Genomic DNA, 144179 nt, shown 5'->3' on the forward strand with positions numbered 1-144179 from the left:
GCAAATTAAAAATAATTTGTATCTGCATCTACAGTACCTCTGAAAAAATATTTGTGCTTCTAGCTGTGTGTGGGACTTGTTGTATTAGTCCATCTATACTGACCTCCATCAGGTTGCAAATTAAAACTAATTTTTATCTGCATCTACAGTACCTCTGAAAAAATATTTGGGCTTCTAGCTGTGTGTGGGACTTGTTGTATTAGTCCATCTATACTGACCTCCATCAGGTTGCAAACTGAATATATTTTTTTCTGCATCTACCTCTGAAAAAATATTGGGCTTCTAGCTGTGTGTGGGTCTTGTTCTATTAATCCATCTATACTGACCTCCATCAGGTTGCAAACTGAATATAATTTTTTTCTGCATCTAGCTCTGAAAAAATATTTGGCCTTCTAGCAGTGTGTCGGACTTTCTCTATTAGTCCATCTATACTGACCTCCATCAGGTTGCAAATTAAAAATAATTTTTATCTGCATCTACAGTACCTCTGAAAAAATATTTGGGCTTCTAGCTGTGTGTGGGACTTGTTGTATTAGTCCATCTATACTGACCTCCATCAGGTTGCAAATTAAAAATAATTTTTATCTGCATCTACAGTACCTCTGAAAAAATATTTGGCCTTCTAGCAGTGTGTCGGACTTTCTCTATTAGTCCATATATACTGACCTCCATCAGGTTGCAAATTAAAAATAATTTTTATCTGCATCTACAGTACCTCTGAAAAAATATTTGGGCTTCTAGCTGTGTGTGGGACTTGTTGTATTAGTCCATCTATACTGACCTCCATCAGGTTGCAAATGAAAAATAATTTGTATCTGCATCTACAGTACCTCTGAAAAAATATTTGTGCTTCTAGCTGTGTGTGGGACTTGTTGTATTAGTCCATCTATACTGACCTCCATCAGGTTGCAAATTAAAACTAATTTTTATCTGCATCTACAGTACCTCTGAAAAAATATTTGGGCTTCTAGCTGTGTGTGGGACTTGTTGTATTAGTCCATCTATACTGACCTCCATCAGGTTGCAAACTGAATATATTTTTTTCTGCATCTACCTCTGAAAAAATATTGGGCTTCTAGCTGTGTGTGGGTCTTGTTCTATTAATCCATCTATACTGACCTCCATCAGGTTGCAAACTGAATATAATTTTTTTCTGCATCTAGCTCTGAAAAAATATTTGGCCTTCTAGCAGTGTGTCGGACTTTCTCTATTAGTCCATCTATACTGACCTCCATCAGGTTGCAAATTAAAAATAATTTTTATCTGCATCTACAGTACCTCTGAAAAAATATTTGGGCTTCTAGCTGTGTGTGGGACTTGTTGTATTAGTCCATCTATACTGACCTCCATCAGGTTGCAAATTAAAAATAATTTTTATCTGCATCTACAGTACCTCTGAAAAAATATTTGGGCTTCTAGCTGTGTGTGGGACTTGTTGTATTAGTCCATCTATACTGACCTCCATCAGGTTGCAAACTGAATATATTTTTTTCTGCATCTACCTCTGAAAAAATATTTGGGCTTCTAGCTGTGTGTGGGACTTGTTGTATTAGTCCATCTATACTGACCTCCATCAGGTTGCAAACTGAATATATTTTTTTCTGCATCTACCTCTGAAAAAATATTGGGCTTCTAGCTGTGTGTGGGTCTTGTTCTATTAATCCATCTATACAGACCTCCATCAGGTTGCAAACTGAATATAATTTTTTTCTGCATCTACCTCTGAAAAAATATTTGGCCTTGTAGCAGTGTGTCGGACTTTCTCTATTAGTCCATCTATACTGACCTCCATCAGGTTGCAAATTAAAAATAATTTTTATCTGCATCTACAGTACCTCTGAAAAAATATTTGGGCTTCTAGCTGTGTGTGGGACTTGTTGTATTAGTCCATCTATACTGACCTCCATCAGGTTGCAAATTAAAAATAATTTTTATCTGCATCTACAGTACCTCTGAAAAAATATTTGGGCTTCTAGCTGTGTGTGGGACTTGTTGTATTAGTCCATCTATACTGACCTCCATCAGGTTGCAAACTGAATATATTTTTTTCTGCATCTACCTCTGAAAAAATATTGGGCTTCTAGCTGTGTGTGGGACTTGTTGTATTAGTCCATCTATACTGACCTCCATCAGGTTGCAAACTGAATATATTTTTTTCTGCATCTACCTCTGAAAAAATATTGGGCTTCTAGCTGTGTGTGGGTCTTGTTCTATTAATCCATCTACACAGACCTCCATCAGGTTGCAAACTGAATATAATATTTTTCTGCATCTACCTCTGAAAAAATATTTGGCCTTGTAGCAGTGTGTCGGACTTTCTCTATTAGTCCATCTATACTGACCTCCATCAGGTTGCAAACTGAATATATTTTTTTCTGCATCTAACCCAGCCAATAGTTTTGGCCTAATACCACAGTTTGGCCACTCAGCTCTGCTCGGTTACCATCCATTGTTTTTTTGTGCAAACAACTCCAGAGTTGTGAATTAGTTAACCACCAAAATGAGTGGAAAAAGGCCTGCTGCTGGTGGAAAGGGGAATAGGCGTGTTGGGAAGGGGAAAAAAGGTTGTGTCCGTGGGGTAGGTGTTAAAGCAACAGTAACATCTGCAGAAGAAAGACCATCTTCCAGCCAAACTAAAATGTCTACTTCTTTTAGCGGACAATGTGATAAGATCCCTTTCTTACGGCCACGCCAATCGCTACAAATTCCAGATGAGGCACAAAAACAGCAGGTGCTTCAACGGATATCAAGTGCTCCTTTAAGTGGGCTCTCCTCCACATCAACTTCAACATCACAAATACTCCAGTCCTCAAAGGTGTCACCCAAATCGCACTTGCTTCCTCACAGCTCCCAAATCTCCAGCTGCCCGTCTGAGTATGAGGTAGAACAGATGGTTGAGTCTGCAGAGCTGTTTACTCATACTATAGCCTGGGAATCAGAGGTCGACTCCAGCGCTTCTGTGAATCCAGACGAGGAAATGATCTGCACTGATGCCCAGAATCTTTATGCGTCGGATCCAGGACCAGACGCAGAAGGTTCTGACCATAATGTAGACCCTCATTCCCAAACTGTAACTCCTGTTGGTGGAGACAATGAGGAAGACGATGATAAGACTCAAATACCTGATTGGAGCGACAACTTTAGTTTTTTGTCAGGGCAGGAACAGGTTGGCTCTAAGGACGACGGGTGTGATAACACACAGGGTGATGATGACGAGGTTGGAGATCCCACTTACTGTCAACCCACAGTCAGCCAAGAGATGAGGTCAGCAGAGGAGGTGGAGGAAGATGCTAGTGACGACGAGGTCAGGTTGCGCCTTCCTGGACAGAGACGTAGTACTGGAAGCACGTCAACAACTGCATCCTCAAACACAACTCTGCCTCTCACCACAAGTCGTGGTGGCTCTTCAGGTCGCATGGGTGCTAAGCCTTGCATAGCCTGGGCATTTTTTCAGATCGATAAAGATGACCCAACTCGTGTTATCTGTAACATTTGTCAGCAAAAGCTAAGTAGAGGCCAAAAAATACATAGTTTGAGTTCTTCAGCATGAACCGGCACATGGACATGAAGCATAAGTTGCAGTGGGAAGCTCAGTGTGCTACAATGCGGCCTAGCCGGCCGGGCCAACCACCGTCTGCCATATCTTGTGCATCCGCGGCCTCTTCATCCTCTGTGACTGGGGGGACAGCAGTCACACCTGTTTTGGGGCGCAGACCTGCCACCTCTTTACCCGCAACAGCCAGCGTGATTGGCAGGTCATCATTTTCTTTGGAGGTGGTAACACCAGCTGGTGTTGAGCGCTGTCCGACATCGATAGCACCACCTTTGGATCAAGGCAACCTAACATGTCCGCCTGCATCTTCCTCACAGACCGGCAGTTTGCCGGGGACACCCTTATCAACCCCGTCTAAGCACAATAGCCAGCCCTCGGTCCCTCAGATGTGGACAAGTAAAAGACCATTTCCTCCTAGCCATGAGAAAGCTAAGAGGTTGAATTTCACCATCTGCAAGCTCTTGGCTACAGAAATGCTGCCTTTCCGCCTGGTGGACACAGAGGATTTTCGAGACCTTATGTCCGTCGCAGTGCCCCAGTACCAGATGCCCAGTCGGCACTACTTCTCAAAGAAAGGTGTGCCTGCGCTCCACCAGCATGTCGCACACAACATCACCCCTTCTTTGAGAAACTCTGTGTGTGACAGGGTGCATTTCACCACAGACACTTGGACGAGTAGGCATGGACAGGGGTGTTACATGTCGCTGACTGGGCACTGGGTAACTATGGTGACAGCAGGACAAGGGGCTGCTGTCCAAGTCTTGCCGTCCCCACGAGTTGTGCGTCAATCCTCTTTATGTCAAAGTTCCTCCACTGCTTCTGCCTCCTCAACCTCCTCTCGGTCTTCCACCTGCACCCAAAGCCTGTCTGGTCATGTCACAAGCTTTCTAACTGCGCAGAAGGGATCCTGCACACCTCCTTACTATGCTGGCAGTAGGGCTCAACGTCATCAGGCGGTTTTTACATTGAAATGTCTGGGAAATGTGAGTCACACAGCTGAGGAGTTGTGGTCAGCTCTGGAGAACCAATTTCATGAATGGTTGTCTCCACTGGACCTGAAACCAGGGAAGGCCGTGTGCGACAATGCTGCAAACCTGGGTGCGGCCCTTCGCCGGGGCAATGTCACACACGTGCCTTGTATGGCTCACGTGTTGAACCTGGTTGTCCAGCAATTTTTAGCCCACTATCCCAGACTAGATGGCCTTCTGCAGAGGGCACGGTCGCTGTGTGCTCACTTCCGCCGTTCGCATCCCGCAGCTCAGCGACTTACATCTCTACAGAAGTCGTTGGGCCTGCCACTTCACCGGCTAAAATGCGATGTGCCTACCCGGTGGAATTCAACTCTGCACATGTTGCAGCGACTGTGGCAGCACCGACAAGCCCTGGTGCAATACGTTCTGACGTATAGCCTGGGCCAACGAGATTCAGAGGTGGGGCAAATCACGCTGGAGGAGTGGTCTCAGATCAGGGACCTATGCACCCTTCTGCACAGTTTTGAAATGCCGACGAAGATGTTTAGTGCTGACGATGCCATTATCAGCATGACTATTCCGGTGATTTACATGCTGGAGCACATGTTAAACAGAATTCGGAGTCAGGTGGTGGCACAAGAGGAGGTGGAGGAAGTAGAGGAGGAGGAGTTGTATGCGGAAGGGCTAACATCTGCAAGGTCCAGACGGTCGGCAGCACCAAGGCGGCAGGCATGTGAGGGTGGGGGAGATGGTTTTACCAGGGCGCATGGTAGCAGCCAAACTAGTGAGGAAGGTGCAGGAGCCCAGGAAGAAGTGGAGGACGAACTGATGGAAGACTCATCAGATGAGGGAGACCTTGATCACATTTCTGTTGTGCGAGGTTGGGGGGAGAGGACAGAGGAAGGAAGCATGATTGTTACCTCGCCACCAACACAACAGGGACTTGGTGCTCCTGGATGCACAACACACATGAGTGCCTTCTTGCTGCACTACCTGCAACATGACCCTCGAATTGTGAGAATTAGAAATAATCCTGACTACTGGGTTGCCACACTGTTAGATCCCTGGTACAAAAGTAAATTTGCAGAAATTATTCCTGCCATAGAAAGGGATGCACGCATGCAGGAGTATCAGCAGAGACTGTTGCAGAATCTTACATGTGCTTTTCCACAAAATACCAGTGGTGCACGTAGTGAATCTCACAGTTCCAACTTGCCAACTGTGGGACCGTCAAGTGTTCAGCACTCAAACCGTAACAGAACCACAGTATCTGGTGGTAACATCAATTTTGCGGAATCATTTCACCACTTTTTTAGCCCATCCTTTGCAAGGCCACAGGAGACAAGAAGTCTGACACATAGTCAACGCCTAGAGACGATGGTACAGGAGTATCTCCAAGTAAACATTGAAGCCACGACTGTGTCACTGGACCCTTGCTCTTTTTGGGCTTCCAATCTGGATAAATGGCCGGAGCTAGCCACTTACGCCTTGGAGATCTTGTCATGCCCCTCAGCCAGCGTTCTGTCTGAACGTGTGTTCAGCGCTGCTGGTGGTGTGCTGACAGATAAGCGCACGCGGCTCTCCACTGATAATGTAGACAGACTCACGTTCATAAAGATGAACAAATCATGGATCCGAAACGACTTTTCTACCCCTGTGTCATCCTGGGGAGAGTAAAAGCTTGATGATTGTTTAAAATCACCCTACCAACCGTTTTAAGCTTTCAAATTACTAATCATGTTTATCTGTATCTTGACTGGAAAATAATTTGGGCTTTGTAGCAGTGTGCAGCACTGATCCTATTAGGCCATCTATAATAAGCTCCACCAGATTTAAAATTAAAAATAATTTTTAGCTGCATCTAGCCCGGAAAATAATTTTGGGGCTCCGAGATGCGCAAGACACATAAGTGCCTTCTTGCTGCACTACCTGCAGCATGACCCTCATATTGTCAGAATTCAAAGTAATCATGACTACTGGGTTGCCACACTCTTAGATCCCCCAAACTTTTCGATCAACCTTTTCATTTTAATAAAGACCAAAAAAATGGTCATTTTTGAAATTATAAGCATTAGCAGGTTGTTAGAAACTGAAATCAAACAGTTTTCAACTCAAAACTTTATTCTAGGTGATGTTACATTTTCACATAGGACCCCTTGTTCGAAAGGAGCTTCTGAACTCTCTCGTCCATTGAATTTGTCAGGTTTTGGATGGTTTCTGCTTCAATTGTTTTGCATGAGGACAGAATACCCTCCCAGAGGTGTTGCTTAGATGTGAACTGCCTCCCGCCATCATAGACACTCCTTTTAATGATGCTCCAAAGGTTCTGAATGGGGTAGAGGTCAGGGGAGCATGGGGGTCACACCATAAGTTTGTCCCCTTTTATGCCCATATCAGCCAGAGATGCAGATGTTTTATGTGCAGCATGAGATGGTGCATTATCATGCAGAAAAATGATCTTGCTGTGAAATACACGGTTCTTCTTCTTGAACCATGGCAGGAAGTGCTGTTTGAGAAAATCCACATACATTATGGAGTTCATCTTTAGCGCCTTCAGGGATCCTAAAGGGGCCGACAATCTCTCTCCCCATGATTCCAGCCCAAAACATTACTCCACCTCCTCCTTGTTGGCGCTGTAGCCGTGTTTGCGTGGGGTGTCCATCAACCAGCCATCCTCCACTCCATCCATCTGGACCATCGAGCGCTGCACGGCACTCATCCGTGAACAAAACAGTTTTGAAATCAGTCTTCATGTAATGTTTGGCCCACTGGAGCCGTTTCTGCTTGTGTGAAGTGGATAGAGGAAGTCGACAGGATGGCGTATGCACAGCTGCAAACCTCTGAAGGACCCTGCATCTTGTTGTTCGGGGGACGTTGGAGGCACAAGCAGCTTCAAAAACTTGTCTGCTGCTATGACAAGGCTTTTTTGCCGCTGCTCTTTCAACCTGACGTAATTGCCTGTAGGAAAGAGTCCTCAATTTGCCCTTATCAGCACGCACACGTGTGTACTGTGAATCAGCTACATACTTCTTGATTGCCAAGACACTTCATCCTGATCATCGCACAATGTTGATTGTAGTCATGCCTTGACCTAAACACTCCACAATTTGTTGCTTCTCAGCAGCCGACACATCCTTTTTCTTTCCCATTTTGGCAGAAAATGTAGGCTGCTGAATAATGTGAGAGAGCCTTCTTAAGTAGTCTTGCCTTTCATTGGACACACCTGCCAAACTAATTAGCACTGGTGTCTGCAATTGCTTACAGTGATATAAAGAGCCCTGACACACATCACCATCAATGAGTTTAACTGACAAACAAACAAATTCTTCCCTTATCACTCCTAAACACTTTTTGCATAATAATTTGGAACACAGTGTACATGTGCTTTTCCACAAAACACCAGTGGTTCACGTAGTGAATCTTACAGTTCTAACTTGCCAACCGTGGTCTGTATGGAGTTGTTCAATAAAGGGCCCAAAATTAAGATAACATAGATGGGAGAGGTCTCTATGAATAGGAATTCCTAAGTATTTGATACCCTGTGAGGGCCAGGCAAAGGGAAAGTTGGACTGGATGGAATCCTATATGGATTTGGGGAGGGAGACATCGAGGGCCTCAGACTTCGCTGCATTGATTTTAAAATTTGACCATGTAACAAAGTGATCTATTTCAGCCATAACAGCATGGATGGATATATGTGATTGAGTGATATATACTAGGACATCATCAGCAAATAGAGAGCACTTGTACTCGGTGCCTCCCACCTCAATCCACCTAATATTGGGGTTATGGCGAATTGATGAGAGCAGGTGCTCCGTCACTAGGATGTATAAGAGAGGGGACAGAGAACATCCCTGCCTTGTCCCATTGGTGATTGTGAAAGGTGATGAAAATGTTCTGACGCGCCCCCTGGGCCTTGGGACACCCGGAGCCGGATCCTTTTTGGTGGATGCTGGTGGTTGTAGTCTCCGTGGCGGCAACCCGGTTCCGTGGCTCAGGGCGGTCAAACCAGTGGCGGAACTATTTATGTGGTTTTGATGTTTAAATGTCCGACTACGCCACCCGTGGATTGCGGTCAGAGTGAACCGCCACTCCAGGGCAGACCGCTGAGGCTGGTGTTGTGGGTGCAGCAGAGCGTAGCATAACTCCCCACGGGAGGAGTATAGCCTCAGGGCAGTGTATGCGGAGGATGGGGGTGATGGTGCAGGGCAGCAGCAGTAATGACATGGAGTCAGTGATGCAGTCCAGGGCCTTTACTCACAGTTCTTATTATCCAGACCACGTCTGCAGGTAACGGCTGCCCACGTCGTACTGTGCTCACCAGGTGAGGGGCTCAGACAACTCCCAGATAACTTTGGAGCGCTTCACAGGACCCCCTTTGTGTGTCCTTTGTCTGGCCTTTCTTACCAACCCTTCTGTCCGGCTGCCTCGGGCCTCCTCTTGGTAAACTTGGCGCCAGTTTCCCTGACCCTATGTGGTGCCTTCCTAGCGGGTGTAGCGAGGGGCTGCGCCACATAAAATGTCACAGCCTCCTGTTTCTAGCTGAGGGTCGTTTCCTGCCTCCACTAGTTTCGGGGACCGGTCTCCCCCTTTGGCCTGACCCCTCCACGCAGGTGGATTCTGGCGTGCGGTGGCGACTCGCCCGTCCGCACCCCTGAGATCCCTTCGTTCCTCGTTCCTGGAGCCTTCTCCGCTCCTCTTCCTTCCTTCTCCCTCTTCCAGGCCTGGGCCTCTGTTACTAGGCCCGCCTCCGCTCCGGAGCAGAGCTCATGCAGAGCCCCTGCTCCCTGCCACTTCTGCTCAGACTTCTCTGCACTGAACTAAGATGGTGCCCACCTTTTATACTCCCTTCTCAATGCACCCAGGAACTGCTTCCTCCCTGCTCCTGCACTACAGGGTTCCCCTTCCTCAGTGTTCCCTCCCCCCACTCCAGCCAGGGACAGGGACTGTCGTGCCCATCTCAGGGGCATATTGGTCGCCCTGCCCCACGGCAATGTGGTGTAATGCATGCAGGTGTCGGGTCCTGATCCACACTACATCCTTACCTGAGAGTGAGATATCACACCTCTGGGTGAGGTGCAATACCTCTGTAGCAACCGAGCCCTCAGGGTGCTACAGTTCCATTTATCTTCAGCCTAGGTGACGTATTGCGATACAGGGCCGTGATTTTGGCTATAAAAGGGTCCCCTAGACCCCTACCCCAAGCTTTTTAAGAGAATCATATATGGCGTGCCAGGAGACTCTATGGAATGCTTTCTCAGCATCCAACGAGAGTATCTAATTACAAATTTTTAACTGCATCTAGCCCAGGAAATACTTTGTGCCTAGTAGCAGGGTCTGCTAGTCAGCGGATTATCCCGGCTGTTAAGCAAGCTACACCACCTGTAGTTTGGACACTTCATTTTTTCAAAGGAAATGCTTCGGGACCACGGGATACTCAGTGAAGAGCATCAGGAGGCACCCCAAGGCATAGGGGCTGGGACTGGCAGTAGGATGCCTTGCGGTGGACAGCCGAGCTGGATCCTTATAAAAGCTTTTTAACTGCAGCAGCTTTAGTGGACGCTACTGGAGCTGGAATTACGCGGCTGCTGGCATGAGACTTGCCCTCCAATAGATCCTTGTAAATGGATTTAAAGTGTATTCATTCAAATTAGAGAGACAATTTAAATTAAAAAGCTTAGAGCTGCCTCCACCACAGGGGGGCTCGCTCGACCCACCAGCGGACAGGCACCAGTATTGGGAGAGGGGGGCTGGCCATCAGGGTTCACCGCGGCTCTGGCACAAACCCGGCGACACGGAGGTGGCACGGGCAGGAGCGGACTGGCCGTGTCGGCTTCTCACTTTTTGGATTTTAGAAGGGCATGACATGCCTATATCTGTGTCTCCCCCTCCTTTTACTCCTCCACCTCTTTTATTTTCGCATGACTATATGTACTTGTCACTTTTCCATGTGTTAGTTATGTCTTCTGAGCAGTTTGTCAGCTTTTGGACACCTTTGAAGGTGTTTTCTATGTGTTTCTATGTGTTTTTGTTTGCCTGCCATTGGTTTTAACGGTGTTCGAAGGTGTTCGACGAACAGTTCGACGAACATTTCGGCGAACACACGGGTGTTCGACGAACCGAACCGAACTCGAACACTACGGGGGTGGCTCAACACTACTTTAGACGCCTTCACGACTGAAATCCGTCAGCTCCCAGGAGGAATAAAGTTCATTTTCTCATGTGCTGCAATCCAGTACAGCTACTGGGTGCCTTTTTAACTCAATTAACCTTCATATTAAACCCATATCTGTAGGCTAATTCCATTATCCGACGTGCTCCTTTTAAGTATTATTAATTATAACAATAATATTTTTTATAAAGCGCCTACATTTCCCACAGCGCTGTACAATAAGCAATGAGGCAATATTAAATTCTGATACAATGTAACAACATATAGCGTACATAAGTAGAGAGGGACAAGGGTATTTTTTGCACTACTTAACCAGCCATTATCAGCAAATTAAATAAAATTAATATGTGCGCATAGGTGCAGGCTCCAGGCATAGTGTGGGGGGCCATATTTTACATTTTTCTTATTCAGGAATCACAGTGTGGGACATTTTTTATTTGGGGGGACAGCATGCTGAAGAAAATTAAACTTAGTACAGAGAAGTTGTGACTAGGAGAAGTTGTCATGAAGGTCTGGGCCAGATGGAGAAGAAAAGAAAATAGACTTACTCTTTTTAGAATCAGCTGTGAGTCACTGGATTTATATTTATTTGGCCACTGTGTCTGGTCAGTGTCTGGACTATACTTTAGCATGGTCTGCAATGATGATAGGTGGTAATTATTTGGTTTGTAAAACAACAACTCCCAGAATACTGTCATTATATTGGGAGATGTCATTTTGCACAGTGCAAACTTTTATAGCAATGGATTAATTTGACTTTGCAAGTGTAGTGATTCATAAAAGTCAAACGTAAAAATTCACACTTACATCAGCAGCAATCAGACCCTATCTTTTCTACTGAATCATCTAATGAGAGTGTGCATTTTTGAAAATGGAAAGGAAGCAGAGACCACTGTGATACCACCTTTTATAAATTTAAGAAAGAAAATTAGTTAGCTCATCCTTTGCACGTGGACTCCAATGCCGCAGGAAAAGCAATCAATCAGGAAGGAAGGATCCAGCTTCGGAAATCCATAAAATAACAAGGTTTATTGAAAAAATAGATTAAAAAGATAACATAGAGCATATGAATCACAGCCACCAAGGAAAGGGGGAGACTAGGCAGATGCGTTTCAGACCCTCCGGTCTTTAATCATTGCAATGGTTTTCCCCCACATATGGGGTATCGGCGTGCTCAGGAGAAATTGCACAACAAATTTCATGGTGCAATTTCTCCTGTTACCCTTATGAGAATGCAAAATTGGGGGCTGAAAAACAATTTTGTGGGAAAAAATGTTATAAACTTCTGGGAAGCATCTGGGGGTTCAAGGTGCTCACCACACATCTAGATAAGTTCCCTGAGGGGTCTAGTTTCCAAAATGGGTCACTTGTGGGGGGTTTCCGCTGGTCAGGCACATCAGGGGCTCTCTAAACGCGACATGGCATCCGCTAATTACACTGGTCAACACAAAAAAATCATCAGCAAAGGAAATATGTCTCTTTTATGGAGTTTGATGTGCTGATTCCAAAAATATGCTTAGATTCTGATATGTAGATTACTGTTTTCTTAATGTCGCCAGTATATTTCCTATACCTTATAATAATGATGCTGCTCTGTGGAAACTATACCTGCTACAGAAAAACTATATACATTTTTTAAATCAGAACAAAAAAATTATTCAGAAAAGTACAAGGCCAACTGCAATGATTACAAAAAATATTTTTTTGTAGACCTGTGTTATTCAAGCAAATTTTACATTCAAAAAGTCAAATGGCTCTCCTTCCCTTCCGAACCCTGCCGTGCGCCCAAACAGTGGTTTTCCCCAACTTTTGCACAACAAATTTTGGGATCCATTTTTCCTGTTACCCTTGAAAAAATAAAAAAAAAATGGGTCTAAAGTAACATTTTTGTTAAAAAAGTTAAATGCTCATTGTTTTCTTACACATTCCAAAAATTCCTGTGAAGCACCTGAAGGGTTAATAAACTTCTTGAATGTGGTTTTGAGCACCTTGAGGGGTGCAGTTTTTAGAATGGTGTCACTTTTGGGTATTTTCTGTCATAAAGACCCCTCAAAGTCTCTTCAAATGTGATGTGGTCCCTAAAAAAATGGTTTTGTAAATTTTGTTGGAAAAATGAGAAATTGCTGGTCAACTTAAAAGTTCCTAACAAAAAAAAATTTTGGTTCCAAAATTGTGCTGATGTAAAGTAGACATGTGGGAAATGTTATTTATTAACTATTTTGTGTGACATATCTCTCTGATTTAAGGGCACTAAAATTCAAGTTTTGAAAATTGCAAAATATTCAAAATTTTCACCAAATTTCAGATTTTTTCACAAATAAACACAAGTGATATCACATACATTTTACCACTATCATGAAAAAATATTCTGATAATCAATGGGATCCATTGAAGCGTTCTAGAGTTATTACCTCATAAAGGGACAGTGGTCAGAATTGTAAAAATTGGCCTGGTCATTAACGTGCAAACCACCTTGGGGGGTAAAGGGGTTAAAAATATATAACCTAAACTAAATAGACTGCCCAAGTCGATGCTACTGAATTCGTACATAAAAGGTCTATGAATAATAAAAATTGTCAAAATGTAATGAGTATATCTAGGTGTTTATGCATTCGTAGTGTGGCAAATCAGTTTAAAATCAATGCCTAGGAAAGGGTGGGGTTGAATAATTTATCTACTGTTAAATATAGTAATATTTATTTGGATTCCACATGGGTAGATGGATAATTTGTATAAATTATAGGAAACCAATGTTACAAACAGTACGTTGTATTAAAGGAAATCCATCAGCAGTTTTTTTTGCTATGTAATCTGACAGCAGGATGAGGTAGGGACAGAGATCCTGATTCCAGCGATGTATCACTTTAGTTTACTGGGTGCAGCAGTCATGATAGAGTCTTAGTTTTCTCTGCTGCAGATCTAGCAGAGCTCAGTGGTTGAGCTGTGTATAACCTCACCCACACTACAGCTTTCTATGTACAGTCATGGCCAAAAGTATTGAGAATGAGACAAATAGTAATTTTTCCAAAGTTTACTGCTTCATTTTTTGTAATGGCAATTTGCATATACTCCTGAATGTCAAAGAGTGATCAGCTTAACAGCAATTACTGTACTTGCAAAGTCAATATTTGTCCAGAAAATAAAACTTTAACCCCCAAAACACATTTCAACATCATTGCAGTCCTGCCTTAAAAGGAGCAGCTAACATCGTTTTAGTGATTGATCCATTAACACAGGTGTGGGTGTTGATGAGGACAGGGCTGGCGATCAATTAGTCATGATTAAGTAAGAATGACATCACTGGACACTTTAAAAGGAGGCTGGTTCTTGGTATCATTGTTTCTCTTCAGTTAACCATGGTTATCTCTAAAGAAACACATGCAGCCATCATTGCACTGCACAAAAATGGCCTAACAGGGAAGAGTATCGCAGCTACAAAGATTGCACCTCTGTCAACAATCTATCGCATCATCAAGAACTTCAAGGAGAGAGCTTCCATTGTTGTCAAAAAGGCTCCAGGGCGCCCAAGAAAGACCAGCAAGCGCCAGGACCGTATCTTAAAACTGTTTCAGCTGCGGGATCGGACTACCAGCAGTGCCGAGCTTGCTCAGGAATGGCAGCAGGCTGGTGTGAGTGCTTCTGCACGCACTGTGAGGCGGAGACTCTTTGAGCAAGGGCTGGTTTCAAGGAGGGCAGCAAAGAAGCCACTTCTCTCCAGAAAAAACATCAGGGACCGACTGATATTCTGCAAAAGGTACAGGGAGTGGACTGCTGAGGACTGGGGCAAAGTCATTTTCTCTGATGAATCCCCTTTTCGATTGTTTGGGACATCTGGAAAACAGCTTATTCGTAGAAGAAGAGGTGAGCGCTACCACCAGTCTTGTCTCATGCCAACTGTAAAGCATCCTGAAACCATTCATGTGTGGGGTTGCTTCTCAGCCAAGGGAATCGGCTCACTCACAGTCTTGCCTAAAAACACAGCCATGAATAAAGAATGGTACCAGAATGTCCTCCAAGAGCAACTTCTCCCAACCGTCCAAGAGCAGTTTGGTGCCCAACAATGCCTTTTCCAGCATGATGGAGCACCTTGCCAGGTCCTGAAGAAGAAGGGGCAACACTGCAAATATTGACTTGCTGCATTAACTAATTTTAACTGTCAATATAACCTATTGGTACTCATAATATGATTGCAATTATATTTATGTATGTGATATAAACATCAGACAAACACTAATAAAAACCAGAGGCCAGCAGATCATGTGAAAATATAATTTTGGTGTCATTCTCAAAACTTTTGGCCATGACTGTATAGTGACAGAGAGCTGGTAATCAATGCTGGGGATGTGGTTGAACTAGGAGGCATAGAGGCCAGTTATCCTGTAGTGATAATCTCATGCTGATAAAACATTGATTGCATTGAAACAGCAAAGTACAGCCAAATAAGTGATAAATCACTGGAATCAGGGTCTCTTCCACTACAGTGCTGCTCAACATTATTGGCACCCCTTCATTTTTTTCATAGACGGTACAGTATCTTCAGAAATGGATAGAAATGTACCAAAGTTATATCCTCAGGATTTTTTTAATTAGTGGTTCAAATTAATACAACAATAAAAATTTGTTTTTCAACTTCCATGTTGCAATATCAAAGAAAAAACAGAATAAACAACATGTGCAGTAATAAAGGCACCTCTAATTAATACTTGGTTGTGACTCGCCCCCTGGGCCTAGTGTGGACGTGTGTGGGATACCCGGAGCCGGGTCTCTGGGGGTTGTAGAATCCGTGGCGGTGACCCGGTCCCGTGGCTCAGGGCGGTCAAACCAGTGGCAGTCTTTAGAGGGTTTTAAGTTAATTTTCCGACTACGCCACCCATGGATTGCGGTCAGTGCGAACCGCCACTGCAAGGGCAGACCGCTGGGGCTGATGGTGTATGCAGCTAAGGTAGTGTGACTCCCCACGGGAAGAGTGCTGCCCCAGGGCAGTGTATTTGATGGTGGGAGTGATGGTGCGAGCGTCCCAGCACTAGTAGTGCTGGCGCAGCGATGAAGCACAGAGACGTGGGGTTGCAGTTCAAATTCTTTACTCACAGTTCTTTATATTCTTAGTCATTCCGCCGGCAATGACTGCCCAAGCCGTGCTGCGTCCACCAGATGCGGGGCTCGGTCAACCCCCAGGCAATTCCAGAGTGTGGCACAGGACTCCCTTCTATTCCTTTCTCTGGCCGTGCCCCACCAGTGGCACTACGTCTGTCCAGCTCCCGCGGGCCTTCTCTTGGGAGGGCTTCGGGCTCACCTCCCTGACCCTATGTGGTGTGCCTTTCTAGTAGGTGTAGCGAGGGGTCACACGAAGATATGATCACGACCGCCGGTCCTTGGCTGAGGATTAGTCACCTCCACCAACTTGGGATCCGGTACCCTGTTCTGCCAACCCGTCACCCGCAATCTCCTGGGCCTTTGGGGTTCCTTCTGCCCTCGTGTCTCTGGGCCTCTCTGGGTGTTCTGTTCCTTTCTTCCTTTCCGTTCCTTTCTGTATCTGTCCTCTCTGCTGGTTCTGGCCTCCACTCCAGGCCTGCCTCGTGGAGCTGGGCCCAGACTGAGCCACAGCTCCCTGTCAGCCCTCTCTGGCTGAACTCCTTCTCTCACAGAACTCCCTCCTAAGATGGCCCCCAGCTTTTTATCTGCTTCTCAGTGTATGGGCCCAGGTGACTTGCAACCAATGGGCTCCTACCTATGCCCAGAGACCGTCCCCTCCTGCTCCTACATCACTGGGTTTTCCTCCCCCCTCCCCACTCCAGCCAGGGACAGATTCTGTCGTGCCTGCATTACTGTCTAATGGAAGCACCGTTGAGCTGTCCCCCGGAAATGGGGTGTGTGTGATGCATGCAGCTAAACGAGCCCTGGTCCACACTCCATCCTTACCCGGGAGTGGAATATCACACCTCTGGCAGAGGTGCAATACCCCTGTAGCGGCCGAACCCTCGGGGCGCTACAGTTGCACACCCTTTGGCATTGCTAACAGTCTCCAAACGTTTCTTGTAGCCATCTATAAGCGTCTTGCACTTCTCAGCTGGAATTTTCTCCCACTCTTCCTTTGTAGTTTGTTCAAGCTCTTGAATGTTTGCAGGGTTCTTTTTCACAATGGCAGATTTTAGCTCACCCCAAAGATTTTCAGTGGGATTGAGGTCAGGACTCATTGCTGGCCATTTTGAAACAGTCCATTTTGAAATAATTTTTTACCATCAGTTTGGGGCCCCTTGGGTGGTTGGGCCCCACTATGAAGTTTTGCCCCGGGTCCCCAAAGTTTATAGTTACGGCACTGATTGTCTTGCTGGAGGACCCATGATCTTTGACTCAAACCAAGTTTTCTTACACTGGGTAGGACATTTCACTCTATAATCTCTTGATAATTCTCTGATTTCATGATTCCTGTGATACCCTTTGGAAGTATTGGGTTTGCTAGTAATAGCAGATGTCTGATGTCCTCAGACAGCTCCTTTGTCATCAACCATTGTGACAAAGGCACAGGGCCTACCATGTGGCTTTTTAAAACAATAAAGTCATCATTCATTGGCTAATTCATGTCACATGGGCACCGACAATTAATCACAGGTGAATCTCTTTTGTGATTTACCACAGACGAGTCAAAATGAGTTTCCATACTAAATTAATGTAAAGGGTGCCAATACCAGTGACACAACAAGCTTTAGGTTTTTCTATTTTTTCCTCCCATTGTTTTTGGTTTTATATAAATGTTTATCATTTGCTCTTTTGTATTTAACACGAGTGCTCTGTACAAAAAAAACCTGTTTCACTTGAATCATTTTTTTCGAGATATTCCACATTATGTACTTCAGCTTCATGGATACCAATAACGATGAGCAGGACTGTATGAAGAGGGATAAAGGGAGATTGGGACAAATCAAGGGCACCAAATATAGTAAATAATCAGATATGAAAACAATAATATACAAATATATGCAAAATTTTATTACTGTATTCTCAAGACATAAAACATTAGACATTATTATAAAAACATGATTAAAAAACACACAGGACAAAAAAAAAAGAGAAGAGTTCCCCCAAAAGAGAAAAAGTTATAAATGAATATATAAATAATATATTATAGATCTGTGCAAAGTAGATATATTTCAATAACAATGGTACATGATTCCAAATGTCATTAGAATATATATGGCATGATACGAATAGATCAATTAATGAAGGAGCATTATAGAGATATGTAAACTCCACTATCCAAGCCCATAAATAAATCAAATATGTAATAGTATAGGAATAAGGAAAGTACCAAAAAAATAATAAAGATGCACAGATAAAAAGGAAGAAGAAGTATAAATAACCTACGCGCTACGCCAAATGCTTATGGCTTCATCATGGGTGTAGAATAGGACTGTATATCATGGTGCTGTTAGATTACATAACAAAAACCTGCTTACAGATTCCCTTTAACAACCTGGCATAGATATACTGTAGTTGCAATGTTGTAACTATTTTATGTGTTTAAAGAACTGGAAACAATTGTGATGGCAACAGATTGTCATGTAGATGCCTCATCAATCATTCATGATCTCTTTTCCAACTTTTGATTGGATTGAAATATGGATCTATATGGAAAATTCTCAGGTAACGTATTGTTAATACAAAGGTATATATGGTATCAGTTTATGACAATTAAGACAAAAAATGTAAGGGTCAGATGTCAGGCAAAAGGTATTTTTGCCCGAGTTTTAAAAATGAGAGATGTTTTAAAAAAGAAAACCCCCACCCCCTATCCGTTTGTAAGAAGACATAGAACTGCAGTGCTGGCCCCCACCCTAAGAATTTTTATTAGCGTCGTAAACCCTCAGTGTAGAGCAGCTTCTAGCTCAAACTAGATTATTCCCTCCAAAATTCCCATTGTTTAAAAGCTTGTACAGTTAATGTAGAATTTAAAAACGCACAGGACGGTCACAAACACAGGGACCACATTTTTGGAATGCTCACATTTTCCTGGTTACAATGATATATTTTTCATAACTGGGATACCCCCAGAAATCGAGGAATTGGTTTCTTAGCTTCTGAGCGTCATAGAGAGGTCCTGTTTAACCCCTTAAGCCCCGCGGGTGGTTTGCACGTTAATGACCAGGCCAATTTTTACAATTCTGACCACTGTCACTTTATGAGGTAATTACTCTGGAACGCTTCAACGGATCCCCCTGATTCTGAGATTGTTTTTTCGGGACATATTGTACTTCATGATTGTGGAAAAATTTCTTCGATATCACTTGCGTTTATTTGTGAAAAAAATGGAAATTTGGCGAAAATTTAGAAAATTTTGCAATTTTCAAAATTTGAATTTTTAAGCCCTGAAATCAGAGCGATATGTCACACAAAAGAGTTAATAAATAACATTTCCCACATGTCTACTTTACATCAGCACAATTTTGGAACGAAAATTTTTTTTTGTTAGGGAGCTATAAGGGTTAAAAGTTGACCAGCGATTTCTCATTTTTCCAACAAAATTTACAAAACCATTTTTTTAGGGACCACATCACATTTGAAGTCACTTGGAGAGGTCTTTTTGACAGAAAATACCCAAAAGTGACACCATTCTAAAAACTGCACCCCTCAAGGTGCTCAAAACCACATTCAAGAACTTTATTAACCCTTCAGGTGCTTCACAGGAATTTTTTGAATGTGGAAGAAAAAAATGAACATTTAACTTTTTTCACAAAAATGTTACTTTAGACCCAATTTTTTTTATTTTCACAGGGGTAACAAGAAAAAATGGACCCCAAAATTTGTTGTGCAATTTCCCCTGGGCACGCAGATACCCAATATTTGAAAAAGTGTTTTTTTTTTCACTTTTTCATTTTTACGAATCAATTTGTGAAGCACCTAGGGGTTCCAAGTGCTTACTATGCATCTAGATAGGTGTCTTGGGGGGTCTAGTTTCCAAAATGGGGTCACTTGTGGGGGAGCTCCAATGTTTGGACACACAGGGACTCTCTAAATACAACATGGTATCCGCTAACAAATTGAATGGAAAATCGGCTCAAATTGTTAGCGGACACCACATTGCGTTTGGAGAGCCCCTCTGTGCCCAAACTTTGGAGCTCCCCCACAAGTGACCCCATTTTGGAAACTAGACCCCCCAATGCACCTTTCTAGATGCATAGTGAGCACTTGGAACCCCCAGGTGCTTCACAACTTTATTCGTACAAATGAAAAAGTGAAAAAAAAAACACTTTTTCATTTTTACGAATCAATTTGTGAAGCACCTAGGGGTTCCAAGTGCTCACTATGCATCTAGATAGGTGCCTTGGGGGGTCTAGTTTCCAAAATGGGGTCACTTGTGGGGGAGCTCCAATGTTTGGGCACACAGGGACTCTCTAAATGCAACATGGTATCCGCTAACAAATTGAATGGAAAATCGGCTCAAATTGTTAGCGGACACCACATTGCGTTTGGAGAGCCCCTCTGTGCCCAAACTTTGGAGCTCCCCCACAAGTGACCCCATTTTGGAAACTAGACCCCCCAAGGCACCTTTCTAGATGCATAGTGAGCACTTGGAACCCCCAGTTTTTTTTTTCACTTTTTCATTTTTACGAATCAATTTGTGAAGCACCTGGGGGTTCCAAGTGCTCACTATGCATCTAGAAAGGTGCCTTGGGGGGTCTAGTTTCCAAAATGGGGTCACATGTGGGGGAGCTCCAATGTTTGGGCACACAGGGGCTCTCCAAACGCAACATGGCGTCCGCTAACAATTTGAGCCGATTTTCCATTCAATTTGTTAGCGGATACCATGTCGCGTTTGGAGAGCCCGTGATGTGCCTAAACAGTGGAGCTCCCCCACAAGTGTCCCCATTTTGGAAACTATACCCCTCAAGGATTTTATTAAGGTGTATAGTGAACATTTTGAACCCAGAGGTACGGCACAGAATTTGTTTACATTAGGTCATCATATTGAATAAGTTGTCATTATTCTTGAGCGCAAGTGCTCGCTACTTGAGTTTGCATCGGGTACTCAAGTATGCACCATGTACAGCGTGTGCTCGAGTGACATGCTCGAGTCCCTGCTCCGCATGTTTCACGGTTATTAGACACCCAAAAAAAAACATGCGGGGATCGCTCGTGCATGGCAGGCAATCCCCGTAAAGTTTTTTGGCCGCGAAGCATATGGGGCAGAGACTCGAGCATGTCACTCAAATACCCACGATACTCAATGCATACCAGAGCACCCAATGCAAACTCAAGTAGCGAGCACTTGCTCTCAACACTAGTCGCCATATCGTCATCTTTTTTTCTTACTTTTGAAAAAAATCCCAACCCCAGCCCTAACCCTAGCACAACCCTAGCCCTAGCACAACCCTAGCCCTAGCACAACCCTAGCCCTAGCACAACCCTAGCCCCAGCACAACCCTAGCCCCAGCACAACCCTAGCCCCAGCACAACCCTAGCCCCAGCACAACCCTATCCCCAAACCCAGCCCTAACCCTAGCCCAATCCTAACCCAAGAGTTTATTTTTGACGCCGTTCCTGGTGCGGTATAAGTGATTAGACGACTTTATTCTTCGGGTCGGTGTGATTACAGCAATGCCAGAATCATATGGGGTTTTTATGACTGACAGCTGTCACACACTAAAAGACGCATTTTTTGTAAAATCTAGTTTTTGCATCGCCATATTTTGAGAGCTTTAATTTTTCCAGATTTTAGCAGACAGTCATGTGACGGCTCGTTTTTGCGGGATGACTTGACGTTGTTATTGGTGCCATTTTCAGGCACGTGACATTTTTTGATCGCTTTCTATTCCGATTTTTGGGAGGCAGAATAAACAAAAACCAACAATTCAGGAATTGTTTTTTTTTTTTTTTTTTTTTATTCTGTTCCGCGTGTGGTAAAATTGATGAGGTAGCTTTATTCTTCGGGTCAGTACGTTTACAGCGGTACCACATTTGTATCATTTTTCTATGTTTTGGCGCTTATACACAATAAAAGCTATTTTATAGAAAAAAATATTTTTTAGCATCGCTTTATTCTGAGAGCTATGACTTTTTTATTTTTCGGCTGATGGAGCTGTAAGGCGGCTTGTTTTTTGCGGGATGAGATGACGTTTTCAGCGGTATCATTTTTATTTATATGCGTCTTTTTGATCGCGTGTTATTCCACTTTTTGTTTGGCGGTATGGTGATAAAGCATTGTTTTTTGCTTCGGTTTTTTTTTATTTTTTTTTACCGTGTTCACTGAAGGGGTTAACTAGTGGGACAGTTTTATGGGTCAGGTTGTTCCGGACGCGGCGATACCAAATATGTGTACTTTTATTGTTTTTTTTTATAATAATATTTATTGATGGGTACATTATATTTTTATTTTTGGTGTATTATTTTTTTTATTTTTTTATAATATTTTTGCACATTTTTTTTTTTTTTTTCCACTTTCACACAGTTTATACACTTTATTACTTTGTCCCACTCTGGGACTTTCACTTTTTTTTTTCTGATCGCCTGCATGGCACAGGAATGAAGCACCATCCCTATGCCATGAAGGCTGTCAGAAGTGCACAGTGTGAAGATTGCTTGGAGATGCACTGCGCATGCCCAAGCAATCTTCCTGCTCTCTGGTGACCCGGATGTTGTCATGACGACATCGGGTCGTCATGGGAACACCCGGGAAGCCTTTGCAGACTGCGCTGGAAGCCGGAAGAGGAGGTGAGTATCGCCGATCACCTCTCCTTGCCCCCGCAATGCCGCGATCGACTTCGATCGCAGCATCGCGGGGGTTAATGTGCTGGGAGCGGTGCAGGACCACTCCCTGCACATAGTACCGGGTGTCAGCTGTGACAATCAGCTGACACCCGGCGGCGATCGCGCCCGCACAGCCTGTGTGCGCGCGCGATCGCCATGACGTACTAATACAGGTCTGGCTCTTAAGTCCCAGGGCACAGACGCGTATTAGTACGTCAGATGTTATTAAGGGGTTAATATCCATCTGCATGAAAATTAGTGACGGCCAACATGATGTCTCCATCTTGGATGTGGGACCCCCCCACACCAAGATATGAAATCTGAAGGTTTTTATATTCCTTGCAGCTGGGTGGTCTCACAAAGCCGAGCCCCCCTTGTGAGGTAAATAATGGGTGTCTCCTAGTGTTTTGGTCCCATACTAAAAACCAAAACGGTCATAAAACTGGCATTCCAACCAGGGACGTCAGACGCATGCACTACACGCTGCGTGGAGGAATCAAATCTAATTTCCGGGGAGCCGTCCCCCCCACAGAATCTGAGACCATCACCTTGTGAAGCAGGTTTTGCTATTACTTATCCCTTTTATTTTAATAACTGTTTATGCATATATGTAAATTGTCTCCTTTATAATATCTTGTATATATTTTGTAAACACTGCCCCCCTTTTGGGAGTAAATCATTAATTATTTACCAGTTTCGTCCTTCTTGTCCTATGTCGAGCAAACACGTTCCTCACCTGCTAATTCACGTTACCTACCAGGTACCCGATCCACCTGTTAAGCGATCGGTGGTGACAGCATACCAGTATTTATGTGATATTGTGGTTTGAGGGTGGCTGGTCGGAGGTATATATACGTTCCTGGAAGGAACTGGAGGTATATATACGTCCTGTCACATCACGTGCCGCAATAGTCGACATAAATTAGAGCAGCTGCACCCGTGCTTATCCTCGGTCAATACCGTGTTTGACCAGCAGGATAAGGGGGTGCCAGAGAGCTGCAAGGTCTGACCCAAAAGTGGGTGTCGTTTTCCTGACAAATTGGTGGCAAGCGGTGGGATCATAGGACATTAGTGATCGGGTTTGAGCAATCATTCCTCTCACTAAAAACTTGCACGGTTCTTACCTGGACCCTGCACAAAAGTTTTGAAGATCGAACTCAGTGTTTATTAGATCTGAGACAATACTGTATGTGCAGCAGTTACCCCTACCCTTCTTCGTTTTTTCTTTTCTATTTTTATTTTGGTGCTCATGGTCGTAGTTGGGGAGTCCTGGTACAACCAGCAGAAAAAGGACACTCTTATTGGAATATGTATTTCCAGAGGCATTGACCCCCACGGCAAAAACAGAGAACAAATGATTGCTGAACTGTTACAAGATGCTGTAGAGCCCGTCCGACAGCAGAGCCCTGATGATGGGGCAGCCAGCCAAGGCCCGGATGGCGCTGCTGCAGGGGTCCCACCTGTGATTGCCAGCCATACCCGCAACCAGGGTAGTGTGGACCCCCACCTGCAGATGGCCTTGGAGGAGCTCGCAGCAGACGATCGTGATGGACGACTGCAGCTGATCCTGAGATTCCAGGAGCGAGCAGAGCAACAGGCCCAAGCGGAGCGACAAGCCCAAGCTGACCGAGAGGCTGCTGAGCGACAAGCTCACCGACAACACCAGCTGGAGCTAGCCCAGATTCAGAAGGAGTCGCCCTCTACGCAGACCCGTGAGTCCAACAGTGCCAGCTGCTTTAAACCTCGTCCTGAGCACTTCCCTGTGATGGAAAAGGATGGGGACTTGGACATATTTCTGCGAGGCTTTGAAAAGGCCTGCAGGCAGTATCAGCTGCCAACAGACGAGTGGGCAAAATATTTAACCCCAGGACTCCGAGGAAAAGCTTTGGAGGTGTTTGCTTCCCTCCCTCGAGAGCAAGATGGAGACGATGGGGCCGTCAAGCAGGCCTTGATAAAAAAGTATCAGCTGACTCCGGAGGTTTACCGGAAAAAGTTCAGAACCCTCCAACGTGGACCGCATGACACCTACAGCGATGTGGTAGACGGGCTCCGAACCAACTTTGAGCAGTGGATCCAAGGACTGTCAGCGACCACCTTTGAGCAGCTAAAGGATCTGATGGTGACAGACCAGTTCCTGCATCTGTGTCCGACTGAGGTACGGCAGTTCGTGATGGATCGGGAGCCACCAGATGGCAATAAAGCAGCGCAGATCGCAGACACCCACGAGGCCAACCGGAGACCAGAGGTGCGGAAGCCGGTCGTCGCCAGCCGGAAAGGGGGTAAGCCATCCACCACCATCCCTGCCCCTGCCAGCCGACCTTCCGGAGGCCTATTCCCCGTTACCAAGGCCCTGCCTGCATCTGATGCCCGCAGGTGTTATTTCTGCAACCAGACTGGTCATCTCAGCGCCACTTGCCCAGAGAAGCAGAGGAAGAACCCCCCATCCAAGGCCCCAGGGCCTAAGGCATCAGTTCTTTTGGTGGGTGGGCCGGTTGGGAGGGCCTGTGAAAACTTGCAGTCTGTCAGGGTGGGGAACACTCTCACTGTAGGCCTCAAGGACACTGGGGCCGAACGAACCCTCATCCGACCCGAACTGGTGTCCACTGAAGAACTTATTCCGGGAAAGACCCTGACTGTCACCGGGATTGGGGGCGTCCGATGCCCCTTGCCCATGGCCCGGGTTTTTATTGATTGGGGTGCGGGGAGTGGGGTGAAGGAAGTGGGAGTATCCAAAAACCTACCTGCAAATGTTTTGTTGGGAACTGATTTGGGGAGGATGTTTGCTTATTATGTCCCTGACCCCCCTCCCAGATCTGATACGGTTGGTAAGGTTAATGCTAATAATGTGAATGTCAATGCTTTACATGATGATGATGATGATGATGATGATGATGATGTATTGGAAGGTGCAGGAGAACTCAGCCATGTCACTCTGCGGGGTGATGTTGCTGAGGATCCCCTAGCAGGAGCAAAGGTCAGTGCCAAGGGTAATGGGGAGAGGCACGAGGACCATGAAGCAGGTGGTGCTGTGCCAGCGACCAGTGTCACAACAGAAGGTGACCTGGCTGATAGTCGCTGTCCCATATGGAGCACTGTGCCTGAGGTAATGGAGGATGATGAAGAAGTAGTTCTCATGGCCTCGCAGGCTAATGAGACGGTGTTATTCCCCGGGGAGACGGCCTATATAGCCGCTGTTACCCGCAGTCAGAGTGCCCAGAACGCAAGTAACGCCCTGCCTTCTGGACCCTCCTCGGACAGAGGAATAGCTGAATCAGGTATGGACCCAGAGCCGGTCTCAGAGGGTCCCAGTGAGGACGTGGCCTTAACCTCACTTCTGGCTTGCTCCAGCCAGGAGTTTCAGGCAGCTCTGCACTCAGATGCTAGCCTGGAGACGTTAAGGAGCCTCGCTGAGAAACCCACCTCCGAGTCGGATAAGGAGAGGGTATTCTGGGACCAAGGGAGGTTGTACCGGGAGACAGTTCCCTGTACACCCCAACAGGAGTGGCTGAGGGAAAGACAGCTGGTCGTCCCCTACCAATTCAGGGATGAGTTGTTGCGGATCGCCCATGAAATTCCACTTGCTGGACACTTGGGGGTCAGCAAAACCAAGGCCCGGCTGTCTCATCACTTTTATTGGCCCAAAATGAGGACAGATGTGGTGAACTACTGTCGCTCCTGTACCACGTGCCAAAGAGTGGGAAAGTCAGGGCCGGCCCCCAAAGCCCCCCTGATCTCTTTGCCAGTGATAGAGGAGCCTTTCCAGAGGATTGCTGTGGACATTGTGGGACCACTGGCCATGCCCAGTAGCTCTGGAAAACGTTTCATCCTTACCGTGGTAGACTATGCTACCCGGTATCCGGAGGCAGTAGCCCTGTCCTCAATTAGGGCGGATAAGGTGGCGGATGCCCTCTTGGCCATCTTTTCGTGAGTAGGATTTCCCAGGGAGATGCTTACCGACCAGGGGACCCAGTTCATGTCACGCTTAATGGAGGCCCTATGTAAGAAAATGCAGGTGCAGCATTTGGTATCGAGCGCGTATCACCCACAGACCAATGGTTTGTGTGAGCGATTCAATGGTACCCTCAAACAGATGTTAAAAATGCTGGTTGAGACCCAGGGTCGCGACTGGGAGCGTTACCTCCCACACCTGTTATTTGCTTACAGAGAGGTTCCACAGGCTTCGACGGGGTTCTCCCCCTTTGAGCTCCTGTATGGCAGGCGTGTCCGAGGACCCCTTGGGTTGATAAGGGAATTCCGGGAAGAAGAGCTGAGCTCCCCAGGAGTGTCCATCGTGGAGTATGTCATGCGCTTCCGTGACAAGATGCAGACCTTGACGCAGTTGGTGCATGACAACATGGCGCAAGCCCAGGCTGACCAGAAGCATTGGTACGACCAGAATGCCCGAGAACGGACCTACCAGGTGGGTCAGAAGGTGTGGGTGCTGGTCCCCGTACCAAAGGACAAGCTTCAGGCGGCCTGGGAAGGCCCGTACGTCATTCACCAACAGCTCAACCCGGTCACCTACGTGATCACACTTGACCACGAGCGGGGTAGGCGGAAGGCGTTTCACGTTAATATGATGAAGGCTCATCAAGAACGTGGAACCTGCATCCTACCGGTCTGCAACCTGCCCGAGGATGGGGAGGATGACCCCCTCTTGGACATGCTCGCCCAAGCGAAGGCCAGCGGGTCCCTAGAGGATGTAGAGATAAGCGACTTGCTATCCGCAGACCAGAGGTCTCAGCTGCGAGCAGTGCTGAAACCCTTCCAAGCAGTGTTCACCAACATGCCTGGCAGGACTGAGACGGCGGTCCATGAAGTGGACACCGGGAATCATGCCCCACTCCGGCGGACAGCCTATCGAATCTCCGACGAGGTGCAGCATGTCATGCGCCAGGAGGTCGAGGAGATGCTGAAGCTGGGGGTGATTAAGCTGTCCAAGAGCGCGTGGGCCTCACCTGTAGTCCTGGTGCCAAAGAAGGACTGGACCACCCGGTTCTGTGTGGACTACAGGGGGCTCAACGCTATCACAGCCTCTGATGCACAACCAATGCCACACATTGAGGTGCTGCTGGAGCGGTTAGCCAGTGCGAGCTATCTCTCCATTATGGATTTGAGTCGGGGATATTGGCAGATTCCCTTGAGCCCCGGGGCCCAGGAGAAGTCCGCCTTTATCACCCCCTTCGGATTGTATGAATCCACGGTCATGCCTTTCGGCATGAAAAATGCCCCTGCCACTTTCCAGCGAATGGTCAACCACCTGCTCCAGGGACTGGAGAGGTACGCGGTGGCGTACCTGGATGACATTGCCATCTTCAGTCCCACCTGGGAGGATCACCTCGAGCATCTGCAGCAGGTGCTCGGGCGCATTCACCAGGCGGGCTTGACCATCAAGCCGGGAAAGTGCCAGATGGGCATGAACGAGGTCCAGTACCTGGGGCACCTGGTAGGTGGGGGTACTCTGAAGCCAGAGCCTGGAAAGGTGGACGCTATCGTGTCCTGGCCCACCCCCAGGACCAAGAAGCAGGTGCAGTCCTTCTTGGGCACCGCAGGGTACTATAGACGCTTTGTACAAAACTATAGTAGCCTTGCGAAGCCCTTGACAAGTGGACAGATGAATGCGAGGTGACCTTCCGGGCTTTGAAGACTTCCCTGAGCAGCTCTCCTATACTAAAGGCGGTCGACGGCACACGGCCACTCTTAGTACAGACCGACGCCAGCAAATTTGGCCTCGGTGCTGTACTCAGCCAGGTCGACTCGGGGAACCAAGAACACCCCGTGTTGTACCTAAGCTGGAAACTGCTGCCGAGGGAAGTGGCCTATTCCACCATAGAGAAGGAGTGCCTGGCCATTGTATGGGCCCTCAACCGCTTACAGCCTTACTTGTACGGGCGCCCCTTCACTGTCGTGACTGACCACAACCCCCTGAGTTGGCTGCACACCATGTCCCGTGCCAACGGAAGGTTGTTACGCTGGAGCCTCACCCTCCAGCAGTACGACTTTACCGTTCAACACCGCAAAGGCAGCGAGCATGGCAATGTCGATGGGTTGTCCCGGCGAGGCGAGCCTCCAGACATATGCTTGGAGGAGTACCAGAAGGTCCTACCTCCATAGCGCAGTCTAAAAGGGGGAGGTGTCAGGCAAAAGGTATTTTTGCCCGAGTTTTAAAAATGAGAGATGTTTTAAAAAAGAAAACCCCCACCCCCTATCCGTTTGTAAGAAGACATAGAACCGCAGTGCTGGCCCCCACCCTAAGAATTTTTATTAGCGTCGTAAACCCTCAGTGTAGAGCAGCTTCTAGCTCAAACTAGATTATTCCCTCCAAAATTCCCATTGTTTAAAAGCTTGTACAGTTAATGTAGAATTTAAAAACGCACAGGACGGTCACAAACACAGGGACCACATTTTTGGAATGCTCACATTTTCCTGGTTACAATGATATATTTTTCATAACTGGGATACCCCCCAGAAATCGAAGGAATTGGTTTCTTAGCTTCTGAGCATCATAGAGAGGTCCTGTTTAATATCCATCTGCATGAAAATTAGTGACGGCCAACATGATGTCTCCATCTTGGATGTGGGACCCCCCCACACCAAGATATGAAATCTGAAGGTTTTTATGTTCCTTGCAGCTGGGTGGTCTCACAAAGCCGAGCCCCCCTTGTGAGGTAAATAATGGGTGTCTCCTAGTGTTTTGGTCCCATACTAAAAACCAAAACGGTCATAAAACTGGCATTCCAACCAGGGACGTCAGACGCATGCACTACATGCTGCGTGGAGGAATCAAATCTAATTTCCGGGGAGCCGTCCCCCCCACAGAATCTGAGACCATCACCTTGTGAAGCAGGTTTTGCTATTACTTATCCCTTTTATTTTAATAACTGTTTATGCATATATGTAAATTGTCTCCTTTATAATATCTTGTATATATTTTGTAAACACTGCCCCCCTTTTGGGAGTAAATCATTAATTATTTACCAGTTTCATCTTCTTGTCCTATGTCGAGCAAACACGTTCCTCACCTGCTAATTCACGTTACCTACCAGGTACCCGATCTACCTGTTAAGCGATCGGTGGTGGCAGCATACCAGTATTTATGTGATATTGTGGTTTGAGGGTGGCTGGTCGGAGGTATATATACGTTCCTGGAAGGAACTGGAGGTATATATGCGTCCTGTCACATCACGTGCCGCAATAGTCTACATAAATTAGAGCAGCTGCACCCGTGCTTATCCTCGGTCAATACCGTGTTTGACCAGCAGGATAAGGGGGCGCCAGAGAGCTGCAAGGTCTGACCCAAAAGTGGGTGTCGTTTTCCTGACATCAGAAGTCTTTTTAAAAGTCTTTCTTCAGCAATCTTTAGAGTTGGGAGTTATTCTAAAAGTCATTCACTTTGCAAATACCTTGATAGAGAGTTTTACCTATGCATATCTATTACTAGGAGAACATTTTATTTGGAAGTCTAACTTTTAATCCCACTACTTTGGTAAGAGTAATAGTGTCTGTTGTGATGGAGGGTAGGCATTTCTCTCCTGTCAGCACAGTGACATGGAGTCAGATTTTTCATCCCCACAGCTCCATTTGTCAGATCAGACTGATAGATTACTATGAGAGATGAGATGCCTGAGCCAGGATTCTGCCGTATATCTGATGCTATAAAACAAGTACTTTGGTGAACATAACTTCAGTAAGACACAAGATTTTAAACCCGAACTATTAGGGTATGTGCACAAGAGGCTTTTTTTCAGTGTTTTTTTCTGCAGCAAAACCTGATCTCTTGGCAGGAAATAAACTGCATTAAAAACACGGATTTTGTTGTTTTTTTGGTGCATTTTTGGTACGTTTTTCAGGATCCCAAAGTTCAGCTTTGCTGCCACCACAGAAGCATGAAAACAGCTAACCAATGCAAGACATATGTGAAACCATATTAACCAGAATTTCAGATGTAACAGTGGGGGGAGGTGAATTGTTCAGGAATAGTTTACCTAAGACACTGGCAGTGCATTGACTTTGTAGGACACTATTTATTTTCACACTATGGTCTGCCATCCAGTTGCTCAAGGATTGTTCAATTTCACACCTCCTTGGGCCACAGGTATTATTCAAACTCACGCCTTGTTCAGCCAATGTTTACATTTTACCCATCACTAATTTAATTAAACTGTCCCAATTCAAACTGCCATCTCAGGTGGCCAAGACAAGATGGTAAATTCACAAAAATAAATGAGTTTCACATACTGCTGTACTTGCTTTTTTCACTAAAAATGCAGCAAAACCTGATAGCTATATTCACACTAGGCATTTTTTCACCACCCATTACTTTCAATGGATGAAAAACGCAGAAAAAACGCTGAAAGAAGTGACATTCTCTATTGTGCAAAAAAACACGCAAAGCACAAAATACTGATGACACACAAACCAATGTATGTGCATGAGATTTCTGAAATCTCATAGACTTTTCTGGTACTGTAAAACGCAGCTGAAAATTTGCATAAAAAAAGCATAAAAAAATGCCTACTGTCAACATGGCCTTAGTCAAAAGTATACCTGTAACGTCTGTACCCTGGGCAAAATCTGTGCTAGAGCCCAGTCCCTAACCATTGCATTCAATAATGGGTAATGATTTCCATCCCTGTAGGAGCTATGTGAATTATAGAAGTGATGAGTTTATTATAAATAATTTAGCACTGTAAAGTTATTACCATCAATTCAATTCTCTCCATTGAGTCGTGACTGACCCTTGGATACTCTATAGGCCAGTTCTCGCCATCTTTCCCTGTTTTCCACGGCTTCTTTTTCAATTGCTTGATGTTCATCCCTGTGCTATTCTTGATGACATCCAGCTAATGGGCCTCCGGTCTCCACTGTTTCCTTTTACCATTGACATTTCCAAGTAGCATCTCCTTTTGTAATGAATTTGCCCTCATCACATGTCCAAAATAGATCAATTTCTGTCTGGTGATCCTGCCTTCCAGGGACAACACTTGGTTTATATTATAAAGAACATCTTTGTTAATGATCCCAGCATTCCATGGGATTCGGAGAAATCTTCTCCAGCACCACACCTCAAAGGCATCAATTTTTCCTCTCTTTACTTTTATCAGTGTCCACATCTCACAGGCATATGTCACAATTGGGGGCACAATAGCCAGGGGTGGATTACGTGCAGTCAGGACCCCGGGCAATTTAAAAGGCGTGGGGCACACCAGAATCCGAGGTATCACATGACATGTCACATGATTCCCTTGATAGATCATGTGATAGGTCATGTGATTAACTTACAGGTGCTCTTGTGCACATCTGCAGATGCAAAATGAAAGAGATAGCAGCACGCAATATATAACATAGCGCTATATATGATAGAGCAGGGGTGGGAAATTAATTTTCCCGAGGGGCCACATGTGAGACGGTGACTGTTGTGGAGGTCGAACCAATAGGCTGCAATTAATTCTGCTCAATATTAATATTAACATAATTATTATTATTATTTTATATTAATATTAGTTGTATACCTTAATATTGAGCAGAATTAAGTATGCTGACATGCCTCTAAATACCGGATGATTCCACACACAGCCCCCCCTACATACCATATGAGCCCTCACATAGCCTCCCTATATACAACATGAGCCCTCACAGAGACCCCTATATATAGTATGAGTCCCCACAGAGCCCCCTATATACATCATGAGCTCCCAAACAGCTCCCTAGATACAGCATGAGGCCTCACATAGCTCCCCACATTTACAGCATGAGGCCTCGTTTAACAACCCTACATACAGCTTGAGCCCTCACATAGCCTCCTATATACATTGTGAGCCACACATAGCTTCCTATATACAATATTAGCGCTACATAGCCTTCTATATAAAGCATGAGCCCCCACATAGCCTCCTATATACACTATGAGCCCAAAATAGCCTCCTATATACACTATGAGCCCCCAAATAGCCTCCTATATACACACTATAAACCCCACATAGCCTCCTATATGCAGTATGAGCCCCCACATAGCCTCCTATATACAGTATGAGCCCCCACGTAGCCTCCTATGTACATTATGAGCCCCACATAGCCTCCAATATACAGTATAAGCCCCCACATAGCCTCCTATATACAGTATGAGTACCACATAGCCTCCTGTATACAGTATGAGCCCTTACATAGCCACCTATATACAGTATGAGCCCCCACTTGGCCTCTTATATACAGTATGAGACTTCACATAGCCTCCTATATAAATGTACACATCCTATGTATATGTATATATATATATATATATATATATATATCACACATACCTCACTCTGATTCACCCTATGCTCTGCTCCAGTCCTCAGGGATCTATTTCTTCTTGTGGCAGGCATGTACATGTTGGCATCTGTGCAATGATGTCATCGCCCAGGCTCATCACAGAATAGGTGACAGGAGCTCCTCTGGAGCTGCTCTGCCATTCTGCCAACAGCGGAGCTTCAGGAAAGCTCCCTGCCCAGATATGTGCACCGCCTATGGCGGTGTACAAAGCATTATAGTGAGGGCAATCTGGCCATGGGTTCCCTGAAGCCCCCCTCGGGCCTCGGGCGGTAGCCCAGGTTGCCCTCATTATAATCCACCTATGACAATAGCAGTGATTGGTCTTTGATTGAGATGCCTTTGGATTTCCAATTTTGGTCCATGTTCACCATGACTACATGCCTCATAATCTTGCTCTGCATAATAAACATCACATCAATGCACTGCCTCTCTTCTTTAATATTGCAGCATAACCCCTGAGCTCCTCTGGCACTAGAATGTACTTTATTCACCTTCCTGTGATCCAACACTATCTGTCATTTTCACCAACCACTGCAGCAATTAGTCTCACCAATGGCCAGTCAGACAGCTTAAAGCCCCACATGCACATTAGGTCACGTTCAGATGACACCTATCCCTCCTAACTCCGCCATACAAAATAATTCTCTGCTTGGCTGAGTGTTTATGTGTTCTTCCAGAGAACAAAAGTTTTGGCTGTTGGAAATCCAATTTGTTGAATCCTTCTCTCTCCCGACATCATCTGTTGGGGTAATGTCAGGAGACCTCCATACATATTAGACTGCCTGACTGCAAGGAGCTGGCTGTTAATCAGCATGATGTCAAAAGTCACACCCCATCATCAGAGCAGTCTGGAAGAGGAAGAGCTGCTCTGTTGATGTTAAGCGGCTAAACTGCATGCGGAATTAGTCAATGACCGCTCTGTTAGCAACTATCTGCCTGTTAGTTTTTAGGCCCATAGTAAAAAAAATAGTCCTGGATGAACAATTTAAGTGTTATAGGTGTTAATTATCTAGTTAGTTCTTTCTTTATTATTGATGCAGTGTAAATTGTACTTCTGATATTGACAAAAAGTTGTTTAATTTTTTTTCGACTCACTCAACTGAACTACACACCAAGCTGTGCTTCACCACCATTACCAAATCATTGTGTGACCACTCCCCTGAAGTACCATTCTATAGTCTATATATATAATCGTCTTATCCCGCATGTCTGTCTGTCTGTGTGTCTGTCTGTCCAGGAAATCCCGCGTCGCTCATTTGTCCGGCAGCGGCCAATCAGCGCCGCGGGATTTCTGAAAAAAGATGGTGGCCGTTAGCGGCTCATCTGCGGGACGGAGCTGAGCGGCGATGCAGCCAGGAGATGAGCTGGCCGGTACCAGCAGAAGGACCCCGACTTCTGGACCCATCTGCGGGACGGAGATGCAGCCGGGAGATGAGCGGCGCGAGGCGCTCATCTCCCGGCTGGTAGCAGCGGAAGGACCGCTGGCGCCGCTGACCTCCATGCGGAAGGGAGGACCGGGGAGCGGCGCTGCGGGCCGGGATACTTCTGCTGCGAGCGCACGCTATGTCCCGGGTTCTCGCAGCGGAAGTACCCGCACAGGCAGCGCCGCTCCCCGGTCCTCACCAAGACGATTTGATGATTGGTCACGGTCTTCAGACCCGACCAATCACTGATCTTACCGCAAAAGTTCAACACCGCTGTGCTGATTGGTCGCCGACGCTGCCCGCGACCAATCACCGATTTGGGCGCCACATTTAAATATCGACCGCGAACAATCAGTACAGCGGTGTTTAAATGTGGAGCCAAGATTGGTGATTGGTCGCGGCCGATATTTAAATTTGGCGCCCAAATCGGTGATTGGTCGCGGGCAGCGTCCGCGACCAATCAGCACAGTAGTGTTTAACTTTGGCCGCAAGATCAGTGATTGGTCACGGGCCAAGTCCGCGACCAATCACCGATTTGTGCGGCACATTTAAATAGCGGCCGCGACCAATTGGATGTCAGCGCCGCTCCCCGGTCCTCCCTTCACACCCTAGCCGCATGGATGTCAGCGGCGCTGCCTGTGCGGATACTTCCGCTCCGAGAACCCGGGACATGAGCGGGCGCTCGCAGCAGAAGTATCCCGACCCGCAGCGCCGCTCCCCGGTCCTCCCTTCACACCCTAGCCGCAAGGATGTCAGCGGCGCTGCCTGTGCGGATACTTCCGCTGCAAGAACCAGGGACAGGAGCGGGCGCTCGCAGCAGAAGTATCCCGAGCCGCAGCGCCGCTCCCCGGTCCTCCCTTCACACCCTACCCGCTGATGTCCCCACAGTATCCGCATGGTGTTACAAAGGTCTGGACATTTGTGTTAAAAATCGCTGATTGGTCGCTGATGCTGCCCGCGACCAATCACCGATTTGGGCGCCACATTTAAATATTGGCCGCGACTAATCAGCACAGCGGTGTTTAAATTTGGAGCCAAGATCGGTGATTGGTCGCGGCCGATATTTAAATTTGGCGCCCAAATCGGTGATTGGTCACGGCCAGCGTTCCCGACCAATCAGCACAGTACTGTTTAACTTCCGCGACCAATTGGATGTCAGCGCCGCTCCCCTGTCCTCCCTTCACACCCTAGCCGCACGGATGTCAGCGGCGCTGCCTGTGCGGATACTTCCGCTCCGAGAACCCGGGACATGAGCGGGCGCTCGCAGCAGAAGTATCCCGACCCGCAGCGCCGCTCCCCGGTCCTCCCTTCACACCCTAGCCACAAGGATGTCAGCTGCGCTGCCTGTGCGGATACTTCCGCTGCGAGAACCAGGGACAGGAGCGGGCGCTCGCAGCAGAAGTATCCCGACCCGCAGCGCCGCTCCCCGGTCCTCCCTTCACACCCTAGCCGCTGATGTCCCCACAGTATCCGCATGGTGTTACAAAGGTCCGGACATTTGTGTTAAAAATCGCTGATTGGTCGCAGGCGCTGCCCGCAACCAATCACCGATTTGGGTGCCAAATTTAAATATCGGCTGCGACCAATCACCGATCTTGGCTCCACATTTAAACACCGCTGTACTGATTGGTCGCGGACGCAATTTAAATGTGCCGCCAAAATCGGTGATTGGTCGCGCACAGCGTCGGCGACCAATCAGCACAACGGTGTTTAAATGTGGAGCCACGATCGGTGATTGGTCGCGGCCTATATTTAAATTTGGCGCCCAAATCGGTGATTGGTCGCGGGCAGCGCCAGCGACCAATCAGCAATTTTTAACACAAATGTCCGGACCTTTGTAACACCATGTGGATACTGTGGGGACATCAGCGGCTAGGGTGTGAAGGGAGGACCGGGGAGCGGCACTGCGAGTCCGGATACTTCTGCTGCGAGCGCCCGCTCATGTCCCGGGTTCTTGCAGCGGAACTATCCGCACAGGCAGCGGCGCTGACATCCATGCGGCTAGGGTGTGAAGGGAGGACCGGGGAGCGGCGCTGACATCCAATTGGTCGCGGCCGCTATTTAAAAGTGCCGCACAAATCGGTGATTGGTCGCGACCAATCACTGATCTTGCCGCAAAAGTTAAACACTACTGTGCTGATTGGTCGCGGACGCTGCCCGCGACCAATCACCGATTTGGGCACCACATTCAAATATCGGCCGCGACCAATTACCGATCTTGGCTCCACATTTAAACTCCGCTGTGCTGATTGGTCGCGGACGCTATTTAAATGAGGCGCCCAAATCGGTGATTGGTCGCGGGCAGCGCCAGCGACCAATCAGCGATTTTGAATAAAAATGTCCGGACCTTTGGAACACTATTCGGATGCTGTGGGGACATCAGCGGCTAGGGTGTGAAAGGAGCACCGAGGAGCGGCGCTGCGGGTCCGGATACTTCTGCTGCCAGCGCCCGCTCATGTCCCGGGTTCTCGGAGCGGAATTAGCCGCATAGGCAGCCGCTCCCCGGTCCTCACCAATACGATACTCTGATTGGTCGCGCTCTCCTGACGCGACCAATCAGAGATTTTAACGCTGAATTCAAACACACTGTCCGCTGCTTAGTAACACGGCGCGCGAAATTTAAAACCTGCTTTCAGGATTGGTCGCGGACGCCGCCCGCAACCAATCACAGATTTCCGCTCCAAATTTAAACACGCTCTCCGGCCAATTACCGCAACATTTGAAATATCTACGCCACCTTCGGGAGATAGCACGGCTAACTCCGCCCATGAAGTCATGTGACTCACAAAATGCTCATAACGTACTGAGCAGGTTTTCTTTGTCACACTGTGCGAGGGACTTCAGTCAGACTGTGCGAGGGACTTCTGTCACACTGTGCGAGGGACTTCTGTCACACTGTGAGAGGGATTCAGTCACACTGTGCGAGGGACTTCTGTCACACTGTGCGAGGGACTTCTGTCACACTGTGTGAGGGACTTCAGTCACACTGTGCGAGGGACTTCTGTCACACTGTGCGAGGGACTTCTGTCACACTGTGCGAGGGACTTCTGTCACACTGTGTGAGGGACTTCTGTCACACTGTGAGAGGGACTTCAGTCACACTGTGCGAGGGACTTCTGTCACACTGTGTGAGGGACTTCTGTCACACTGTGAGAGGGACTTCAGTCACACTGTGCGAGGGACTTCTGTCACACTGTGCGAGGGACTTCAGTCACACTGTGCGAGGGACTTCTGTCACACTGTGCGAGGGACTTCAGTCACACTGTGAGAGGGACTTCCGTCACACTGTGCGAGGGACTTCTGTCACACTGTGAGAGGGACTTCAGTCACAATGTGCGAGGGACTTCTGTCACACTGTGCGAGGGACTTCAGTCACACTGTGCGAGGGACTTCTGTCACACTGTGCGAGGTACTTCAGTCACACTGTGCAAGGGACTTCTGTCAGGTTTACTGAACACGTTCTGCCAGTGACAGCGCGCTGAACAGATACTTCTTTACGTTTCCTGTTTTATAATGGGTCGTAAGCGAAAATACGCCACGGAGGAAGACAGAAAAGCAGCAGAAGCAGCAAGAAAATGACAATGTCGAGAGCAACAGACACCACAACACACTGCCGCCAGACAAGCCCAGGATGCAGAAGCTCACAAAAAACGGCGGGAACAGGAGACACCGCAACACACTGCCGCCAGACAAGCCCAGGATGCCGAAGCTCAACAAAAACGCCGGGAACAGGAGACACCGCACCACACTGCCCCCAGACAAACCCACAATGCAGAAGCTCAAAAAAAACGCCGGGAAGAGGAGACACCGCAACACACTGCCGCCAGACAAGCCCAGGATGCAGAATATCACAAGAAACGACGGGAGCAGGAGACACCGCAACAAACTGCCGCAAGACAAGCCCAGGATGCGGAAGCTCAACAAAAACGCCGGGAACAGGAGACACCACAACACACTGCCGCAAGACAAGCTCAGGATGCGGAAGCTCACCAAAAACGCCGGGAACAGGAGACACCACAACACACTGCTGCCAGACAAGCCCAGGATGCGGAATCTCACCAAAAATGCCGGGAACAGGAGACACCACAACACACTACCAGCAGACAAGCCCAGGATGCGGAAGCTCACAGAAAAATTCGGAAGCAGGAGACAACACCACACACTGCCGGCAGACAAGCCCAGGATGCGGAAGCTCACAGAAAACTTCGGGACCAGGAGACACCACAAGACACTGCCGGCAGACAAGCCCAAGATGCGGAATCTCACAGAAAACGTCGGGAACAGGAGACACCACAACACACTGTCGCCAGACAAGCCCAGGAAGCCAAATGTCACAGACAACGTCGGGAACAAGAGACACCACAACACACTGCCACCAGACAAGCCCAGGATGCGGAATCTCAACAAAAACGCCGGGAAAAAGACACACCACAACACACTGTCGCCAGACAAGCCCAGGATGCGGAATCTCACAGACAACGTCGGAAACAAGAGACACCACAAGACACTGCCGCCAGACAAGCACAGGATGCAGAATCTCACAGACAACGTCGGGAACGGGAAACACCGCAACACACTGCGGCTAGACAGGAACACGATGCGGAATCCCATAGACAATGTTGTCTCAATGAATCTCTAGAATCCAGGACAAACCGAGAACAACACGATCGACAAATTTATCAAAAACGAATGCTCTACCAACTAAGGCAAACCCAGCGGAACATTCAACAACTTGCACGTTACGTAACAAACAATGAAACTAACATTCAACACTACTGTGGGAAGATGAATGTAGTTTGTTCAAAATGCGAATCTATGAATTTTATCGAGGAAAAACCATCTGACACTCAGTTTACTCAATGCTGCCAAAAAGGAAAAGTAATGCTACCAAGATGTCACTACTCAGATCTGTTTGAGCAGTTGATGAAAGGAACGCATGAACACAGTAGAAATTTTATGGAAAATATCAGAAGTATCAACAGTTCTCATGCCTTTACTTCATTTGGTGCCAACATTGTGAGGTCGCAGTTGTTTTTCAAAACGATGATGGAGAGCCTCCTTTTCAAAGAGATATATTAGTCCATCTTAAGCCAGACAAAAACAACCCTTTCGTTCCTAAAACACAACGGATTAGTATTTTGCACAGCAACCTTGATGCTCTTCTGTATCCGCTATTCTTTCCAAGCGGTGATCAAGGGTGGCATGAAAACCTACGCCAGCAAGGAACTTCAAGAAGAATTACACAACTACAGTACTACAGTTTTCTTCTGTCTGTGCGAAATTACTTCAATCCTATTTTAAATGGTGGGAAACTGACACAACAGTACTTAGTAGACGCATACGTTAAAATTGAAGCAAATCGGCTCAATTTCATACGAAGGAACCAAAAACAACTTAAAGTTGAAGACTACTGCATTCTTCAAGAACATTTGCAAAAACAATCCATTGAAAAAGGAATTCCAATTGGAAAAACAGTAATTCTCCCGTCGTCCTTTGAAGGTAGCCCCCGCAACATGCAACAGCGTTATCAAGATGCAATGGCAATAGTAACAAAGTATGGAAGACCTGACATTTTTTTTTAACAATGACCTGTAATCCTAAATGGCCGGAAATTACAGAAAATCTACAACCCTGGCAGCAAGTTGTACACAGGCCGGACTTAGTTGCACGCGTATTTCGACTAAAACTCAGCAGCCTTTTTGAAGACATCAAAAAAGGCCTTTTTGGAACAGTCGTAGCAATGGTACACGTCATAGAGTTTCAGAAACTAAGTCTCCCACATGCGCATATACTAATTATTTTAGACGCGGATTCCAAGTTTCGCACGGAGGACGAAATTGACAACATAGTGTGGGCTGAAATTCCTAACCAAGAAAAGTATCCTGAATTGTATAATATTGTAATCTGTAATATGGTTCATGGCCCATGCGGTGTAGCAAATCAAAAAAGTCCATGCATGGAAAACGGAAAGTGTACAAAAGGGTTTCCAAAGCAGTTGAGACAGCACACTGTTAAAGATTTGGACGGCTACCCATCCTACCGGAGACAACTGATTGATAACATTGTACACAACAAAAAGATTATAAATAACTCATGGATAGTTCCATACAACCCATACTTATTAAAACGCTACAACTGTCACATCAACGTTGAAATCTGTGCTTCAATAAAAAGTGTTAAATATCTTTTCAAGTACATCTACAAGGGACATGACAAAGCTAACGTCGAAATCCAACAAAAAACAGTCAATCACAATGAATCATCACGGTTTGTTGACTCAAGATATGTCAGTGCTCCAGAAGCTGCTTGGGGAATATTTGCATTTCCAATGCATTCACAGTCCCATGCCATTATACGTTTAGCTATTCATTTACCAAATCAACAACAGCTTTATTTCTTTGAAAATGCTCAAGTCGAAGATGTCTCCAAAAATTTAAGCACAACGTCAACATTAATGGAATGGTTTTTGCTGAACCAACGTGACGAAAACGCAAGGCAGTATTTGTATCGAGAGATTCCAGAGCATTACGTTTGGAATAAAACATGGAAGCCAAGACAACGAGGACTTAGCAGAATAATTGGACGCATGTATACTGTTAGTGTCAAGGATCAAGAAAGATATTGCCTTCGGCTGTTACTACTGCATGTCAAAGGAGCTAGAAGTTATGAAGATTTGAAAACAGTTAATGGAGTATTGCACGATACATTTAAAGCTGCAACTTTGGCTTTAGGACTTCTATTGGATGATACTATGTGGACACTTACCTTAGAAGACGCAGTTGCCCTACATATGCCTAAGAAACTTTGTGAATTGTTTGCCTACATTTGTGTCTTTGGACCGCCTACAAATCCGGATCAACTTTGGACAAATTTCAAAGAACATATAATTGAAGATTACTGCTTACGTCTTCACAACAAAAGTGGAAATTGTCACAATTGCGAATCTTATGCCATGCAAGATGTCCAAAATATCCTACTACTGCATGGAAAAACATTTTCAGACTTTAATTTGCCACAGCCTGCAAGTCAAGTTGCACAAATTCAAGAGTATGACGAAGCTTATGAATTATTGTTGGCAACAGAGAAGAAAAACTCCTTAAATCAAGAACAACGAATTGCATATGACACTATTGTGAGCGCTGTAGAAAACAAAACCGATCCAACGGCAAAATGTTTCTTTATTGACGGTCCTGGAGGCAGCGGTAAAACATACCTCTATGAAGTTTTAATGCATCACGTTAGAGGGTTAGGAAAAGCCGTATTGCCATCGGCTACAACAGGTATTGCAGCAAACCTTTTAAGAGGAGGTCGCACTATGCATTCACTCTTTGGGATACCAGTTCCGGTCAATGAAATCTCCGTTTCCAGAATCAAACAAGACACATTTACAGGAAAACAGTTGAACAGTGCAAATCTGTTGATACTTGATGAGTGCACCATGGCGCCTAAATATACTTTGAGCTTAATTGACAGACTTCTGCGTGAAGTTATGACTACAAATATTGCTGAAAAAAATGAAATTCCTTTTGGAGGTAAAGTTTTTGTCCTTGGTGGAGATTTTAGGTAATGTCTTCCAGTTGTACCGAATGGAACAAGAACAAATATTATCGAGTCAACCCTAAAAATGTCAGACCTTTGGAAAGAGTTTAATAGACTACAACTAATTAACAACATGCGATCTTCTGACCCAGAGTACAGCAACTGGCTTCTTAAACTTGGGAATGGTGAACTTAGCAATGAATATAACCTTGGAGAAGACATTATTGAAATACCAGAAGACATGTTGTGCACTGACTGCATCGTAAGTGATGTTTTTGGACAACGCGTTGAAATAGATGTGAACGACCAAAGCAGTGTTGAGAGAGCCTCTTCCTATGCAATTCTCTGTCCCAAGAACGATGACGTAGCTCTGCTAAATTCCCGTGTGATGGATAGAATGCCTGGAGAGTATAAATTATACAAAAGTGATGATTCGGTGGATGTCGACAATGAAGATGAACGAGAGCATTATCCAGTTGAATTTTTAAATAGTGTTACATCATCAGGAATGCCATCCCACAGACTACAACTTAAAGTTGGAGCAATCGTCATGTTGCTGCGGAATCTAAATACAAGAAGTGGTATATGTAATGGAACTCGCCTTATTGTTACTGGACTCCATTCCCACATAATTCAAGCAACAGTGATCACTGGATCTGCAAAAGGAGATGAAGTGTTCATTCCACGCATTGATTTATGTCCTTCAGACACCGGTCTTCCATTTAGGCTTCGACGTCGACAGTTTCCAGTAAAACCAGCATTTGCCATGACAATAAACAAGTCACAAGGTCAAACTCTACAACGTGTTGCCATATATTTACCGGAGCCCGTTTTTGGACATGGACAACTGTATGTTGCATTTTCAAGAGTTAAAATGAGATCCAATGACAAGGTGCAAGTTTTGGATACCCATTTACAAGGAAAGTTGCTTACAGATAGTCCAAAAGTATTCACCAAAAATGTCGTGTACAAAAATATTTTAGGTTGATAGTGTTAAGAAATATATTCTAAAGTCGTACTTCTTTTGTCCGATGATTTATTGTAAAATATTGTTACATATTCATGAAATAGTTTATATATTTTGATTATCTGTTTAATAATTTTGTTCAGTTGTATTAAGTTCTATAACCAATAATAGTTAATAAAGTATTATTTTGTGTATTCATTGTATTATTGTTAAATCTTCATAGCGACATCTGCAGCATGTGCTACTAAAGTGAATGCAGATTTGTGCCTCTCCACGCACTTAGTCCCGGCGTGGAAAGCAGCGAATCTACAGACAGCAGCTAATCACGGCAGTATCTGAGAGCGCGTGCTGTGCCTCACATCCTGCGAGGAGCTGCTGAAAACAAGGACAGACAGCGCTAGAGCAGAGAAAGGAAACAAGGGGAGGATTAGGGTTTAGTTTTTGAAATGTGCTGTAGAGATGGGGAAATAAGAAGGTCATACCAAACCAGGATAAGCAGCCCATACAAGCTAAGATGAGTAAGGCGTGCAATCCAAAATAAGTCAGCCATACAAAGCAGGATTAAACGAATGACGCAGCCATACAAACCACATTGACAGACCGCGCTGTGGATGCTGGATGTGACACGATGGGGGATAACCCCGCCCACAGTCCGTCATTCACTGTGTTGCGCGGAACAGCAGACCCCTGGCTGCAGCCGCAAATAGTCGTGATGTAAACGGAAGCAAGATCCGGCTGCAGGCGGGAGAATTACGTGCTGGCTGTGCGTCATCAGCGATGTTGTCACAAGCAGGATTGACAGCATGACATAATGACAAAATTCCTTAGGGGCACCGAGGGGATACATTGTGAAGTTAATTAAAAGTAGTGCACAGCCCATTTAAACACTGCTTCACTGCTTAGTGGCGCCCAGTCAGCCGCATGCATATTCTAGATTACCCGATGCATTAGAATCGGGCCACCATATAGTATAACATAATAGCACTTGCTTGACAAACATTGACAGACCCATGGCTCTATCAGCCATACTTACCTTTCACCACCTTTCTGCTTGCTGACCTCATTTTTGTTCCCATCTAATTGTTTTACAATTCTCTGTAAATCTTCAGACTTTTATGTTTCCTTTGCCCAAGCAAATTATTAATTTTAACTATGCACTTTTTCTCTGATTTCCCTCAACCAATCAACTAACAGACCAGCAAGAGCCACCAAAGCTCTGCAACATTTAAGTCTACTCTAAGCAAATCACATATCTGCGGTCACGCGTCTGCCCATTGTCTAGACCAGTGAACCCTGAAAGTGCATGCTGTGAAGACGTAGCGTGACTGCAGACTTTAACCCCGAGCCTGATTACAACCCCTATAATTAAATATTAAAAAATAAAATTTGTGAACCTCTCTTTTTAGCTTTTTGGTCACATTATTTTGATTACATTAATGCCATAAACTGTGCATGTGGTATTTTTTATCTTATCTGTTTATATAAGGTTTTTCCATTTTTTATACTTGTTGACAACTTCATCAGTACTGGTATGTCTGAAAATGGTGCTGAACATTTTCTACTGAGAAATACTATTGGTCATCTAATGTCAGGTCAGTTGTTATAGGGATTTTTAGAGGATGAATTGCTGCATGATGGCATAGCAAATGTGACATTTCAGATATTGTTAACATTTCAATTATTATGTGGCAAAAAAAGAATATTCTGCGTATTTTACTGTGACATTTATAATAGGGTAAAGATAATATACGTACCTGTCCATTCAGTAGCTTTTCCCTTTTCATATGGCTAAAGAAATGTTTTACATTTTAAAATCTATCAGGGAGATTTGACTAGCTGTCTGTTTCTAAAGTTTTAACGAATTTCAAAGCTAAATCTTGGCTGCTTTCCAATCAGCATTCATCTATCATTGTGCATTAGGATATTTCATCAACTGGGTATGAATCGCATACATTTGCATTTTATGCACTTTATCGGTTGCCCAACCGCTAAAATGATATTAATACTGAATTAATAATTTATGACAATGCATAAACAAAATTGTGTTTTATAGAAGAGGTTTTATAACTAACTGCAGCTTAAGTCAAGTTAATTTCTTGCATGGAAAAGTTAGAAGAGTGAGCGATCAATTATCTTGGTAATATGGATCATTATAAAAGCTCTTGTCAAGCCCGGCTCAAGTTCAAACAAGGGCAGCACTCAGTCATTTCAGACACCTGACAGTGATAAACTAGAAAACAAATGGTGCAATGTATATTGTGGTCAACAGTTTGGATTTCTCAGCATTTTCTATCATTCATTTTTATAACAGGAAATTAGGTTTTTTAACGAGTATTTCACCACCTCCTAGCTAAAATATTTCCAAAAAATCTTCTTCCTCTTATGTGATCAACTTTTTGTCACAGGGAAATTGAATAAAGATTGATGTAGTGAAAGACTAAACAATTTTCAAGTGTCAGTTTTGTCAACTTTTCAGAAATTCATGGACACTCTGTAAAAATGGAGGTCTTTTTTGCTCAGTCTGTAAAAATAATTTGCTGCATCTGTGATTTTTTTTTAAAGCACCACTTCAGCGTTTTTTTTATTTCAACTCTGGAGTGGTGCTCCTAACATAAGGTTCCTGCACCCAATATACTCACCATCCGCCGACTTCAGATTTTTCCAGCTCCCTGGTCCCGCGCTGACATCTTGTGACCGCAACTTCTGACTGCCCGGAAGTCAGGAGTAACGGTCACAAGCTCTCATTGTAAGTCTATGAAGGCCTGACTAAGGTTCTCATAAATTGGCATTGAAAATTGACATGATGATAGCGCTGCAGACAATGCCAGACACCTGGAATGGCAGCAGTGGACCTGGGGAAGGTGAGTACAGTGCAATTTGTTATTCTTTAACATACTCCAGCTTAGGACAAATATTATCTGAAAGGGAATAACCCTCTTTAAGGTTCTCCATTGTGTTGGTCATTTTTGGATAATTGTTTTAGAAAAACTAAAAAATGAATTTGGCAACCCTGTCAAGTAAAAATATCTTAGATACCCCACTGAACTTTATGCTTGAGTCAGTATGGATGAACTCAGAGACCCTATGGTGCTTGTAGACACTCCCTGTGCAGCCACATGGTGCCTTCATGTTACATCATAAGGCAGAATTAGAGAGAGAAGAATACCTCTGCAAAACATCATCTGATGGATCACCGAGACAAACCTCAAGGAGGTACAATATGGCCTAATAGACCGCCATAGCTTGTACAGTTGGTTTATAGCCTTTTTGCAAAAAGCTTAGCACTGCTAAGGTAAAAAACAAACAAAAAAGGACAAAACACAACTTTGCTATAAAAAAAAACTAGCACACCTACCCCATGTTTTCATTTATTTTAAGTTTGCTTTTACATTCCATAGCCAAATCTATATCAATGCCAAAATTACAAAATATAGGATTATTAACACAGCTTGGATATCTACCTAGCGAGCTGAATGCAGTTAATTGGTCCTTTACAAGAAATATTGTACCTAATTGATGGTCTAATTGGTCAAAATGTCATGTGTGTGAACAAGTAGTGGAACTGTGCTTTCTCCAGGCTTGCGATGGTAATGTCAAGCTCATATTCACATCACATTTTTTCCTTCTTCTGAAAGATCCTAACTTAACACAGTGAGAACATGTGGAAATCTATTAGCCAATCTATTGAGACCAAAAGTATTGTATTTTCTGGACTATAAGACGTACTCCAAATTTTGGTGAGGAAAATAGGAAAAAAATGTTTCATGGTAAAATGGAGGTCCGTCTTATAGTCAAAATTTAGCTTACTGGGGGGACGGAACCAGGTCTCAGGGGGTAGGGTTGCTGCTGCAGGAAGCTGGCAATGCTGCGGGATGGGGCGAACCTGCGGGCCCTGGGCTAGGAGGAGGGGGTATCCCAGCAGTGCAAGGCTGTGGGCCCTGGGTTTCAAGAAAAAGTCAGCAGTGAGGCAGAAGCGGAGTCCCCACTCTGTACATTGATTTCCCGGGGCTTCAGCAAAATGGCTGCCGGAGACGACACATGCACAGATTTAGATCTTGGCTCTTGGTCTCTGTGCTGCCTCTCTGATTAATGCCCTCCTTGCCCTGGCTAAGAGTTTTGGTGGACGGCCCTCTCTTGGCAGGTTTGTTGTGGTACCATGTTCTTTCCATTTGAAGATAATGGGTTTGATGGTGCTCCGGGGGATCCTCAGAGATTGTGATATTTTTTTTAAAACCCAACCTTGACTTGTTCTTCTCAACAACTTTGTCCCTGACTTGTTTGGAGATCTCCTTGGTCTTCATGGTGTTGTTTGGTTGGTGGTGCTACTTGCTTAATGGTGTTGCAGCCTCTGTGGCCTTTCAGAAAAGGTAAAGTGTATATACTGACAGGCCATGTGACACTTAGATTGCACACTGGTGGACTTCCTTTCACTATGCATGTGACTTATGAAGGTAATTGCTTTTGTAGCGCCCCGAGGGTTCGGTCGCTACAGAGGTATTGCATCTCACCCAGAGGTGTGATATCTCACTTCCAGGTAAGGATGGAGTATGGCTCAGGACCCTAACACCCACATGCACTACACCACATTTCCGGGGGACAGGGCGACAATGCTCCCAAGAGTGAGCACAACTGTCCCTGTCCCTGGCTGGAGTGGGGGGAGGGAACACCTAGAAAGGGGGAACCCGGTAGTGTGTGGGTGGGGAGAGTAGATCCAGGGTGCACTGTAAGGAGGAGTATATATGGTGGGCACCATCTTAGAGTCAGAGTAGAAGAGTAGAGTAGAAAGTGAGAGAGAGAAGGAGGCGGGGAGCAGAGGCTCGGCATGGGCTCTGCTCCGCAGGCAGGCCAAGTCTCAAGGCCTGGGCCTGGAGGAGAAGGAAGGAAGGGAGAAGAACGGAGGAAGCTCTAGCAGAAGACTGAAGGGACCCCAGGGGTGCAGACCGGCCAGCCGCCACCGCACGCCCGCCGCTACCAGAGTAGGGGGGTCAGGCCAATAAAAGGGAACCGGATCCCTCATCTAGTGGAGGAGAGCAACTACCCTCAGCTAGTAACCGGAGGCCGTGGCATTGCACGTGTTACGGCCCCTCTCTACACCCATTAGGAAGGCACCATATAGGGCCCAGGGAAACGGAACATACGTTTGCCCGACAAGGCCCGAGGCAGCTGGACAGAAACGTGGTCAATTGTGGGGTACGACAGGCCAGAGAAAGGACACATGAGGGGGTCCTGAAAAGCACTCCAAAGGTACCTGGGAGTTGGCCGAGCCCCTCACCTGGTGAGCACAGCACGACGTGGGCAGCCATCACCTGCAGAAGTGGCTTGGAGTGTAAAACTGTGAGTAAAGACCCTGGACTGCATCACTGGACGCTGAGTCATTACTGTTGCTCCCGCGCACCATCACCCCCACCATCTGCACTCACTGCCCTGAGGCTATACTCCTCCCGTGGGGAGTTATACTACTCTCTGCTGTGCACACAACATCAGCCTCAGCGGTCTGCCACGCAGCGGCGGTTCTTAGTTGCCGCAATCCATGGGTGGCGTAGTCAGACACTTAAGCATTACAAAAACCAAAGAGACAGATCCGCCACTGGTTTGACCACCCTGAGCCACGGGACCGGGTTGCCGCCACGGAGACTACAACCCCCAGTATTACACAGAGACCTGGCTCCGGGGTATCCCCCTACACACACGGCCCAGGGGGCGCGTCACTTGCACCAGCAATTTTTAGGGTCTTCATAGCAAAAGGGGTGAATACATATTCACATGCCAATTTTTAGTTATTTGATCCCATAAATTTAATTTATGCCTATATTTTTCTCACTTCACTTCACCAATAGTGTTGAGCATTCCGATACTGAAATATCGGGTATCGGCCGATATTCGCGGTATCAGAATTCCGATACTTAATTCCGATACTTTTGCAATATCGTATACCGGAATCGGAAGTTCCCATAATGCAATGAGCCATTTTCATTTTATTCAGCCAATCAGGATCCTAAGAAGTGTGGGCACATCCTGTTAGGCATGCAGGCATCTTAACTAATGGCATAGATGTGATTGGCTGCTGAAATGATGTCATGATGCACTATAAAAGCCGCCGCCGCCATTTTGAGCTCACTCTGCTGTGAACTCAGTTAGGGATAGGATGCTGTTGTTCTGAGGGACAGTTTTAGCTACCTATTTGGTCTATTCTGCTTTACCCAAGCTACTTTATAAATCGCTGTGCCTTGCAGTGCTAGTGCACAGTTCTCTGTGCTGTTCACCGCTTTCTGCAAGGTCTCTGTGTGTGAGTGCAGCTCACCCTGTAGTGTGTGCTTCAGCCACGTCTGGTTATAGTGCACTCAGTGTGTGTCACTGCCTAATACATTGTCCTTTTTTGCCAATTCATAATTTTTCCTGATATCTCCTATTAGTGTGGTGGTTCCATCCGTATTCAGCTAAACTGGTTCCAAACACACTATATAGGAGTAGATAGAGAAATTTTTTTGGTCTTGCAGCGCTAGTGCACAGTGCTCTGCATCTGTACTGTTCACCGCTGTCTGCAAGGTCTGGTGTGTGAGTGCAGCTCACCCTGTAGTGTGTGCTTCAACCACGTCTGGTTGTAGTGCACTCAGTGTGTGTCACTGCCTCATACATTGTCCTTTTTTGCCAATTCATAATTTTTCCTGATATCTCCTATTAGTGTGGTGGTTCCATCCGTATTCAGCTAAATTGGTTCCAAACACACTATATAGGAGTAGATAGAGAAATTTTTTTGGTCTTGCAGCGCTAGTGCACAGTGCTCTGCATCTGTACTGTTCACCACTGTCTGCAAGGTCTGGTGTGTGAGTGCAGCTCACCCTGTAGTGTGTGCTTCAACCACGTCTGGTTGTAGTGCACTCAGTGTGTGTCACTGCCTCATACATTGTCCTTTTTTGCCAATTCATAATTTTTCCTGATATCTCCTATTAGTGTGGTGGTTCCATCCGTATTCAGCTAAATTGGTTCCAAACACACTATATAGGAGTAGATAGAGAAATTTTTTTGGTCTTGCAGCGCTAGTGCACAGTGCTCTGCATCTGTACTGTTCACCGCAGTCTGCAAGGTCTGGTGTGTGAGTGCAGCTCACCCTGTATTGTGTGCTTCAACCACGTCTGGTTGTAGTGCACTCAGTGTGTGTCACTGCCTCATACATTGTCCTTTTTTGCCAATTCATAATTTTTCCTGATATCTCCTATTAGTGTGGTGGTTCCATCCGTATTCAGCTAAATTGGTTCCAAACACACTATATAGGAGTAGATAGAGAAATTTTTTTGGTCTTGCAGCGCTAGTGCACAGTGCTCTGCATCTGTACTGTTCACCGCTGTCTGCAAGGTCTGGTGTGTGAGTGCAGCTCACCCTGTAGTGTGTGCTTCAACCACGTCTGGTTATAGTGCACTCAGTGTGTGTCACTGCCTCATACATTGTCCTTTTTTGCCAATTCATAACTTTTCCTGATTTCTCCTATTAGTGTGGTGGTTCCATCCGTATTCAGATAAATTGGTTCCAAACACACTATATAGGAGTAGTTAGAGGAGCCTTTCTGCAGCATTGGGCCCTGCAGCCCCTGCCAGATTAGTATTAGCCTACTTTTTGTAGTCTCATCTATTGCATTGTAGGTTACCTTCCTACATTGTAATAGCTACAAAAAGTTTGTGATACTATCGTTATTACATCTTTAGGCACATCCAGTGTCTTTTTGTGACAAAAAAAGCCTAAATAAAGTTCACCAAACACTCCACTTTACAGTTGTGTAGGCCACATTAGCTCATATTAAAGTCTAGTCCACACTTTATAAAATTAGTGTTTCTTATACCTGTTAGCAGCTGTTCAGGAATAAGCACACTAAGCCCTTAGTACTTTTCTGCCTATCTTTATCAGTCTACCAAGATGAAGAAGGCAGGGAGTAAGGCATGTGGTCGTGGGCGTGGGCGTGGAGTTTCTGCAAGGAGAGGACGTGAGGATTCTGTGCCTGCAGGGAGAGGACGTGGGGATTCTGTGCCTGCTGCGGGCACCAGTGACTCAGCATCCCCCAGTTTTACCAGGGAACAGTCCTTTATGTGCAGCTTTGTAGGAGCTAGCCGCACCCCACTGCTGCGGGAGGACCAAATTGAAGCCGTTGTCGGATGGATGGCAGCTAACGCATCGACTTCAATTAGTTCCAGATCCTCTCAGGTCCTGAGCACTGAAGAGCACCCATCTGTCTCTTCACCACCTGCCAAATTGCCCAGGCAGTCAGAGAGCCCTGGACAGGAGCCATCTCTACTTCTGTTCTCTGAATCTCTTGGCTTGGAAAGAGGGGGCCAGCCAAGCAGAATTCGAGAATTTGAAGAAGAGGTAGTATGCAGTGATGCGCAACCATTTTGTCTCTCTGAATCTGAAGAGGCGGGTGGGCCAGTGCCTATGGTCAGCAGCACACCTCAGTACGCATCTGATGATGAGACTCAGGTGCCACTTTCTGGTGCATACTGTGCTGTCGAGACTACCCAGGAGAAGCAGTTGTTTGAAGAGGGTGGTGTAGATGATGAGGTCCTTGACCCATCATGGCATGAGGGACAGGAAGGTGGTGGGAGCAGCTCTGAGGAAGAGATTCCCCGAACAGCCCAAAAAGGAGGGAGAGGGAGGGGGCAGACTTGGTTGCCTGTAGCCTCCACTTCGGCACCCATTAGGAGCATGGCTCTTCCAAAATCCAAAGTGGGCGCTCCCAAGACTTGCAGTGCCTGGTCCTTTTTTGACACAGTTGCAGATGACATTTGCTTTGTCAAATGCAAGCTGTGTAATCAGAAAGTGAAAAGAGGGAAAAGTGTCAGCAACCTCAATACCACAAATATGTGGAGACATGTGCGGACCAAGCACGTGGTGGAGTTACAAAAACACACTGAAGACCTAGGCCAACCTACAGCGCCACCTACCACCTCTTCAGCTCGTGTTGTAGCCTCTTCCTCCAGCTCACACACAGCTGGTTCGGCTTCCTCACAGGATCGCCATGGAAGAATCTCTGGCACTGTTGTACAGAGACACAGTGTAATTCCACCCACAGCACCACTTTCCCAGTCATCCTCACACTCCCAGGCCAGTCTACAGCCATCGTTAGCACAGGCATGGGAGAAAAGGCGCCCATACTCGGCAAACCACCCCCGAGCACAGGCTCTGAATGCTGGCATTGCTAAACTACTGGCCCTTGAAATGCTATCATTCAGGCTGGTGGAGACTGACACATTCCGTAACTTTATGGCATTGGCAGTCCCACAATACAACGTGCCCAGCCGCTTTTATTTCAGCAGGCAAGCCGTCCCTGCCCTGCAACATCATGTGGAGGGAAAAATTAAACATGCGCTACAAAACGCCGTCAGTAGCAAGGTCCACCTGACCACCGATGCGTGGACCAGTAAGCATGGACAGGGACGATACCTTTCCCTCACTGCCCATTGGGTAAATGTTGTGGAGCCGGGTACAGATCTTGAGAGTGGCGCTGTACGTGTTCTGCCAACTCCAAGGATTGCAGGAATCCAGTCTGTACACATTGACTCCTCCTCATACTCCAGTTCCTCTGAATCAGCGCTGCAGGAGCCGTCACGGTCTACCTCCACATCGACCCGTGAACGGTTACCTGTTATGGTGACCAATATGAGCACAGCCGTGGCCAAACGTCAACAGGCCGTATTAAAATTAATTTCTTTGGGGAATCGAAGCCACATAGTGCAGGAGCTCTGGAATGCCATCAAGCAGCAGAGCGACGTGTGGTTTGTGCCAGCAAATCTCCAGCCAGGCATGGTAGTGTGTGACAATGGCCGAAATCTGGTGGCAGCTCTGGGCCTAGGCAACCTCACTCACATCCCATCTCTGGCACATGTGCTCAACTTGGTCGTGCAGAGTTTTTTGAGGGACTATCCGGATCTTGATGCACTGCTTCACAAGGTCCGCATAGAGTGCGCTCACTTGCGGCGTTCCAGCAATGCAAGATCACGCATTGCAGCTCCGCAGCGCCGATTACGTCTTCCGGAACATCGCATCATATGTGACCTACCCACCAGGTGGAATTCAACGTTACATATGTTGGAGAGGTTGTGAGCAGCAGGCAGCAGTAATGGAGTACCAGCTGCAGCAGGCGCAAACAAGTCGCAGTGCGCGCCGTTCACACTTCACAACCACTGAGTGGGCCTCTATGAAGGACATTTGCCACGTTTTGCGTGCCTTCGATTATTCCACGCGGATGGCGAGTGCAGATGATGCACTAGTCAGCATGACTATCCCCCTTATCTGCCTGCTTGAAAAAACACTGCAAGCACTAAGGGACGAGGTTTTGGAAGAGGTGGAGGATGAGGAGTCACAAATGCCATCTGCTTCTCTACAGTCTGCGCAACGTGGTTCCTCACAAAGGCCTAGGCAGGGGACACTTTGTGAGGAGGATGAGAAGGAGTCAATGGATGAAGAAGATATCTGTCCAGAGGAGGGAGGTACACAATGCTCTAGTAGTCAGTATCTAGAGTGAGGGTGGGGTGATGCAGAGCAGGCAGAGATCACGCCTCAAGCAGGGGACAGCGTTTCTTGGCCAGTTGGCAGTCTGCAGCACATGGTTGATTTCATGCTGCAGTGCCTGAGAAACGACCGCCGCATCGCCCACATTCTCAACACGGCTGATTATTGGGTGTCCACCCTCCTAGATCCTCCTAGATCCTCGCTACCGGGACAACTTACAAAGCCTCATAACACCGTTGAACCGGGAGCGTAAAATGTGGGAGTACCAAGACGCACTGGTGCATTCCATCATGTTCTCCATTCCAACCGAGAGCAGTGCTGCTAGTGCTTTACAAAGCAGCTCAGTGCGTCGAGGCAGTGGAGGAAGCTCTGCACAAAGAGGGAGCAGAAGCAGCGGCTCAGCACAAGGCAAGACCAGTATGGCCGAAATGTGGCAAAGTTTTGTGTCCCCGCCGCCACAAATGTCTACACCATCACAGACGGCTCCAGTCAGCAGGAGGCAATGTTTCCGTCAGATGGTGATAGACTACATGTCTTGCCCTCTTAGTGTACTCCCTGATGGCTCTTATCCTTTCAAGTTTTGGGTCTGTAAGCTGGATACATGGCCAGAGCTTAGTCAGTATGCATTGGAGGTGCTAGCTTGCCCTGCTGCTAGTGTATTATCGGAACGCGTCTTTAGTGCCGCAGGTGGTGTACTAACAGACCGTCGCATGCGACTATCCTCCGATAACGTTGGCTTACTTTTCTCAAAATGAACAAGGCCTGGATCTCTCATGAATTTGCCAGTCCTCTTCCAGAATAAATAATTGGTTGGCAACAGTATCCAGGTCTCCTGTTCTGTTCATGTTTCTACCACCTGAACTGTAATCCCTGAGCTCCAACACCGCCAGTTGGCGCTCGGAAGTGCCGTCTGCACAGTCAACACTTGCTGCCATGTCATTGGGGTTCAGTAACGTCAGCTGTTCCCCGGCTGTGCGGACGGCAATTTCTCCTGCTCTGTCCACATTCTCACTACTACAGATTTTAAAGTTGCTCCAATTACACCTCTGGCTCCTCTGTTTTCAGTATTATCCCTGAGCTCCAACACCGCCAGTTGGCGCTCGGAAGTGCCGTCTGCACAGTCAACACTTGCTGCCGTGTCATTGGGGTTCAGTAACGTCAGCTGTTCCCCTGCTGTGCGGACGGCAATTTCTCCTGCTCTGTCCACATTCTCACTACTACAGATTTTAAAGTTGCTCCAATTACACCTCTGGCTCCTCTGTTTTCAGTATTATCCCTGAGCTCCAACACCGCCAGTTGGCGCTCGGAAGTGCCGTCTGCACAGTCAACACTTGCTGCCGTGTTATTGGGGTTCAGTAACGTCAGCTGTTCCCCTGCTGTGCGGACGACAATTTATCCTGCTCTGTCCACATCCACTGTACTACTGATTTAAAACCTCCTCCAAATACACCTCTGGCTCCTCTGTTTTTAGTATTTACCCTGGGCTCCAATACCGCTAGTTGCTGCTCAGAAGTGCCGTCTGCACAGTCAACGCTTGCTCCAGTGTTATTGGGGTTCAGTAACGTCAGCTGTTCCCCTGCTGTGTGTCCGGCAAATTCTCCGGCTTTGTCCACATCCACTGTACTACTGATTTAAAACTTGCTCCAATTACACCTCTGGCTCCACTCTGTTTTTAGTATTTACCCTGGGTTCCAGCACCGCCAGCTGGTTCTCGGTAGTTCCATTTGCTCTTGTACCTTCTACTACCCATCCGGGTTCCAGTACCGTCAGCTGGTTCTCGGCAGTGCCTTTGGATTAGGTGCCTCCTTCTCGGTATCCAAGTTCCACCAACGTCTGCTGGTTCTTGGTAGTGCTTTCTGGCACAGGTACCTCCTGCTTAGTAACCGAGTTCCAGTACCGTCAGCTGGTCTTCGGCAGTTCCATTGGCTCTTGTACCTTCTGCTACCCATCCGGGTTCCAGTACCGTCAGCTGGTCCTCGGTAGTTCCATTTGCTCTTGTACCTTCTACTACCCATCCGGGTTCCAGTACCGTCAGCTGGTTCTCGGCAGTGACTTTGGCACGGGTACTCCCTCCTGCCCAGCCTGGTTCCAGCACGCCAGCTGTTTCCGGGTAGTGTCAACGTCACTTTGCCTCCAATGCGTTGTCCTGTCGTGTTGTGGTCGGGTTAGCCGACTCTATGGTGCCTGCAGTTTAGGTGACTCCTATGTGGGCTGCAGGATCTGGCAATGAAGGCTGGTTCCATAGTGCCAATAGGACAAGCACCCCCTGTAGGACTGTGGGTTTTGGTAACTGCGGCTGGCTCGCGGCCTTGAACTTTTTTTTACATGGGTACCTTCTGCTACCCATCCGGGTTCCAGTACCGTCAGCTGGTTCTCGGCAGTGCCTTTGGATTAGGTGCCTCCTTCTCGGTATCCAAGTTCCACCAACGTCTGCTGGTCCTTGGTAGTGCTTTCTGGCACAGGTACCTCCTGCTTAGTAACCGAGTTCCAGTACCGTCAGCTGGTCTTCGGCAGTTCCATTGGCTCTTGTACCTTCTGCTACCCATCCGGGTTCCAGTACCGTCAGCTGGTCCTCGGTAGTTCCATTTGCTCTTGTACCTTCTACTACCCATCCGGGTTCCAGTACCGTCAGCTGGTTCTCGGCAGTGACTTTGGCACGGGTACTCCCTCCTGCCCAGCCTGGTTCCAGTACGCCAGCTGTTTCCGGGTAGTGTCAACGTCACTTTGCCTCCAATGCGTTGTCCTGTCGTGTTGCGGTCGGGTTAGCCGACTCTATGGTGCCTGCTGTTTAGGTGACTCCTATGTGGGCTGCGGGATCTGGCAATGAAGGCTGGTTCCATAGTGCCAATAGGACAAGCACCCCCTGTAGGACTGTGGGTTTTGGTAACTGCGGCCGGCTCGCGGCCTTGAACTTTTTTTTACATGGGTACCTTCTGCTACCCATCCAGGTTCCAGTACCGTCAGCTGGTTCTCGGCAGTGCCTTTGGATTAGGTGCCTCCTTCTCGGTATCCAAGTTCCACCAACGTCTGCTGGTCCTTGGTAGTGCTTTCTGGCACAGGTACCTCCTGCTTAGTAACCGAGTTCCAGTACCGTCAGCTGGTCTTCGGCAGTTCCATTGGCTCTTGTACCTTCTACTACCCATCCGGGTTCCAGTACCGTCAGCTGGTTCTCGGCAGTGACTTTGGCACGGGTACTCCCTCCTGCCCAGCCTGGTTCCAGTATGCCAGCTGTTTCCGGGTAGTGTCAATGTCACTTTGCCTACAATGCGTTGTCCTGTCGTGTTGCGGTCGGGTTAGCCGACTCTATGGTGCCTGCAGTTTAGGTGACTCCTATGTGGGCTGCGGGATCTGGCAATGAAGGCTGGTTCCATAGTGCCAATAGGACAAGCACCCCCTGTAGGACTGTGGGTTTTGGTAACTGCGGCCGGCTCGCGGCCTTGAACTTTTTTTTACATGGGTACCTTCTGCTACCCATCCAGGTTCCAGTACCGTCAGCTGGTTCTCGGCAGTGCCTTTGGATTAGGTGCCTCCTTCTCGGTATCCAAGTTCCACCAACGTCTGCTGGTCCTTGGTAGTGCTTTCTGGCACAGGTACCTCCTGCTTAGTAACCGAGTTCCAGTACCGTCAGCTGGTCTTCGGCAGTTCCATTGGCTCTTGTACCTTCTGCTACCCATCCGGGTTCCAGTACCGTCAGCTGGTCCTCGGTAGTTCCATTTGCTCTTGTACCTTCTACTACCCATCCGGGTTCCAGTACCGTCAGCTGGTTCTCGGCAGTGACTTTGGCACGGGTACTCCCTCCTGCCCAGCCTGGTTCCAGTACGCCAGCTGTTTCCGGGTAGTGTCAACGTCACTTTGCCTCCAATGCGTTGTCCTGTCGTGTTGCGGTCGGGTTAGCCGACTCTATGGTGCCTGCAGTTTAGGTGACTCCTATGTGGGCTGCGGGATCTGGCAATGAAGGATGGTTCCATAGTGCCAATAGGACAAGCACCCCCTGTAGGACTGTGGGTTTTGGTAACTGCGGCCGGCTCGCGGCCTTGAACTTTTTTTTACATGGGTACCTTCTGCTACCCATCCAGGTTCCAGTACCGTCAGCTGGTTCTCGGCAGTGCCTTTGGATTAGGTGCCTCCTTCTCGGTATCCAAGTTCCACCAACGTCTGCTGGTCCTTGGTAGTGCTTTCTGGCACAGGTACCTCCTGCTTAGTAACCGAGTTCCAGTACCGTCAGCTGGTCTTCGGCAGTTCCATTGGCTCTTGTACCTTCTGCTACCCATCCGGGTTCCAGTACCGTCAGCTGGTCCTCGGTAGTTCCTCAGCTTTCTTGTACCTTCTGCTACATTTCCAAGTTCAAGCTTTTTGGAATGGTTCTTGGTAATCACTCTGGATCTCCCTGACGAGGACACTGAAGACGAGGACCCTGAAGACCAACCCTAAGAAGACGAGGACCCCGAAGACGAGGACCCTGAAGACCACCCCGAAGAAGACGAGGACCCTGAAGACCACCCCGAAGAAGACGAGGACCCTGAAGACCACCCCGAAGAAGACGAGGACCCTGAAGACCACCCCGAAGAAGATGAGGACCCCGAAGACGAGGACCCAGAAGACCAACCAGAAGAAGACGAGGACCCCGAAGACGAGGACCCCCGAAGACGACGACCCTGAAGACCACCCCGAAGAAGACCAAGAAGATGACCCTGAAGAAGTTGACCAAGAGGACAAAGAAGAGAAGACAAACACCAAGATACAGAAGAACAAGAGACAGAAAACCAAGAAGCAGAAATACAAGAAGCTGCAGAACAAAAAAGCGGAAGAACATTAAGCATAAGACTAAAAATCAGAGCAAAAGATAATATCTAAATTATAAGCAGAAGATGACTAAGCAGTGTATGGGGGTGAGTCCGTTCCTCCTCGTGGTGCCCCTGGAAAAGACCTGCTGCTGCAGGCCAAACTGAACGCGGACAAATCCTGTTGTAAATCTTTTGTGACGGGCAGAAAGAAAGGTGTAATGTCCAACCTTTTATAGATAACAACTACAGGAATGCCTGTCACAAATAAGAATATGATGAAGAAGAAGAATATGAAGAAGATGAAGAAGTAGAATATGAAGAATGTAAAAAAAAAGAATAATACGAAGAAGGTGAAGAAGAAGAAGATGAAGAAGGTGAAGAAGAAGTGGATGAAAAAGATGCTGAGGATGATGAAGGAGAAAGTGTGGGAGAAGTAAAAAAGAAGGTGAAGAGCATGGAAGTAGTGAAACATAAATATCTGACAAAATATAAAAATACTTAACATAGTCAATATTTCCGTAACTCAGAACGTCTTAAAAAAAATATTAATTCCTGCTATTCCATTTGATTGGGCTAAACCTCTATGCCTTTATTGTCTCCCCCACCTCCCCCAATACATTCTGAATTATTCTTAGTTGTTTTCCTTCATGTAGAATTAACCTACAAGGAAAGAAAGGGTTTATTTTCATTCCGATATTTGTGTCCCATTGACTTGCATTGGTTTCCGGTATCGGAATCGGCGATATCCGATACTTTTTCGGTATCGGTCCGATCCAATCCGATCCGATATTTCCCGATATCGGAAGGTATCGCTCAACACTATTCACCAACTTAGGCTATTTAGTGCTGATGCATCACACACAAATCAGATTACAAAAATATTTAAATACAGGTTGTAAATTGTAATGTAACAAAATACTGTAGGTAAAAAGTCAAAGAGGTGAATATTTTCGCAAGCCACTGTAGAAGCATAGGTACATTTGTAGATGAGAGTAATGTAATTTTTGCATGTAGCTGAACATTGGGACTCCAAAGTCAATGTTGCTGGTGGGCCCGTGGCACCACAGTCCTGCACTGCTCTGTCCTATGCCAGTCGGTCACTGTGAGCTCATGTGTATTGTACTTGCTTTGTATTTTATGTGTGTAAAACCTCTTCACATGTCTAGCAGTCTGGAATTAATTGTGCTATAGAAGAAATAATAATTATAAGGTAGAACATCACTTAGAAATATAATACAACATAAGGAAAAATATAGTATGATCTAGGAGAGAAAATATACCAAAAATTAGCTTAAACATCTGTGGCATGCTTATCTTATAATTGTCTTTTTCTCTGATCTCCAGTGAAAGACTAACAGGTAAGCAGAGATATTATGACGCTTTCTCTTTGCTCAGTTATAGAACCTAATACATAGCAAATCTCTACAGAAGCTCACAGCGGGGAAATCACCAAGGTGTGAATGCGCTGATCACGCCTGCAGCACATATCTGTTTCACAATTAACTCCTCAAAGGACAAATGCCTCTGTTTCCCTACCAGGAGCTGGAAAATATTACTTGAAAGGTCTACAGTTCACGGCGATCAATACTTTTCCTGTTGGAGGAGCCTTCAGTAAGCTAACCAAAAGCTCTCAGACTATGACAGCTATTGAAGATTGCCTCTTTGTTGGATGCATTTCCCAGTGGAGAACATCATAGGTTAACAAAGGGAAAATCAGCAGAGAAATCTGTAATCTGACTTGAAGTATACACTCTCCAGCTAATTTTTTAATTTTAGTTGAACTTTGCAAGATTAATTATCATTTCACTTTAGTTTATCGAGTATTTTGTCATAATTTTGCACTGTTTTTAACTCTGTGACCTCTTCGTACAATAAAGAAGGGCATCATCTACAGATAATTTGACTGAATGACTGATATGGGAATGCTCCTTTAATGTTCATGATTGTTAGTTTCTGGATGCAGAATGTGATAACAAATGGTTTCATTATTAGAGATGAGCGTTGTTCTACTCGAACTGTTCGCCAATCTCAAATTCGAGCTGTTTTGGGCGGTGTTCGAGCCGTTCGGCGAACACGAACAATTTGAGAAAAATTCGGCTGTTCGAGGTTATGTTCGATAACTGTTCGTGCACCAAAATCATAACTGGATTTTTTCTCAGTAATGATGAAAATTAATGTTAATACGCAGTTTGAGTGTACAGCGGGGCGGGGGGAGGGGCAGGGGATGGATCTCTGCAGGAACAATGAAGATCTCCATTTTTTTTTCTCTTTCCCGCATTTGCAGTGGGGAGGTGCAATCTGTCAGCCTATCAGCAGCGCACACACGGAGCGAAGTGCTTTTTTTCACACAAGCAAGAGCATGTGTCATTGGCAGTGTATGTCACATGTCCTTGCCCTATAAGACCAAGCCATTTTCCCCGTCGCCACCATTTTCTCACTGCTGCAGCTGCGTGTTAGACGGCTCCGCTGTTGCTGTGTGCGCTATACCTTGTTAATTTCAAGCCAATTTTCGCACAAATATACAGATAGCTTGGGAGTAGGGAATAGTTGTGATTGCAGTCCTTTTAAGGACTAGGTTACAGCATTTCCTACGACTTTTATCAGGGAGGTCTGTGCTCTTAAATAGATAGGTTGTGGGAGTAAAGACTAATTGTAATTGGAGTCCTTTTCAGGACTAGGTTACATCAGTTCCTATCAGTTTTTGCCAGGCAGGTCTGTGCCAGTGCTGTGCAAGTTTTTTTCACAGCATTTGGCTGAATCTAGCAAAGCTAATCCTTTTTGGCCTATTGCAGAGTGTGTTAGTCAGTGGAGTAGCCTATCTGTGTTGCAAGATATACCACCTGTGTATAGAATACCAATTTTTTTACTGCACCTAGTGAAGTAAAATCTTTTGGGCATAGCATCATTCTATTAGTCCATCTATACTGACCTCCATCAGGTTGCAAACTGAATATATTTTTTTCTGCATCTACCTCTGAAAAAATACTGGGCTTCTAGCTGTGTGTGGGTCTTGTTCTATTAATCCATCTATACAGACCTCCATCAGGTTGCAAACTGAATATAATTTTTTTCTGCATCTAGCTCTGAAAAAATATTTGGCCTTCTAGTAGTGTGTGGGACTTTCTCTGTTAGTCCATCTATACTGACCTCCATCAGGTTGCAAACTGAATATATTTTTTTCTGCATCTACCTCTGAAAAAATATTGGGCTTCTAGCTGTGTGTGGGTCTTGTTCTATTAATCCATCTATACTGACCTCCATCAGGTTGCAAACTGAATATAATTTTTTTCTGCATCTAGCTCTGAAAAAATATTTGGCCTTCTAGTAGTGTGTCGGACTTTCTCTATTAGTCCATCTATACTGACCTCCATCAGGTTGCAAATTAAAAATAATTTTTATCTGCATCTACAGTACCTCTGAAAAAATATTTGGGCTTCTAGCTGTGTGTGGGACTTGTTGTATTAGTCCATCTATACTGACCTCCATCAGGTTGCAAACTGAATATAATTTTTTTCTGCATCTAGCTCTGAAAAAATATTTGGCCTTCTAGTAGTGTGTGGGACTTTCTCTGTTAGTCCATCTATACTGACCTCCATCAGGTTGCAAATTAAAAATAATTTTTATCTGCATCTACAGTACCTCTGAAAAAATATTTGGGCTTCTAGCTGTGTGTGGGACTTGTTGTATTAGTCCATCTATACTGACCTCCATCAGGTTGCAAACTGAATATATTTTTTTCTGCATCTACCTCTGAAAAAATATTGGGCTTCTAGCTGTGTGTGGGACTTGTTGTATTAGTCCATCTATACTGACCTCCATCAGGTTACAAACTGAATATATTTTTTTCTGCATCTACCTCTGAAAAAATATTGGGCTTCTAGCTGTGTGTGGGTCTTGTTCTATTAATCCATCTATACAGACCTCCATCAGGTTGCAAACTGAATATAATTTTTTTCTGCATCTAGCTCTGAAAAAATATTTGGCCTTCTAGCAGTGTGTGGGACTTGTTCTATTAGTCCACCTATACTGACCTCCATCAGGTTGCAAATTCAAAATAATTTTTTGTATGCATCTAGCTCTGAAAAAATATTTGGCCTTCTAGCAGTGTGTGGGACTTTCTCTGTTAGTCCATCTATACTGACCTCCATCAGGTTGCAAACTGAATCTAATTTTTTTCTGCATCTAGCTCTGAAAAAATATTTGGCCTTCTAGCAGTGTGTCGGACTTTCTCTATTAGTCCATCTATACTGACCTCCATCAGGTTGCAAATTAAAAATAATTTTTATCTGCATCTACAGTACCTCTGAAAAAATATTTGGGCTTCTAGCTGTGTGTGGGACTTGTTGTATTAGTCCATCTATACTGACCTCCATCAGGTTGCAAACTGAATATAATTTTTTTCTGCATCTAGCTCTGAAAAAATATTTGGCCTTCTAGTAGTGTGTGGGACTTTCTCTGTTAGTCCATCTATACTGACCTCCATCAGGTTGCAAATTAAAAATAATTTTTATCTGCATCTACAGTACCTCTGAAAAAATATTTGGGCTTCTAGCTGTGTGTGGGACTTGTTGTATTAGTCCATCTATACTGACCTCCATCAGGTTGCAAACTGAATATATTTTTTTCTGCATCTACCTCTGAAAAAATATTGGGCTTCTAGCTGTGTGTGGGACTTGTTGTATTAGTCCATCTATACTGACCTCCATCAGGTTACAAACTGAATATATTTTTTTCTGCATCTACCTCTGAAAAAATATTGGGCTTCTAGCTGTGTGTGGGTCTTGTTCTATTAATCCATCTATACAGACCTCCATCAGGTTGCAAACTGAATATAATTTTTTTCTGCATCTAGCTCTGAAAAAATATTTGGCCTTCTAGCAGTGTGTGGGACTTGTTCTATTAGTCCACCTATACTGACCTCCATCAGGTTGCAAATTCAAAATAATTTTTTGTATGCATCTAGCTCTGAAAAAATATTTGGCCTTCTAGCAGTGTGTGGGACTTTCTCTGTTAGTCCATCTATACTGACCTCCATCAGGTTGCAAACTGAATCTAATTTTTTTCTGCATCTAGCTCTGAAAAAATATTTGGCCTTCTAGCAGTGTGTCGGACTTTCTCTATTAGTCCATCTATACTGACCTCCATCAGGTTGCAAATTAAAAATAATTTTTATCTGCATCTACAGTACCTCTGAAAAAATATTTGGGCTTCTAGCTGTGTGTGGGACTTGTTGTATTAGTCCATCTATACTGACCTCCATCAGGTTGCAAACTGAATATATTTTTTTCTGCATCTACCTCTGAAAAAATATTGGGCTTCTAGCTGTGTGTGGGACTTGTTGTATTAGTCCATCTATACTGACCTCCATCAGGTTGCAAATTGAATATAATTTTTTTCTGCATCTAACCCAGCCAATAGTTTTGGCCTAATACCACAGTTTGGCCACTCAGCTCTGCTCGGTTACCATCCATTGTTTTTTTGTGCAAACAACTCCAGAGTTGTGAATTAGTTAACCACCAAAATGAGTGGAAAAAGGCCTGCTGCTGGTGGAAAGGGGAATAGGCGTGTTGGGAAGGGGAAAAAAGGTTGTGTCCGTGGGGTAGGTGTTAAAGCAACAGTAACATCTGCAGAAGAAAGACCATCTTCCAGCCAAACTAAAATGTCTACTTCTTTTAGCGGACAATGTGATAAGATCCCTTTCTTACGGCCACGCCAATCGCTACAAATTCCAGATGAGGCACAAAAACAGCAGGTGCTTCAACGGATATCAAGTGCTCCTTTAAGTGGGCTCTCCTCCACATCAACTTCAACATCACAAATACTCCAGTCCTCAAAGGTGTCACCCAAATCGCACTTGCTTCCTCACAGCTCCCAAATCTCCAGCTGCCCGTCTGAGTATGAGGTAGAACAGATGGTTGAGTCTGCAGAGCTGTTTACTCATACTATAGCCTGGGAATCAGAGGTCGACTCCAGCGCTTCTGTGAATCCAGACGAGGAAATGATCTGCACTGATGCCCAGAATCTTTATGAGTCGGATCCAGGACCAGACGCAGAAGGTTCTGACCATAATGTAGACCCTCATTCCCAAACTGTAACTCCTGTTGGTGGAGACAATGAGGAAGACGATGATAAGACTCAAATACCTGATTGGAGCGACAACTTTAGTTTTTTGTCAGGGCAGGAACAGGTTGGCTCTGAGGACGACGGGTGTGATAACACACAGGGTGATGATGATGAGGTTGGAGATCCCACTTACTGTCAACCCACAGTCAGCCAAGAGATGAGGTCAGCAGAGGAGGTGGAGGAAGATGCTAGTGACGACGAGGTCAGGTTGCGCCTTCCTGGACAGAGACGTAGTACTGGAAGCACGTCAACAACTGCATCCTCAAACACAACTCTGCCTCTCACCACAAGTCGTGGTGGCTCTTCAGGTCGCATGGGTGCTAAGCCTTGCATAGCCTGGGCATTTTTTCAGATCGATAAAGATGACCCAACTCGTGTTATCTGTAACATTTGTCAGCAAAAGCTAAGTAGAGGCCAAAAAATACATAGTTTGAGTACTTCATGCATGAACCGGCACATGGACATGAAGCATAAGTTGCAGTGGGAAGCTCAGTGTGCTACAATGCGGCCTAGCCGGCCGGGCCAACCACCGTCTGCCATATCTTGTGCATCCGCGGCCTCTTCATCCTCTGTGACTGGGGGGACAGCAGTCACACCTATTTTGGGGCGCAGACCTGCCACCTCTTTACCCGCAACAGCCAGCGTGATTGGCAGGTCATCATTTTCTTTGGAGGTGGTAACACCAGCTGGTGTTGAGCGCTGTCCGACATCGATAGCATCACATTTGGATCAAGGCAACCTAACATGTCCGCCTGCATCTTCCTCACAGACCGGCAGTTTGCCGGGGACACCCTTATCAACCCCGTCTAAGCACAATAGCCAGCCCTCGGTCCCTCAGATGTGGACAAGTAAAAGACCATTTCCTCCTAGCCATGAGAAAGCTAAGAGGTTGAATTTCACCATCTGCAAGCTCTTGGCTACAGAAATGCTGCCTTTCCGCCTGGTGGACACAGAGGATTTTCGAGACCTTATGTCCGTCGCAGTGCCCCAGTACCAGATGCACAGTCGGCACTACTTCTCAAAGAAAGGTGTGCCTGCGCTCCACCAGCATGTCGCACACAACATCACCGCTTCTTTGAGAAACTCTGTGTGTGACAGGGTGCATTTCACCACAGACACTTGGACGAGTAGGCATGGACAGGGGCGTTACATGTCGCTGACTGGGCACTGGGTAACTATGGTGACAGCAGGACAAGGGGCTGCTGTCCAAGTCTTGCCGTCCCCACGAGTTGTGCGTCAATCCTCTTTATGTCAAAGTTCCTCCACTGCTTCTGCCTCCTCAACCTCCTCTCGGTCTTCCACCTGCACCCAAAGCCTGTCTGGTCATGCCACAAGCTTTCTAACTGCGCAGAAGGGATCCTGCACACCTCCTTACTATGCTGGCAGTAGGGCTCAACGTCATCAGGCGGTTTTTACATTGAAATGTCTGGGAAATGTGAGTCACACAGCTGAGGAGTTGTGGTCAGCTCTGGAGAACCAATTTCATGAATGGTTGTCTCCACTGGACCTGAAACCAGGGAAGGCCGTGTGCGACAATGCTGCAAACCTGGGTGCGGCCCTTCACCGGGGCAATGTCACACACGTGCCTTGTATGGCTCACGTGTTGAACCTGGTTGTCCAGCAATTTTTAGCCCACTATCCCAGACTAGATGGCCTTCTGCAGAGGGCACGGTCGCTGTGTGCTCACTTCCGCCGTTCGCATCCCGCAGCTCAGCGACTTACATCTCTACAGAAGTCGTTGGGCCTGCCACTTCACCGGCTAAAATGCGATGTGCCTACCCGGTGGAATTCAACTCTGCACATGTTGCAGCGACTGTGGCAGCACCGACAAGCCCTGGTGCAATACGTTCTGACGTATAGCCTGGGCCAACGAGATTCAGAGGTGGGGCAAATCACGCTGGAGGAGTGGTCTCAGATCAGGGACCTATGCACCCTTCTGCACAGTTTTGAAATGGCGACGAAGATGTTTAGTGCTGACGATGCCATTATCAGCATGACTATTCCGGTGATTTACATGCTGGAGCACATGTTAAACAGAATTCGGAGTCAGGTGGTGGCACAAGAGGAGGTGGAGGAAGTAGAGGAGGAGGAGTTGTATGCGGAAGGGCTAACATCTGCAAGGTCCAGACGGTCGGCAGCACCAAGGCGGCAGGCATGTGAGGGTGGGGGAGATGGTTTTACCAGGGCGCATGGTAGCAGCCAAACTAGTGAGGAAGGTGCAGGAGCCCAGGAAGAAGTGGAGGACGAACTGATGGAAGACTCATCAGATGAGGGAGACCTTGATCACATTTCTGTTGTGCGAGGTTGGGGGGAGAGGACAGAGGAAGGAAGCATGATTGTTACCTCGCCACCAACACAACAGGGACTTGGTGCTCCTGGATGCGCAACACACATGAGTGCCTTCTTGCTGCACTACCTGCAACATGACCCTCGAATTGTGAGAATTAGAAATAATCCTGACTACTGGGTTGCCACACTGTTAGATCCCCGGTACAAAAGTAAATTTGCAGAAATTATTCCTGCCATAGAAAGGGATGCACGCATGCAGGAGTATCAGCAGAGACTGTTGCAGAATCTTACATGTGCTTTTCCACAAAATACCAGTGGTGCACGTAGTGAATCTCACAGTTCCAACTTGCCAACCGTGGGACCGTCAAGTGTTCAGCACTCAAACCGTAACAGAACCACAGTATCTGCTGGTAACATCAATTTTGCGGAATCATTTCACCACTTTTTTAGCCCATCCTTTGCAAGGCCACAGGAGACAAGAAGTCTGACACATAGTCAACGCCTAGAGACGATGGTACAGGAGTATCTCCAAGTAAACATTGAAGCCACGACTGTGTCACTGGACCCTTGCTCTTTTTGGGCTTCCAATCTGGATAAATGGCCGGAGCTAGCCACTTACGCCTTGGAGATCTTGTCATGCCCCGCAGCCAGAGTTCTGTCTGAACGTGTGTTCAGCGCTGCTGGTGGTGTGCTGACAGATAAGCGCACGCGGCTCTCCACTGATAATGTAGACAGACTCACGTTCATAAAGATGAACAAATCATGGATCCGAAACGACTTTTCTACCCCTGTGTCATCCTGGGGAGAGTAAAAGCTTGATGATTGGTTAAAATCACCCTACCAACCGTTTTAAGCTTTCAAATTACTAATCATGTTTATCTGTATCTTGGCTGGAAAATAATTTGGGCTTTGTAGCAGTGTGCAGCACTGATCCTATTAGGCCATCTATACTAAAGCTTCACCAGATTTAAAATTAATAATAATTTTTAGCTGCATCTAGCCCGGAAAATAATTTTGGGGCTCCGAGATGCGCAAGACACATAAGTGCCTTCTTGCTGCACTACCTGCAGCATGACCCTCATATTGTCAGAATTCAAAGTAATCATGACTACTGGGTTGCCACACTCTTAGATCCCCCAAACTATTCGATCAACCTTTTCATTTTAATAAAGACCAAAAAAATGGTCATTTTTGAAATTATAAGCATTAGCAGGTTGTTAGAAACTGAAATCAAACAGTTTTCAACTCAAAACTTTATTCTAGGTGATGTTACATTTTCACATAGGACCCCTTGTTCGAAAGGAGCTTCTGAACTCTCTCGTCCATTGAATTTGTCAGGTTTTGGATGGTTTCTGCTTCAATTGTTTTGCATGAGGACAGAATACCCTCCCAGAGCTGTTGCTTAGATGTGAACTGCCTCCCGCCATCATAGACACTCCTTTTAATGATGCTCCAAAGGTTCTGAATGGGGTAGAGGTCAGGGGAGCATGGGGGTCACACCATAAGTTTGTCCCCTTTTATGCCCATATCAGCCAGAGATGCAGATGTTTTATGTGCAGCATGAGATGGTGCATTATCATGCAGAAAAATGATCTTGCTGTGAAATACACGGTTCTTCTTCTTGAACCATGGCAGGAAGTGCTGTTTGAGAAAATCCACATACATTATGGAGTTCATCTTTAGCGCCTTCAGGGATCCTAAAGGGGCCGACAATCTCTCTCCCCATAATTCCAGCCCAAAACATTACTCCACCTCCTCCTTGTTGGCGCTGTAGCCGTGTTTGCGTGGGGTGTCCATCAACCAGCCATCCTCCACTCCATCCATCTGGACCATCGAGCGCTGCATGGCACTCATCCGTGAACAAAATAGTTTTGAAATCAGTCTTCATGTAATGTTTGGCCCACTGGAGCCGTTTCTGCTTGTGTGAAGTGGATAGAGGAGGTCGACAGGATGGCGTATGCACAGCTGCAAACCTCTGAAGGACCCTGCATCTTGTTGTTCGGGGGACGTTGGAGGCACAAGCAGCTTCAAAAACTTGTCTGCTGCTATGACAAGGCTTTTTTGCCGCTGCTCTTTCAACCTGACGTAATTGCCTGTAGGAAAGAGTCCTCAATTTGCCCTTATCAGCACGCACACGTGTGTACTGTGAATCAGCTACATACTTCTTGATTGCCAAGACACTTCATCCTGATCATCGCACAATGTTGATTGTAGTCATGCCTTGACCTAAACACTCCACAATTTGTTGCTTCTCAGCAGCCGACACATCCTTTTTCTTTCCCATTTTGGCAGAAAATGTAGGTTGCTTAATAATGTGAGACAGCCTTGTTAAGTAGTCTTGCCTTTCATTGGACACACCTGCCAAACTAATTAGCACAGGTGTCTGCAATTGCTTACAGTGATATAAAGAGCCCTGACACACATCACCATCAATGAGTTTAACTGACAAACAAACAAATTCTTCCCTTATCACTCCTAAACACTTTTTGCATAATAATTTGGAACGCAGTGTACATGTGCTTTTCCACAAAACACCAGTGGTTCACGTAGTGAATCTTACAGTTCTAACTTGCCAACCGTGGTCTGTATGGAGTTGTTCAATAAAGGGCCCAAAATTAAGATAACATAGATGGGAGAGGTCTCTATGAATAGGAATTCCTAAGTATTTGATACCCTGTGAGGGCCAGGCAAAGGGAAAGTTGGACTGGATGGAATCCTATATGGATTTGGGGAGGGAGACATCGAGGGCCTCAGACTTCGCTGCATTGATTTTAAAATTTGACCATGTAACAAAGTGATCTATTTCAGCCATAACAGCATGGATGGATATATGTGATTGAGTGATATATACTAGGACATCATCAGCAAATAGAGAGCACTTGTACTCGGTGCCTCCCACCTCAATCCACCTAATATTGGGGTTATGGCGAATTGATGAGAGCAGGTGCTCCGTCACTAGGATGTATAAGAGAGGGGACAGAGGACATCCCTGCCTTGTCCCATTGGTGATTGTGAAAGGTGATGAAAATGTTCTGATGCACCCCCTGGGCCTTGGGACACCCGGAGCCGGACCCTTTTTGGTGGATGCTGGTGGTTGTAGTCTTCGTGGCGGCGACCCGGTTCCGTGGCTCAGGGTGGTCAAACCAGTGGCGGAACTATTTATGTGGTTTTGATGTTTAAATGTCCGACTATGCCACCCGTGGATTGCGGTCAGAGTGAACCGCCGCTGCAGGGCAGACCGCTGAGGCTGGTGTTGTGGGTGCAGCAGAGCGTAGCATAACTCCCCACGGGAGGAGTATAGCCTCAGGGCAGTGTATGCAGAGGATGGGGGTGATGGTGCAGGGCAGCAGCAGTAACGACACGGAGTCAGTGATGCAGTCCAGGGCCTTTACTCACAGTTCTTATTATCCAGACCACGTCTGCAGGTAACGGCTGCCCACGTCGTACTGTGCTCACCAGGTGAGGGGCTCAGACAACTCCCAGATAACTTTGGAGCGCTTCACAGGACCCCCTTTGTGTGTCCTTTGTCTGGCCTTTCTTACCAACCCTTCTGTCCGGCTGCCTCGGGCCTCCTCTTGGTAAACTTGGCGCCAGTTTCCCTGACCCTATGTGGTGCCTTCCTAGCGGGTGTAGCGAGGGGCTGCGCCACATAAAATGTCACAGCCTCCGGTTTCTAGCTGAGGGTCGTTTCCTGCCTCCACTAGTTTCGGGGACCGGTCTCCCCCTTTGGCCTGACCCCTCCACGCAGGTGGATTCGGGCGTGCGGTGGCGACTCGCCCGTCCGCACCCCTGGGATCCCTTCATTCCTCGTTCCTGGAGCCTTCTCCGCTCCTCTTCCTTCCTTCTCCCTCTTCCAGGCCTGGGCCTCTGTTACTAGGCCCGCCTCCGGAGCAGAGCTCATGCAGAGCCCCTGCTCCCTGCCACTTCTGCTCAGACTTCTCTGCACTGAACTAAGATGGTGCCCACCTTTTATACTCCCTTCTCAATGCACCCAGGAACTGCTTCCTCCCTGCTCCTGCACTACAGGGTTCCCCTTCCTCAGTGTTCCCTCCCCCCACTCCAGCCAGGGACAGGGACTGTCGTGCCCATCTCAGAGGCATATTGGTCGCCCTGCCCCACGGCAATGTGGTGTAATGCATGCAGGTGTCGGGTCCTGATCCACACTCCATCCTTACCTGAGAGTGAGATATCACACCTCTGGGTGAGGTGCAATACCTCTGTAGCAACCGAGCCCTCAGGGTGCTACAGTTCCATTTATCTTCAGCCTAGGTGACGTATTGTGATACAGGGCCGTGATTTTGGCTATAAAAGGGTCCCCTAGACCCCTACCCCAAGCTTTTTAAGAGAATCATATATGGCGTGCCAGGAGACTCTATGGAATGCTTTCTCAGCATCCAACGAGAGTATCTAATTACAAATTTTTAACTGCATCTAGCCCAGGAAATACTTTGTGCCTAGTAGCAGTGTCTGCTAGTCAGCGGATTATCCCGGCTGTTAAGCAAGCTACACCACCTGTAGTTTAGACACTTAATTTTTCAAAGGAAATGCTTCGGGACCATGGGATACTCAGTGAAGAGCATCAGGAGGCACCCCAAGGCATAGGGGCTGGGACTGGAAGTAGGATGCCTTGCGGTGGACAGCCGAGCTCGATCCTTATAAAAGCTTTTTAACTGCAGCAGCTTTAGTGGACGCTACTGGAGCTGGAATTACGCGGCTGCTGGCATGAGACTTGCCCTCCAATAGATCCTTGTAAATGGATTTAAAGTGTATTCATTCAAATTAGAGAGACAATTTAAATTAAAAAGCTTAGAGCTGCCTCCACCACAGGGGGGCTCGCTCGACCCACCAGCGGACAGGCACCAGTATTGGGAGAGGGGGGCTGGCCATCAGGGTTCACCGCGGCTCTGGCACAAACCCGGCGACACGGAGGTGGCACGGGCAGGAGCGGACTGGCCGTGTCGGCTTCTCACTTTTTGGATTTTAGAAGGGCATGACATGCCTATATCTGTGTCTCCCCCTCCTTTTACTCCTCCACCTCTTTTATTTTCGCATGACTATATGTACTTGTCACTTTTCCATGTGTTAGTTATGTCTTCTGAGCAGTTTATCAGCTTTTGGACACCTTTGAAGGTGTTTTCTATGTGTTTCTATGTGTTTTTGTTTGCCTGCCATTGGTTTTAACGGTGTTCGAAGGTGTTCGACGAACAGTTCGACGAACAGTTCGGCGAACACACGGGTGTTCGACGAACCGAACCGAACTCGAACACTACGGGGGTGGCTCAACACTATTCATTATCTATTAAATAATATAAAATAGAATGAAATAGAATTGGAGAAAGGTGAACTAGATTATTTGCATACCTCCCACCTTTAGAAGAACAGAATTTTGGCCACTCCCCTGGTCACACCCCAATCCACGCCCATTTACTATTTCTTTCTCCCCTGGCAGGGGGGACGCTGGTAATGAGGGGCATTCAGCAGACGCCCGAGACTGCAGGACCCTAATCCAGGACTGTCCGCTGTATCTGGGACAGTTGGGACTAGAGATGAGCGGATGGATTCCCGGGTCTCTGGTTCAGCGTCCAGGTCAGTGGTACCTGGCGGCTGGACGGGAGGCCGTGAATCTCGAACTATTCGGTGTCCCCGGCGACTTTTGATCACCCAGGGCAGCGCAACATCATCTGTGCATCCTCCTCATCTCTAGTTGTGGATTATTTTTTGTTCCCTTCATTCACAGTCGGAGCCGCCAGAACTTTCTCATCTTTATGTAGCTTCATTATACGACATCCGGCTTTTCGTGTCTGTAAGGACGTGTTCACACATTGCAGAAATACTGGGTTTTTTGTTTTCTGCAGGTGTCCGCACCAAACACCACAATAAGAATCAAAGCTTTTCTGTACTGTTAAAAAGCTTTCAAAACTCTGCTTCATATCTTCCCCAAAATCGCATCAAACAAAGAGGAAAATGCATAAAAGAAAGGCAGCAAACACCAATAATCAGAGATTGTTACGGTGTTGTGTGGTGCAGACACCTGCAGAAAAAACGCAGCATTTATGCTACGTGTGAACACGGCCTCAGCATTACCTTTTTATTACATTTTTTATGGATTTAATAGAGAAAAATATAAATTACGCCATTTTTTTTTAACATCCTTTACCGATCCCAGTAAATAATCTTATCGCTGTGTTGTGCGGGTCGTTACGATCACAGGAACACCAAATATGTCCATGTTATTTGCTGATTTGTGATGTTTATTATTTAAAAATAAACGCATTAAAAATAACTTTTTTTCCATTATCGAGTGTTTTTCATTATTATTTTTTTAGTAATTTTATAAGATTAAAAACTCTCTTAGGTATGTGCACATGGTCAGGAGCCGCTGCGGGTTTGACGCTGCGTGTTATGCAGCGTCAAACCCACAGTGGCCCGCTGTTACAGCATAGTTGATGGATTTCTAGAAATCCTATGTCCACTATGCGTCTCCGTGCTCCTGCAGATCACCCGCGGAAACTGACATGCGGCGTGTCTTTCCAGACCTCAGTATGTCAATTTCTCTTGCGGGTCCGCATGTGGGATTTTCCCATAGACCTAACCTCTATGAGGAAAGTCTGCAGATGAAAAAAAAAAAATGACGCCGTTCATCTGCATATTGAGCGGAAGCCGCCGCCAGCTATTCCGCAGCATTGCGGCCGCAGGATGGTACAAATCATGGGCACAAACCCTGATTCTCCTTGTAGAATAAAAATACATATATTGTGCACAGCAATGCATTTCTATCAGCCTAGTCATATTCTGCAGTACAGATAAAGTACTGTACATGAAATTCTCTTCACTACACCACTAGAGCTTATGGTTCAGCAAAATAAAGCTCCCATTAATCTGTAATATGAAGGTTTTGAGTTCAAGACCTAAGTAGAGACACTAAAAAAAAATGTAATCTCTTATTATTTTTAATACTTTTAGGCTACATTACCACGATCAGGAACAGCAGCTCTTTGGATGCAGAGTATTCTCGCTGCGTTCAAAACTCTGCGTTATAATCACGCAGGTAAATCCGCATGTGTTCACTGAATCATGTGACATTACCGCATCTAATGACATTCTGGTGTGGAAATTTCATAGTGGAGACCAGACCGCAACAGAAACTGACATGCTGCGGCTTGTAAATCCGCACCGCTGGCGAGTTTATGCAGCATCAAATAGAGGCACAGTGATTTATATTTCTATAAATCCATCCACTATGCTTGTAATGTAGAACACAGCGTTTTGGAAGTAGCGCAGGTGAGCTATGTCCAAAATGCTGCTCTTCCTGATCGTGGGCTCATAGCCTTATAGGAACAAGATAAATATTTTGCTTCACCTCAGTATACAGCCACCATAAAAATACATTGCTATATATACAATGTATTTATATGGAGCTGTATACTCTGCTACTGGATTCATTGCAATGTAGAGTCAAGATAACCAAAATCTCCTCTCTCGGTTGTGACGCCTCTACTTCGGGAAAGCCCTTTAGTTTACCCTGGGTGTTGGGGGACTCGGTGTCGGGTCCTGTGATGGAGAGATGGGGTGCAGCCGTGGCCCGGACCCGACCCCTGCTCAGGGCTGTCACATTAAAAAGGAGATGGTGTGGGCTTACCCAGGTTAAGTGGCTTTATTAACGACTACGCCACCTGTGGTGCCTGGTGAAGGGTCACCAGCGCCGCTGCAGTTCGCTGAGGCATGGTGTTTTGGCGGCCAGAGTTCTTACTACTCCCCACAGGTGGAGCAAGGCCTCAGGGCAGAGGGACAGGAAGATGGGGGTAGTAGTAGAGGGGAAAGGATGCCGCGTCCCGTGGTGTGGCGCAGAAATAACAGTCCGGAGGCCATAGGGGTGAACTTCCAAGGCTTTACTCACATAGCTGGCAAAGGAAGGTGACTCCCTGCTCCCCGCGGAGTCCTGCGTTCACCAGAGACGTGGGTCCAACAGCCTCCGAGCAAGTCCAGCATTCAGTCGCAACCTTACAGCAGAGTGTTCCTGAACTACAGACCAAATCCCTTCCTGTCCGTGTGTGTGCAAATAGGCCGCGTCTCCCTCTGAGCTCCTCTCAGAATAAGGGCACCGGGGCAACTCCGCTCCATCCGATACCCGGTGGGATCCTCTGGGCCTACCGGGCTTTCCCGACCAAGACGTAGAGTAGCAAGGTCGGGTGTCGGGGGCCGGTACCCCTCTTGCAGCCGGAGTCCCTCTGAATATATCAGGTAGGCGAGGACAGGTGGCGTACTTCGCTCCGTCTGCATCCTGCCTGGGATCCATTTGCTGTGGAGCCACACTCTTAAGCTCCGGGCCTTCTTGATTATGGTCCTTGACCGGGTTGAGACATTCTTTATCTGCAACCTGCCCCTCGACCCCAAGGCTAAGGTGCGAGGGCCGTGTCCCCATCTACTGCAGGTCCACACAGGATCCACTCTCAGGGAGGGAGATCACAATAGAAGAACAGTCAAAGAACACAGAGCCAAGATGGCAGTCTATTAAATATCAAATCTAAAGTGCAACTAACTTGTAAGTCCTCCACCCTCACCCACTAACTGGTTCCTACCACTTTGTGTTCCCCAGTCTCCCTGTAACCAGGGGAGCAGCACCTAGTGCATACTAGCTCCCTCTGGTAGAGAACTGTGGTGTTGGATGCAAGGGCTGGGTCACGACTATCACACTGGCCTTACCTCAGAGGAGGAACACTCCACTCCACTAAAGAAGTGCAGCATCCCTGTGGCGGTCGAACCCTCAGGGGCGCCACACTATCATTATGGGTTGTACCTCCAGTGGTTAGAGCAGCCTGTGGACATTAGGAAGCATGTTGTGACACTGTGATTGTGAGCTCGAGTCCTGGGTGAGAGCAATAACAAGAGTGAGAGGAGGTGAATATGACGCGCCCCCTGGGCCGTGTGCGGGGGAATACCCGGAGCCAGGTCTCTGTGTAATGTCAGGGGTTGTAGTCTCCGTGGCGGTGACCCAGTCCTGTGGCTCAGGGTGGTCAAACCAGTGGCGGATCTGTTTACTTGGTTTTTAATGTTGAAATGTCCTACTACGCCACCCGTGGATTGCGGTCACTGAGAACCGCCGCTGCGGGGCAGACCGCTGAGGTTGATGTTGTGTGCGCAGCAGGGGGTAGTATAACTCCCCACGGGAGGAGTATAGCCTCAGGGCACTGAGTGCAGATGGTGGGGGCCATGGTGCGCGGGAGCAACAGTAATGACTCAGAGTCCAGTGATGCAGTCCAGGGTCTTTACTTACAGTTTTACACTCCAAGCCACTTCTGCAGGTAATGGCTGCCCACGTCGTGCTGTGCTCACCAGATGAGGGGCTCGGCCAACTCCCAGGTACCTTTGGAATGCTTTTCAGGACCCCCTTCGTGTGTCCTCTCTCTGGTCTGTCGTACCCCACAATTGACCACGTTTCTGTCCAGCTGCCTCGGGCCTTGGCGGGCAAACGTATGTTCCGTTTCCCTGGGTCCTATATGGTGCCTTCCTAACGGGTGTAGTGAGGGGCCGTGCACGTACAGTACAATGCCACGGCCTCCGGTTACTAGCTGAGGGTAGTTGCTCTCCTCCACTAGATGAGGGATCCGATTCCCTTTCTTGGCCTGACCCCCCTACTCTGGTAGCGGCGGGCGTGCGGTGGCAGCTGGCTGGTCCTCACTCCTGGGGTCCCTTCACTCCACTCCTGGAGCCTCCTCCGTTCCTCTCCTTTCCTTTCTTCTCCTCCAGGCCCAGACCTCAAGACTTGGCCTGCCTGGGGAGCAGAGCCCATGCAGAGCCCCTGCTCCCAGCCTCCTTCTCTCTCTGCTCTCTCCTCTCTCTTCTCACTGACTACAAGATGGTGCCCACCTTATATACTCCTACTTTCCAGTGCACCCAGAATCTACTCTCCCCACCCACACACTACCGGGTTCCCCCTTTCTAGGTGTTCCCCCCCCCACTCCAGCCAGGGACAGGGGCAGTTGCGCTCACGCTTGGGAGCATTGTCGCCCTGTCCCCCGGAAATGTGGTGTAGTGCATGTGGGTGTTAGGGTCCTGAGCCACACTCCATCCTTACCTGGAAGTGAGATATCACACCTCTGGGTGAGATGCAATACCTCTGTAGCGACCGAACCCTCGGGGTGCTACAAATATATAATTTAATTTATGCACTAAGAAGAAATGATTGGCCCCTCCCCCGAGGAGGAGGAGCTACGGAGCAATGAGAACGTCAGAGAGAGGAGAGGTAAGTAGAAGCCGGGAGAACAGCTGAGCCGTGGTGGGACGCGGGACTGAGCCCTCAAAGTGGGACAGTCCCGCAGAAATGGGAACGGTTGGGAGCTATGTATTTGTGCCAGGTAGCTGCTGCTAAGGCAACTGTGAGAAAAAAACACCGCTCACTATATATAAAACTCATTATAATTATGTAACATTTATATCATACGGTAAAAACTTCAATGTGTCTGGTATACAGTGAGAAGCATACAGAAGCACATGAGGCCGGACTGGATTTGAAACTCAGCCATGGGATTTAAGAGCCCCTAGGCCCATCCGGTGCCTGGTGAATGTGACATATTTTCATCCACTTGTGGGTTATGACTGATTTGAATATATGTCACATTTTTTAAATAAAAATTGCTGTAAACTGCACTTTATCATCGACAGACAAAACTGAATTGACATAATGTAGAATATAAATTTCCCTCCAGGAAAATGTTAATTTCTCTCAATTGGAGGGAGGGACATATTTGTAATATAGAGCTCCATGATCCCAAAAATGCTATGTTTGATAGTACCAGAAAAGTGAATGACATGTCTGAAATCTAATGGAAAAGCAGCTTATTTTCTCCTTGCAGATTTGAAGCAGTTTCATGTCTGCAGCGTCTATTCGTAAAGCATTTTTGCAGCGTTTTTCACCCATTCTAAAGAACGGGGAAAAATCTCATAAAAAACACAGCAATATCAAGATGATTTTACTGCCAAGAGACACATTTTTGGTGCAGAAATGTCTGCAGCAAATATTTATTGTGTGCACATACCCGCGCCATTTCATCAGCAGTAATCATTGCAGACTATGCGCTGTTATCTTTACTAGATACTTCAGCAATTATCTTGGACAGGAGAAAGGTGCATTTACACCGGCCAACTGCAGCCGTTAAAATGGCTTTCCATATCTTTGTCATGTAACTGTAAGTATGGGACTTCAACAGTTGCAGTTACTTGCTGAATAGATTCTCATTATCTTTTCTCAATGTTCTTCTGGGTAAAGCAGATGACAATCTGGTCAGAACGACCACAATTTATCGCAAATCACATTCCTGCAATGACGTGACAACCAACCGACAAGCAGAGCTGAATCCTGACATTGTATATCCTGCACACTGTCAGTTACTCTGTAAGCTATACTGCTCGCTGAAAGTTTCCTTTGGGGTGAAAAACCCCTTTAACGGCTGTGGTCAGCCAGGGTGAATGCACCTTAAACAGTAATGGTGCTGTAATACTGATTACATTGATTTCTTTTGGGAAGAAATACGCTTTGTTGTTTCTCTTTAATCACCATTTGATGAAATTTCGGTGCACAGGGTCTGGACTGTTTAACTGGTCAGTTTTCCATAGACTTCATTGTTAAAAAAAATGGATCCAGTTGCTGAAACCAGTATTTTTTTAGTTGGACAAAACAGTTGTGGCTGCACAACTTTTTTAACAGATTGCTGCTGCATCCATTCTATCTGACGATTACTGGGCATGTGAACACAGCCTTACTTTAGGGAGTCTTGCTTTTTCTGTCCTTGGGCCATCCTTGGTTTTATCTCCTCACTGTTTGGACTCGCTGAGCTAATTCTAAAGGCCATTAGACTCTTATATTTTTTCAAAAGAATGGTTACAATACGTCTAAGAATATATGTGTCAGCCATTCTTCCATTTCTTTTTTCCTTATATTTTATGTTATATAGAGTTCCTCAGTATATTTATATGTCATCCCCCATTACCTTTTTCATCTCTTCTTACAAGAATGTCTTGTATCTTAGCTAAAAGATGGTAGTAAGTAGCACATTAGACACTTTTATAATGGGTAGTGGTGCATATTTCAGGGTTATGTGCTCCTGAGGACTAATTAGTGCTGCCTTCCTCAGGCGAAACCTGGTTGTGACCTGCTATAATATGACGCTATCCTGTCTCACCTACCAATTTGGATCACACACCCTTTTTCTGTTTGCTTTGATGTTTTACACATTGTTTATTATGTTTACACCCCAAATCCCTCCTAATCCTGGTGATCAAACCTATGAAAGAAATTTACGAATGATCATAACCCCTCTATGAAGGTAATTATCATCTCCTTAATATTTGCTTCCTTGTGCCCCACACTGCCTCATGAGATACTTAATAGTCTGTTTGGGCATTAACTGCAGTAAGCGGTAGAGATGTAAGCATTAAAGGGAATTTGTCGGCAGGTTTTTGTTATGTAATCTGATGACACCATGAGGTAGGGGTTAAAACACTGATCTCAACAATGTGTCACTTATTAGGCTGTGTGCTGTTGTTTACTTAGACTGAAGCTTTAATCACCTTATGATTAACATTGCTGTAACTAGCTGGTCTTGTGAGCCCTTGGCCAACTCCACCCCCTTCTGTGATAAGCACCTCACTGTCTATAGCTATGTGCATGAGAGCCTGGTGTGGGCGGGGTTAGCTGTGGTATGGGCAGGGTTATCTTTCTCAGCTCTGCTGCATTGCTCAATCTAAAAACTCTGATTATGTCAGAACGGCTGCACCCAGTAAACTAAGTGATGCATTGATGGATTCAGAGTCTCGTTTCCTACATTATGCTGCTCTCAGATCAAATAGCAAAAAACTGCTGACAGATTCCCTTTAAGTAAAAATTATTTTAATTCCACAACTGTTCTGAATCTAAAAGTAATGGATCAAGGCAATAAATAAGAGAGCGTGATCCAGCTCACACACGTTGAACTAGCCAGCGAATCCTCAGCTCAGATGAAAAACCACTCCTGCTTGGTGGTAGCAGTAGGAAAAGATTGGGATATCCAGTCATTTTTTGGATAAAAAATGTCAAAACAATTTTATTAGAAGAATTCAATAAAAGCAGAACATTCCCAAAATGTTCTGTTTTTATTCAATTCAACAATAACATTTTTCAAAATTTTTTATCCAAAAAACGGCTGAATATCCCTACCTTTTCTAATGGATCAAGGCACCCTCCAAACTGCATATGTTGATTATTAGCCTCTGACATTATAATATTACAAAAGGATCTGAAAAAGATTCCTGCAAGGACAAACACATGGTAGATGAAGTTTAATGTTAATAAATGTAGAGTAATGCACCGCAACCGGAGTAATCGTACTGCTGCATATAGATTAAATGTAAATATAATAGAGATTGCAGAACAGAAGGACTTGGTTATTCTGGTTACAAGTAAGCTGAGCAGCAGTACTCAATGTCAAGTAGTAGCCACAAAAACAAGACTTTAGGGTGCATAAAAAGAAATGAAATCATGTGATTCAAATATATTATTACCCCTCTATAGATCCCTTGTAAAGCCACATCTTGGATATGGGATTCAATTTGGGCTCCACATTTTAAAAAAAGATATTTGGAATTTACAGTCAGTTCAAAGGCAGAAACTAGATTATTACATTATTACAAGATCTCATTTATATGTATAAATACATATGCGGTCAATGCATAGTACTGGCACATGATTTATCACTTTCCAGGACCTTACAAAGGGTAATTGAACATTTGTTACACGTGGAGGAAAGTCAATTCTGGCAGCTAAATAGGAAAGGGTTCTTTACAGTTAGAGCAGTCAGACTGTGGAATGCCCTACCACAAGAGGTAGTAAGGCAGACACTATAGCAGCATTTAAAAAAGTTCTGGATACTTTTTTTAACAAAACATGACATTGTGAGTTATAAATAATCTAGCAATACAAAATTTATAACTTTGAAGATAGTGTGAATTTTATGGTCCTAGGTCTTTTTTCAACCGATATAACTATGTAACCATGTAGAATGTACATTAAGAAAATGTTTAAAATACAATTCCCTATAATATTATTTTACAAGTAATTTCCTGTAAAGATACAGCCTAAAATCTTAACCCCTTTAGAGCCCATGCCGTATTAGTACACACATTTGCGTACTGCCCGTTCAGTGAGGGCTGCTGCGCTGAGCCCTCACTGAACGGAGCACATGTCAGCTGATTCTTACAGCTGACATGTGCCCGCAACAGCCGCGGGTGGAATCGCGATCCACCCGCGGCTGTTAACCTGTTAAATGCCGCTGTCAATCTCCGACAGCGGCATTTAATGCGCGCTTCCTGGAAGCGCGTCCTAAGCCCCGCCCACCGGCGACCCCGTCACGTGATCGCGGGTCGCCGATGGGCGTGCATGACAACCCAGGGTCTGCAGCAGACTCCTGTGGTTGTCATGATCTGGTCGCTATGAGCGCCACCTAGTGGTCGGCGCTCATAGCACAGGACCAATTCTGCTATATGCAGGGGATCTGCTGGTCCCCTGTATGTAGCAGAGCCGATCAGACAACTGCTGCTTCTAGTCTCCTATGGAGACTATTGAAGCATGCAGTAAGTGAAAAAAAAAAGTTTTTAAAAAATAAAAAAAATTAAAAAAATATAAAAGTTTAAATCACCCCCCTTTTGCCCCATTCAAAATAAAATTATAAAAAATAAACCCCACATACACATATTTGGTATCGCCGCGTTCAGAATCGCCCGATCTATCAATATAAAAGAAAAATTAATCCGATCGGTAAACGGCATAACGAGAAAAAAATTCTAAACCCCAGAATTACGTTTTTTGGTCGCCTCAAAATTGCAATAAAATGCAATAACGGGCGATCAAAACATCGGATCTACACCAAAATGTTATCAATAAAAACGTCAGCCCAGCACACAAAAAATAAGCCCTCACCCAGCCCCAGATCACGAAAAATGAAGACACTACAGGTCTTGGAAAATGGCGCTATTTTTTTTTTTTTTTACCAAATTTTGGAATTTTTTTTCACCACTTACATATAAAAGAACCTATACATGTTTGGTGTCTATGAACTCGTAATGACCTGTAGAATAAGAATGGCAGGTCAGTTTTAGCATTCAGTGAACATGGTAAAAAAAATAAATAAAAAACAACTGTGGTATTGCACTTTTTTTGCAATTTTACCGCACTTGGAATTTTTTTCCAGTTTTCCTGTACATGATATGGTAAAACTAGTAATGGCGTTGAAAAGTACAACTCGTCCCGCAAAAAATAAGCCCTCACATGGCCATATTGACCAAAAAATAAAAACGATATGGCTCTGGGAACAAGGGGAGCAAAAAACGAAAAAGCAAAAACGACAAAACCCAAGGTTGCGAAAGGGTTAATAAGCCAGACATTTAGATTTGTTAATCCAAGAGAAATACTCGATTATCTTTGTGTATTTGTGTCTGGTCAATAAGAACAGACCAGTAATTGTATAACCCTGAATGTGAAATTCTATTTCTTTGGAAACAATCATGTTTACTATGCTAATGACAAATTGTCATCTGCGTTAAAGCGTGGCAAATCAGGGATGTTCATGGGCGGAGCAGATTTTTTGGTGCGAACAAGCTGGAACCCCGAACACGAATTTGAAATGCCGAACAAATTCGCTCAACACTAGTCATAAACAAGAGTCATAAAGAAGATTCCATAAAAGAAGGGCATGCTGCCACAATCACTACCATGAGCTTGACCACCCCACGTAATGTGCCGACCTTTGTGTAATTTGGAGGTTCTAGCAGGGAAAGGGGTTGTTTGCTTTGGACACCCCCAGAGTATGTGAAGGTAACAGAGGGGGGTCCACAGCACAGGATTCCCTCCCTCATCATCCCCAATCCTGGTATGCATGGTACCCCTTATCCCCAATCCTGGTATGCATGGCACCCCTCATCCCAAATCCTGGTATGCATGGCCCCATCATCTCCAATCCTGGTATGCATGGTACCTCTCATCCCCAATCCTGGTATGCATGGCCCCATCATCCCCATTCTTGGTATGCATGGCCCCCTCAGTCCTAATCCTGGTATGCATGGCTCCCCTCAACCCAATCCTGGTATGCATGACCTCATCATCCCCAATCCTGGTATACATGGCACTCCTCAACTCCTATCCTGCTTTGCATGGCCCCCCATCACTGCACACATTAAAAAAATAAGCACTCATACTCACCTTCCTCCCCTCTGCTCCAGCGCTGCTCCTGTTCTGCCAGCAGCAGCTTTCCTCTGCATCTGAGCAGCTCATGATGTCACTGCCATGTGCCCTCAGACGCCGAAGTGAGCTGCGGGTATAGTCACTCCTCTCCACGCCGGGACTATGTGCGTGGAGAAGAGTGAATATCCCTGTTCTTTAATAGCATGTGACGCGCCCCCTGGGCCAGTGCTGTTAGGGATACCCGGAGCCGGATCAGATGGGGGTTGTAGTCTCCGAGTGGCTGTGACCCGGTCCGTGCCCAGGGTGTCAAGCTCAGTGTGTGGCAGTCCTTATGATGTTACTAGATGTTCTTTTGTGTCGACTACGCCACCCGTTGAATTGCGGTCAATACGGCCGCCGCTGCAGCAGGGTCCGCTGAGGCTGGTGATGTATGTGCAGCTCAGGTAGAATAACCCCCAACGGGAGGGGTATAGCCTCAGGGGGTCAGTTGCAGAGGATGGGGGTTGTGGTGGTGCAGCGGGGATGGAAATGAGACTCAGAGTCGGGCTGTGCAGTTCAGGGTCTGTTTACTTACTGCAGTTGTTCTGGTCACTCCGGCCTTAAGTGACCACCCGAGCCGTGCTGCGTCCACCAGGTCCTGGACTCGGCCAACCCCCAGGTGATTCTGGAGCGTGGTCCTGAGCTCCCTTTCTGTCCTGTCCTCTTCTCTGGCCTTCCCCACCAGGGATCCACCTATGTCCGGCTCCCTCGGGCCTCTTGGTGGTAAACCCTTGTCTCTGGGTTCCCTGACCCTATTCGTGGTCTGCCTTCCGGGTGGATTTAGTTGGTGATCGTGGCAGATCCTGCCCACGACCTCCGGTTCCTGGCTAAGGTGTGCTGTAGCCTCTGCCAGCTTGGGATCCGGTACCCAGTTGCCAACTCTTCACCCTCTGGTCTAATTTGGGCTCTTGGAGTTCCTTCTTTCTCCCCCTCTGGGTCTTTCTTTCTCCTCTCTCTCTCTCTTGGCCTTGGAGCTGCTCTTCTCCTCTGCTCTCTTCCTCTACAAAGACTGACCTCACTCTGCAAAAGACCGACGTCTCACAGACTGACGACTGACTGACTGACCCTGATCTAAGATGGTTCCCACCTTATATACTCCCTCTATGTGTGAGCTCAGGTGACCAGCACCCAATGAGCTCCTAGCACTACCCAGACTGCTCCCCCTATCTGCCCCTACACTACTGGGATGTTCCACCCCCCTCCCACTCCAGCCAGGAACAGACACTGTCGTACCTGCACATTTCTCTAGTGGGAGTACCATCGGTCTGTTCCCCGGAAATGGGATGTGTGTAGTGCATGCAGCTAACTGAGCTCAGTTCCACACTCCATCCTTACCCGGGAGTGGAATACCACACCTCTGGGTTGAGGTGCAATACCCCTGTAGCAGCCGAATCCTCAGGGTGCTACATTCCCCCCTGGTAAATCACAGCACGTCCTCGGGCTGTAAGATATAAACAAAAACATCCAAAACATACATTTTTTTTTCATAAAACATAAACATATAAAACATATAAAACATCATCAGCAGCAATAAACTTTTCATATAAACATTCTTGTTTTTGGTTCCTCCGGTCACGGTGCAACTTGTGACCGGGTAAAGTGCGACAGTCTCTCTTGGAATAAAACAGTTTCCTATAAAACCGGTAGGGGGCGCTTTAGGAAGCGCAACTATATACAAGGGGATATGGCCGCTCTCAGTCCTCGGCCAGGTATTAGGGAGGATTGACCGCTCTCAGTCCTCGGTCAGTGGGAATAGGGACACACGGGATTCAGTTCAATTGGCTGGTCCCAACGGGGACTATATTTTAACTAGAACAGCTCTTATACCCTGACGGGTAACTATGTACAGTCTCTCTCTACCGTACTTCAACGACGGCGTCCTCCTGCTCTTTCTTGTTGGTCAGTTTCAGTTTCAGACCCGTCCGGGTCCTCTTGCTCCTCCTCACACCGCAGCTCCTCCTCCGTCAGGCGATGCACATGGAGGGCGTAGGGTCCTTTGGCACACTTGTGCCGGGTGAAGGTGACCTCGTCCCCTAAATACAGGTCACGACCTCTGTGTCCCTCCGGTAGGTGGGACTCAACGTCTCTCCTGGTCACGAAGACGTCGCCTGGGGTGCGGTGATCCCTGATGAAACCCCACCCATGCTGCAGATTGAACTTTATCACAGTCCCGATGGTACGGGGACCATGCGCTGCACGGGGGTTTCTCCTGGTCCGGCTCTTCTGCTCCGCGCTCCTTATTTGGGCTTGTTGTTCCCGGACCCGCCTCTCTCTCTGCTCCCTCTCAAAGACCTCGAGCTGCTGGCGGCAGCACTCTGCACGCTCCGCTGCGGCTGCCCGAGTCTCCTGAGTGAACCCCATGAGGTCTTCTCCGGTGGGATCCCACTCAAACTGGGTCTCTTCTAGCGGGGGCGAGATCCTCTTCATGGGCTTTGGAGCCGGGATCAGGGGTTCGCACATGGCCCTTGCTTTTTGCAGCTCCAGCTGGATGTATTCCTGGGGCCATACGAAGGGCTGCCCATCCGGGCACGTATGCTGGGCGAACTGGTCCTCACCCAGGTGCGGTACTTTAGGTGTTATGGGCGTCGTGGTGGTAGCGGCGCCCGGGTTAACCAGGCCTTGCGACCAGGCCTGGGGCACCTTGAAAGTAAAGGGCACCGTAAGAACGGCGGCGCCCTGTGTTACTTGGCCCTGCGACCAGGCCGGGGGCTCCGCGGAGGTAGGGGGCGCTGTTGGTATTGCGTCGCCCGGGGGTACTAGGCCTTGCGACCAGGCCGATGGTACTTCCTGCTTGGCCACGCTCGGGGTCGAGGCGTGTGACGTCACAGGGGTCGCGGCTTCCGTTTGAGGCCTAGTCTGCGGCGGTGACGTTACAGCGACGGGCACGGCAGGGGGTACTTCGGGCTCTGCGACGGGGAGCTGGGGCAGGCACGCGGTTTCCCGGCTCGGGGTAGTGACGTCCCCTTTACCTGCCTCCATTCGTTCGGCTCCCTTCTCGGCGCCGTCTCCGGCCTTCAGTCCTCCTGCGCCATCCTCAGAGGCGGTCTGTCTCCTCGTCTCGGGTGGCGTGCTCCGCTGACGAGTCTCGGTCTGCTGGGCCATCTCTCGGCTCCACTCCGCCAACGTCTCTCGTTGCACCCGGGCCAACCTCTGTGCGAGGCCCTCCAGCGCGGTCTGTGCACACTCCCGGTCTCGGGGGAGCTGTGTTAGGATCTCCAGCAGGCCTTCTGGAGTGGCGACCTGCAACAGGCTCCTGACCACTGGGTCGGTGCTGCCTGGAGTGGCGGCCCGCATCAGGCTCCTGACCACTGGGTCGGTGCTGCCTGGCTCTCCCTCCATCTCCGGGTGTGCTTTCTCTGGACTCTCTTCCAGATGTCTTGTCTCCGGGTGCGCTCTCTCCAGACTGCTCCAGGCGACACCCATCTTTGTTCTCTTCTTCTGTCTCCGCCCACATTGAGGGTGGTCCCGGGGCAACTTCAGTTCCAGGGGCAGTTCTCTTACGCTGATGGACACTTCCAGCATCACAGTCTCTGTTGGTGGGCGCGGTTTCCGCTTTTGGCGCCATTCTTCGACCTGGCCCACCATGGGAGGTGGCCTCTTGCCACCCTCTGGCACGCCCATAATGGCGTCCGCTCTTCCAAGGCGGGAAATCTTTGGAAATGGCGAGAATCGTCTCCCAGTGGCGGGAAACTCCATGGATGGCGGGAAAAAGCTGCAAATGGCGGACAACCGGCGGGAAACGACCTGTGATGGGGCCCGTTGGCGGGGACCCTCCGGAACCGGCGGGAGACTTCTTTTTAAGGTATCTGTGAACTTTTCTTCAGGCACGCAGTACCCGGTTGTTGCGGGCACGTTATCCTGCCGACTACGCCAAAGTTGACGCGCCCCCTGGGCCAGTGCTGTTAGGGATACCCGGAGCCGGATCAGATGGGGGTTGTAGTCTCCGAGTGGCTGTGACCCGGTCCGTGCCCAGGGTGTCAAGCTCAGTGTGTGGCAGTCCTTATGATGTTACTAGATGTTCTTTTGTGTCGACTACGCCACCCGTTGAATTGCGGTCAATACGGCCGCCGCTGCAGCAGGGTCCGCTGAGGCTGGTGATGTATGTGCAGCTCAGGTAGAATAACCCCCAACGGGAGGGGTATAGCCTCAGGGGGTCAGTTGCAGAGGATGGGGGTTGTGGTGGTGCAGCGGGGATGGAAATGAGACTCAGAGTCGGGCTGTGCAGTTCAGGGTCTGTTTACTTACTGCAGTTGTTCTGGTCACTCCGGCCTTAAGTGACCACCCGAGCCGTGCTGCGTCCACCAGGTCCTGGACTCGGCCAACCCCCAGGTGATTCTGGAGCGTGGTCCTGAGCTCCCTTTCTGTCCTGTCCTCTTCTCTGGCCTTCCCCACCAGGGATCCACCTATGTCCGGCTCCCTCGGGCCTCTTGGTGGTAAACCCTTGTCTCTGGGTTCCCTGACCCTATTCGTGGTCTGCCTTCCGGGTGGATTTAGTTGGTGATCGTGGCAGATCCTGCCCACGACCTCCGGTTCCTGGCTAAGGTGTGCTGTAGCCTCTGCCAGCTTGGGATCCGGTACCCAGTTGCCAACTCTTCACCCTCTGGTCTAATTTGGGCTCTTGGAGTTCCTTCTTTCTCCCCCTCTGGGTCTTTCTTTCTCCTCTCTCTCTCTCTTGGCCTTGGAGCTGCTCTTCTCCTCTGCTCTCTTCCTCTACAAAGACTGACCTCACTCTGCAAAAGACCGACGTCTCACAGACTGACGACTGACTGACTGACCCTGATCTAAGATGGTTCCCACCTTATATACTCCCTCTATGTGTGAGCTCAGGTGACCAGCACCCAATGAGCTCCTAGCACTACCCAGACTGCTCCCCCTATCTGCCCCTACACTACTGGGATGTTCCACCCCCCTCCCACTCCAGCCAGGAACAGACACTGTCGTACCTGCACATTTCTCTAGTGGGAGTACCATCGGTCTGTTCCCCGGAAATGGGATGTGTGTAGTGCATGCAGCTAACTGAGCTCAGTTCCACACTCCATCCTTACCCGGGAGTGGAATACCACACCTCTGGGTTGAGGTGCAATACCCCTGTAGCAGCCGAATCCTCAGGGTGCTACACATGCGCACCGTGTCACCAGTGCCACAGCTCCTGCTGTGGCTCAGCTATCATGTGTGCACGCTACTAAAGAGAATGCATATTCACTAGTGTTGAGCGAGCACTAAAATGCTCGGGTGCTCGAAGCTCGGGCCGAGCTCACCGTGATACTCGGGTGCTCGACCCGAGCAACGAGCCCAATGTTAGTCTATGGGAGACTCGAGCATTTTTGCGGTGGCACCCCCGGCAGTCTTTTAAAAGCCTAACAAGTGCCCAAAACGATAGTGATAGTGCTCAAATGACATGGGGACAGCATGGGGATCGCCCCAGGAAGCATTTCTGACCCCCAGGTCACTGCTGTCAACAACGTGGTCAGAGGTATTAAGCCACTTTTACAGGCTCACAATAAAACGAAAGTGAAACTTTTTTCCTGTGAAATATGTTAAGGAACAACCTTTCCAGGGAAAAGACTTGTGTATAAGTTAAAATAAATGACCAAAAACAAAAATACTCCTCCACACCTTCGGCTATGTTCACAAGTAGCATTTTTTATGCGTTTTTGCACTTTTGTATTGCTTTCAACTATGACAAATGCATTCACCGGGAAATGTCATTTTAACATTTTACAACCTTATCTGGCCATGTGCTGTGTGACACATGCATAAAGTGCTGAAAAGACATGGGAACAGCATGGGGAAGACCCCTGGAAGCATCTCTGACTCCCAGGTCACTGTCTTAAAGTGTGCCCATCATAAGTGATCCTTGCCGCATCAGAAGATGCAGACTTGCAACTATCCCCATGCAAGTTCTAGTCCCAGGGCAGTGTTCAATTGTACCTCCCCCATTCCTTGCAATACAAGCGCAAGTATGCAGCCTGCCACCCACCCACCCCTAGGCTGCAATACCATACTGCTTGCTTGAACTTGAAATTGGGCCTTTTAGGCATGTGGAGGCAGAATCTGGCCACCACGTCATGGCTGTGTTGGCGGCCTGGAATCCATACTCAGTCCCCAGCCGCCCGGCGGCCGGGTGTCCATACTCAGTCCCCAGCCGCCCCGCGGCCGAGTGTCCACACGGTCCCCAGCCGCCTGGGGGCAGCCGAGTGTCCATAAACGGTCCCCAGCCGCCCCCATTTCTCCTTGGAACATCCCCCCACACACTTTTCTTAGCCCGGCCTGCTTTAGGCATCATTGGACGAGCCCACCAGAGAACCAGACTCCTCCGGTGGGCCCTGACTTCTCCATCGGTGGAGTTGAGAGTGCCAAGGTGAGGAGCATGATGATGATGACAGAAGTTAGCATCTGCTATGTTTTCTTTTAATGAAAGTGTAAGTGTGCAGCCTGCCACCCACCCACCCACAGACTGCAATTCATACTGCTAGCTTGCACTTGAAATGGGGCCTTTTAGTTTAGAGGAGGCCGAAGCTGGCCACTACCTCATGGCTGCTTCGGCAGCGAGGTATCCATACTCAGTCCCCAGCCGCCCCTATTTGTCCTGGTGTGCCTTATACATAAGATTAAGCGCGTATACCAAAACATTACCTGTGCCCTCCCCAGTGCATTTAGTGGGAAGGAGAGCCTATTCCGCTGTAGTGTGTGCATGCCAAACCCCTGTTCATGGTACATGCGAAGATGCCTCCCACCTTGCACCTGTCGTTGCAGACTTGCAACTATCCCCATTCAAGTCCTTGTCCCAGGGCAGTGTTCAATTGTACCTCTCCCATTCCTTGCAATGCAAGCGCAAGTATGCAGCCTGCCACCCACCCACCCAGGCTGCAATACCATACTGCTTGCTTGCACTTTAAGTTGGGCCTTTTAGGCATGTGGAGGCGGAATCTGGCCACCACGCCATGGCTGTGTCGGCGGCCTGGTATCCATACTCAGTCCCCAGCCGCCTGTTGGCCGGGTGTCCCCGCTTGCTCCCCAGCCTCCAGGGGGTTGCCGGGTGTCCATGCTCGGTCCCCAGCCACCCCTATTTGTACCGGTAACCTTTCCCACACTTTTCTTAGCCTGGCCTGCTTTAGGGCAGCATTGGCCGAGCCCACCGGACTATCAGACTCCTCCGGTGGGCCCTGGCTTCTCCATCAGGGGAGTTGAGAGTGCCAAGGTGAGGCGCATGATGAGGATGATAGAAGTTAGCATCTGCTTTGTTTTGTTGTAATGCAAGCGCATGTATGTAGTAGCGGCTAGGCCTGAGGAGGTCAGCGTTTTGGCGCATATCCTACCTCCTCCGAGGATTGCTGGATGTTTTCCTGCTACTATCCAAGTTCTATGACTCCCGTTAAAACAAAGCTTCAGGTGATAAATGATGGATGAGGTAGTGGCAAAGGAGAAAGAGCAGGAGGAACAGGGACCATTCACATCAATATCAGGCCAGTCAACCAGATATGTCTTGTAGGATATGTTTCTGTAACAAAAGGAGCGGTTCGGCTACACAGTTATAGGGCATACAGTGAGTGCAATGCCTACCAAAAATTTCGAGGCACTCCAATGCCCCTTGGAAATGACATGGAGGTCAGAGAGCGTTAACTAAACCTTTTTTTCCATTTATAGCAACTGGGTCTCCTGTGCACTGTTGGCCTAAGCAGTGAATGGAATGCTTTCCAAAAATTATGAGGTACTGCAATGCCCCTTACAAGAGCCATGTGTGGCACCCCAGGGGTCTGGTCACCACAGTAATAGAGATTACGTCAGAGAGCAAGTGGGAGGTTTCCTGGTCAGGATCCCTTAAACATACAACATCCTCCTGCCCCAGTCCTGGGAGGGGAGAATTCTGCCCTTATAAACTGGATCTGGGGTGGGGTTGAGTGAGTCAGAGAACAGAGAACAGTCAGAGTCAGAGTGAGAGCAAGGGAAAGTAACAGCAAGGAGCTCTGTAGGAGCTAGGAGCTAAAGATGAGGGGCTGGAAGCTGAGCAGAGCTCGCCCTGGCAGAAGACAATAGGAACCGGACACAGGAGTCCGAAGCTGTGAGGACTTATATATCCAGCAGCAGAAACCAGCCGGCAGGGGATTTCAGGTCCTCTGGCCATAGAAGCCCGGAGGCTCAGTCACAAGCAAGGGACCAGCACCGCCGTCGTGGAGCGGAGGCTAACAGAAGGCCCCAAGTCACCAGCCATACGGGTGAGCACTACACGGTACACTCAGGGACGTGGGCTACTTCTACCCGCTTACAGCAAGGTAGCCAGGAAGAGTGCAGACAGACGGGGAGGCCTACAACTCCACCTGGCCAGGGGAACTCCTGCTTGCTCACAGACTGACCAGGCCTCTTATGCTAGCCAGTACTCCCGGGAGGGTCTACCTTATAATCATCAGTAAAGACCCTGAACTGCACTGCAAAGATTCTGAGTCATTCCTGCTGTGCTCGTGCACCATCACCCCCATCATCCACACTCACTGCCCTGAGGCTATACTCCTCCCGAGGGGAGTTATCCCATTTTATGCTGCGCACACAACACCAGCCTCAGCGGTCCGCCTCGCAGCGGTGGTACTCCCTGACCGCAATCCACGGGTGGCGCAGTCGGACAATTAACCTCAAAACCTAAGAAAGATTGCCACTGGTTTGACCAGCCTGAGCCACGGGACTGGGTCACCGCCACGGAGACTACAGACCCCAGAGACCCGGCACCGGGTATCCCACACACGTGTACACACGGCCCAGGGGGCGCGTCACATGCAGTACAGCATATTACAAACATAAGTCCCATTATTGGGGAGTGGGTGTCCCATAGTATTTGCTTATGCCTTGCAAGCAAAAGCTGCCAAAAATTAGGACGGAGCAACTTGCAATGCCCTTTACAAGAGCCATGCAGTACAGCATATTACAAACATAAGTCCCATTATTGGGGAGTGGGTCTCCCATAGTATTTGCTTATGCTTTCCCAGCAAAAGCTGCCAAAAATTAGGACGGAGCAACTTGCAATGCCCCTTACAAGAGCCATGCAGTACAGCATATTACAAACATAAGTCCCATTATTGGAGAGTGGGTCTCCCATAGTATTTGCTTATGCTTTCCCAGCAAAAGCTGCCAAAAATTAGGACGGAGCAACTTGCAATGCCCCTTACAAGAGCCATGCAGTACAGCATATTACAAACATAAGTCCCATTATTGGGGAGTGGGTCTCCCATAGTATTTGCTTATGCTTTCCCAGCAAAAGCTGCCAAAAATTAGGACGGAGCAACTTGCAATGCCCCTTACAAGAGCCATGCAGTACAGCATATTACAAACATAAGTCCCATTATTGGGGAGTGGGTCTCCCATAGTATTTGCTTATGCTTTCCCAGTAAAAGCTGCCAAAAATTAGGACGGAGCATTTTGCAATGCCCCTTACAAGAGCCATGCAGTACAGCATATTACAAACATAAGTCCCATTATTGGGGAGTGGGTGTCCCATGGTATTTGCTTATGCTTTCCCAGCAAAAGCTGCCAAAAATTAGGACGGAGGAACTTGCAATGCTGGCACCCTGGTGGTATAGTGGTGGTGGAGGCTGAGGATAAGGAGAAGAAGATTAAACAGCCGAAACGAGGAAGCGTATACCCATGTGTGGGTGTGAAGCGGTGCATGTGAATACACCTCCCGAAATAACACAGTGGATTTGACTTTATGTTACTCTGCTGTCATTTGGTGGTGATGAGAAGTAGTGTTGAGCCACCCCCGTAGTGTTCGAGTTCGGTTCGGTTCGTCGAACACCCGTGTGTTCGCCGAACTGTTCGTCGAACTGTTCGTCGAACACCTTCGAACACCGTTAAAACCAATGGCAGGCAAACAAAAAAACATAGAAACACATAGAAAACACCTTCAAAGGTGTCCAAAAGCTGACAAACTGCTCAGAAGACATAACTAACACATGGAAAAGTGACAAGTACATATAGTCATGCGAAAATAAAAGAGGTGGAGGAGTAAAAGGAGGGGGAGACACAGATATAGGCATGTCATGCCCTTCTAAAATCCAAAAAGTGAGAAGCCGACACGGCCAGTCCGCTCCTGCCCGTGCCACCTCCGTGTCGCCGGGTTTGTGCCAGAGCCGCGGTGAACTCTGACGGCCAGCCCCCCTCTCCCAATACTGGTGCCTGTCCGCTGGTGGGTCGAGCGAGCCCCCCTGTGGTGGAGGCAGCTCTAAGCTTTTTAATTTAAATTGTCTCTCTAATTTGAATGAATACACTTTAAATCCATTTACAAGGATCTATTGGAGGGCAAGTCTCATGCCAGCAGCAGCGGTAATTCCAGCTCCAGTAGCGTCCACTAAAGCTGCTGCAGTTAAAAAGCTTTTATAAGGATCGAGCTCGGCTGTCCACCGCAAGGCATCCTACTGCCAGTCCCAGCCCCTATGCCTTGGGGTGCCTCCTGATGCTCTTCACTAAGTATCCCATGGTCCCGAAGCATTTCCTTTGAAAAAATTAAGTGTCTAAACTACAGGTGGTGTAGCTTGCTTAACAGCCGGGATAATCCGCTGACTAGCAGACACTGCTACTAGGCACAAAGTATTTCCTGGGCTAGATGCAGTTAAAAATTTGTAATTAGATACTCTCGTTGGATGCTGAGAAAGCATTCCATAGAGTCTCCTGGCACGCCATATATGATTCTCTTAAAAAGCTTGGGGTAGGGGTCTAAGGGACCCTTTTATAGCCAAAATCACGGCCCTGTATCGCAATACGTCACCTAGGCTGAAGATAAATGGAACTGTAGCACTCTGAGGGCTTGGTTGCTACAGACGTATTGCACCTCACCCAGAGGTGTGATATCTCACTCTCAGGTAAGGATGGAGTGTGGATCAGGACCCGACACCTGCATGCATTACACCACATTGCCGTGGGGCAGGGCGACCAATATGCCCCTGAGATGGGCACAACAGTCCCTGTCCCTGGCTGGAGTGGGGGGAGGGAACACTGAGGAAGGGGAACCCTGTAGTGCAGGAGCAGGGAGGAAGCAGTTCCTGGGTGCATTGAGAAGGGAGTATAAAAGGTGGGCACCATCTTAGTTCAGTGCAGAGAAGTCTGAGCAGAAGTGGCAGGGAGCAGGGGCTCTGCATGAGCTCTGCTCCGGAGGCGGGCCTAGTAACAGAGGCCCAGGCCTGGAAGAGGGAGAAGGAAGGAAGAGGAGCGGAGAAGGCTCCAGGAACGAGGAATGAAGGGATCCCAGGGGTGCGGACGGGCGAGTCGCCACCGCACGCCCGAATCCACCTGCGTGGAGGGGTCAGGCCAAAGGGGGAGACCGGTCCCCGAACTAGTGGAGGCAGGAAACGACCCTCAGCTAGAAACCGGAGGCTCTGACATTTTATGTGGCGCAGCCCCTCGCTACACCCGCTAGGAAGGCACCACATAGGGTCAGGGAAACTGGCGCCAAGTTTACCAAGAGGAGGCCCGAGGCAGCCGGACAGAAGTGTTGGTAAGAAAGGCCAGACAAAGGACACACAAAGGGGGTCCTGTGAAGTGCTCCAAAGTTATCTGGGAGTTGTCTGAGCCCCTCACCTGGTGAGCACAGTACGACGTGGGCAGCCGTTACCTGCAGACGTGGTCTGGATAATAAGAACTGTGAGTAAAGGCCCTGGACTGCATCACTGACTCCGTGTCGTTACTGCTGCTGCCCTGCACCATCACCCCCATCCTCCGCATACACTGCCCTGAGGCTATACTCTTCCCGTGGGGAGTTATGCTACGCTCTGCTGCACCCACAACACCAGCCTCAGCGGTCTGCCCTGTAGCGGCGGTTCACTCTGACCGCAATCCACGGGTGGCGTAGTCGGACATTTAAACATCAAAACCACATAAATAGTTCCGCCACTGGTTTGACCGCCCTGAGCCAAGGAACCGGGTCGCCGCCACGAAGACTACAACCACCAGCATCCACCAAAAAGGGTCCGGCTCCGGGTGTCCCAAGGCCCAGGGGGTGCGTCAGAACATTTTCATCACCTTTCACAATCACCAATGGGACAAGGCAGGGATGTCCTCTGTCCCCTCTCTTATACATCCTAGTGACGGAGCACCTGCTCTCATCAATTCGCCATAACCCCAATATTAGGTGGATTGAGGTGGGAGGCACCGAGTACAAGTGCTCTCTATTTGCTGATGATGTCCTAGTATATATCACTCAATCACATATATCCATCCCTGCTGTTATGGCTGAAATAGATCACTTTGTTACATGGTAAAATTTTAAAATCAATGCAGCGAAGTCTGAGGCCCTCGATGTCTCCCTCCCCAAATCCATATAGGATTCCATCCAGTCCAATTTTCCCTTTGCCTGGCCCTCACAGGGTATCAAATACTTAGGAATTCCTATTCATAGAGACCTCTCCCATCTATGTTATCTTAATTTTGGGCCCTTTATTGAACAATTCCATACAGACCACGGTTGGCAAGTTAGAACTGTAAGATTCACTACGTGAACCACTGGTGTTTTGTGGAAAAGCACATGTACACTGCGTTCCAAATTATTATGCAAAAAGTGTTTAGGAGTGATAAGGGAAGAATTTGTTTGTTTGTCAGTTAAACTCATTGATGGTGATGTGTGTCAGGGCTCTTTATATCACTGTAAGCAATTGCAGACACCTGTGCTAATTAGTTTGGCAGGTGTGTCCAATGAAAGGCAAGACTACTTAAGAAGGCTCTCTCACATTATTAAGCAGCCTACATTTTCTGCCAAAATGGGAAAGAAAAAGGATGTGTCGGCTGCTGAGAAGCAACAAATTGTGGAGTGTTTAGGTCAAGGCATGACTACAATCAACATTGTGCGATGATCAGGATGAAGTGTCTTGGCAATCAAGAAGTATGTAGCTGATTCACAGTACACACGTGTGCGTGCTGATAAGGGCAAATTGAGGACTCTTTCCTACAGGCAATTACGTCAGGTTGAAAGAGCAGCGGCAAAAAAGCCTTGTCATAGCAGCAGACAAGTTTTTGAAGCTGCTTGTGCCTCCAACGTCCCCCGAACAACAAGATGCAGGGTCCTTCAGAGGTTTGCAGCTGTGCATACGCCATCCTGTCGACCTCCTCTATCCACTTCACACAAGCAGAAACGGGTCCAGTGGGCCAAACATTACATGAAGACTGATTTCAAAACTGTTTTGTTCACGGATTAGTGCCGTGCAGCGCTCGATGGTCCAGATGGATGGAGTGGAGGATGGCTGGTTGATGGACACCCCACGCAAACACGGCTACAGCGCCAACAAGGAGGAGGTGGAGTAATGTTTTGGGCTGGAATCATGGGGAGAGAGATTGTCGGCCCCTTTAGGATCCCTGAAGGCGCTAAAGATGAACTCCATAATGTATGTGGATTTTCTCAAACAGCACTTCCTGCCATGGTTCAAGAAGAAGAACCGTGTATTTCACAGCAAGATCATTTTTCTGCATGATAATGCACCATCTCATGCTGCACATAAAACATCTGCATCTCTGGCTGATATGGCCATAAAAGGGGACAAACTTATGGTGTGACCCCCATGCTCCCCTGACCTCTACCCCATTCAGAACCTTTGGAGCATCATTAAAAGGAGTGTCTATGATGGCGGGAGGCAGTTCACATCTAAGCAACAGCTCTGGGAGGGTATTCTGTCCTCATGCAAAACAATTGAAGCAGAAACCATCCAAAACCTGACAAATTCAATGGACGAGAGAGTTCAGAAGCTCCTTTCGAACAAGGGGTCCTATGTGAAAATGTAACATCACCTAGAATAAAGTTTTGAGTTGAAAACTGTTTGATTTCAGTTTCTAACAACCTGCTAATGCTTATAATTTCAAAAATGACCATTTTTTTGGTCTTTATTAAAATGAAAAGGTTGATCGAAAAGTTTGGGGGATCTAAGAGTGTGGCAACCCAGTAGTCATGATTACTTCGAATTCTGACAATATGAGGGTCATGCTGCAGGTAGTGCAGCAAGAAGGCACTTATGTGTCTTGCGCATCTCGGAGCCCCAAAATTATTTTCCGGGCTAGATGCAGCTAAAAATTATTTTTAATTTTAAATCTGGTGGAGCTTATTATAGATGGCCTAATAGGATCAGTGCTGCACACTGCTACAAAGCCCAAATTATTTTCCAGTCAAGATACAGATAAACATGATTAGTAATTTGAAAGCTTAAAATGGTTGGTAGGGTGATTTTAACCAATCATCAAGCTTTTACTCTCCCCAGGATGACACAGGGGTAGAAAAGTCGTTTCGGATCCATGATTTGTTCATCTTTATGAACGTGAGTCTGTCTACATTATCAGTGGAGAGCCGCGTGCGCTTATCTGTCAGCACACCACCAGCAGCGCTGAACACACGTTCAGACAGAACGCTGGCTGCGGGGCATGACAAGATCTCCAAGGCGTAAGTGGCTAGCTCCGGCCATTTATCCAGATTGGAAGCCCAAAAAGAGCAAGGGTCCAGTGACACAGTCGTGGCTTCAATGTTTACTTGGAGATACTCCTGTACCATCGTCTCTAGGCGTTGACTATGTGTCAGACTTCTTGTCTCCTGTGGCCTTGCAAAGGATGGGCTAAAAAAGTGGTGAAATGATTCCGCAAAATTGATGTTACCAGCAGATACTGTAGTTCTGTTACGGTTTGAGTGCTGAACACTTGACGGTCCCACGGTTGGCAAGTTGGAACTGTGAGATTCACTACGTGCACCACTGGTGTTTTGTGGAAAAGCACATGTAAGATTCTGCAACAGTCTCTGCTGATACTCCTGCATGCGTGCATCCCTTTCTATGGCAGGAATAATTTCGGCAAATTTACTTTTGTACCGGGGATCTAACAGTGTGGCAACCCAGTAGTCAGGATTATTTCTAATTCTCACAATTCGAGGGTCATGTTGCAGGTAGTGCAGCAAGAAGGCACTCATGTGTGTTGCGCATCCAGGAGCACCAAGTCCCTGTTGTGTTGGTGGCGAGGTAACAATCATGCTTCCTTCCTCTGTCCTCTCCCCCCAACCTCGCACAACAGAAATGTGATCAAGGTCTCCCTCATCTGATGAGTCTTCCATCAGTTCGTCCTCCACTTCTTCCTGGGCTCCTGCACCTTCCTCACTAGTTTGGCTGCTACCATGCGCCCTGGTAAAACCATCTCCCCCACCCTCACATGCCTGCCGCCTTGGTGCTGCCGACCGTCTGGACCTTGCAGATGTTAGCCCTTCCGCATACAACTCCTCCTCCTCTACTTCCTCCACCTCCTCTTGTGCCACCACCTGACTCCGAATTCTGTTTAACATGTGCTCCAGCATGTAAATCACCGGAATAGTCATGCTGATAATGGCATCATCAGCACTAAACATCTTCGTCGCCATTTCAAAACTGTGCAGAAGGGTGCATAGGTCCCTGATCTGAGACCACTCCTCCAGCGTGATTTGCCCCACCTCTGGATCTCGTTGGCCCAGGCTATACGTCAGAACGTATTGCACCAGGGCTTGTCGGTGCTGCCACAGTCGCTGCAACATGTGCAGAGTTGAATTCCACCGGGTAGGCACATCGCATTTTAGCCGGTGAAGTGGCAGGCCCAACGTCTTCTGTAGAGATGTAAGTCACTGAGCTGCGGGATGCGAACGGCGGAAGTGAGCACACAGCGACCGTGCCCTCTGCAGAAGGCCATCTAGTCTGGGATAGTGGGCTAAAAATTGCTGGACAACCAGGTTCAACACGTGAGCCATACAAGGCACGTGTGTGACATTGCCCCGGCGAAGGGCCGCACCCAGGTTTGCAGCATTGTCGCACACGGCCTTCCCTGGTTTCAGGTCCAGTGGAGACAGCCATTCATGAAATTGGTTCTCCAGAGCTGACCACAACTCCTCAGCTGTGTGACTCACATTTCCCAGACATTTCAAAGTAAAAACCGCCTGATGACGTTGAGCCCTACTGCCAGCATAGTAAGGAGGTGTGCAGGATCCCTTCTGCGCAGTTAGAAAGCTTGTGGCATGACCAGACAGGCTTTGGGTGCAGGTGGAAGACCGAGAGGAGGTTGAGGAGGCAGAAGCAGTGGAGGAACTTTGACATAAAGAGGATTGACGCACAACTCGTGGGGACGGCAAGACTTGGACAGCAGCCCCTTGTCCTGCTGTCACCATAGTTACCCAGTGCCCAGTCAGCGACATGTAACGCCCCTGTCCATGCCTACTCGTCCAAGTGTCTGTGGTGAAATGCACCCTGTCACACACAGAGTTTCTCAAAGAAGCGGTGATGTTGTGTGCGACATGCTGGTGGAGCGCAGGCACACCTTTCTTTGAGAAGTAGTGCCGACTGGGCATCTGGTACTGGGGCACTGCGACGGACATAAGGTCTCGAAAATCCTCTGTGTCCACCAGGCGGAAAGGCAGCATTTCTGTAGCCAAGAGCTTGCAGATGGTGAAATTCAACCTCTTAGCTTTCTCATGGCTAGGAGGAAATGGTCTTTTACTTGTCCACATCTGAGGGACCGAGGGCTGGCTATTGTGCTTAGACGGGGTTGATAAGGGTGTCCCCGGCAAACTGCCGGTCTGTGAGGAAGATGCAGGCGGACATGTTAGGTTGCCTTGATCCAAAGGTGGTGCTATCGATGTCGGACAGCGCTCAACACCAGCTGGTGTTACCACCTCCAAAGAAAATGATGACCTGCCAATCACGCTGGCTGTTGCGGGTAAAGAGGTGGCAGGTCTGCGCCCCAAAACAGGTGTGACTGCTGTCCCCCCAGTCACAGAGGATGAAGAGGCCGCGGATGCACAAGATATGGCAGACGGTGGATGGCCCGGCCGGCTAGGCCGCATTGTAGCACACTGAGCTTCCCACTGCAACTTATGCTTCATGTCCATGTGCCGGTTCATGCATGAAGTACTCAAACTATGTATTTTTTGGCCTCTACTTAGCTTTTGCTGACAAATGTTACAGATAACACGAGTTGGGTCATCTTTATCGATCTGAAAAAATGCCCAGGCTATGCAAGGCTTAGCACCCATGCGACCTGAAGAGCCACCACGACTTGTGGTGAGAGGCAGAGTTGTGTTTGAGGATGCAGTTGTTGACGTGCTTCCAGTACTACGTCTCTGTCCAGGAAGGCGCAACCTGACCTCGTCGTCACTAGCATCTTCCTCCACCTCCTCTGCTGACCTCATCTCTTGGCTGACTGTGGGTTGACAGTAAGTGGGATCTCCAACCTCATCATCATCACCCTGTGTGTTATCACACCCGTCGTCCTCAGAGCCAACCTGTTCCTGCCCTGACAAAAAACTAAAGTTGTCGCTCCAATCAGGTATTTGAGTCTTATCATCGTCTTCCTCATTGTCTCCACCAACAGGAGTTACAGTTTGGGAATGAGGGTCTACATTATGGTCAGAACCTTCTGCGTCTGGTCCTGGATCCGACTCATAAAGATTCTGGGCATCAGTGCAGATCATTTCCTCGTCTGGATTCACAGAAGCGCTGGAGTCGACCTCTGATTCTCAGGCTATAGTATGAGTAAACAGCTCTGCAGACTCAACCATCTGTTCTACCTCATACTCAGACGGGCAGCTGGAGATTTGGGAGCTGTGAGGAAGCAAGTGCGATTTGGGTGACACCTTTGAGGACTGGAGTATTTGTGATGTTGAAGTTGATGTGGAGGAGAGCCCACTTAAAGGAGCACTTGATATCCGTTGAAGCACCTGCTGTTTTTGTGCCTCATCTGGAATTTGTAGCGATTGGCGTGGCCGTAAGAAAGGGATCTTATCACATTGTCCGCTAAAAGAAGTAGACATTTTAGTTTGGCTGGAAGATGGTCTTTCTTCTGCAGATGTTACTGTTGCTTTAACACCTACCCCACGGACACAACCTTTTTTCCCCTTCCCAACACGCCTATTCCCCTTTCCACCAGCAGCAGGCCTTTTTCCACTCATTTTGGTGGTTAACTAATTCACAACTCTGGAGTTGTTTGCACAAAAAAACAATGGATGGTAACCGAGCAGAGCTGAGTGGCCAAACTGTGGTATTAGGCCAAAACTATTGGCTGGGTTAGATGCAGAAAAAAATTATATTCAATTTGCAACCTGATGGAGGTCAGTATAGATGGACTAATACAACAAGTCCCACACACAGCTAGAAGCCCAATATTTTTTCAGAGGTAGATGCAGAAAAAAATATATTCAGTTTGCAACCTGATGGAGGTCTGTATAGATGGATTAATAGAACAAGACCCACACACAGCTAGAAGCCCAATATTTTTTCAGAGGTAGATGCAGAAAAAAATATATTCAGTTTGCAACCTGATGGAGGTCAGTATAGATGGACTAATACAACAAGTCCCACACACAGCTAGAAGCCCAAATATTTTTTCAGAGGTACTGTAGATGCAGATAAAAATTATTTTTAATTTGCAACCTGATGGAGGTCAGTATAGATGGACTAACAGAGAAAGTCCCACACACTGCTAGAAGGCCAAATATTTTTTCAGAGCTGGATGCAGAAAAAAATTATATTCAGTTTGCAACCTGATGGAGGTCTGTATAGATGGATTAATAGAACAAGACCCACACACAGCTAGAAGCCCAATATTTTTTCAGAGGTAGATGCAGAAAAAAATATATTCAGTTTGCAACCTGATGGAGGTCAGTATAGATGGACTAATACAACAAGTCCCACACACAGCTAGAAGCCCAATATTTTTTCAGAGGTAGATGCAGAAAAAAATATATTCAGTTTGCAACCTGATGGAGGTCTGTATAGATGGATTAATAGAACAAGTCCCACACACAGCTAGAAGCCCAATATTTTTTCAGAGGTAGATGCAGAAAAAAATATATTCAGTTTGCAACCTGATGGAGGTCAGTATAGATGGACTAATACAAGTCCCACACACAGCTAGAAGCCCAATATTTTTTCAGAGGTAGATGCAGAAAAAAATTATATTCAGTTTGCAACCTGATGGAGGTCTGTATAGATGGATTAATAGAACAAGACCCACACACAGCTAGAAGCCCAATATTTTTTCAGAGGTAGATGCAGAAAAAAATATATTCAGTTTGCAACCTGATGGAGGTCAGTATAGATGGACTAATACAACAAGTCCCACACACAGCTAGAAGCCCAAATATTTTTTCAGAGGTACTGTAGATGCAGATAAAAATTATTTTTAATTTGCAACCTGATGGAGGTCAGTATAGATGGACTAACAGAGAAAGTCCCACACACTGCTAGAAGGCCAAATATTTTTTCAGAGCTAGATGCATACAAAAAATTATTTTGAATTTGCAACCTGATGGAGGTCAGTATAGGTGGACTAATAGAACAAGTCCCACACACTGCTAGAAGGCCAAATATTTTTTCAGAGCTAGATGCAGAAAAAAATTATATTCAGTTTGCAACCTGATGGAGGTCTGTATAGATGGATTAATAGAACAAGACCCACACACAGCTAGAAGCCCAATATTTTTTCAGAGGTAGATGCAGAAAAAAATATATTCAGTTTGCAACCTGATGGAGGTCAGTATAGATGGACTAATACAACAAGTCCCACACACAGCTAGAAGCCCAATATTTTTTCAGAGGTAGATGCAGAAAAAAATATATTCAGTTTGCAACCTGATGGAGGTCAGTATAGATGGACTAATACAACAAGTCCCACACACAGCTAGAAGCCCAAATATTTTTTCAGAGGTACTGTAGATGCAGATAAAAATTATTTTTAATTTGCAACCTGATGGAGGTCAGTATAGATGGACTAATAGAGAAAGTCCGACACACTACTAGAAGGCCAAATATTTTTTCAGAGCTAGATGCAGAAAAAAATTATATTCAGTTTGCAACCTGATGGAGGTCAGTATAGATGGATTAATAGAACAAGACCCACACACAGCTAGAAGCCCAATATTTTTTCAGAGGTAGATGCAGAAAAAAATATATTCAGTTTGCAACCTGATGGAGGTCAGTATAGATGGACTAACAGAGAAAGTCCCACACACTACTAGAAGGCCAAATATTTTTTCAGAGCTAGATGCAGAAAAAAATTATATTCAGTTTGCAACCTGATGGAGGTCTGTATAGATGGATTAATAGAACAAGACCCACACACAGCTAGAAGCCCAATATTTTTTCAGAGGTAGATGCAGAAAAAAATATATTCAGTTTGCAACCTGATGGAGGTCAGTATAGATGGACTAATACAACAAGTCCCACACACAGCTAGAAGGCCAATATTTTTTCAGAGGTAGATGCAGAAAAAAATATATTCAGTTTGCAACCTGATGGAGGTCAGTATAGGTGGACTAATAGAACAAGTCCCACACACTGCTAGAAGGCCAAATATTTTTTCAGAGCTAGATGCAGAAAAAAATTAGATTCAGTTTGCAACCTGATGGAGGTCAGTATAGATAGACTAATAGAATGATGCTATGCCCAAAAGATTTTACTTCACTAGGTGCAGTAAAAAAATTGGTATTCTATACACAGGTGGTATATCTTGCAACACAGATAGGCTACTCCACTGACTAACACACTCTGCAATAGGCCAAAAAGGATTAGCTTTGCTAAATTCAGCCAAATGCTGTGAAAAAAACTTGCACAGCACTGGCACAGACCTGCCTGGCAAAAACTGATAGGAACTGATGTAACCTAGTCCTGAAAAGGACTCCAATTACAATTAGTCTTTACTCCCACAACCTATCTATTTAAGAGCACAGACCTGCCTGATAAAAGTCGTAGGAAATGCTGTAACCTAGTCCTTAAAAGGACTGCAATCACAACTATTCCCTACTCCCAAGCTATCTGTATATTTGTGCGAAAATTGGCTTGAAATTAACAAGGTATAGCGCACACAGCAACAGCGGTGCCGTCTAACACGCAGCTGCAGCAGTGAGAAAATGGTGGCGACGGGGAAAATGGCTTGGTCTTATAGGGCAAGGACATGTGACATACACTGCCAATGACACATGCCCTTGCTTGTGTGAAAAAAAGCACTTCGCTCCGTGTGTGCGCTGCTGATAGGCTGACAGATTGTACCTCCCCACTGTAAATGCGGGAAAGAGAAAAAAAAATGGAGATCTTCATTGTTCCTGCAGAGATCCATCCCCTGCCCCTCCCCCCACCCCGCTGTACACTCAAACTGCGTATTAACATTAATTTTCATCATTACTGAGAAAAAATCCAGTTATGATTTTGGTGCACGAACAGTTATCGAACATAACCTCGAACAGCCGAATTTTTCTCAAATTGTTCGTGTTCGCCGAACGGCTCGAACACTGCCCAAAACAGCTCGAATTTGAGATTGGCGAACAGTTCGAGTAGAACAGCGCTCATCTCTAATGAGAAGTCTGGCCCAATCCAGCCCTTGTTCATTTTGATAAGGGTCAGCTTGTCAGCATTGTCAGTTGACAGGCGAGTGCGCTTATCAGTTATAATTCCCCCAGCGGCACTAAAAACACGCTCCGATAACACGCTAGCGGCAGGGCAGGCCAGGACCTCCAAGGCGTACACAGCGAGTTCATTCCAAGTGTCCAGCTTGGATACCCAATAATTAAAAGGCACAGAGGAATCACGGAGGACGCTGGTACGATCGGCAAGGTACTCCCTCACCATCTTTTGAAACTTTCCACTCCTTGTGAGAGTACCCCGCGCCTCAGGGCCTGTAAGCTGGGCGGGTGTCAGAAAACTGTCCCAGAACGTTGACAGTGTTCCCCTGCCTCTGCTGGATTGGAGTTGCATCTCTCTCGCCTGTACGCCTTGGTTGAGCAACGAACTGTGACCTCTGCTGCTAGCGTGTTCAGATGGGAATTTTTTTTAAGAGTTCTGCAGCAAGGGCCTTCTGGTATTGCCCCATTTTTGTAGACCTCTCCACCTCAGGAATAAGACAGTGAAAGTTCTCCTTGTAGCGGGGGTCTACAAGTGTCACCAACCAGTAATGACTGTCACCCAACATATTGACAACGCGAGGGTCACGGTTAAGGGAGCGTAACATAAAGTCAGCCATGCGCGCCAAACTGGTAACGGGCAAGATTTCCGTGTCCTCACCAAGATGACGACTGACCATGCTCTCCTCCTCCTCGTCCTCCTCTTCCTCCTCCCCCCTGTCCTCAGGCCACCCACGCTGAACCGACGGTATGACACTTGTACAGGTACTACCGTCTACAACGCATGATAGCAGCTCCTGTTCTTCCTCCTCCTCCTCCTCCTCCTCTCCCTCATTGTCCCCCAATGCACGTTGGGATGAGATGAGGCTGGGCTGTGTGTAATCGCCCGCTACGGCTTCTTGATCCATCTCATCATACTCTGGCTGCAATGCCTCCTCTTTAATTCTCTGCAGAGAGCGTTGCAAAAGACAGACAAGTGGGATGCTGACACTAATGATGGCGTCATCGCCACTCACCATCTTGGTGGCCTCCTCAAATTTTGTCAGGATGGTACATAAGTCAGACATCCAGGTCCACTCCTGAGGTCTTATGTGTGGAGTCTGACCTGAATTTCGACGGCCTTGTTGCAGCTGGTACTCCACAACTGCTCTCTTCTGCTCACAAATCCTTTGCAACATGTGGAGGGTAGAGTTCCAACGTGTGGGAACATCACACACCAGTCGGTGTGCCGGAAGCTGCAAATGCTGCTGCAACACAGCAAGGGCGGCGGAAGCTGTAGCCGACTTGCGAAAATGAGCTGACAGGCGGCGTACTTTCACGAGCAGATCTGGCAACTCGGGGTACGATTTAAGAAACCGCTGAACCACGAGGTTAAGCACATGAGCCAGGCATGGTACGTGTGTGATCTCACCTCGCCTCAGAGCCGCCACCAGGTTACGGCCATTGTCACACACGACCATGCCGGGATGTAGGTTCAGCGGTCTCAGCCACAGATCTGCCTGCTCTTTCACAGCTGTCCACAACTCACAAGCAGTGTGAGGTTTATCACCTAAGCTTATGAGTTTCAGCACAGCCTGTTGCCGCTTGGCGGAGGCAGTACTGCAATGCTTCCAGCTTGTAACTGATGTGGTGATATCTGAGATGGAGGCTGAACATGAGGAGGAGGAGGAGGATGCGCAGGAGCTGTACACTGTGGGGGCAACTCTGACTGACATAGGGCCCGCAATCCTCGGTGTGGGGAGGATGTGTTCCGTCCCAAGGTCCGACTGGGTCCCGGCTTCCACTATGTTTACCCAGTGTGCCGTCAGAGAGATTTACCGTCCCTGGCCACAAGCACTTGTCCACGTGTCCGTTGTCAGGTGGACTCTCCCAGTAACTGCGTTGTTGAGGGCACGGCAGATGCTTTGGGACACGTGCTTGTGTAGTGCGGAGATGGCACACCGGGCAAAATAGTGTCGGCTGGGGACCGAGTACCGAGGGACGGCCACCGCCATAAGATTGCGGAAGGATTCCGTCTCCACCAGCCTAAAAGGCAGCATTTCCAATGCAAGCAGTCGTGAAATGTGCGAATTTAGGACTGTGGCCTGTGGGGCGTTAGCTGCGAATTTCCGCTTTCGTTCAAAGGTCTGGGATATGGACAATTGAACGCTGCGGTGGCATGTGGACGTGGACGTTGATGCTGTTTCTTGAGAAACTGCCATAACAAGTGAAGACTGAGAGGAGGGGGCATCTTTACATGCAGTATGGACAGGGGATTGCCTTGCACACACAACAGGGGGTTCTATTGCACGCACAACAGTGGAAGAAGCAGTGGTGACACCCGCTGACACTGGTCATGGACCCTGGGTTTCGCCCCACAAAGTCGGGTGCTTTGCTGCCATGTGCCTGATCATGCTGGTGGTGGTCAGGCTGTTAGTTTTGTCACCCCTGCTGATGCTGGCATGGCAGGTGGAACATATGGCCTTTTTGGGGTTATCAGCAGAGTCTTTAAAAAAATTCCAGACTCTGGAAGACCTACCGCTTGTACTGGCAACGTCCCTCGTGTTGGTGTTACGGGGAACGGTTGTCTGCCTTCTGGCTGCGGCCACCACACTGCTTCTTCCTGCCTGTTGGGGTACTCTGCCTCCCTCCCCCTGTGTGCTGCTGGCCTCACTCTGCATGTCCTCCTTCCACGTTGGGTCAGTTACTAGATCATCCACCACCTCCTCCTCTTCCACTTGCGCAAAACGATCCTCCTCCTCACTTCCTGGCAATTGTGTCTCGTCATCGTCCACCTCTTGTGACAGATTGCCAACGTCGACTTCCTGTGGCCGTGGCTGTTCAAATATTTGGGCATCGCAACATGGGATCTCCTCTTCCACCACTTCAAGCGTATCAGGCGAGGGGCCCAAATATGGAAATGGATCAGTGAACAGCTCTTCAGAGTGTCCAAGTGTGGGATCACTTGCTGTCTGACGACACTCGGCATGGTGGGAGGAAGGAGCATCAGGGTGAGGAGGAGTATGCGGTCGAGACTCACGGCTACTAAGAGTTGACCGTGTGGAAGACAGACCGGAGGTGGTGGTGCCCAGGTAACTGGAAGTATTGTCTGCTATCCAATTAATAACCTGTTCACACTGATCAGTTCTTAATACTGGTGTTGTTCTATGCTTCCCTAGTAATTCGGTCAAGAAGTGGGAGCGAGAAGATGTGGCTGTTGGTTGTGGCACATTTTCACCTTGGCCACGGCCCCGTCCTCTGCACGAACCATCACCAGAACGTCCACTTCCACGTCCCTTGCCACGCGCCTTGCCCATTGTAAATGAAGTAAAATAGCTTACACTTGCACTATCAATGGAAAAGGGTAATATAGAGTAGATTAGAACCGTGGAAGAGGAAAACCACAGTTATTGTTTACTGGGGCATACCACACTTTTTTAAATAGAGATATTTGCGGCTGAACAGTGAGCGACAAACTCAAACTGCTTTTTTTTTAGATACCAAAGGCCCAAAACTGGATAGTACAGTGATTTGACCCGTGGAACTGCGAAACCACACTGGGATGTCGGGCCTACACAAGACTATTTTCAACAGATATATTTTTGTGTCACAACAGTCAGGAGACACTACTGTTTTTCTTTACGGAAAAAACTACCAAAACCTGAATAATAGAGATTTTTTACCGTGGAACAGCAAAACCACAGTTATAATTTACTGGTGTATACCAGGCTTTTTAAAATATATATATATTTGCGGCTGAACAGTGAGCGACACACTCAAACTGTTTTTTTTAGATACAAATGGCCCAAAAGTGGATAATACAGAAGTTTGTACCGTGGAACTGCAAAACCACACTTGTATTTCTCGGGCCTACACCAGACTATTTTCAACAGATATATTTGTGTCTGAAAAATCAGGGAGACACTATTATTTTTTTTTTTTTACAGCAAAAAATGCAAAAAGCAGGATAATAGAGATTTTTTACCGTGGAACAGCAAAAGCACACTTCTGTCTCTCTGGCCTACACCAGACTATTTTCAACAGATATATTTGTGTCTGAAAAATCAGGGAGACACTATTATTATTTTTATACAGCAAAAAATGCCAAAAACAGGATAATAGAGATGTTTTACTGTGGAACATCAAAACCACAGTAATAATTTACTGGTGTATACCAGGCTTTTTAAAATATATATATATTTGCGGCTGAACAGTGAGCGACACACTCAAACTGTTTTTTATAGATACAAATGGCCCAAAAGTGGATAATACAGAGGTTTGTACCGTGGAACTGCAAAACCACACTTGTATTTCTCGGGCCTACACCAGACTATTTTCAACAGATATATTTGTGTCTGAAAAATCAGGGAGACACTATTATTTTTTTTTTTTACAGCAAAAAATGCAAAAAGCAGGATAATAGAGATTTTTTACCGTGGAACAGCAAAAGCACACTTCTGTCTCTCTGGCCTACACCAGACTATTTTCAACAGATATATTTGTGTCTGAAAAATCAGGGAGACACTATTATTATTTTTATACAGCAAAAAATGCCAAAAACAGGATAATAGAGATGTTTTACCGTGGAACATCAAAACCACAGTAATAATTTACTGGTGTATACCAGGCTTTTTAAAATATATATATATTTGCGGCTGAACAGTGAGCGACACACTCAAACTGTTTTTTTTAGATACAAATGGCCCAAAAGTGGATAATACAGAGGTTTGTACCGTGGAACTGCAAAACCACACTTGTATTTCTCGGGCCTACACCAGACTATTTTCAACACATATATTTGTGTCTGAAAAATCAGGGAGACACTATTTTTTTTTTACAGCAAAAAATGCAAAAAGCAGGATAATAGAGATTTTTTACCGTGGAACAGCAAAAGCACACTTCTGTCTCTCTGGCCTACACCAGACTATTTTCAACAGATATATTTGTGTCTGAAAAATCAAGGAGACACTATTATTATTTTTATACAGCAAAAAGTGCCAAAAACAGGATAATAGAGATGTTTAACAGTGGAACATCAAAACCACAGTAATAATTTACTGGTGTATACCAGGCTTTTTAGATATATATATATTTGCGGCTGAACAGTGAGCGACACACTCAAACTGTTTTTTATAGATACAAATGGCCCAAAAGTGGATAATACAGAGGTTTGTACCGTGGAACTGCAAAACCACACTTGTATTTCTCGGGCCTACACCAGACTATTTTCAACAGATATATTTGTGTCTGAAAAATCAGGGAGACAATATTTTTTTTCTTTTTACAGCAAAAAATGCAAAAAGCAGGATAATAGAGATTTTTTACCGTGGAACAGCAAAAGCACACTTCTGTCTCTCTGGCCTACACCAGACTATTTTCAACAGATATATTTGTGTCTGAAAAATCAGGGAGACACTTATTATTTTTATACAGCAAAAAAATGCCCAAAACAGGATAATAGAGATGTTTTACCGTGGAACATCAAAACCACAGTAATAATTTACTGGTGTATACCAGGCTTTTTAAAATATATATATATTTGCGGCTGAACAGTGAGCGACACACTCAAACTGTTTTTTTTAGATACAAATGGCCCAAAAGTGGATAATACAGAGGTTTGTACCGTGGAACTGCAAAACCACACTTGTATTTCTCGGGCCTACACCAGACTATTTTCAACAGATATATTTGTGTCTGAAAAATCAGGGAGACACTATTTTTTTTTTTCACAGCAAAAAATGCAAAAAGCAGGATAATAGAGATTTTTTACCGTGGAACAGCAAAATCACACTTCTGTCTCTCTGGCCTACACCAGACTATTTTCAACAGATATATTTGTGTCTGAAAAATCAGGGAGACACTATTATTATTTTTATACAGCAAAAAATGCCAAAAACAGGATAATAGAGATGTTTTACCGTGGAACATCAAAACCACAGTAATAATTTACTGGTATATACCAGGCTTTTTAAAATATATATATATTTGCGGCTGAACAGTGAGCGACACACTCAAACTGTTTTTTTTAGATACAAATGGCCCAAAAGTGGATAATACAGAGGTTTGTACCATGGAACTGCAAAACCACACTTGTATTTCTCGGGCCTACACCAGACTATTTTCAACAGATATATTTGTGTCTGAAAAATCAGGGAGACACAATTTTTTTTTTTTTTTACAGCAAAAAATGCAAAAAGCAGGATAATAGAGATTTTTTACCGTGGAACAGCAAAAGCACACTTCTGTCTCTCTGGCCTACACCAGACTATTTTCAACAGATATACAGTACAGACCAAAAGTTTGGACACACCTTCTCATTTAAAGATTTTTCTGTATTTTCATGACTATGAAAATTGTGCATTCACACTGAAGGCATCAAAACTATGAATTAACACATGTGGAATTATATACTTAACAAAAAAGTGTGAAAAAACTGAAAACATGTCTTATATTCTAGGTTCTTCAAAGTAGCCACCTTTTGCTTTGATGACTGCTTTGCACACTCTTGGCATTCTCTTGATGAGCTTCAAGAGGTAGTCACCGGAAATGGTTTTGACTTCACAGGTGTGCCCTGTCAGGTTTAATAAGTGGGATTTCTTGTCTTATAAATGGGGTTGGGACCATCAGTTGTGTTGTGCAGAAGTCTGGTGGATACACAGCTGATAGTCCTACTGAATAGACTGTTAGAATTTGTATTATGGCAAGAAAAAAGCAGCTAAGTAAAGAAAAACGAGTGGCCATCATTACTTTAAGAAATGAAGGTCAGTCAGTCCGAAAAATTGGGCAAACTTTGAAAGTGTCCCCAAGTGCAGTTGCAAAAACCATCAAGCGCTACAAAGAAACTGGCTCACATGAGGACCGCCCCAGGAAAGGAAGACCAAGAGTCACCTCTGCTTCTGAGGATTAGTTTATCCGAGTCACCAGCCTCAGAAATCGCAGGTTAACAGCAGCTCAGATTAGAGACCAGGTCAATGCCACACAGAGTTCTAGTAGCAGACACATTTCTTCAACAACTGTTAAGAGGAGACTTTGTGCAGCAGGCCTTCATGATAAAATAGCTGCTAGGAAACCACTGCTAAGGACAGGCAACAAGCAGAAGAGACTTGTTTGGGCTAAAGAACACAAGGAATGGACATTAGACCAGTGGAAATCTGTGCTTTCGTCTGATGAGTCCAAATTTGAGATCTTTGGTTCCAACCACCGTGTCTTTGTGCGAAGCAGAAAAGGTGAACGCATGGACTCTACATGCCTGGTTCCCACCGTGAAGCATGGAGGAGGAGGTGTGATGGTGTGGGGGTGCTTTGCTGGTGACACTGTTGGGGATTTATTCAAAACTGAAGCCATACTGATCCAGCATGGCTACCACAGCATCTTGCAATGGCATGCTATTTCATCTGGTTTGCGTTTAGTTGGACCATCATTTATTTTTCAACAGGACAATGACCCCAAACACACCTCCAGGCTGTGTAAGGGCTATTTGACCAAGAAGGAGAGTGATGAGGTGCTACGCCAGATGACCTGGCCTCCACAGTCACCAGACCTGAACCCAATTGAGATGGTTTTGGGGTGAGCTGGACCGCAGAGTGAAGGCAAAAGGGCCAACAAGTGCTAAGCATCTCTGGGAACTCCTTCAAGATTGTTGGAAGACCATTTCCGGTGACTACCTCTTGAAGCTCATCAACAGAATGCCAAGAGTGTGCAAAGCAGTCATCAAGGCAAAAGGTGGCTACTTTGAAGAACCTAGAATATAAGACATATTTTGAGTTGTTTCACACTTTTTTGTTAAGTATATAATTCCACATGTGTTAATTCATAGTTTTGATGCATTCAGTGTGAATGTACAATTTTCATAGTCATGAAAATACAGAAAAATCTTTAAATGAGAAGGTGTGTCCAAACTTTTGGTCTGTACTGTATTCGTGTCTGAAAAATCAGGGAGACACTATTATTATTTTTATACAGCAAAAAATGGCAAAAACAGGATAATAGAGATGTTTTACCGTGGAACATCAAAACCACAGTAATATTTTACTGGTGTATACCAGGCTTTTTAAAATATATATATATTTGCGGCTGAACAGTGAGCGACACACTCAAACTGTTTTTTTTAGATACAAATGGCCCAAAAGTGGATAATACAGAGGTTTGTACCGTGGAACTGCAAAACCACACTTGTATTTCTCGGGCCTACACCAGACTATTTTCAACAGATATATTTGTGTCTGAAAAATCAGGGAGACACTATTTTTTTTTTTTTACAGCAAAAAATGCAAAAAGCAGGATAATAGAGATTTTTTACCGTGGAACAGCAAAAGCACACTTCTGTCTCTCTGGCCTACACCAAACTATTTTCAACAGATATATTTGTGTCTGAAAAATCAGGGAGACACTATTATTATTTTTATACAGCAAAAAATGCCAAAAACAGGATAATAGAGATGTTTTACCGTGGAACATCAAAACCACAGTAATAATTTACTGGTGTATACCAGGCTTTTTAAAATATATATATATTTGCGGCTGAACAGTGAGCGACACACTCAAACTGTTTTTTTTAGATACAAATGGCCCAAAAGTGGATAATACAGAGGTTTGTACCGTGGAACTGCAAAACCACACTTGTATTTCTCGGGCCTACACCAGACTATTTTCAACAGATATATTTGTGTCTGAAAAATCAGGGAGACACTATTTTTTTTTTTTCGCAGCAAAAAATGCAAAAAGCAGGATAATAGAGATTTTTTACCGTGGAACAGCAAAAGCACACTTCTGTCTCTCTGGCCTACACCAGACTATTTTCAACAGATATATTTGTGTCTGAAAAATCAGGGAGACACTATTATTATTTTTATACAGCAAAAAATGCCAAAAACAGGATAATAGAGATGTTTTACCGTGGAACATCAAAACCACAGTAATAATTTACTGGTGTATACCAGGCTTTTTAAAATATATATATATTTGCGGCTGAACAGTGAGCGACACACTCAAACTGTTTTTTTTAGATACAAATGGCCCAAAAGTGGATAATACAGAGGTTTGTACCGTGGAACTGCAAAACCACACTTGTATTTCTCGGGCCTACACCAGACTATTTTCAACAGATATATTTGTGTCTGAAAAATCAGGAAGACACTATTTTTTTTTTTTTTACAGCAAAAAATGCAAAAAGCAGGATAATAGAGATTTTTTACCGTGGAACAGCAAAAGCACACTTCTGTCTCTCTGGCCTACACCAGACTATTTTCTACAGATATATTTGTGTCTGAAAAATCAGGGAGACACTATTATTATTTTTATACAGCAAAACATGCCAAAAACAGGATAATAGAGATGTTTTACCGTGGAACATCAAAACCACAGTAATAATTTACTGGTGTATACCAGGCTTTTTAAAATATATATATATTTGCGGCTGAACAGTGAGCGACACACTCAAACTGTTTTTTTTAGATACAAATGGCCCATAGAACTGCAAAACCACACTTCTATTTCTCTGGCCTACACCAGACTATTTTCAAAAGATATATTTGTGTCTGAAAAATCAGAGGCACACTTTTTTTTTGGGGGGGGGGCACCAAAAGGTTAATAAGATGGGTATTTGTACATTGTGAAGGAGGAAAAAAAAAAGAGGATTTAGATAAAAAAAAAGAATTTTTCCTGGCCCCCGGGACCTGGAGCTAAGTCCAGCAATTTCAGCAACAGGAGCAGCACACAGGACTGTAATGCAGCGTTTGCTGGTATAACCACTGCGTCTCCTATACAGCCTGCCTGCCTGCCTGCCTGATATACCTGGGATGGATATTAGTCCTGAGAAGGACTGTTTGTTTGATCTGGCAGCCTTTACAGACCCTACACTAACTATTTTGCAGGATATATCTCTCCCTAAATCAGCAGCGCTGTCCCTACACTGTCTGATCCGGAGCGACTGTGTCCAAGATGGCGGCGCCCGGTTTTAAATACTCGAGGTGACGCTGTGCGGCCAGCCAATCACTGTAATGCCCACAAACAACATGGCTGCAGCATTACAGTGACTGGCTGGCAATCCCTGCATGTTCATTGGCTCTGTAAAGAGCGCCAAACATGCAGGGCGGAGACCCGAGCTCCCGCCCGAGTAACCCGGAAATGCTCGGAGCTCGCCGAACATCCCGAGAAGCGCGATGCTCGGGCCAGTACCGAGCAGTGTCGAGCATGTTCGCTCAACACAGAGCATCACTGATCCACAGCGGTAGCTGCGGCGCTGTTGACGCTGTGCGCACGCCATTAAAGAAATGAATATTCACCCCTCTCCACTCCCATGGGCGTGGAGAAGGGTGAATATTCATTTTGCTTCTGCGTGTGCCAAGCTCCTCCGCCGCTGCACCCCCCCCCACTATCCACCACCAGACTATGTACATACTCGAGTATATACCCGAGTATAAGCCGAAGGGGGCTTTTTCAGCCTAAAAATGGGCTGAAAAAGTCGGCTTATACTCGGGTATATACGGTAAGTACAGCAGGATGTGAAACACATTTACTTCTGTGATTTTTCCAAGTTTAAACCATAATGTTTAATCAGTACAGTTTAATTAAATTATTGATGTGTGTAAAGTAAATATTGGCTGACCAAGGTGTGAAATTGAACAATAACTGACCACCTCAAGGGCTGACCAAAGTGCGTAAGTAAACAGTATCCTACAAGCTCAATGCTCTGCCAGTGTCTTTGGTAAACTATGCCTGGCTAATTCAATTCCCCCCACTGGTACATTTGTAATTGTGTATTTTTTCATTAGCTCATATGAACTTTTTTGTTCAGAATAGTCACTATTTTTGCAGACATAAAAATCTTTTTCCACCAAATAATTCAATCAAATTGCCCTTTTTTCCAAAAATGGTTTTATGGTTTCACGCATGTCTTGCATTGATGTTCTAACACCTAGCATTGTTCAAGAAGGGGGCTGGAGGCATGGGAACCTAGAAGGAAGCCCCACATGACCGGGATTGGCCAGGAGGGTGCAATTTTTAAATCCCAATGGTCGGGATTGGGTATAGGCTTGGAGGGGCTGGCATTTGGATGGGGGTGGGGTAAAGGGGGGAAGAGGTATAATAGGGAAAAGTGCGGGAAAACGGGCAGTCCAGGGAAGAAGTCATTGAGAGAAGTTCTGGAGCACTGATTAAAAAAAAAAAAAAAAAAAATTATTTTACCTTTCTAATTGCTGGGACACTCTTCTCGCTATTATGGAGTCTGTGGAGTCCCTTATCGCCAGGCTGAGGGAGACTGCCAGATCCAGGCAAGGAGGGTGGCTTGAGGCCCAGCTGGCCGGACTTCTGGGGAATGCCGGAGAGGAAGAATCCCCGTTGGGTTTGGGAAGAAGTGCCAGGAGGACGCGGCCCCACGAGAGGCTTTCCCTGGAGATGGTTGGTACGGGCACCAGGCGCAGGCTGCGGAGCCCCTCAGGGGACCCTGTGTCCGGGGAGCATGCCGGCGGAATCCCCTGCCGGCGTGCCCGCCGCGGCAGGAATCCGCCCAGCCGGTCTGCGGGCTCCTCCTGCATTGGGTCGCGGTCCGCGACTGAAGTTCCCCGGTCCGTCGTGGTGCGGCCTCCCCCGTCGGCGCGCCGCAGTACTAGAGCCCAGGCCGCGCCGGAAGCAAGGCCCGGGCCGCAGACGCGTCATCCGGGGGGCGGGGCCTCACCGGAAATGGGGACTACGTCACTTCCGGCCCCGGAGACAGACGAAAGGGACGCACAGCCAATGAGCGGCGGGCGCAGGGACACGCCCCCCGCTCCAAGATCCAGCGGCGATTCAAGACGCCGGTTATTCAAAAGAAAAAAGGGCGGCAATCCTGCAGCGGGGAACGGAGGGAACACCAGCGCGGCAGGCACACCTGGCGACGTTCCTGTCGGGGTGCCTGCCAGACAGACCAGAGGGCGCAGACAGCAGCGGAGCTACACGGGCAGGCAGCAACAATTCCAGGACCTGCTGCCTGGCTCAAGTTTCTCCAGGCAGAGGGATGGAGCGGCGGGCAGCAGCACGGAGTTGCCTGGCAGTTATCCACGGACCAACACGGATCGGGCTGGTGAGTCCGGGTCTAAAAATCGCGGAGGTGCACGGTCGGCGGTGAGGACTGGAGGACGAACGGCGGGGAGGTCGGCATGGGCTCGGGTCCCCCCTGGTGACGAGGAGGCCAGGGGCGCGGGCCTTGAGCAGCAGGGGTCGGTCGGACTGGATTATGGAGAAGAACAAGACGAACCAAGGACTCATCAGGACTCGGGGAGTACGGCTGGCGGGGACACAGCACCTGCGCAGCTTCGTGAGTATGCGTCTATGTATGGTTTGTCGCCCGCGGGGTCTGTAGCGGATGGGTTAGGTGATAGGCAGGTGTCTGGGCCCAGCAGGGAAAATGGTAGGGGAGGTAGTGGGTCAGATGTAAGCGGGTTTAGGGATTTGTTGGTTAGCATGTCGCGCATTTTGGCGAGAATAGACGGCGGGGGGGCCATTCAAAGGGGGTTGTCACCGGCGGGGGCCTGGCTACCTAGTCAACCGGCGTTGTTGCAGGTGGGGAGCGAGTCGGCCAGGTCGGCGGGGTGTACAGCTGGGACACCTTCTGGGGTGTCGGTGTGTGTGCAGACAGAAAAGGAAAATGCAGATAGTATAAAACTGGATGATAGGGCGAAAGGGGAGGTATACGTGTGCTTTGAGGGGCCATTGGGGGCGCATTTAAAAAAAGAGGTTAAAGAAAAAATTTGGCAGGACGAGTATGTCGAAATTTTTTCCCTTCTTCCGTTGGAAAAGTTTAACCTGGATAAGGGAAAAAAGGAAGACAGTAAAAAAGAGGAAGAAGAGAAGCGTAGGTGGAGGTTGATTCCACAGACGTTTGTCAATTGGTTGCAAGCTTTTGCAATAATGGCTAGCGTTATTGGAGAAAAAGCTCCTGATAATTGTTCGGGTTTGTTTTGCTACCTTGATGCTATTGGGGAGGCTCATAGGACTTACGGGGGTCAGGCATGGTTACGATATGACGAGCAATTTCGGCAGAGGAAGGCAGTCCGCCCTGAGATCAGATGGGATCAAAAGGACATTGGTTTGTGGCTGAAGGTTATGGCCCCAGTGAGGTATGGGCAGTCCTTTCACGGGAGCAGCAGTAGTGGTAACCAATCAGCAGGACAAGGGGGAGGTAACCAAGGGGCACAAAGCACTAAGAAGGAAGTGGGAACTTGCTGGCAATTTAATGACGTCCAATGCAAGTACGGGACCTCCTGTAAATTCAAACACGTGTGCTCCCATTGTAATGGAAGCTCACACGGAGCATCAAAATGCTTTAAGAAGGGTAAGGGAAAGCCGACAGTGGGTACCGGTCAAAGGGTTGACTCCGGTGAGGGTGCACGCGATGGCCCCCTTTCTAAGTAGGTATCCGGATCAGTCGAAGGCTAAGGTCATTTCGGATGGGTTTTTGGAAGGTTTTAGAATCCCTCCTCCTGAGCACGAGGTCCCCTTTTCACAAAAAAATGTGACGTCGGCTTCCCTTCATCCGGATGTGGTTAGCGTGAAGTTGGCTAAGGAGGTGGAATTGGGCAAGATGGCGGGACCGTTTCGGGTATTACCTAGCAGCAGGGTGATTATCTCGCCACTGGGGGTTGTGCCCAAAAAAGAGCTGAATAAGTTTCGTTTGATTCAGCATTTGTCGTACCCGAAGGGGCTCTCGGTGAATGATGGCATTGCACAGGAATTATGTTCAGTTGAATATACATCATTTGATGCGGCGGTGCGATGGGTACGGCGATATGGGTCAGGATCGTTGCTAGCCAAGACGGATATCGAGTCGGCTTTTCGGTTGCTGCCAGGTCACCCGGATAGCATCCCGTTGTTAGGTTGTTTTTGGAATGGGGCATATTACATGGATAGGTGTTTGCCAATGGGTTGTGCAATTTCGTGTTCTTTGTTTGAAACGTTTAGTACCTTTTTGGAATGGGTGGTGTAGGACCTGGCATCAGTTAATTCAGTCATTCATTATTTGGATGATTTTTTGTTTATAGGCCCTCCGCAATCGTTATTGTGTAGGAATTTGTTAGGTACTATGGTGTGGGTAGCGGAGCATTTTGGCGTACCATTGGCAAAAGAAAAGACGGAAGGCCCTTGCACAATCCTAAGTTTTTTGGGCATTGTTATTGATACAGAAAGGATGGAGTGCCGGTTACCTGAAGATAAATTGTGTCTGCTCAAGCAGGAGGTCGATAGAGTCGGGAGGTTGCGCAAGGTGACCCTGAGGGAGCTACAATCGCTGTTGGGGCGCTTAAATTTTGCATGCAGGATTATGCCAATGGGCAGAATTTTTTGTCGCAGGTTGTCAGGCGCCACAGCAGGAGTGCGTGGGGCTCATCATTTTATCGCCTAAATAAGGAACACAAGGAGGACCTGAGGGTTTGGAAGTTGTTTTTGGAAAGCTATAATGGCAGGTCATTAATCCAGCAGGAGTTTGTAAGCAGTTTTGATTGTGAGATTTTTACAGATGCTGCGGGAGGTGCTGGATACAGGGCCTACTGGAAAGGGCGGTGGAGTGTTGGGGCATGGCCGATTGGGTGGACGGAGAGGGGACTTACGAGGAACCTGGCGTTTTTGGAATTGTTCCCTATTGTTGTTGCGGTTACTATTTGGGGGGAGTGTTTTGCCAACAGGAGAATTCGGTTTCATTGCGATAACATGGGAGTGGTGTCTGTCATCAACAGCTTGTCGGCCTCGTCCCCACCGGTTATTAGGCTGCTCAGGGAACTAGTTCTTTGTTGTCTCAATTTGAACGCTTGGATTACAGCGGTACATGTTCCAGGTGTACAAAATTCTATAGCAGATGCCTTATCTCGTTTTCAGTGGGACCGTTTTCGGGCGCTAGCACCAGAGGCAGGGGACGTGGGTCAAGAATGCCCTTCGCATTTGTGGCAACTGGTCATGGAGGAGCCGGACGGTTAATAAGGGAGTCCATTACGAGGCAGACCTGGGCATCATACGAGGCATTGTGGCGAGTATGGCAAAGTTGGATTCTGGAGTGGGGTGTGGTGGAAGGTGAAGGAGATAGAGAGATGGCGGTGTTGTTTCTTGTGGGAAGGGCAGCAGAGATTGGATGGTCTGTGTCAAAAGTTGGTAAATTTGTTGCAGGATTGGCATTCGGTTTTAGATTACAGGGGTTAAAAGATGTTACAAAATCGTTTTTAGTGAAGCAAGCACTTAGGGGCTTTAGGAGAGGAAGTAAAGTGTTAGATAAACGAAGACCGGTGACTTTTAGTATTTTAGAGCGGTTGGGTTTAGTGTTGGATAAGATTTGTTGTTCAGTTTTTGAAGCCACACTGTTTAGATTGGCTTTTTCATTGGCGTTCTTTGGCGCACTAAGATTAGGTGAGTTGGTGGCACCAAGTAGGAATAAGGTTGGGGGTTTGTTTGCTGAGGATGTGAGCGGTCGGAAAGGGGGCATCGAATTTTGGATTAGGAGGGCGAAGATGGATCAATTGGGCAGAGGCAAGCTAGTGGTATTGGGTGAGGTTAATGGATCTTTTATTTGTCCTAGGAGATGTTTAATGGCTTACTGGCAGGTTTGGTCGGGACGTAAGGGCCCATTATTGTGTCATAAAAACGGAGAGTTTTTGTCACGTTTTCAATTTATTGCGGTATTTAAAAAAGGGATCCGGGAGTTGGGCCTTAGTCCTGAGGTGTACGGGTCGCATTCTTTCAGAATCGGTGCGGCGTCAGAAGCGGACGGTTTGGGTTTAGGAAAGGATGTGATAAAAACGCATCGGGAGGTGGAGTTCAGATCGTTATCTGTCCTATGTACGGCATTAGGTATGCGGAATGGTGGTTTTTATTTTGTCCAGAAGTGAATACCCCCTTTTTGGTTGTCTTATTGCAGGTGACGTCCCGTTATTAGTCTGGATTCTTGGACACTCTTTCGTTCATTGGGGGGCGCTGCGGGCGGATGTGAGGCCAAACGGTAGGCAACTGGGTTTTAGCAGAGAGCAAGTGGTGGTCCGGTGGCTGGGTTTTAGAGGGATGGTATGGAGAAGGGTGCTGCCTGAATTCCATAAGGCGGCTCGTTTGGACCGGGCGCCGGACATTTTGGTGGTGCATATGGGGGGGGATGATTTGGGGGTTCGGCCAGTTAGGGAATTGATGAGGGATATTCGAATTGATTTTTTAAGGTTATGGACATCTTTTCCTGGGGTGTTGACGGTTTGGTCTGACATTGTGCCGAGAAAAAATTGGAGGGAGGCCAGATCAGTGAAGGGCATTAATAGGGCACGAGTAAAGTTGAATAGAGCCATAGCAGCTTTTGTTGGTAGAAATGGGGGTGTAAGTGTTCGGCATCTTCATCTTGAGGCAGGGGTTGGTGATTTTTGGGCAAAGGATGGGGTGCACCTGAACGATATTGGGATTGATTTATGGGCATTATCTATACAGGAGGGGATTGAGAGGGCTTTGGCAGTGTTGGGGCGCTCACGAGCCTGAGGTGGTCAGGGCTGTTCGTTTGTGGCGGGGGGTGGGGTTCTTGGAGTTGGCACAGAAGTGTCGGTGGGAAAGTTATTGGAAATTTACAGGAAGTGGCTTGATTAACCGGGGTGATCTGGCATTTGGTTTTTGGGGCTCTGGACGGGGTTTTACCCTGGGAGCTTTTTGGTGCCCTTGAGCTGGTGATGGACGGCTGAGGGTAATACGGTGGTTCGATTTCGGTTTAGTTATGCCAGATCTAATTTTTAACTCCAAGAACCCTCCCTTCTTATTTATTTGAATAATAATGTTTATATGTTAATGTTGTTTGTTAATAAAATGGCCGCTGTGGCCAAATTTATCCAAAGAAATTACAGGTGCAGTGTTTTTATTTGTTAAGATACTTGAGGTCGGTAAGATGGGGAGGGGTCTTACGGAAATATGGAACCCGGGTTGGCCGTACACGGTCAAGAAGGGGTCTGGAGGCATGGGAACCTAGAAGGAAGCCCCACATGACCGGGATTGGCCAGGAGGGTGCAATTTTTAAATCCCAATGGTCGGGATTGGGTATAGGCTTGGAGGGGCTGGCATTTGGATGGGGGTGGGGTAAAGGGGGGAAGAGGTATAATAGGGAAAAGTGCGGGAAAACGGGCAGTCCAGGGAAGAAGTCATTGAGAGAAGTTCCCACCCACCCACCCTCTTTTTTGTTTTCCATTGGTATATTTTGTGATTAATGGTAAAAGGGTGGTTGTTTATCGTGAAAGAATTAAAGGGGTATTTGATGTTGTGCATTATACTGGGTTATATTAAAAGTGTTATGTAAAGTTGTGTAAGAAGGTATGTCGCAGTGGCTTGGCGGGGGGTGGGGTTCTTGGAGTTGGCACAGAAGTGTCGGTGGGAAAGTTATTGGAAATTTACAGGCAGTGGCTTGATTAACCGGGGTGATCTGGCATTTGGTTTTTGGGGCTCTGGACGGGGTTTTACCCTGGGAGCTTTTTGGTGCCCTTGAGCTGGTGATGGACGGCTGAGGGTAATACGGTGGTTCGATTTCGGTTTAGTTATGCCAGATCTAATTTTTAACTCCAAGAACCCTCCCTTCTTATTTATTTGAATAATAATGTTTATATGTTAATGTTGTTTGTTAATAAAATGGCCGCTGTGGCCAAATTTATCCAAAGAAATTACAGGTGCAGTGTTTTTATTTGTTAAGATACTTGAGGTCGGTAAGATGGGGAGGGGTCTTACGGAACTATGGAACCCGGGTTGGCCGTACACGGTCATGCGTCTGTAGTGGAAGCAAAGCTGAAATTTGGGATCCTTAAAAATGCAGCATAAAATACAGCAAAATCGGAGAAAAACTTGCTTTTTTAAGCAGCTTCTTTACTACCAAGAGAGCAGGTTTTGCCTGCAGAAAAAAATGCAGCAAAAACACAACGTGTGGACATAGTCTATGGATATGTGCATGTTAAGTATTTGCAACTGAAATTTCTGCACCAAAATGATGCAGTTTACAGCATCAACAAAATTAATAATATTTCTGAAATCTCATGCACATGCTGCTTACTTGAAGCATGTGCATGATTTGAAGAACTTGTCATTCATTTAAACGATTTTACAGCATGGTTTACTCATTCAAATGAATGGCAAATAAACATATGCAAAACACAGTATAAAAACGTGCCTATTTTACACAGAGCTTTTCCTGCCAAGAGAAGCATTTTCGCAGTAGAAATTTCTGCTGCAAATACTCAATGTGTGCAGATACCCTTAAGGAACACTACTGATATGAAAGTGTTACTTAGTCTGGAACAATGTTTACGTAGGCGGTACATGAATCAATATGAATACTGAGATCCAGAAGGTTTCAAAGCAGAATATTGTGTGACATGCAGAAGTAGTGCTGTTGCTTCAAAAGCATCCAGCAACTATAAGAGTTAACACAGTCACAAGAGACAGGAAGTGTTGTGCTTCAGAAGCATCCAGCAACTAGAGGGGTTAACACAGTCACAGGAGACAGGGAGTGTTTTAGCAGAGCCCCAGGAGGATTGTGGGGACACGGTACACTGATGACATATTTTTGATCTGGCTGGAATCTGTGGAGGTACTTCATAAATTCATAGACTCCCTTAATCAAAATAATTCGAACATCCATATTACATACCAGTATGATAGAGATACCATTGATTTCCTGGATGTGAGACTGAAAAGGGATGAACAAAATTGCTTACAGACATGCCTCTTCAGAAAATTGACGTCAGTTAACTCCCTTCTATTGGCTACCTCGGCCCATCCAGCTGCAGTGGTTAAGTCGATACCCACTGGCCAATTCCTAAGACTAAGAAGGATTTGTTCTGTGGAGAATGAGTTTGTAAGGCAAGCTGAGGAACTGAAGGAGAGATTACTTAGTAGAGGGTACAGTAAATGTTAAAGAGCCTTTAATAGGGCTAGACATACTACGAGACATGACGCCCTTTCTCAACTAAGGACAAAACTCCTCAAAAACATGTTTGTCTCATTACCCAATACCATGGGAATGTAGGGCTAATGCGTCATTTTTTGGAAAAATCTTGGCCCTTTTTGTTATCGGACCTTATTCTAGTCCAGTATTTGGATACAAAACCCTGTATTACCTTTCAGAGATCTCCAAATTTGGGTGATGCATTGGTTAAGAGCCATTATGTTAATGAATCGACAAATTTTCTATCTAATCGCAAACCCCCTCGGGGATGTAAACCTTGCGGCAAGTGTGTCGCATGCCCTAACATTGGATATGCTGATTCCTTTGTAGGTTCTGACGGTGAAAAGACATTTTTGATCAAACATACCATCAATTGTAACATCAAAGCTGTGATTTATCATGCCCCATGTCCATGTGCACTTATCTACATCAGGCTAACGACACGCCAATTGAAAGTACGTGTACGTGAGCATGTATTGGGGATCCTTGCGGCAAAGGAAATCACCGAAATATCACAATTAAAAACCATACCTCGTCACTTCAAGTTACATCATAACTGTGATGCCTCGCTCCTTCATGTGATAGGGATTGATAGGATTATACCAAACATTAGGGGTGGTAAGGTTAGTACACCTCTAGCACAATTAGAGGCTAGATGGATTTGGACCCTAAATACAGTTTCCCCCCTAGGTCTAAATGAAAATTTAAGTTTTGCGCCCTTTTTATGACCAGCTGTACCAGTTTATGTCTTTTGTTTTTTAGAGTGGTTTTTAAATATTTTTCTTTTTTGTTCTTTTAGCACTTACCTGTTGGTGTTGGTGGTCTTTTTTGGAGGCTGGGCCTTTTCGGGTCTCTCTCGGACGGTGCGGATGTGGTTTATTCCCGGCTTGTCTGCTGATTTCCGGCTTGTGGCCGAGGATTTGCCTTCATGCCTTGGAGGAAGATTTAGAAATGAATATTTTAATATTTTATAGTATTGATACATATCTGCCTTGCGGAGTATTTGTATCTTTTTGATGTAGAGCTCTATCTGGGGGTAACTATATGTCTATATAACCATAATATACTTTGATGAATTTTATTGTCCATATTGACATTGTGTTTCACCATTGTTTATATGTTTACACATTACATCAATATACATGATTTTTAAATAACATTTCCTTGTTCGTCATTATCAATTCCCAAGCACTGTTACACCCTCTATAATTACTCATACTCCAGCTTTGATTATATGGCTGGTGCATATTATTGTTATACATGGCACTATATATAGCAGTTCTCTGCCTTTGATCATCAATTTTACACTCCTAAGCGCTACAGCACCTTCTTATCTGCACTCACAGTTCAGCTTTACACCTGTACATATTCTATGGCCTTTTAATTACACTGTCACTTTTTGTGACTATAGGGTTACACCTGTTTGTCTCTGTACTATTTATTATTAATTTTTATATACCATTGTTTTCTATGTATTTATTTTTCACATCTTTACACTCCCCCCCCTTCCCCCTTTTTCTGATTTTATTATTGGGGGGATCTTCCTGTGTGGCCTCTCACATTCTGTTATACTGGTTTGGGTAGTGCGCATCCTCCGTCTGTGGTCCGGCTGGCTGTGACCCCTGTATCTCTAGACGATCGGTCACTCGGACTACCTCCGATGTCATCGAACGTTTGACACAGGGGCGGCCGCCCCCGGTCCCTCCTGACGGCGCATGCGCCACCAATTCCCGTCCCAGGTATATCTTGTACCCAATCACGACACTGCACACCTGTCACGTTCCTTTTCACAGATTTATACACATGTTTTTTTTTATACGCCCCCTTCCGGTTTGTTGGAGCGCAGACTTCCGGTATTTGAACTGCAAAGCGCGATCCGGATATTGTTATACAATTCCTCCTTCATTCACGCGATACATCTCTCCTCCTCCTTCCGCTCTGCTGGAACGCAGATCTTCGGCATGTGAACCGCAAGGCGCGACCCGGATATTGCACTACGACGCTCCCTCCATGAGTCACATCATTTGTCTCTTTATTTAACACATGTACACTCTATAAACATCACCCCCTGACGAAGGACGGCGGTCTGAAACGCGCGTCGGGGTATACGCTACGCGGCTGGCTTTTACCTACAGGTATGATATGGCACCATTAAACTGACATATTGATTATTGACCTCTGTCCACTCCTCATGCCTAGGACATGTTGTGGTTCTGGCACCATTAGTCTTGGGGAATATGACTGCACATACTTGTGGAGTACCCTGTATGTTTCACACATATTACATGGGGTATTGATATATATACTTCTATTTGGTATTTATTGTTATTGCATGTACCCTTCTTTATTTATGAGGAGTGGGTAGATAAAGGACGTACTACCTTATTTGCACACTCTTTTGTTTGGTCAATTGTTTTATGTGCCCAAATTATGAATTAATTAATATGCTAGGTTCTGCGCACATATTTCTCTCTTTGTGTATGGTGTACCATTTGTGCTATTTAATAAAAGTATTTTTTTCATTTATAAATTGTTCTGCTATTTTCTATTCATCCATAGACTATATGTTCAGTTGTTCTCCTTTCCTGGTAACTTGTTATTGTAGTCTGGCTGAAGCCGAAGAGCAAAGTAGTGTGTTATGTGTATCTGACAGAAGGTAACTGAACAGGATTCAGATCAGGAGAGAAACTAAGCACAGGTCAGATATACTCCCTGAACTAACAGTGCAGAGTATTATTGGGCAGGAAAATAAGGACTGGAAGGAATTTTGTCACAGGGATCATCTCCCTCATCAAACCCCCCCCCTCCATCTCCATGCAGGATAAAGAATGCTGTGTACTATTGTGTCCTTGTGAAGGAAAAGCCTGTGGTTGTGTATGCATAGAAGTGTGCTGCTAAGAGATCTAATCTATGCTGAATTATGCTACTGAAAAGATTGTAATACTGTGCCTTGTGAAGAAACTACAGTATTGTTACTAGAGCCTGTTGTTCAAGAAACTCAGACTGTACTGTAATGAAGATTGTTGCTGTAATATCCCTGAATTGCACTGGCCGTGCTTCAGATTAAGTTCCATTGTTAAACTGTTGAAAAAGACTCTTGTCAGATGTGTCTCGTCAGCAATTGAATCTGTCGTGTGCCTGAGAGAAGCTGCAGCCTATGGTTGCCCTGGGTAACGGTTCCCCCAGGATTCCAAATAATTCATGAAACCCGTCTCGCCCTATCTGAACCTAGCGGCGTGCGTGTAACAATTGCCCAAAGCATCTCACTGCCTCTGTTGGCTTGCCTTCTTTCCATTGCTCCTTGAACCATCTCTTCCTGTGATCCATTTTATCCAACTCTTCCTAATGTGATCCATTAGACCAAACCACCTACTTCCATTGATACATGTTTAAGTTCTGAGAGCTCATGTGTAGGTGAATTCAGAGGTAGACAGGTGTCAGCTTAGACACTCAAACTCTTTTGGCTTTGCAGCTCCATACAGAAGAAGCTGAAATACACTATGGCCCTGCTTCATCAAGATGGGCGATTTACTTGCTCGTCTTGATGAGGGGGCATGTTGGAGTTCCTGAGGCCCACTCCTGTAGGAGCATCTGATGACTGGTGTGCACATCCCTACACCACACCTAAAATTTTACTCCAGTCCTTGCCCTGTCCACGATCAAACCTAATTATATTACTATTTATGTAATTAATATTACCGTACTAAATGTACTACTACAGTTGTAACATTTTGTCTAAGTTAACTGTAACCCACAATGTTATATGTATCGAGGAAATCACCAGCCCTTGTATAAAGCTGTTATAGTGTCTGCCATCACTACCTCTTGGGGTCGGCATTCCACAGTCCGACTGCTCTGACTGTAATGAACCCTTTCCTGTTTAGGTGCCAGAATCGCCTTTCTTCCACCCGTAATGAGTGCCCCCTGGTCCTTAGAATGGTCTTTGGAAGGAATAAGTCATGTGCCAATCCTTTGTACTGACCCCACATATACATGTAAATGAGATTCCCTCTGAGACGTCTTTTTTTTTTAAGCTAAACAAGCTCACATTTTTCAACCTCTCATCATATGAGAGGCCTTCCATCCGTTGTAATAATCTAGTTGCCCACCTTTGAACTGACTCTAACTTCTGAATATCCTTTTTAAAATGTGGAGCCCAAAACTGGATCCCATATTCCAGATGTGGCCTCACCAGTGATTTATAAAGGGGTAACAGTACATTGGGATCGCAGGATTTTATTTCTCTTTTTATACTTCCTAAAATCTTGTTTGCTTTTGCGGCTGCTGCTAGACATTGAGTACTGCTGCTCAGCTTACTTGTAACCAGAATGACCCAAAGCATACTGCTAAAGCAACACTCGAGTGGTTTAAGGGGAATTGTGTAAATGTTTTGGAGTAACCTAGTCAAAGCTCAGACCTTAATCTAATTGAGAATCTGTTTTCAGACTTGAAGATTGCTGTTCACCAGAGAAAACCATCTAACTTGAAGGAGCTGGAGCAGTTTTGCCTTGCGGAATGGGCAAAAATCCCATTGGCAAGATGTGGAGAGCTCATAGAGACTTATCCAAAGTGACTTGCAGCTGTAATTGCCGCAAAAGAAGGCTCTACAAAGTGCTGAATTTCGGGGGGGTGAATAGTTATGCACACTTAAGTTTTCAGCTATTTTGTTCTATTTGTTGTTTCACAATAAAAAGAAAACCAAAGGTTCAGAGTTGTAGGCATGTTCTTTACATGAACTGATTCAAACACTCAACAAAAACCTGTGAAATTCCAGGTTGTGAGGTAGCAAAACACGAAAAATGCCAAGGGGGCTGAATACTTTTGCAAGACACTGTATGTATCCTTAGTCCTGACATCTTTCTATTAGACAAACAAAAAAAACTCGAGCTGTATAGGCCAAGTTTAAAGGAAGATAAATAGACACATATAAAATCAATATAATTTATTTCAATAGTTTTAAAATATATATTTTTTATATAAAAAACAGGTGCCTTCAAATATTACAACAACCAAACCTCCAACATAGCTATATTAGTACATGAAAATTAGCCCATCCATGGCAATTTTGATTCATTGTCTATTTATTTTCCTTTAACTTGGCCTATACAGCTCGAGTTTTTTTTATTTGTTTAAAATTACTCTGGGAGTGATAACCTTGACCTTGTTGAGCTATCTTTCTATTAGAGCCTAGATTAACTTTTTTTTCAGTAATTTATGCTACTGTAGCTCTTTTGTGAAATCACACCACATCTGGGAACCTTTGCTCCTCACATACATCAATTTGCCTTGGAAGTCAAATTGTACTAATCAATACACACTGTTAAAATGCCAGAGGTTTTGCCATTTGGAGATGCTCTGATCAAGACAATTTATTTGACCACAAAGTACGATTTATTCATTTATTTTTTCTAGCTTGTGGTACATAAACTTCAATTGACACTTTGCATGAAGACTTAAAGTGGCGTGAAAAAAGTGTTTGCCCCCTTCCTGATTTCTTATTCTTTTGCATGTTTGTCACACTTAAATGTTTCAGATCACAAAACAAATTTAAATATTTGACAAAGATAACACAAGTAAACACAAAATGCAGTTTTTAAATGAAGGTTTTTATTATTAAGGGAAAAAGATATCCAAACCTACAGGACTTTGTGTGAAAAAGTGATTGCCCCCCTTAAAACATAAATTAACTGTGGTTTATCATATCTTTGGGAAGCTGAGTTCAATTTCCCTAGCCACACACAGGCCTGATTACTGTCACACCTGTTCTCAATGAAGAAATCACTTAAATAGGACCTGCCTGACAAAGTGAAGTAGACCAAAAGATACTTAAAAGCTAGACATCATGCTGCGACCCAAAGAAATTTGGGAACAAATGAGAAACAAAGTAATTGAGATCTATCAGTCTGGAAAAGGTTATAAAGCCATTTCTAAATCTTTGGGACTCCAACAAACCACAGTGAGAGCCATTATTCACAAATAGTGAAAACATGGAATAGTGATGAACCTTCCCAGTAGTGGCCGGCCGACCAAAATTACCTCAAGACTGCAGCGACGACTCATCCAAGAGGTCACAAAAGACCCCACAACAACATCCAAAGAACTGCAGACCTCACTTGCCTCAGTTAAGGTCAATGTTCATGACTCCACCATAAGAAAGAGACTGGGCAACAATGGCATGCAAGGTAGAGTTGCAAGACGAAAACCACTACTGAGCAAAAAGAACATAAAGGCTCATCTCAGTTTTGCCAGAAAACATCTTGATGATCGCCAAGACTTTTGGGAGAATACTCTGTGGACTGACGGGACAAAAGTTTAAAGTTTTGAAAGGTGTATGTCTCATTACATCTGGCGTAGAAGTAACACAGAATTTCAGAAAAAGAACATCATGCCAACAGTAAAATATGGTGGTGGTAGTGTGATGGTCTGGGACTGTTTTGCTGCTTCAGGTCCTGGTAGACTTGCTGTGGTAAATGGAACCATGAATTCTGCTGTCTAACAAAAAATCCTGAAAAAGAATGTCCGGTCATCTGTTTGTCACTTCAAGCTGAAGCGCACTTGAGTTATGCAGCAGGGCAATGATCCAAAACACACCAGCACGTCCACCTCTGAATGGCTTAACAAAAACAAAATTAAGACTTTGGAGTGGCCTAGTCAAAGTCCTGAACTTAATCCGAATGAGATTCTGTGGCATGACCTTAAAAAGGCAGTTCATGCTCGGAAACCCTCCAATGTGGCTGAATTACAACAATTTTGCAAAAATGAGTGGGCAAAAATTCCTCCAGAGTGTTGTAAAAGATTCATTGCCAGTTGCTGCTAAGGGTGGTCCAACCAGTTATTAGGTTTAGGGGGTAATCAGTTTTTCACACAGTACCCTGTAGGTTTGGACTTCTTTTTCCCTTAATAATAAAGACCTTTATTTAAAATAGCATTTTGTCTTTACTTGTGTTATCTTTGTCTAATATTTACATTTGTTTTGTGATCTGAAACATTTAAGTGTGACAAACATGCAAAAAAATAAGAAATCAGGGAGGGGGCAAACAGTTTTTCACACCACTGCATATTAGAAGTGTTGGACTGGCCCACAGGAGAACAGGAGAATCCTCCGGTGGGCCCCTGTTCAATAGTGGGCCTCCAGCTCTCTTATACAGTATGAGCTGTACTTGGCACAATATACTTGAATCTCTATTTACAGATAGAGGCAGCATCTTATTCATTTAACATTCTACCCAGTTCATTGTTATATAAATTTGTGATTGAGGATAATGTCACATTTGCATGGAGCTGAAAAGGGGCCCTGGAGTTGGTTACTGGTGGGCCCTTGGAACCCCAGTCCGACACTGAGTGTCATTGTGTTCAATGTGTGGTATATTGCAGAATGCCAACCATTGTCTTGTGATGTTTGAATTGTTCTTTATTTTCATGTTTTAAACAAAGATTGTCTTCCTATAATGGTGTTGTATCCTCATATACATTGAATATACAATTTGAAGGTGGTAGTTTAGTTTAAGTTTATTAATTAGTCGTAGATATCATATTTATGATCACTTTATGTAAACTGGACTTCTTATATGTATATGTATATATCAAAACACATTACTGTGGAAAAAACGTATACACATTCATGATGTCTACATATACATGAAGAACCTTTCAAGGGACATTCAACTGATTTAAGAAAACATCATGCTTTTAAGAGTATAGGTAAACCACCAACACATAAAAAACACCAATCAACACATTTTAAACATTTTAACCTTGGTGAAAGCACAATGTGAAGAGTGTGATGGAGAAATATCACATTTACTTTTGACCACTTCGAAATTGACCAAGCACCTTTGTCATGGTTTTGTTGAGAACATAGTCGATAAAAGATGTATTTTTGAATAGGCTGGTGTTATCTTATAACATCTTTTAAGTTTGCACTTCCTAATTGTCCTGATATTTATTAGTCCTTCATTCTCCTTTTTATCCATAAAATAACCTTTTGAGAGTAGAACTGCTTGACCTACAGAAAAAAAACTGTCCTCAAAAGCTTAACATCAAAATATTATTTGAAGAAGACAGTTATCGTCTTCTACAGACGAATTTCATTACTTTATACAATAAATGTTCTTTCAAAACTTAAAAAAACGTAAAAAAAAGAAAAAAAATGCTGCAAAAAGATTGGAGCATGGAATGTTCTTGTGTTGCAGAGGTCATGCAGCAGTTAAGAGGTTAATGAATACACCCCCATAACTCAGAACAAGCAGGACCTCTTATCCTTTATCAGCAGCTAGAATGGCTTTATATTTCTGCAAAGAAGCCAGTATCCTCCAGGATAATTAGATAACCGGCAGGACTGTGTGAAGCTTCTGATCGGGTTACTGCTGAATTCTAAGGCTTGCTGGCTCTGGGAAATGAAATTAATTACGTTTATTTAAAAGAGTCATTTAATCCATTTCTTTTTTCTTTTTTTTCCCACTCAATTGCATTTTAGAAGTCTCATCCCATTCATTGTTTCCTTTTCTTTTTTTAACACAATATCTTCAGAACTAGTAATGAAACTTAAGGTACATTTACACTGAATGATTATTGTAAATGAGCATCCCAAGGAACGATAATCGTGCAGTGTAAACAGGCTGCTGAACACCTGATGAACGAGCGAAACACTCGTTCATTGGGTAGCATGATCCTTTAGTTTGACAGAAGATCCTCTTTCTTGGTAGCTAATCTTAGTGTGTAAACATGTCCTACATCACCGAGAACAATGGCAGTCATATCTGCACAAAATGATCTATGACAGATCATTCAGTGCACCTCTGAAGTCGGCTTGCATACACATGCAAATAAGTTATCGGTCAGTGCCGTTTAATTCTGCACATCATTAGGGCCCTTTGAAGCTGTACTCTTAGGACCCTAACTGGACTTTTAGGGTTAGGTATGGCTTTCTCAGGAAGTGGCGTGCAAGATTTTGGAAATCTTTAAACATGTTTCACCTCTAAAGTGTTACACGATATATTTAGGGTACAGTAAAAACACTTGGGCCCAATTTACTAAGCTACATGCGCCATAAATCTTGTTTTAGTTGTGCCATGCTTTGCATTACATTTATTATGTGATTTAGACAAGTTCTACAAACATTTTACACCAACTCCACAAGGTCATGGCATGATGAGAGCCCGTGCACAACAATTTGGTGCAAATTTGGTGACCCAAGTAAGCAAGTTAACAGATGGTGTAAGTTTAAACAAGACAATTTACAGTGGTGACAGATTTATCAAACAGCATGAGCCACAGTGATAGATTTGCTGCAAGTTAAAACCTTATAGTCACAGGGCCCCATTCATCAAAGTATTTTTGTCAGAAATGTGTCACAAGAACGTTGCTCGAGGAGTAGGGCTCCATCACATTTCATTACCAGGCCTTAATGCTGGACAACAAAAAATTAGCTTTGCTCCGTTCCAGGTTATTACTACATTACCAATCTGATAATGTTCCAAAGGTAGTGTCTGCAGTCTGAAGAGAACTTCCCTATTTAGTCTTAGACAATTTAAAGAACACCATATACATGCTTCCAAACTTTCAAAGAAAACAATAAGGGGTAGAATTTGAAGGACAGATTTAACCATGCCCCTAGCCACACCCATTTACCATTTCATCCTACCCTGACCACATAAAGAAAATGTTAAAAAGGGATTAACAACCCATCTAAAACTGTGTTCACACTACTTCTAAAGCCTTCCATTGTCCTGTTCCATTATAGGAACAGAGCCACAGAAAGCAACTGGATATGGATTCATCATAAGACACACCTCGACTTTCCTCACTGATTATAATGAACTTCATAAATGTTCTGCCAAGATTACAATCATATTTCACACATAAGTTCTTGTTCTTATAAGTCCATGCTCATGTAAGGAGTAGTGTTGAGCCACCCCCGTAGTGTTCGAGTTCGGTCCGGTTCGTCGAACACCCGTGTGTTCGCCGAACTGTTCGTCGAACTGTTCGTCGAACACCTTCGAACACCGTTAAAACCAATGGCAGGCAAACAAAAACACATAGAAACACATAGAAAACACCTTCAAAGGTGTCCAAAAGCTGACAAACTGCTCAGAAGACATAACTAACACATGGAAAAGTGACAAGTACATATAGTCATGCGAAAATAAAAGAGGTGGAGGAGTAAAAGGAGGGGGAGACACAGATATAGGCATGTCATGCCCTTCTAAAATCCAAAAAGTGAGAAGCCGACACGGCCAGTCCGCTCCTGCCCGTGCCACCTCCGTGTCGCCGGGTTTGTGCCAGAGCCGCGGTGAACCCTGACGGCCAGCCCCCCTCTCCCAATACTGGTGCCTGTCCGCTGGTGGGTCGAGCGAGCCCCCTTGTGGTGGAGGCAGCTCTAAGCTTTTTAATTTAAATTGTCTCTCTAATTTGAATGAATACACTTTAAATCCATTTACAAGGATCTATTGGAGGGCAAGTCTCATGCCAGCAGCCGCGGTAATTCCAGCTCCAGTAGCGTCCACTAAAGCTGCTGCAGTTAAAAAGCTTTTATAAGGATCGAGCTCGGCTGTCCACCGCAAGGCATCCTACTGCCAGTCCCAGCCCCTATGCCTTGGGGTGCCTCCTGATGCTCTTCACTAAGTATCCCATGGTCCCGAAGCATTTCCTTTGAAAAAATTAAGTGTCTAAACTACAGGTGGTGCAGCTTGCTTAACAGCCGGGATAATCCGCTTACTAGCAGACACTGCTACTAGGCACAAAGTATTTCCTGGGCTAGATGCAGTTAAAAATTTGTAATTAGATACTCTCGTTGGATGCTGAGAAAGCATTCCATAGAGTCTCCTGGCACGCCATATATGATTCTCTTAAAAAGCTTGGGATAGGGGTCTAGGGGACCCTTTTATAGCCAAAATCACGGCCCTGTATCGCAATACGTCACCTAGGCTGAAGATAAATGGAACTGTAGCACCCTGAGGGCTCGGTTGCTAAAGACGTATTGCACCTCACCCAGAGGTGTGATATCTCACTCTCAGGTAAGGATGGAGTGTGGATCAGGACCCGACACCTGCATGCATTACACCACATTGCCGTGGGGCAGGGCGACCAATATGCCCCTGAGATGGGCACGACAGTCCCTGTCCCTGGCTGGAGTGGGGGGAGGGAACACTGAGGAAGGGGAACCCTGTAGTGCAGGAGCAGGGAGGAAGCAGTTCCTGGGTGCATTGAGAAGGGAGTATAAAAGGTGGGCACCATCTTAGTTCAGTGCAGAGAAGTCTGAGCAGAAGTGGCAGGGAGCAGGGGCTCTGCATGAGCTCTGCTCCGGAGGCGGGCCTAGTAACAGAGGCCCAGGCCTGGAAGAGGGAGAAGGAAGGAAGAGGAGCGGAGAAGGCTCCAGGAACAAGGAATGAAGGGATCCCAGGGGTGCGGACGGGCGAGTCGCCACCGCACGCCCGAATCCACCTGCGTGGAGGGGTCAGGCCAAAGGGGGAGACCGGTCCCCGAACTAGTGGAGGCAGGAAACGACCCTCAGCTAGAAACCGGAGGCTCTGACATTTTATGTGGCGCAGCCCCTCGTACACCCGCTAGGAAGGCACCACATAGGGTCAGGGAAACTGGCGCCAAGTTTACCAAGAGGAGGCCCGAGGCAGCCGGACAGAAGTGTTGGTAAGAAAGGCCAGACAAAGGACACACAAAGGGGGTCCTGTGAAGTGCTCCAAAGTTATCTGGGAGTTGTCTGAGCCCCTCACCTGGTGAGCACAGTACGACGTGGGCAGCCGTTACCTGCAGACGTGGTCTGGATAATAAGAACTGTGAGTAAAGGCCCTGAACTGCATCACTGACTCCGTGTCGTTACTGCTGCTGCCCTGCACCATCACCCCCATCCTCCGCATACACTGCCCTGAGGCTATACTCCTCCCGTGGGGAGTTATGCTACGCTCTGCTGCACCCACAACACCAGCCTCAGTGGTCTGCCCTGTAGCGGCGGTTCACTCTGCCCGCAATCCACGGGTGGCGTAGTCGGACATTTAAACATCAAAACCACATAAATAGTTCCGCCACTGGTTTGACCGCCCTGAGCCACGGAACTGGGTCGCCGCCACGAAGACTACAACCACCAGCATCCACCAAAAAGGGTCCGGCTCCGGGTGTCCCAAGGCCCAGGGGGTGCGTCAGAACATTTTCATCACCTTTCACAATCACCAATGGGACAAGGCAGTGATGTCCTCTGTCCCCTCTCTTATACATCCTAGTGACGGAGCACCTGCTCTCATCAATTCGCCATAACCCCAATATTAGGTGGATTGAGGTGGGAGGCACCGAGTACAAGTGCTCTCTATTTGCTGATGATGTCCTAGTATATATCACTCAATCACATATATCCATCCATGCTGTTATGGCTGAAATAGATCACTTTGTTACATGGTCAAATTTTAAAATCAATGCAGCGAAGTCTGAGGCCCTCGATGTCTCCCTCCCCAAATCCATATAGGATTCCATCCAGTCCAACTTTCCCTTTGCCTGGCCCTCACAGGGTATCAAATACTTAGGAATTCCTATTCATAGAGACCTCTCCCATCTATGTTATCTTAATTTTGGGCCCTTTATTGAACAACTCCATACAGACCACGGTTGGCAAGTTAGAACTGTAAGATTCACTACGTGAACCACTGGTGTTTTGTGGAAAAGCACATGTACACTGCGTTCCAAATTATTATACAAAAAGTGTTTAGGAGTGATAAGGGAAGAATTTGTTTGTTTGTCAGTTAAACTCATTGATGGTGATGTGTGTCAGGGCTCTTTATATCACTGTAAGCAATTGCAGACACCTGTGCTAATTAGTTTGGCAGGTGTGTCCAATGAAAGGCAAGACTACTTAAGAAGGCTCTCTCACATTATTAAGCAGCCTACATTTTCTGCCAAAATGGGAAAGAAAAAGGATGTGTCGGCTGCTGAGAAGCAACAAATTGTGGAGTGTTTAGGTCAAGGCATGACTACAATCAACATTGTGAGATGATCAGGATGAAGTGTCTTGGCAATCAAGAAGTATGTAGCTGATTCACAGTACACACGTGTGCGTGCTGATAAGGGCAAATTGAGGACTCTTTCCTACAGGCAATTACGTCAGGTTGAAAGAGCAGCGGCAAAAAAGCCTTGTCATAGCAGCAGACAAGTTTTTGAAGCTGCTTGTGCCTCCAACGTCCCCCGAACAACAAGATGCAGGGTCCTTCAGAGGTTTGCAGCTGTGCATGCGCCATCCTGTCGACCTCCTCTATCCACTTCACACAAGCAGAAACGGCTCCAGTGGGCCAAACATTACATGAAGACTGATTTCAAAACTGTTTTGTTCACGGATGAGTGCCGTGCAGCGCTCGATGGTCCAGATGGATGGAGTGGAGGATGGCTGGTTGATGGACACCCCACGCAAACACGGCTACAGCGCCAACAAGGAGGAGGTGGAGTAATGTTTTGGGCTGGAATCATGGGGAGAGAGATTGTCGGCCCCTTTGGGATCCCTGAAGGCGCTAAAGATGAACTCCATAATGTATGTGGATTTTCTCAAACAGCACTTCCTGCCATGGTTCAAGAAGAAGAACCGTGTATTTCACAGCAAGATCATTTTTCTGCATGATAATGCACCATCTCATGCTGCACATAAAACATCTGCATCTCTGGCTGATATGGGCATAAAAGGGGACAAACTTATGGTGTGACCCCCATGCTCCCCTGACCTCTACCCCATTCAGAACCTTTGGAGCATCATTAAAAGGAGTGTCTATGATGGCGGGAGGCAGTTCACATCTAAGCAACAGCTCTGGGAGGGTATTCTGTCCTCATGCAAAACAATTGAAGCAGAAACCATCCAAAACCTGACAAATTCAATGGACGAGAGAGTTCAGAAGCTCCTTTCGAACAAGGGGTCCTATGTGAAAATGTAACATCACCTAGAATAAAGTTTTGAGTTGAAAACTGTTTGATTTCAGTTTCTAACAACCTGCTAATGCTTATAATTTCAAAAATGACCATGTTTTTGGTCTTTATTAAAATGAAAAGGTTGATCGAAAAGTTTGGGGGATCTAAGAGTGTGGCAACCCAGTAGTCATGATTACTTCGAATTCTGACAATATGAGGGTCATGCTGCAGGTAGTGCAGCAAGAAGGCACTTATGTGCCTTGCGCATCTCGGAGCCCCAAAATTATTTTCCGGGCTAGATGCAGCTAAAAATTATTTTTAATTTTAAATCTGGTGAAGCTTTAGTATAGATGGCCTAATAGGATCAGTGCTGCACACTGCTACAAAGCCCAAATTATTTTCCAGTCAAGATACAGATAAACATGATTAGTAATTTGAAAGCTTAAAACGGTTGGTAGGGTGATTTTAACCAATCATCAAGCTTTTACTCTCCCCAGGATGACACAGGGGTAGAAAAGTCGTTTCGGATCCATGATTTGTTCATCTTTATGAACGTGAGTCTGTCTACATTATCAGTGGAGAGCCGCATGCGCTTATCTGTCAGCACACCACCAGCAGCGCTGAACACACGTTCAGACAGAACGCTGGCTGCGGGGCATGACAAGATCTCCAAGGCGTAAGTGGCTAGCTCCGGCCATTTATCCAGATTGGAAGCCCAAAAAGAGCAAGGGTCCAGTGACACAGTCGTGGCTTCAATGTTTACTTGGAGATACTCCTGTACCATCGTCTCTAGGCGTTGACTATGTGTCAGACTTCTTGTCTCCTGTGGCCTTGCAAAGGATGGGCTAAAAAAGTGGTGAAATGATTCCGCAAAATTGATGTTACCAGCAGATACTGTGGTTCTGTCACGGTTTGAGTGCTGAACACTTGACGGTCCCACGGTTGGCAAGTTGGAACTGTGAGATTCACTACGTGCACCACTGGTATTTTGTGGAAAAGCACATGTAAGATTCTGCAACAGTCTCTGCTGATACTCCTGCATGCGTGCATCCCTTTCTATGGCAGGAATAATTTCTGCAAATTTACTTTTGTACCGGGGATCTAACAGTGTGGCAACCCAGTAGTCAGGATTATTTCTAATTCTCACAATTCGAGGGTCATGTTGCAGGTAGTGCAGCAAGAAGGCACTCATGTGTGTTGCGCATCCAGGAGCACCAAGTCCCTGTTGTGTTGGTGGCGAGGTAACAATCATGCTTCCTTCCTCTGTCCTCTCCCCCCAACCTCGCACAACAGAAATGTGATCAAGGTCTCCCTCATCTGATGAGTCTTCCATCAGTTCGTCCTCCACTTCTTCCTGGGCTCCTGCACCTTCCTCACTAGTTTGGCTGCTACCATGCGCCCTGGTAAAACCATCTCCCCCACCCTCACATGCCTGCCGCCTTGGTGCTGCCGACCGTCTGGACCTTGCAGATGTTAGCCCTTCCGCATACAACTCCTCCTCCTCTACTTCCTCCACCTCCTCTTGTGCCACCACCTGACTCCGAATTCTGTTTAACATGTGCTCCAGCATGTAAATCACCGGAATAGTCATGCTGATAATGGCATCGTCAGCACTAAACATCTTCGTCGCCATTTCAAAACTGTGCAGAAGGGTGCATAGGTTCCTGATCTGAGACCACTCCTCCAGCGTGATTTGCCCCACCTCTGAATCTCGTTGGCCCAGGCTATACGTCAGAACGTATTGCACCAGGGCTTGTCGGTGCTGCCACAGTCGCTGCAACATGTGCAGAGTTGAATTCCACCGGGTAGGCACATCGCATTTTAGCCGGTGAAGTGGCAGGCCCAACGACTTCTGTAGAGATGTAAGTCGCTGAGCTGCGGGATGCGAACGGCGGAAGTGAGCACACAGCGACCGTGCCCTCTGCAGAAGGCCATCTAGTCTGGGATAGTGGGCTAAAAATTGCTGGACAACCAGGTTCAACACGTGAGCCATACAAGGCACGTGTGTGACATTGCCCCGGCGAAGGGCCGCACCCAGGTTTGCAGCATTGTCGCACACGGCCTTCCCTGGTTTCAGGTCCAGTGGAGACAACCATTCATGAAATTGGTTCTCCAGAGCTGACCACAACTCCTCAGCTGTGTGACTCACATTTCCCAGACATTTCAATGTAAAAACCGCCTGATGACGTTGAGCCCTACTGCCAGCATAGTAAGGAGGTGTGCAGGATCCCTTCTGCGCAGTTAGAAAGCTTGTGGCATGACCAGACAGGCTTTGGGTGCAGGTGAAAGACCGAGAGGAGGTTGAGGAGGCAGAAGCAGTGGTGGAAAAATGACATAAAGAGGATTGACGCACAACTCGTGGGGACGGCAAGACTTGGACAGCAGCCCCTTGTCCTGCTGTCACCATAGTTACCCAGTGCCCAGTCAGCGACATGTAACGCCCCTGTCCATGCCTACTCGTCCAAGTGTCTGTGGTGAAATGTACCCTGTCACACACAGAGTTTCTCAAAGAAGCGGTGATGTTGTGTGCGACATGCTGGTGGAGCGCAGGCACACCTTTCTTTGAGAAGTAGTGCCGACTGGGCATCTGGTACTGGGGCACTGCGACGGACATAAGGTCTCGAAAATCCTCTGTGTCCACCAGGCGGAAAGGCAGCATTTCTGTAGCCAAGAGCTTGCAGATGGTGAAATTCAACCTCTTAGCTTTCTCATGGCTAGGAGGAAATGGTCTTTTACTTGTCCACATCTGAGGGACCGAGGGCTGGCTATTGTGCTTAGACGGGGTTGATAAGGGTGTCCCCGGCAAACTGCCGGTCTGTGAGGAAGATGCAGGCGGACATGTTAGGTTGCCTTGATCCAAAGGTGGTGCTATCGATGTCGGACAGCGCTCAAGACCAGCTGGTGTTACCACCTCCAAAGAAAATGATGACCTGCCAATCACGCTGGCTGTTGCGGGTAAAGAGGTGGCAGGTCTGCGCCCCAAAACAGGTGTGACTGCTGTCCCCCCAGTCACAGAGGATGAAGAGGCCGCGGATGCACAAGATATGGCAGACGGTGGTTGGCCCGGCCGGCTAGACCGCATTGTAGCACACTGAGCTTCCCACTGCAACTTATGCTTCATGTCCATGTGCCGGTTCATGCATGAAGTACTCAAACTATGTATTTTTTGGCCTCTACTTAGCTTTTGCTGACAAATGTTACAGATAACACGAGTTGGGTCATCTTTATCGATCTGAAAAAATGCCCAGGCTATGCAAGGCTTAGCACCCATGCGACCTGAAGAGCCACCACGACTTGTGGTGAGAGGCAGAGTTGTGTTTGAGGATGCAGTTGTTGACGTGCTTCCAGTACTACGTCTCTGTCCAGGAAGGCGCAACCTGACCTCGTCGTCACTAGCATCTTCCTCCACCTCCTCTGCTGACCTCATCTCTTGGCTGACTGTGGGTTGACAGTAAGTGGGATCTCCGACCTCATCATCATCACCCTGTGCGTTATCACACCCGTCGTCCTCAGAGCCAACCTGTTCCTGCCCTGACAAAAAACTAAAGTTGTCGCTCCAATCAGGTATTTGAGTCTTATCATCGTCTTCCTCATTGTCTCCACCAACAGGAGTTACAGTTTGGGAATGAGGGTCTACATTATGGTCAGAACCTTCTGCGTCTGGTCCTGGATCCGACTCATAAAGATTCTGGGCATCAGTGGAGATCATTTCCTCGTCTGGATTCACAGAAGAGCTGGCGTCGACCTCTGATTCCCAGGCTATAGTATGAGTAAACAGCTCTGCAGACTCAACCATCTGTTCTACCTCATACTCAGACGGGCAGCTGGAGATTTGGGAGCTGTGAGGAAGCAAGTGCGATTTGGGTGACACCTTTGAGGACTGGAGTATTTGTGATGTTGAAGTTGATGTGGAGGAGAGCCCACTTAAAGGAGCACTTGATATCCGTTGAAGCACCTGCTGTTTTTGTGCCTCATCTGGAATTTGTAGCGATTGGCGTGGCCGTAAGAAAGGGATCTTATCACATTGTCCGCTAAAAGAAGTAGACATTTTAGTTTGGCTGGAAGATGGTCTTTCTTCTGCACCTACCCCACGGACACAACCTTTTTTCCCCTTCCCAACACGCCTATTCCCCTTTCCACCAGCAGCAGGCCTTTTTCCACTCATTTTGGTGGTTAACTAATTCACAACTCTGGAGTTGTTTGCACAAAAAAACAATGGATGGTAACCGAGCAGAGCTGAGTGGCCAAACTGTGGTATTAGGCCAAAACTATTGGCTGGGTTAGATGCAGAAAAAAATTATTTTTAATTTGCAACCTGATGGAGGTCAGTATAGATGGACTAATAGACCAAGTCCCACACACCGCTAGAAGCCCAAATATTTTTTCAGAGCTAGATGCAGAAAAAAATTATTTTTAATTTGCAACCTGATGGAGGTCAGTATAGATGGACAAATAGACCAAGTCCCACACACCGCTAGAAGCCCAAATATTTTTTCAGAGCTAGATGCAGAAAAAAATTATATTCAATTTACAACCTGCTGGAGGTCAGTATAGAAGGACTAATAGAACAAGTCCCACACACTGCTAGAAGCCCAAATATTTTTTCAGAGCTAAATGAAGAAAAAAATTATTTTTAATTTGCAACCTGATGGAGGTCAGTATAGATGGACTAATAGACCAAGTCCCACACACCGCTAGAAGCCCAAATATTTTTTCAGAGCTAGATGCAGAAAATTTTTTTATTCAATTTGCAACCTGATGGAGGTCAGTATAGATGGACTAATAGACCAAGTCCCACACACTGCTAGAAGCCCAAATATTTTTTCAGAGCTAGATGCAGAAAAAAATTATTTTTAATTTGCAACCTGATGGAGGTCAGTATAGATGGACTAATAGACCAAGTCCCACACACTGCTAGAAGCCCAAATATTTTTTCAGAGCTAGATGCAGAAAAAAAATATTTTTAATTTGCAACCTGATGGAGGTCAGTATAGATGGACTAATAGAACAAGTCCCACACACCGCTAGAAGCCCAAATATTTTTTCAGAGCTAGATGCAGAAAAAAATTATTTTAAATTTGCAACCTGATGGAGGTCAGTATAGATGGACTAATAGACCAAGTCCCACACACCGCTAGAAGCCCAAATATTTTTTCAGAGCTAGATGCAGAAAAAAATTATTTTTAATTTGCAACCTGATGGAGGTCAGTATAGATGGACTAATAGACCAAGTCCCACACACCGCTAGAAGCCCAAATATTTTTTCAGAGCTAGATGCAGAAAAAAATTATATTCAGTTTGCAACCTGATGGAGGTCAGTATAGATGGACTAATAGAATGATGCTATGCCCAAAAGATTTTACTTCACTAGGTGCAGTAAAAAAATTGGTATTCTATACACAGGTGTTATATCTTGCAACACAGATAGGCTACTCCACTGACTAACACACTCTGCAATACTCCAAAAAGGATTAGCTTTGCTAGATTCAGCCAAATGCTGTGAAAAAAACTTGCACAGCACTGGCACAGACCTGCCTGGCAAAAACTGATAGGAACTGATGTAACCTAGTCCTGAAAAGGACTCCAATTACAATTAGTCTTTACTCCCACAATCTATCTATTTAAGAGCACAGACCTGCCTGATAAAAGTCGTAGGAAATGCTGTAACCTAGTCCTTAAAAGGACTGCAATCACAACTATTCCCTACTCCCAAGCTATCTGTATATTTGTGCGAAAATTGGCTTGAAATTAACAAGGTATAGCGCACACAGCAACAGCGGTGCCGTCTAACACGCAGCTGCAGCAGTGAGAAAATGGTGGCGACGGGGAAAATGGCTTGGTCTTATAGGGCAAGGACATGTGACATACACTGCCAATGACACATGCCCTGGCTTGTGTGAAAAAAAGCACTTCGCTCCGTGTGTGCGCTGCTGATAGGCTGACAGATTGCACCTCCCCACTGCAAATGCGGGAAAGAGAAAAAAAAATGGAGATCTTCATTGTTCCTGCAGAGATCCATCCCCTGCCCCTCCCCCCACCCCGCTGTACACTCAAACTGTGTATTAACATTAATTTTCATCATTACTGAGAAAAAATCCAGTTATGATTTTGGTGCACGAACAGTTATCGAACATAACCTCGAACAGCCGAATTTTTCTCAAATTGTTCGTGTTCGCCGACCGGCTCAAACACCGCCCAAAACAGCTCGAATTTGAGATTGGCGAACAGTTCGAGTAGAACAACGCTCATCTCTAGTAAGGAGATAGACAAGTGAGAAGACGCACACAGGTAATGCCTAACAGAGTGTCTGCAAGCGAACACCGCCATCTGCTGGTCAAAGATGATAGACAAAGGGAAAGCAGAGAGAATTATATTAGCAGGAACTCAAGAGTAAAGTTGATGTTCCCTCAGGGAAGAGATTGGATAGATACTGGAGGGATCGCTTGTGTGAGCTGTTGCTTCCAGTGAACAAAGGCGGCCAGCGTGAAGAGTGTTCTGAGTAACCCACCAATCTGGTGACGTGTGGCCTAGTTGGTAGTATCATCGACCTCCCATTAGGGCCTGTGATATGTTCTGCATTGCCTAGAGAGTGACGACAGTGACGAGCCCAGTAGTGATAGTTTTAATACCCTAGCCAAAAGGGCATCACTAAGACATCACTGACGATAACAGTTCTTTAATGGTACTAATAGAACGATAGTGTGTCAATAGCATTGTGTCAATACCCTGTTTATCTGAATTACTGCATTCTCCTTGTAACATAACTTGTTTCATTTTTCACGGTTTGCGTTATTTCCTGATATTGTACTGAAGGCATTGCTTTAATTGTGTTAATCAAATAAATAGTTGTTGGTTTAAGTACCACTGTCTCCTCATTGTCTGCGCTGTTACATCCACATACCTGTTTACACTCAAGCCATCTCCTATATGCTCCTCTATGCCCTCAGGCCAAGGCAGGTTGCAACCTTGAACAAGAGGAGTATATTGAAAAGGGTTTCTCTTTTAGGCCACGGTCACACGGTAGTATTTTGGTCAGTATTTTACATAGGTATTGGTAAGTCAAAACCAGGAGTGGGTGATAGATACAGAAGTGGTGACGTGTTTCTATTATACTTTTCCTCTGATTGTTCCTCTCCTGGTTTTGGCTTACAAATACCTGTAAAATACTGACCAAATACTGAACGTGTGAACGTGGCCTTAATCTTTTGTACACCATTAGCATGCCTGTGTTACAAATAATATAATATTAAAAATGGTTCAGGATCCAGTGTGTTTTAATATGAGATGTAAATTATACTACTTCACAGGGAAGTAAGAACTCAACCTAAGAAGGACTTGATTTATCCCGGCGTCTGTAGAACACATGTATTTATTTTTAATTTTCCTCTTCACCAAAAAATAGGTTACATTATTCAAAGGGA

Source organism: Phyllobates terribilis, unplaced genomic scaffold (genome assembly GCF_046119375.1).
Source record: "Phyllobates terribilis strain yellow unplaced genomic scaffold, ASM4611937v1 Scaffold_9__5_contigs__length_417890890, whole genome shotgun sequence".
Lineage (NCBI taxonomy): Eukaryota > Metazoa > Chordata > Amphibia > Anura > Dendrobatidae > Phyllobates > Phyllobates terribilis.